This window comes from Euphorbia lathyris, chromosome 7 (assembly GCF_963576675.1).
Source record: "Euphorbia lathyris chromosome 7, ddEupLath1.1, whole genome shotgun sequence".
In the NCBI taxonomy this organism is placed as follows: domain Eukaryota; kingdom Viridiplantae; phylum Streptophyta; class Magnoliopsida; order Malpighiales; family Euphorbiaceae; genus Euphorbia; species Euphorbia lathyris.
The window spans coordinates 83793136-83937314 of NC_088916.1; the positions used below are offsets into that span (position 1 = coordinate 83793136).

General features: G+C 36.5%; 2 protein-coding genes and 3 long non-coding RNA genes across 17 annotated transcripts; 2 read left to right on the plus strand and 3 right to left on the minus strand.

The window, feature by feature from the left end:
* Window positions 1-5899: 5899 nt before the first annotated feature.
* On the minus strand, window positions 5900-9625 carry LOC136235096 (uncharacterized). 3 transcript variants are annotated; one of them, XR_010691649.1, is made up of 4 exons: window positions 9510-9625; window positions 9318-9427; window positions 8681-8995; window positions 5900-7738 (listed from the first exon to the last, which is right to left on the minus strand). It is a non-coding gene; the product is annotated as an uncharacterized lncRNA (long non-coding RNA). The 3 variants fall into 3 exon arrangements; XR_010691650.1 differs by having other exon boundaries at window positions 5900-7767; XR_010691648.1 differs by lacking the exon at window positions 5900-7738 and having other exon boundaries at window positions 7785-8995.
* Window positions 9626-24726: 15101 nt separating this feature from the next.
* Window positions 24727-25343, minus strand: LOC136235465 (lysine-rich arabinogalactan protein 19-like). Its single transcript, XM_066025156.1, has 2 exons — window positions 25219-25343; window positions 24727-25075 (listed from the first exon to the last, which is right to left on the minus strand). The coding sequence occupies exons 1-2, from the start codon at window positions 25302-25304 to the stop codon at window positions 24727-24729; spliced, it is 435 nt and encodes a 144-aa protein (XP_065881228.1). The 5' UTR covers window positions 25305-25343.
* A 6485-nt stretch (window positions 25344-31828) lies between these two features.
* On the plus strand, window positions 31829-35044 carry LOC136201234 (uncharacterized). Of its 2 annotated transcripts, none has more exons than XR_010673755.1 (4): window positions 31829-32160; window positions 33132-33221; window positions 33975-34136; window positions 34788-35044. It is a non-coding gene; the product is annotated as an uncharacterized lncRNA (long non-coding RNA). The 2 variants fall into 2 exon arrangements; XR_010673754.1 differs by having other exon boundaries at window positions 33132-33215.
* Window positions 35045-35887: 843 nt separating this feature from the next.
* On the plus strand, window positions 35888-40451 carry LOC136200769 (uncharacterized). Of its 5 annotated transcripts, none has more exons than XR_010673491.1 (9): window positions 35888-36035; window positions 36201-36261; window positions 36393-36474; window positions 36558-37116; window positions 37812-38021; window positions 38119-38166; window positions 39285-39389; window positions 39627-39675; window positions 40131-40451. It is a non-coding gene; the product is annotated as an uncharacterized lncRNA (long non-coding RNA). The 5 variants fall into 5 exon arrangements; XR_010673492.1 differs by having other exon boundaries at window positions 36587-37116; XR_010673489.1 differs by having other exon boundaries at window positions 36393-37116.
* A 3907-nt stretch (window positions 40452-44358) lies between these two features.
* LOC136201508 (uncharacterized) lies at window positions 44359-62194 on the minus strand. Of its 6 annotated transcripts, none has more exons than XM_065992189.1 (12): window positions 61863-62194; window positions 58302-60899; window positions 58127-58214; window positions 57280-58031; window positions 55908-57199; window positions 54320-54415; window positions 54133-54177; window positions 53943-54018; window positions 53537-53747; window positions 53279-53374; window positions 52740-52809; window positions 44359-44711 (listed from the first exon to the last, which is right to left on the minus strand). In XM_065992189.1, the coding sequence occupies exons 2-4, from the start codon at window positions 60749-60751 to the stop codon at window positions 57702-57704; spliced, it is 2868 nt and encodes a 955-aa protein (XP_065848261.1). In that variant the 5' UTR covers window positions 60752-60899; window positions 61863-62194; the 3' UTR covers window positions 44359-44711; window positions 52740-52809; window positions 53279-53374; window positions 53537-53747; window positions 53943-54018; window positions 54133-54177; window positions 54320-54415; window positions 55908-57199; window positions 57280-57701. The 6 variants fall into 6 exon arrangements, with proteins under 6 accessions (XP_065848261.1, XP_065848262.1, XP_065848260.1 ...); XM_065992190.1 differs by lacking the exon at window positions 44359-44711 and adding an exon at window positions 50199-50301; XM_065992188.1 differs by lacking the exon at window positions 44359-44711 and having other exon boundaries at window positions 52478-52809; window positions 58302-60869.
* Between the last annotated feature and the right edge of the window lie 81985 nt (window positions 62195-144179).

Below are 144179 nucleotides of genomic sequence, written 5' to 3' on the forward strand. Positions count from 1 at the left end.
GCTTGATTGGTTTACCTTTCTTTCAAGTTGTCTTCTTTGAAACTTCAGGTTTAGTGTCAATGAGTCTTGCTAGGCATATGCTAGGCAGTTCCTATGTCTGAAGGTTACCAACAAAAACCATATTTGGAATCAACGCATGTATTGGGAAATCATATATATACTTCAGCTAACTCATATTTAATGGATTGGGAAATGTGAACCTGAATACGGGCATCAAACCAGAAGGATACTCTAACAGAGATGCCCAGAAGGATACTCTAACAGACTACAAAACGGTTATCGTATTGATCAAAGTTAACAATTTCTACTATTAATAATAGTTTAGAACATAACAAAGATATTCTACTACATTCTATTGATTCTGTGCTACACTAAATAATAGTTCATAACCACCACAATCTGCGCTTTTATGAATGTATCTATTATTCACTATCAGATTCATTCCCTGAGACTACATTCACAGGTTGGGGGTCTTGTAGCCACTGATTGCTTCTTCATATCGCTTTTTATCTGCGCGAACCTTTGCTTTGTAGGGTTCTTTCTCCTCAAATGCACAAGATAGAGCAAAACATTAGTTTCTGGTAGCACAACTCAGTGATAAGAAAACATAACGATATTATCACCATTTTAACGGGAAATAAAAGGCCAAGGTAACGTAAACGTAAACAACCTGACAACTTTTTCCACCTTTCCCCAACAACTTTTCCAATACCGCCAAAACCAATGCCTGGATACATCAGCCATCACCACTTTACAAAATTGAAGTCTTAACTTTTATTTATTGCATCTTATATTCTCTGCAGCATGTTCAAATTAGAAATTCTGATTTTTGACGATGTGTGTATCCTTGACCTGTTAAATAATGTACATCAGTTTTGCTGCGATATGCAAAGAAATCAAATATTAATTGTTTGAAATGCATTAAGGTACAAAGCAAGAAAGTAGCTCATCCATTGCTCCCAAAAAATGATCACATTATATATAGCTATTTTCCTTGTCTATTTTGGCCTGTATTTGAGAATCATTGGGAAGCTGTCCGTTGTAGCCATCAATTACAAACCGGTATTTGACATCAGATCTGGAAAGCCTATCCATATCTCTGTTGATTTCATACATTCTTATCACTTCCATGTCTGCAGTTATGTGATACTTTGCACAAAAATCTAGCATCTCCTGAGTCTGGATTGTGTAACGTAGATGGCTTGATTGGTTTACCGTTCTTTTAGGCATATGCTAGGCAGTTCCTATGTATGAAGGTTACCAACAAAAGCCATATTTGGAATCAACGAATGTATTGTTCCCCTATAAGAATTAATTAGATTTGAAACATAAGAAATCATATATATACTTCAGCTAACTCATATTTAATGGATTGGGAAATGTGAACCTGAATACGGGCATCAAACAGGAAGGATACTCTAACAGACCACAAAACAGTTCTGGTATTGATCAAACTTAACAATTTCTACTATTAATAATAGTTTAGAACAGAACAAAGATATTCTAATATATTCTATTGATTTTGTGCTACAATAAATAATAGTTCATAACCACCATAATCTGCGCTTGTACAAATGTATCTATTATTCTCTATCAGATTCATTCCCTGAGTCTACATTCACAGGTTGGGGGTCTTGTAGCCACTGATTGCTTCTTCATATCGCTTTTTATCTGCGCGAGCCTTTGCTTCGTAGGGTTCTTTCTCCTCAGCTGCACAAGATAGACCAAAACATTAGTTTCTGGTACCACAACTCAGTGATAAGAAAACATAACCATATTATCACCATTTTAACGGGAAATAAAAGGCGAAGGTAACGTAAATGTAAACAACCTGACAACTTTTTCCACCTTTCCCCAACGACTTTTCCAATACCGCCAAAACCAATGCCTGGATGAGATTGCCTTTTTAGGAGCATTAGGATCCTTCTTCTTTTTCGGTTTTTTCTGCTTAGATGCATCCTCGTTTCCATCTTTAGGCTTCTTTTTAGCCGCTACCTAAGAAGAAGAGGGTTCCTTTGCAGCTGCCTTCTTTACGGGTTTCTGAAAATTAACCACCAAAGAGCTCAGTATCCAACAATATGTTCTTATCTTTTTCAATTCTCAAGAACAAAGGAGAGAACAGTACTAAATGACTTGCCTCTTTCTCATCTCCACTGTCACTACCATCCGAATCATCCTGTCCAGAATCATCAGTAGGAGATCCTCCATCATCCTTGTCAAGAACAAAATTCTCATCCTGCAAAGATCTCAGTTTGATTGCACGATCAATTAGATGAATTGATAATAACAGTTACAGCTCAGTGACTCTAAGCTCAATTCAAACATGGAGGAAAATTTCACCTCTTCATTACTCTCATCCGCATTAAGGCCCAATCAAGGAACCGATTGACCGTTTGATCCTAGAGGCTCTGATACCATGTCAAGGAACCGATTGAACTAAAAGCTCGAGCTTATAGTTAAGGCCCAATCATATATTATATATTTATCTCCGACAGAAACTATAGGATAGAATTTGATATATTATAACTAAATTTACACTTCACTTGAAACTATAGGATTAAATTTGATCTTATCGTTTTAATTTGGTTATAAACAAAATAAAAATATAATAAAAAAGACACCACATAAAGTTAGATTTCCCGAAGTTAGGTTTCCCCTTTTATGCCTTTTGGGAAAATTACACAGAAATTCATCTTTTAAAAATTAATTACAATTATATCAAATCATAATTTTGAATTATATTAAAATAATAAAATCATTACTTTTAATATATTTTAAAGATTATAATTTATAAATTAGAAATCTAGAATATATTTTCTATGGTTTATGATTTATGAATTGGAGTCTAGAATTTTTAAATTATGATATAAAATCATAATATATAGAGAATAATGATATATTAAGAATTCAGTTTAGTGATATGACTTAGTTGTAATTTTGTACATGAATTTGACTCATGCCTTCCATAAATCCAATGCAGAGTTCTATTAGAATCCGCGGCGGCGCTGAACTCAAGCTTTATGAAATTTTAGGTTCCAATTGAGTCTCTCGACCGTCAATTTCCGGGTAAAACTTCTTCTCTCCTTCTCTCTGCATTGTTCTTTCTTAGGTTTATACGATTTTAGGTTTCAAGTAATTTGTTGGACTTGAATCATTTATTTCCGAAACATGTATAACAATTACCGGGTGTTTGTTAGAAGGGATATAGGAGGTGGGATAGGGATAAAAAACACGAGACAGGTTATCCCGTGTTTGTTTGGGAGATAGAAGAGTGAGACGGATGAGGGATAAGCTTCTTATCACTCAAATCCTATACCCAGGAGGGGGCTGGTATAAGGAGGTAGGAGGAGGTGGGATAAACTCCTGCGATTTTAATAGGATGGAAAAGTCATCTTATCTCTCAAATTAGTGTTAAGTAGTTTAAATAAGGTTAAAATACTAAAATGTATTATTTTACCCTTATCCGTATCCCACATACCAAACATTGAATAATAATTCTCGGCTATCGTATTTTTATCCTTATCCCAACCATTTATCCTTATCTCTATCCCAACATTTATCCCTATCCCTATCCCAATAGAATACCAAACGCACCGTTAGAGTTTTAAATTCAGCATGCTGAATATTGCATTTGCTTTGTATTCAAATGCAATCATGAAAAGAGAAAGGATTTCTCGGACTACAAACTCTAATGCAAAGAGAGATAGAACAACAATAGGGGAAGTTAGCCACAAGCTAGTAACTTAGCCTTCAATTTCTGATCTTCCCAAGGATATTCTGGTAACTATCCTACTTAGATTGTCCATTAAGACGATTTTGTATTCAAATGTGTGTGCAAAACATGGTGCGATCTAGTTTTGGATCCTGAATTTGCAAAACTCCATCTTGAACAAGCCGAGGTTTATCCTCTGATTCGAACCTCATTGTGCAGCCAAGGGTAGAAAATGTTTTATCTTGTGCAGCCAGATAAGGATGATTTTGAGCTCAAGCTTGGGATGTGTGATCATTATTTTTTGAAGAAGAGTTTCGTCGAAATTGTGATTCCAGTTTTGATTCTAATCACGATTCTAATAAGTTTCATTGTGAAGGCGCATGTAACAATTGTTATCTCTTTCTAACAATTTTATTGCTCTATTGATTTGAGTTTCGCTCCTAATAAGTTTTTATTCATGGTCACAATTTTGCAAAGGGACATGTAGACACAAACTTTTTAAATAGAAATGGAGGAGACATGTAACTCTAATTCCCTTAAAAATGGTAAAATCTTTAGCTCGGGTATAACCAATTTGTTCATATATGAGAGTTAGGGAGGTGATTGATAAAAGATATTATTTAGATTATAAAATAAAAATGTTAAGATATCAATCCATCATCTTTATTTAATATTGCATTATTCCGTTATTTGTTGATTGAGGTCCATTATTGCGAAAGCATAACCATTGGGTGGAAAAGAAAAAGATTTAAATGCAAAAAAAAAAAATACCCTTAAGACATTCCAATTAATATTTTAGTTCTTAATTATCTCAGTAATAGCTTCATAACACTCATCATAGAGTAGGAAAACCTCGTCTCCTCATGAATAGCATAATTACAGATAAAAAAAATGAAGAGAAAAACCTAATTAAGAAGAAGATGAAAATTGAGAAATCAAATAATAGTCTATTGATCTGCTCCCTGACACTCATCAATCCATTCGCTATAAATGTCGATAGGTTCAGTTAAATTGGTGCAGCGAGTGGTGTAGCTTTCTTTGCAAACACAACAAAAAGCTTCTACCTTTTTCATTATCTTATTGACGACACACTGAACTGAGTTAGGATGACCGCAAACAGGACAATCGAAACTTGTTTCCAACTTTTTCATCGTCCCAACAACACGCTTTTTTCTTGTTCTTGCCATTTACTTTACTCAGTTGTCTTAGTGTTTATGTATACACTCAAATTGATACCAATCAAGTAATAGAAGAATTTGTATAGAATGTTGGTCTCCTTAGATAGAAAATTAGAATACACACAATATATATACACACAAAAAGTAGGATTAATATGGAACACTAGTCTACCTTCTCAATAAATAAAACTTCTTATATTAAATACAATTTACTACATTAAATATAGTGTTGAGCCGGTTTGGCATAAATGCTCACTCGTTTCGCAGCAAATGAAAACGATCCTTAGCCTTTGTTTGGGAAGGAGTTAATGGAGGTAAATGAGGGTAATAGAAGGTTAAATATCACATTAATCTTGTTTTATAGTTTTTTTTAGAGTAAATAAAGGTTAATGGAAGTTAAATGTTTTGAGGTAGTATACTTTTAACTTCAATTAAGCTTCATTTACTCTAAAAAAAAAATAACTTTCAAATAAGGTTAACTTCATATTTAACCTTCTTTTACTCCCATTTACTTCCATTAACTCTCTCTCAAACAAGGGTTTCCAAATTGGTGGTTAATGGAAGTAACCTAAAGATCATTAAAATTTTGTATCTTTATAGAGTAAATTAAACTTTCTTCCTCTACATATTTAAACTCTCAAACGAAGTTAAACTTTAACCAAATTTACATTCTATAAACTCTCAAACCAGGTTAATTTTTAACTTTCATTTCTATGGCGTCCCTTTCCTTTCCATAGCCTCCTTTAACTCTAAATTTACTCATATTGACTATTGACCATTTACATCTATTCACTACTAACAATTGATTATTTACATATATTCACGCTGAGGTCAATAGTCAACAGTGAATAGATGTAAAAGGTCAATAGTCAATTGTGTAAATTTATTAAATTTTATTAGCTTTTCTAGTTTAGTATTTTTACTCCTTGTATAAATACATAAAGAGAATCAGTAGATGACAAGAACATTTTCCAATCTCTAATGTTCTACACCCTCTAATATGCAACAATGGAGTATTTCAATAAACAATGTAGTTTAATGGGTACATTTTACAATTGAATCTGGAATAAATGGAAAACACTAATACGAGGAATAACCATATCTTTACTATTAGAGCAATGGATGGTCAAATAATTAACAATGACGTTAGAATTAGATCATCCATTGTTGATACATATAGAGGACACCAACAAGAGCTCTGTGGGCGTAAATGGTTAGCTTGAATGCAAAATTAGCCAACATAGGCAATGATAACATTTTTCATATGTGGGATAGATCTGTGTCATCATCTACTAAAAATGATTGCAGTCCTATGAAGGTCCCAGCTAGAGCTAAACCAATAGGGGAAGCACGTCATAGAATATCCCAGATGACAGATAAGAGCCGAAAGTCACATAGATCAATCGTGTGAGCGGTAAAAGAACTGGGTCAGCAAAAGGAATTAATTCGGAAGGATGCAGATACACTAGCAAATATTCAAAATGTTGTTGCAGACTCAATTTTTCCAAGAATCATGAATGCCACCACGGCTAAACAAGCTTGGGAAATATTGAGAGATGAATTTCAAGGGACTGCTAAAGTTCGCAACATCAAGCTCCAAACTCTTCGGAGAGATTTCGAGAACCTTAAAATGAAAGATGGCGAAGGTATCAAGATCTACTCGTCAAGAGTTAATGAAGTGGTGAACCAGCTACGAGCTTATGGAGAATATATTAGTGATCAAAGAGTTATCCAAAAACTCTTAATTACAGTGACTAAAAAATTTGATTCAGTCGTCAGCGTTATCGAATCCAATAATCTTTCCCAGACATCAGTCACCGAAGTACTAGGCACTCTACACGCTCATGAAGAAAGAATTTGCAAATGAGCAGAAATTCATTCTGAGGGAGCTTTGCAGTCCAGACACAAAAGAAAATCATCTTCTTTCAAATCAAAAAATAAATCTGAAGGAAAATGAGGCCAAAATTTGGGAAACAATTCGAGATCCAAAGAATCTCCAGTGATAATGATGATTATCCAAACAATTCAGAATCTCCAGCAAGAATGACAAGACTCTTAACGGATCTCTGCGACAAAACCGAGATTGTAGAATATTGTAATTATGTTTCACTTGAACCAAAATGTGTTGAAGAAGCAGCTCAACATGATGAATGGAGGCTGGCAATGAAGGAGGAGATCCGAATGATCGAGAAGAATATCTCTTTCTCATCTAATGGATTCGTTGATTCCCTTTCTTCACCGTCAGACTCATCAGCAGCCACCTTCAGTCCACATTCCGTCGACCACATTCATATAAAACCGACTCCAAAGATGATTAATTACAGAAGCTTTTCAATTAAGATCCATACCCTAAACCTAAGAGTTCAATTCTTCTCGGCTTCCATCCTCAACCCTTCACCTCTATGCCTGCCTAACCCAATCCCTAACATTATCTCCTCTATTCTCGATTGTCCACCTCACATGAACACGATTTGCCTCTCTTTGCGGCTCTCCACACATGACCTGAACGCCAATTGCAGCTTTCCAATAGTCTCACCTCTTGCCTCAGTTCGTGTCATCGCCATAGACATGATGTGAGCAGCAGAGGTGAAATTGTCCAGAAAGAGAGAGAGAGAGAGAGGGTTGTTTGAAGCCTGTAAGGAGTCGATCTTCTTACGAAACACAGCCTAACGCCGAACAGCTTTGACAAAGTTCTGATAACTCTACTCAAGCACGAAAATAAGTACCTCAATGAGCAATACTGACCAAAAAGCCTTAAGCACCTAATAAGCTTACGTCAGTGCAAGAGATCAATTATGGGTGTGGCCTCCCCTTTCAATTGATAGAGCAATATCAGGAACCTTGAAATCTGAGAAAATATTCTAGTGAAATATCAACCTAAAAAAAGTAATTAAACAACAACAAAGAAAATTAAAATAGATTTAATTGCAAAATAAGCTGGTCACAATCAAGCATAATAATCAATAAAACACAACCAAATATTGACCAAATTGTTCCATTATGTTAAAACAAAACAGTATTCACTGTGTCAATCTCCATTACCAAAATCAAATTCACCAACATCCCATAATAAACTTTAGAAGCATAATATGTCTAATCTATCTACTAGAGCTTTAGCATTCAAATGAAAACTAAGTAGAATCTGGAAATATGGACATAAAAACTTAAGCAGAGCAATTATATTTTCAGGAAAGAAATTAACCAAGCAACCTACCCTTTTTCCATCAGGGAAACAACACCAAAAGACCACTTATAGAGGAGATATGTGGATACCAACTTCATGGTATGCTATTTTATACATACATACATGCTCTAAAGTTCAGAAGTTTCTATTTATGTCTTCTCCAATAATTAACAACTTTAGCCTTAACATAATATCAGTATTATCATTGACAGATTCTTTTCACAAATGAACAAAATTCATCTTATCATATTGATTATTGTACTCGTGAGGTAATTTCCTCATGTGGACAGTTAGAAAATCAAGCAGACTCTTACATTATGAAAATAATAAGTTAAAAAAACACAAACCACAAAAAACAATAGAGATTAATAGGCAGGACCATAAAAAACACAAGACTATACTTGATTCTTTCATTCAACAAGCTATTCGCAACCAAAAATGTTATCAAAACTATTCAACAAGCTATTCCCATTCTCAAATCTCAACCGGTCAACCATTACATTCAAAATTGCATAGAAAATGAGTGAGCAGCCAAGAGAAAACAGAATCCTTAACACAAAATCCCTAAAATTAGAATTAAAAACACAACATTTTTTTTTAACTAACCTCAATTAGATCTATGATTTGTCAGCGCACCTACTATCAAGTTCCAATGGAGAGAGAGAGAGAGGGTGAGATCATAGAGAGATGGGTTGTTGTCTGTCTTCTTCTAGATGATGAGTTGGCCTGTGAGTGAGAGTTGAGATACTGCAAAAAAAGATGACAAGAAGAAGATGGCCAAATAGTTTGGTTCCTGAACTTTAATGGTCTGAGAGAAGGAGCCAAGGCCATCACTTATGAGGAACACCCATACCTAGGTCGAACAGTAAGATCAATGGCAGGTCGAACATGAAGTGATAAATGAGGGTGAGAAGCCCAGACCTTAAAATATAACAAAAGAAAGGAGAGAATAATGAAAAATGAAACACTAATAGCAACTAAAGAAAATGGAAGCCCTAACAAGAACCCTAATGGTCTACAAACCCCATGAGCATATCAATAATCTCAGCACAATCGATCCGATAACTATCCAGTCAGTTTACACAAAAATCGAACAAGCCCATATCATACACGAAACCATATATAACATAAACCATTGAAACCATATCATAAACCCATATGATTTGAAGACAGAACACGAATGAAACCTATATAAAAGAAGAAAGGAGATAATAATGAAAAATGAAAAACGAACGAAGCTTACCTATTTTCTGTGTAGAAACACGAGCGAAACAGCCACTCAGTAGGGACGAAACTTCAAACTCAACTCATGTAAATGTGGTTTTCACGCAAATGAGAAAGGAAAAATTTGCTCTGTAACACGAACGGAACCCATATAACAAATGAAACCCATATAACAGAAGAAAGGAGAGGATGAAAAACGAATGAAACTTACCATTTTTCTATGGTGAAACACGAACAAAACTTCATACTCAAAGCATGGAATGTGGTTTTCGCGCAAAGGAGGGAGGACAATTTTGCTCTGTGGTTCGCGAAGGAGAAGAAAAGAAAACATGCCCTCTCTAATATCTGGTAAATAACCTAAAGCATATATGGCTTCGGTTCGGAACAAAATCGACGCCAATGCCCATAATTGGAGTCGGTTACATTGTAACCGAACCTAATATTTAGGGTCATTAGCGTCAGTTCTTCCAAAACCGACCCTAATGACTCTAAAATAACGCGTGCCTTCATAATTCAGGGGTTTTAGAGTCGGTTATTTCTAATAACCGACTCTAATGCCATTTAGCTTCGGTTATTGGAACAACCGTAGCTAATGAGGCGTGGCTATAAGCCATTTCTGTACTAGTGGTATGTGGCCCGCGGAACGTGGACACATACCAGTAGCGAAACCATCATCCTCAACTACTTCATCAGTAAAAGGTATAGTGAATCTTGATCCAGTAGCGATGTTGCAAGCCCAATTTTCTGCCTTGTCGCACAAAATTGATAGGTTTATGGCACCGTGTGATCCTAATGGTCAACCAATCCAAACGGAAGTGGATTACGAAGGTATGAGTGAAATTGAACAGGTAAATTTTGTCCAAGGGCAAAACCAAAATAATAACCCTTATTCCAACACATATAATCCTGGATGGAGAAATCATCCTAACTTTAACTGGAGAGACAATAATAATGTTAATGCTAATCAAAATCGTACTACTAATTATCAAAATCAATCAAGAGATTCGATTAGCACTTTATCTTCTAAAATCGACAAATTCATTGATGCGATGAGCGGAAAAATAAGTAATCACGACGATGGTTTTAAACGGATCGAGAATAAATTCGATCAGCTTATTAAAAATCAATCATCTAGCATCCATAATCTGGAGATTCAAATTGGACAACTCGCTAAATCAATTCCATCCCGCAAAGAGGGAAGTCTTCCAAGCCATACGGATGAAAATCCGAAAGAGCATGTTAAGGCTATCACTCTTCGTTCAGGGAAAAACTACTTAGGCCCGGAAATGCCCGGAAATTCGACTTTACCTGGAACTGATTTACCGAAGCCCAAAGAAGATACATTAAAACAAAAAGATGCACCGATTGACTCTAGCACAAAAACTTTTGTACCCAAACCACCTTTTCCACACAAAGTCCGCAATAAGGACTATGACAAACAACTTTTAACATTTTTAGACAAACTTAAGAATTTGCATATTAATTTAACGTTTATGGATGCAATTACGCAAATTCCCAATTATGGAAAATTCCTCAAAGATTTAATTTCAAAGAAAATCAGTTAGAAAGGAATTTCATCCATTTCACTAACTGAAGATTGTAGTTCGATTGTGTCAAGCAATTTGCCCACGAAACTCAAAGATCCCGGATGTTTTACCATTCCATGTAAATTGGGCGATATAGAATTCCCAAGTTGTCTTTGTGATTTAGGAGCAAGTATTAACTTGATGCCATTATCTATTTTTAATAAGTTAGGCTTAGAAGAAGACATCAAACGTACCAATATGGTTTTACAATTAGCGGATCAAACCACTAAAAGACCATATGGTATAATTGAGGATGTTTTAGTTAAAGTTGACAAATTTATTTTTTCTACCGATTTCGTTATTTTAGATTTTGCTTATGACGTAAATTGTCCGCTAATCTTTGGTAGACCGTTCATGAACACGGGACGTGCTCTAGTTGATGTGTCGGAAGGGAAAGTAGTTTTAAGAATAGGTGATGATAAGATTGAGTTTGATATGAATCAAGCGATGAAATATCCTATGGAAGATTTCGCTTGTATGAAACTTGATTTAATTGAAGAATGTGTAAATGACATTGTTCAAAAAGAAGAAATAATAGAACCTATAATGAGTGAAGAACTAGAAGATAAGGACCCAGAACCTTTGATTCGAGAAGATGGACCAGTTCCGCCTTCAATTATAATTCCACCTAAATTAGAACTTAAAGAATTACCAAGTCATTTGAGGTACGCTTTCTTAGGCGAAGGCGATTCTCTACCTATTATTATCTCTAACAAATTAACACAAGTCCAAGAAGAGAAATTGAAAGAAGTTGTTAGAAATAGGATAGGAAGTATGGGTTGGCAAATTTCAGACTTAAAAGGTATTAATCCAAGTATTGTAATGCATAGAATTCACTTAGAAGAAGATAAGCCACCTAAAGCGGATAGGCAAAGACGCCTAAATCCGAACATGAAAGAAGTAGTAAAAAATGAGATTTCTAAACTTCTGGACAATGGAATTATCTACCCTATTTCGGATAGTGAATGGGTTAGTCCAATCCATTGTGTACCTAAAAAGGGAGGCATAACAGTTGTAAGGAATGAAGAAGGTGAATTAATACCTATACGAACCACCACTAGTTGGAGGGTTTGTATAGATTATAGAAATCTAAATAAAGCAACTAGGAAAGATCATTTTCCTCTTCCTTTCATTGATCAAATGATCGAAAGGATAGCTGGTCATGCTTTCTACTGTTTTCTTGATGGTTACTCCGGATTCTTTCAAATATGCATTTACCCGGATGACCAAGATAAAACAACATTCACATGTCCTTACGGAACATTTGCATATAGAAGAATGCCCTTTGGTCTATGTAACGCACCTGCAACATTTCAACGTTGTATGACTGTGATTTTTAATGATTTCATTGAAGATATCATGGAAGTTTTTATGGACGATTTTTCAGTTTATGGAGATTCTTTTGATTCGTGCCTAGAAAACTTGGATAAAGTTTTGTCTAGGTGTGAAGAAACAAATTTGGTATTAAACTGGGAAAAATGTCATTTCATGGTTGACGAAGGAATTGTTTTAGGTCACAAAATATCTGAAAAAGGATTAGAAGTAGATAGAGAAAAAACCTCTGTAATAGAGAAATTACCCCCTCCAACTACTGTTAAGGGAGTAAGATCATTCTTAGGACATGCTGGTTTTTACAGAAGATTTATTAAGAATTTTTCTGTAATTTCCAAACCACTTACTAATTTACTCATGAAAGATTCTACCTTTGATTTTAATGAAGAATGCGTTAAAGCTTTCGAAACATTGAAAACTGCTTTAGTCAGTGCACCTATTATTGCTAAACCCGATTGGGATTTACCATTTGAAATTATGTGTGATGCAAGTGATTTAGCTGTCGGATGTGTTTTAGGTCAAAGGAAGGATAAGAAACTTCATGTCATTTATTATGCAAGTCATACACTGTCTGGTGCACAATTAAACTACACCACAACAGAAAAAGAAATGTTAGCTGTAGTTTTTGCATGTGACAAGTTTATGTCATATTTATTAGGTTCAAAAGTTATTATTTATACTGATCATGCAGCATTAAGATATTTATTTGCTAAGAAGGATGCAAAACCGCGTCTAATTAGATGGGTTTTATTGTTACAAGAATTTGATATAGAAATAAAAGACAAAAAGGGAGTAGAAAACCTTGTCGCCGATCATCTATCGATAACTTGAAGATGAAAACGGTCCTATAGGTGAAACTATCGGTATACGAGATGATTTCCCTGATGAACATCTCTATCAAATAAAAAGTGCCATGTCACCTTGGTATGCAGATATTGCTAATTATCTTGCAGCCAATATTGTTCCGGAAGGATTAGATTTCCAACAAAAGAAGAAATTTTTCTTCGATATTAAACAATATTTTTGGGAGGATCCTTTTTTGTTCAAAACTTGTGGTGACGGGATAATTAGGAGATGCGTTGGTGAAAATGAATACGAATCCATAATATCGGAATGCCATTCTAGCTCTTATGGAGGACATAATGGAGTTAACAAGACATCAGCTAGAATATTTGAAAGCGGTTTCTTTTGGCCTACGATGTTTAAGGACGTCTGTTCATTTATTACTCGTTGTGATAAGTGCCAAAGAACAGGAAATCTAGGAAGGAAAGATGAGATGCCCCTCACAACCATATTAGAAGTTGAAGTCTTCGATATGTGGGGAATAGATTTCATGGGACCTTTTCCCCCTTCCAATGGTAAAACTTACATATTAGTTGCCGTTGATTATGTTTCAAAGTGGGTTGAAGCAATTGCAACCCCGACGAACGATTCTAAAGTTGTTAATTTTCTTGACGATATATTTTGTAGATTTGGTTGTCCAAGAGTTATCGTTAGTGATGGCGGTACTCATTTTATAAACAAGAGTTTTGAAACGCTTATGAAAAAGTATGGAGTACGCCACCGCGTATCAACGCCGTACCATCCTCAGTCAAATGGTCAGGCGGAGATATCAAATAGAGAACTCAAATGGATTCTCGAGAAAACAGTTTCATCTTCTAGAAAAGATTGGTCTTCTAAACTCAATAATGCGCTATGGGCATACCGTACTGCATTTAAAATACCAATAGGAATGACTCCGTACCGCTTAGTGTATGGGAAGGCATGTCATTTGCCAGTCGAATTAGAACATAAAGCCTATTGGGCTATTAAAGAACTAAACTTTGATTTACAACAAGCAGGTAAGAAACGTTTGCTCAATTTGAATGAGTTAGATGAGTTACGTCATCTATCTTACGAAAATGCAAAGATTTATAAAGAAAAAATGAAAAAATGGCACGATGCCAAAATTAAAGTCAAACACTTTAATGTTGGGGATAAAGTGTTGTTATTTAATTCACGACTTCGTTTATTTCCAGATGGTTAGGACCATATTTAGTCGTCAAAACATTCGATTATGGTTCTTTAGAACTGGAAGGTCCTACCGGAGTTCGATTCAAAGTTAATGGTAATCGATGTAAAATCTATTACGAAAATATTTCACAAATTGAAATTCCGTTCGTAACAAGATTATCTGACCAATAAATTACTCAGTTTATCTTACACAGTTTCTTTTGTTTTATTGTTTTTATAATTTTGTTCATTTATTTTATTTTAGTTTAATTTTATTTTATTTTTCCAAAATGCCATTTTTATGATTAGATGACTTTATGTTATGATTTAAATGCATAAAATATTTCTATTTTATGATTTTAGATTTAATTTTTAGGAAATTAAGATGAATTTGAAGTTTTAGGCAATTCTCTGCCGAGAATCCCCTTTTAAAGAATAGTCCAAACAGGTTCGGATTTCTCTGTTCATACCGAGAATTTTAAATTCTTTACCGTGAATAGGGAGGTAGCTTCGATGCCTGATTTCCGCAAGGAAATCGCGTGTCGCGACCGCGGCTTAGCCATTCTCGGTCGCGACACGCGTAATTTCTGCGCTATCAGGTCTGAAACATCCTAACCCTTTCAACGAACCTCTTGCCAAATGAAACATTAAGTTTCTTCATTCCCGAAAGGTGTAATTTTATACCTTTTCATACTTAAAACAACACCTCTTTTCATCTTCAACTCTTATAAATTAATCCTAGAGGATTCGAGTTCTGTTACAATTCTTTTCATCTTTGTCAGAACTCTGATTTTCTTCGCAAACACCGTTCTTTGCTAAAGTAACACAAACTTTGCACCATGCCTACCAAATACAAACCATCTAGGCACAATGCTGCCTCAATCAACAAACGCCCAGACTTATCCAAACGATATGGGGCACCTTTTCCTATCTTCAACCACGATGAAGGTAGGTGTTATTGGAATCTTCGTTACAAATTCTTCACCGGAATGTTGTATATGGATGAATTCCTTAACAACCAACTTGGAATTAGTGATGACATGAGCCGCTATATGGAGCGCTTAGGGTGGACAAAATTCGCCAAAATGCGATTTCCAATAATAGGCGACTGGATACTCGAATTCTTCTGTACCGTTCGTTTCACTAACAAACGAAGGGTACGTCTTAGTTTTCATCGAGAAGGCGAAATCTTCACTTTCGGCTATCCCGAGTTGCATGCTTGGTTTGGTTTTCCCCCAAGGGATACAATCAAACGTCATCCTGGAAGAGACATGACATCCACAGATGTTTGGAGAATGCTCACTGGATTCTGGCGATTCAATTCAAAACTCGCCTATAATCACTCTTTTCGCTCCAACTCCATGCTGTATCTACACAAATTCCTGTGTCACAGTTTATTCGGGCGCACATTCAGTAGTGTAGTCCGTGACACAGATCTTTATGTCCTTAGAGATATATTCCAGGGAAATGCAGTGGATTCTTCAAAGATTCTGATGGAGGGTCTTGTCGCCGCTTCTCGATCCAAAGATAAGAAGATTGGGTTCGGCAATATAATCTATGGAATAATTCTCGGTTCAAAGGGTACCATTGATGTTCCCTGGAGTGATGATGAATTCTTCCCGACAATTGACTATGAATTTCTCGAGCACAAAGGACTTGTGAAACGTGTCTTTCGAGCAGGGCCTCAATTTTTGTCTGCATCGGAACGTGAAACTTTCGTGCAGTTTCAAATTGATCGTATTAAGGCTAGAAATATCCCGTTAGATAGGGATGAATATGTAGAATAGTTTATGTTTTTCATTTTATTTTTGTATATATTTTGTTTTGTATTAATTATTGGTTTGTTTTCATTATTTGTACATATGTTTATATAATAAAGATCTTATTTAGTTCAATTCTTAATTTTATTAGACTTATCCATTTGATCCATTATCTATACTTAGCATATTTCATATGGGACGATTCTAATTATTCTTACTCAAAATTAAGATAAAAAGGATTCACATGAACTAATATGATTTTCTATTTTTCCACACATATATCCACATTTAATTCTATTTGTAACTCAATTTATTTTCAATGCATTAAGTTTTCATTTAATCAATTCAATTCATGTATTAAAAATGTAATAACATGCACTTATTATGCATTTAATATGGTTCTCTTAACTTATATGCATAAATGAACATTTAAGTTTCATTAATTATTCATAAACCAATTTATTACACTTTAATTCAATTTATTAAGTTTAAACCTTTGGTTTTCCTTGCAATTAATGTCATTTATTTTAGTTTTTAAGTGCAGGAACACTTAATATTAAGTTCAGGAACCATTCCATCAACAAAATTGCACAAACCAAGTCAATAGGCACCCAAATAGGCCATTTTTACCAATTCTCTACCGAGAATTAATAATTCTCGGTATGAGCAGCAAGTTTGGACCGATTTCAGGGCGAAAATTCCCTGAACATCGTGTGCCGCGGCTGCGGCTTTGCCATTCGCGGTCGCGACACGCGTATAATTTGCCCATTTTATTACGATTTTGACACTAAATTTTGCCTATTCCTATTCATATTCTACCTATTCACCTACCTATACAACCCTATATAAACCTACCTCTTACACAAACCTCACATCACCTCTATTTTTACCCAATCCCTTACTCCAAACTCTTCCCCAAAAATCTACTTTTACTCTTCCCAATTTATTCACTCCAATTTCTATCATCTTTTCTATTTTCAATCACTTCCAATTCAACACCCCCAAACTCATCTTCAAGCTTTACTTTTTCTCACAATTCCTTTTTCTTTTTCTTCTTCTTCTCAAACCCTAAAAACACTAAACACCATCACCATGGTTAGGACTAAGCGTGTTGGTAACAAGCCCGCTGTTACGGAAGCTAATCGCCTTCGGGTTCAATGCGGAGCTTATTTCGATATCTATTCAGAGGAGGAAGCCGCTCGTTTCAAACATTTTTCTCAAGACGACCGCCAATTTGTCGATATGGACTTCTTAGACTTCCATTCGGTAAGAGCATTAAATTTCTCTACTCGAATTGATGCCTTTATTGAAGCATTGGGTTGGCAAGAATTCGTTAATATGCGTTTCCCACGTATTAATGAATATGTAGTGGAATTTTTGGTCAATTTGACCATGAACAAGAAGAAAACCTCAATCTCTTTTAGGAATAATGGTATCATATACACCATTGATTATGATGCAATGGGAAATATGTTTGGTTTCCCTACTTCTAATTTTTATGATAAGCGTAAAGATTTTGATAATGATGCGGTTTGGAAACTCTTTCGGACCAAGATTATTTTAATTCGAAAAACACTTCAAGCAAGTTGATTAAGGACAATTGTGTGTTCTTCTTTCATAAGTATTTGAGTTTTTCCTTGTTTGGTCGTGTTGAGAGTTCCAAGATTCAGGTTCATGATTTGTATGTTTTGGATAGTTTGCTTAAAGGCTTGCGGATTGATAGCATTGGTATTTTGTTTGATAATTTGTTCCGTGCTTCGAGGGCTAGTACCATTCAGATCCCTCTCTGTAATTTTATCACCGCTATTGTGTTGGGAGCACGGGGTGAGTTGGCCGATTATGACATGTCCACCTACCGTGGGTATGTTTCGCTTTTGGACATCTCGGCCCTTGAGCGAGCTCATTTATTGCTTCCACAAGGACCTCCCGTCTTTATTTCCTATGCTACCCGAATTGCCCATCTTCGTGGCACCATGGGTGGTGGCACTTCAAGTTCTCAATTTGTAGGTACCGAAGGCGGCGGAGAGACGGAAGGCGAGGAGGATGAACCACCGGCTCAAGCACAACCCCAAGCACCTCAAGCAGAGGATGATCCGGTAGATTTACGGAGGATTTTGAACCAAATCAATTCCAACAATCGTCAAATGAATTTAAGAATTGATGATTTGGTTGAAAACAATATGGTGATGAATGACAACCTCAACCTTTTGAGGCGTGAACATCGATCGACTCGGCATCGGATGCTTTCCTTTTTCCGACGCCGCAATGTGGAGACGTCACCTACACCTCCCGATTCCCCACCTCAAGCTTAGGTTGTTTTCTTTAATTTTATTATCTTGTTATAACTTGGTACAATTTTCAATTTTTAAATTTATGTTGAATGTTTCATTTGCACCATTCCTATCTTTATTTCGTGTGCTTAATTTTTGTGCTTATTATTCTTGATATCTCGCTTTTGCACCAATGAGGACATGGTCCAATTTAAGTGTGGGAGGAGATGTACATCATTTTCGTTTTTCTAGCACAAATAACAAACGCAACGAATCATTTATAACAAATGCAACGTATTTTGCAACATAAACTTGTTTAAAACGCTATTTTTATTAACTTTACATCTTCATATGTTTTTTAAAATTAATCATAAGTTAATATGATTATTTTTAGGGTATCATTATCGTTAGAAATGATATTTCTATACGGGTAATATTTTTCAAATTTTTCACAAATCTCCGATACGATTTTAAGTAAAAATTGTCTCGAGTGAATATATTTTAATTAAATAAATTCTTTATTTTCAATGTTTGTTTTATATCATGAAATCATGATACAATAAATCTTATTTTAAATTTTCAATTAGGTTTATAGGCATTAAATTGAATTAACAAATTTTAGCTCAGTTTGATTTCGTCTTACATTAACACCAATTGAAGTTTTTTAAGGAAACTTTAGCCATAATACATGTTGAATTTTAAGTCAATATAGGATGAATGTGCTATTTTTTTTCCCAAATTACAATTTTATAATTCATATTAATTAATCAATTAGTTGAATTCTTAACTTTTGGCCACGATTGAGACCAACCTTATCACAATCGAGGTATGAAAGGGAAGAATAATTAAGTACCGTTTACTTTTGGCCACGGTTGCGACCACCCTTATCACAATCGAGGTATGGAAGGAACGTTTAAAGAAAAAAATAATAAATGTGTTTAAGTTTAAAGTAACGATTGCGTCCACCCATGGCATGGTCGGTACCTCTTAAGCAAACACTAAGCAAAGTAAAAATACGTATAAGGTTACGGTTGAAACCACCCTTATTTCGGGCGTAACCAAGACAAAAAAAAAATAATAAAAATTAAAATCAAGTACTTATTCATGTTAATATATCTCATATATTAGTCTAGGTTTGGGAAAGAAAATTTTAGTGCTTTGAAATGCTTTGAGATGAAAGATTCAATAACATGCGTGCTTATTTCGTCCCGAATGCTTCAATACAAAAATTTGAAATATAAGACGAATGATATATCGTATTTATACTGAGTTAGTTTGATATTTTGCGTATAAATTTGCCATGCGAAGTTAGTCTTTTCGGCTTAACTAATTTAAAAGGTAATACAGAGATATATGTTTTATTTTCATAAAGAGATTAGTTAGAGAATGAATTCAGTGAAATTTTGCTCGGGACTAGCAAAAGATTAAGTGTGGAGATTTGTTAAGCCCAAAATATACCTAAAATATCATCAATAATTACATCAATATTGTTACGAATTTATGCTATTTATACCTATTTAGAATACTTTTACTCCCGAATATGTTTCTTTCATGCAAGGTACATAAATATTTGGTAAAATCCAAAAAGGAGTAAAAAGAGCTCAAAAATAGAAGAAAAGCCCTACAAAAGGAGTCGAAGACGACGAAAATTAATAACGCCAAGTCGAGGACACGAACGAGAGCCAAAGAAGTGAAAAATGCTCCGTGCCACGACCGCGGCCCCCAATATTCACGGTCGCGACACGCGTCCCTCAGCCTCTCCTTCCCTTCGTCCGAAGTACAAATTATTGCTCCCCCATTCTCGGTAGAGAATTTAATATTCTCGGTACGAGCAGGAGATTTTAGAAGCCTAGTTACACACTTTCGTTTTTGACGAAACGCGATCGTTCGGGTGGATAAAGACGTCCTTTCGCAGCAGACACGATCCTTCACAACGGACACGACACTTCAATCAAGACTCTTCAACATCTATAAATAAAGAGTTGATGGAGAGTTGAGATATAATGATATATGTGTAGAAGAAAGAGATTAGTGTAGAATTTATGCAGAAATTCCGAATCAAGTGATTCAGAAGTTAGATTTCGATTCTGTTCAAAAGCAATATGATGTACACACATTGTTTACTAAATAATAACAAATTCAGTAACGTTTAGACATTGTTCCAGTTTAGTTTACATTTTGGTAGTAGACCGACCCAGTCTCTATTACGAAGATTCAAGGAGAAGATTGAGTAGAGGATTCGCCCCTAAGCCTGACAAACTCTAACGAAACCCAAGGAAAGGATTGACAACCCGTTCACTTGCACGCCGTCGAAGAATTCAATGCTCCATGTTCTCTGTAAACTTGTATCAATTTATATTTCATCTAATAAAGTCTGTTCTATTCGATAGATCTTTATGCAGCACTTATGGTAACCAATCCACTAAAGTGACTGCTGGTGTTTTCATTAAAACGTAGTTAATCCAAAATCTTTACAAGGAAACTTTGTTGAACACTTAGGCAAATTATTATCTCGAAAGAGTTTTAATTTGATTAAGGGCAACTATCCCGAAAGGGTTTTGTCGCCTTCAAAGCCAATTAATTAGAGGTTCCGTCATTTATTTCATCTTTATAATTCGTACAAAGTTTAAAGTTGTTTTCTTTGCTTAATGCAAACAAATATACTTGTTTACTTTTCTAAAAGTACTAAAACGTTCCTGTTTTGCAAATTCATTCTTAAATCAGATATTTTCTAACATCTTCATATTCTAATCTAATTCTTACTCTAGCAATTTCAAAACCAAAACCGATTAAACGATTTTCCATATTATAAACCTTAAAAGTAAATTTAACCGATTATAAATAAGTTTTGTTAAAAAACGTTCCCTGTGGGATCGATATCTTTTATTACTACAAGCGTATACCGTGCACTTGCGGAAATCGCTCAACACCCATCCCCGTCACCACGAGCTAACCGGGAACAAACTTATCCCTTATCCCTGTCCCCATGGAGAATGTTCCAAAAACGTTATCAACATTCCTCATTTTCAGCGGGGAATCAACGTTTATATTTAAAAAGAATCAATAAACACAAAAGCATTTAAAAAACAGTGGCTAATAATACCAAGTATTAACAATCATCCTCAAAATTTTCAAATCACAAAAAACTAACAAACAATTGAAAACAACCAATCACCTAATTAAAATATACTTAAATCATCCAAAAATCAATTATCATGGGGAATAATCGAGAATCCTTATCGGAGATTAAGGGGGTGGAGACAAGGATCCGCACGGGACGGGGATACCTATCTCCATCCCCGTCCCATCTCCTTCATGGAGAATAAAATGATCCTCATCCCCGTCCCATGGGGATCCTTATCGGATTCTCTGTCCCGTCATCCCTAAATGTACCCATGCATAACCACTCTTTTTTTTCTTTTGGGATATTAGTCTCATTGAATTAAAGTATAATAGAATGATTCAACGAATTATAATTAAGATACAACATACATCCTAAATGTTAAAGTTAGAGATAAATAAATTTGTTATTTTGGTACCATTATTAGAAGTAGGGGTGTGTATCGGTTCAAAACCGAACCAAACCAAACCAAAATTACTAAAATAATTCACACCAACACCAAATCAAATAGTATGTGAAACCAAAATACAACCGAACCAAATATTTAATTCGGTTCGGTTTTAAACCGAACGATTTTAGTCAAAAAAAAAATGAAAAAAACAAATACAACATTAAATTTACTTTCAAAAATAAAAAAATTAAAATACTTCTAAAATATATTTATATTAGCTTATTATCATAATAATTTAAAAAAAACTAAACTTATAAAATCAAATAAATATATATTTATAAAATAATGTTGAATCTATGTAATTCAGTATGGTTCAGTATCAAGTACTGAAATACACTTAAAAATAAAACCGATACCAAACCGAAATCATAAAAACCCAAATTCAATAAACCAAACCGATAAACACCCCTAATTAGAAATAAAATTATTCATGTATTATTAACTATTTTAAATGTCATAGATAAAAAATTACTCATATTAGCCAGCACCTGTGGTGAATAATACAAACGAATTGTTAAATAAATAAAAACAGAAACAATATCAGATAATAAAGACTCTATAAAACAAAAACGGTGGTGAGCACACCGATAGCTAGAGATCCAGAAATAGTAAATATATTGAATACGGCAGCGTTTTCAGCTGGAGCAGGAGAATAAGATGGAGAACCAAAGATTGTAGACAGCGGGATTACAGAAGGAAAAGGAGAACCTGCTGTAGGTGGAGGAGGAGATGGAGGAGAGTTAACAATAGCCGGAGATTGAGCATTCACCGGAGGAGGAATAGCAGTACTCGATGGAGAAGGAGAAGGACAAGAAACTAACTTTTTTAACCATTCCATCATTTTTACTTATATTACTTAGAAGAAAAATAAAATTGATTAAACTAACTTTTTTTTAGCATAAATCACCACCTCTAATTATAAATCTTCAAGTAAATTATTTTAATCTTTACCAGAGTTGTGTATTATATTAAGATTATAAAATAAAAAGTTGCTAAATTAAAATAGGAAATAATTTTACTATCTCTTCCTTTTTAATGACTTAGCCTTTGTTTGGGAGTTTGGAGGTTAACGGATGTGAGAGTTAAAGGAGGTAATGGAAAGGGAAGGGAAGTGATGGAATGGAATGTTAAAAATTAACCTTGTTTGGGAGTTTATAGGATGTAAATGAGGTTAAATGTTTAACCTTGTTTGGGAGTTTAAATTTGGAGGGGAATGAAGGTTAAATTTACTCTCCAGAGACAATAAATTTTTAAAAAGTTTACGTTACTCCCATTAACCCCAATTTTGGAGGTTAGAGTTTGGAGGTTAGAGCAAGTAAAGATTTAACCCCATTAACCTCCATTTACTCCCAAAAAATAACTCCCAAACAAGGTTAACTTAATACTTAACCTTCCATTACTCCCATTTACTCCCATTATCCTCCTCCCAAACAAGGGCTTAATGAAAATATATTTTTAAAGCTTGATATATCAATTCCTCCTAAATATATTCAAAAACCTTAATTAGTTCCACAAACTTTTTTGGTGTTCTGAATAGTCCCTTAAACTTGCTTGAACTGTATCTAATATTAAACTTGTTTAAAGTGTTATTTTCAATGTTACGAGAGATGTAAACGGGGCAGGGTGGAGAATGCATTCTCATCCCCGTTCCCGACTAGTCCGGGATTCCCCATCTCGGTCACCACGAGCTAACCGGAAACAAACTTATCCCCTATTCATGTCCCCATGGAGATCTTCATTCCTCGTTTTACAGATGTTCCAAAAACGTTATCAACATTCCTCATTTTCCGCGGGAAATCACCATTTATATTTAGAATCAATAAAGACAAAAACATTTAAAAAACAGTGGCTAATAATACCAAGTATTAACAATCATCCTCAAAAATTTCAAATCACAAAAAACTAACAAACAATTGAAAACAATCAATCACCTAATTAAAAAATCAATTATCATGGGAATAATCGAGGATCCTTATTGAAGATTAAGGGGCGGAGACAAGGATCAACATGGGACGGGGATACCTATCTCCATCCCCGTTCCATCTCCTTCATAGAGAATAAAATGATCCTCATCCCCGTCCCATGGGGATCCTTATCGGATTCTCCGTCCCGTCATCCCTAAATGTACCCATGCATAACCACTTTTTTTTTCTTTTGGGATATTATAAACATAATTTATGTCGCATTGAACTAAAGTATAATAGGATGATTCAACGAATTATAATTAAGATACAACAGAAAGCCTAAATGTTAAAGTTAGAGGTCAAATGTTAGAGACAAATAAATTTGCTATTTTGCTACCATTATTAAAAGTAGAGGTGTGTATCGGTTCAAAACCGAACCAAGCCGAACAAAAATTACTAAAATAATTCACACCAACACCAAATCAAATAATATGTGAAACCAAAATACTATCGAACCAAATATTTAATTCGGTTCGGTTTTAAACCGTACGATTTTAGTCAAATTTTTTTTGAAAATAACAAATATAAATCACTATATTTTATCATTAAATTTACTTCAAAAATAAAAAAATTAAAATACTTCTAAAATACATTTATATTAACTGATTATCATGATAATTATAAAAAAAATAAACTTATAAAATCAAATATATGTATATTTATAAAATAATGTTGAATATATGTAATTCAGTGTGGTTCAGTATTAAGTACTGAAATACACTTAAAAATAAAACCGATACAGAAGCCAAATATCAAAAACCCAAATTCAATCACTTCAGTTCAATAAACCAAACCTATGCACACCCCTAATTAGAAATAAAATACTCATGTATTATTAACTATTTTAAACGTCATATATAAAAAATTACTCATATTAGCCACCACCGTGGTGAATAATACAAAAGCATTGTTAAATAAATAAAAACAGAAACAATATCGGATAATATAGACTCTATAAAACCAAAACGGTGGTGAGCAGACAGATAGCTAAAGATACAGAAATAGTAAATCTATTGAATACGGCAGCGTTTTCAGCTGGAGCAAGAGCATTAGATGGAGAACCAAAGATTGTAGACGGCGGGAGTACAGAAGGAAAAGGAGAACCTGTTGTAGGAGGAGGAGAGTTAACAGTAGCCGGAGATTGAGCATTCACCGGAGGAGGAGTAATAGTATTCCATGGAGAAGGAGAAGGAGAAGAAACCGGTGGTTTCACAACTGGAGTTGGAGTAGGAGCAGATAGGGGTGGTGGTGGTGTAGCAAGCGGCGATCTAGTAGGTGAAGCCGAAGGAGATGGAGGAGAGTTAATAGTATAGCCGGATATTGAGCATTCACCGGAGGAGTAGCGGTACTCGATGGAGAAGGAGAAGAAACCGGTGGTTTCACAACTGGAGTTGGAGTTGGAGTAGGAGCAGATACTGGTGGTGGTTTAGCAAGCCCCGATCTAGTAGGTGATGAAGACGGCGACTGTGCGATGGAAGATCCGGCCATCAACACCATTATCAAACAAAGAGAAAAGCATGAGCTCGCCATTTTTTAATTACTTGTTTGTTGATTCTCAAATTAATCAGATCAGAGAGATAGAAATTGAGAGTAATGGAGAAGAGAGAAGGCAAGAGAGGGGTATATATAGGAGAGTTTGGTGCGAGTGAATCCAGCGTCCAGTAAATCCTGACTGTACACATGTAGTTTGAGACGAGGTGATACAGATTGAAAGCGATAAATGGAGGTTTTAATCGTAAACCAACAAAGATCTTCTTCTCTAGCTAGACTAGAAGAAGTGAATCCCGATAACAAAGGTATAAACCTTAATCTCAAAGAGAAATGATAGTTGATTGATAAAAGTTGCCCTATCCTTACAAAATGAGGGTTTAAATACAACCTCCAAAAGATAAATAGAAGGACAGGGGCTATCCCTATTAGGGTTACAATATGGTTAACAATAAAAGGGTAAAATAGGTAATGCGCCTAGACAACAGGTACAGAGGTGCAGGTACGGAGCGTCAGAGGTTGTTGGTGAATTCCTTCGGCAGGAAGTAATCTTGAGATCCGCCCAGTGTAGTTGTAGGTACGCCTCATGGCGTACGCCTAGATCCGCCCCACTCGCGTGTCCAGGGGATCCGCCCTCTTAGATACAACCTCTGTGGATACGCCGAGATGAGATCCGCCAAGGCGCGTGTTATTACTGAGCCTACTTAGGATGTCCGCATCATTCTCTCCTTCTTTAAAAGAATTCAGCACTGGCTTGTCGGTGTTGTTCTCCAAAGGGCCATCTGACTTCCATGGGCTAAGGTCACGAACATTGAACGCCGGTGAGACTTTACCAAGCCAATTTGGCAAAGCTATGTGATAGGAATTGGCATTGACCTTCTTGGTGATCTTATATGGCCCGTACTTTCTCGGTCGAAGCTTGCTGCTTGTGGCGTTAGCGAGTCTCTCTTTTCCCAAGTCTACCATAACCTCATCTCCCACTTCGAACTGTAGGTCCCTGCGGTGCTCATCCGCCTTAGCCTTTAGTTTCTGGTTTCTCTCCTCAAGAGTCTCCTTCACCTCTTGGTGCATCTAGACATAGTCTTTGGCGAACTAGTTTGCAGTCACGTTTCCTTTGGGAAAATGGGCTATATCAAGGACGTGATTCGGGGTCTTAGTGTATACCACCTCAAAGGGTGACTTCCCAGTTCCCGAGTGTACAGATCCATTGTAGGCGAACTCAGCTTGTGCTAAAACCACGTCCCACATCCTGGGCTTATCCTTACATTTGCTGCGCAGTAAGTTTCCCAGAGTCCGATTGACCACTTCTGTCTGTCCGTCTGTCTGAGGGTGGGCGGTGGTACTAAACTTCAGAGAAGTATCAAAAAGAGCCCACAAGGTCCGCCAGAAGTGACTCAGGAACTTTGTGTCACGGTCTGAGACAATGCTCTTTGGTACACCATGTAATCTGACAACCTCTTTGAAGAATAGCTTGGCAGTCGTTGAGGCGTCGTTAGTCTTACGGCATGGTATGAAGTGTGCCATTTTCGAAAACCGGTCAACAACCACAAAGATGGAATCCATGCCTCTCTGAGTTCTGGGTAACCCTAGGACAAAATCCATGGACAGATCCTCCCATATGGTTTCTGGTACAGGCAAGGGCAGCTGTAAGCCAGCATTTGTAGCGTGTCCCTTGGCGATCTGGCAGATATAGCATCATTCTACCAGGTACGCCACATCTCTTCTCATTTTGGGCCAGAAATAACGGGAACTCACTGCTGCATATGTCTTGTCTCGCCCAAAATGCCCCCCTAGGGATCCGCCATGTAGATCTCGGACCACCTTCTCGCGGATAGAAGTGCAGGGTAAACAAAGTTGGTTGCCCCTCATTAGATACTCATCCATTAAGTGATACGCCCCATCCCTAGGTTGGCGCTGGCACTTCTCCCAGATACTTCCAAAGTCAGGATCCGCCAGGTACTCTCCTCTGATGTGTTCGAAACAATCGGTTTCCAGGTTGACTGTTTTTATTAGTGCAATCCTCCGACTCAAAGCGTCCGCCACTATGTTCTGTTTTCCCGCCTTATGGATAAGCTTATAGGGGAACTTATCTATGAAGGCGGACCACCGGGCGTGCATGGCGCTTCGAAGTTGCTTCTGACTTCCCAGGTATTTGAGAGCTTGATGGTCAGTGTAGAGGATGAACTCTTTTCCCACCAAGTAATGTTCCCATACTTTCAATGCCCTCACTACAGCATAAAACTCTTGATCATACGTTGCCCACCTTTGCCGTGCCTCACAGAGCTTCTCACTGAAGTAGGCAATGGGCCTCTTTTCTTGCATCAAGACACCACCAATCCCAATTCCACTGGCATCACACTCAACTTCAAACAATTTGTCAAAATCGGGATACGCCAGCACTGGCGCTGTACTCAGCTTTTCCTTGATCAAGGCGAAGCTCTCTTCTTGGACGTCCGCCCACTCGAACCCCTTTCCTTTCTTCAAACATTCTGTCAACGGGGCCACTATGGAACTGAAGTTCTTAATGAATCGGTGATAGAATGTTGCTAGCCCATGAAAACTCCTGATATCCCCCAGGTTCCTCGGGGTAGGCCATTCTCGGATGGCTCTTACCTTCTCCCCATCAACTTGGATTCCATTCCCACTGACCACGAATCCAAGGAAAACTAAGCTCTCCATGACAAAGTCACACTTCTTGGTGTTGGCGTATAGTTGGTGTTTCCTTAACAGGTCAAACACGGTCTGCAAGTGCTCTTCATGTTCCGCCAAGGTCTGGCTGTGGATCAAAATGTCGTCGAAATACACAACTACGAACTTCCCAATTACTGGACGAAGCACCTGATTCATCAGTCTCATAAAAGTACTAGGGGCGTTGGTCATCCCAAAGGGCATAACTAACCATTCATACAATCCATCTCTTGTCTTGAAGGCAGTCTTCCACTCATCCCCAGATCGGATTCGTATCTGATGATACCCACTCCTGAGATCAATCTTGGAGAAGACTCGAGATCCGCCAAGTTGGTCCAACATGTCCTCCAACCTTGGAATCGGGAACTTATACTTGATGGTGATCTTGTTAATAGCCCTACTGTCAACACACATCCGCCAAGACCCATCCTTCTTCTGTGTAAGTAAAGCTGGAACAGCGCAAGGACTCATACTCTCCCTAACGTATCCCATCTCGATGAGTTCCTCCACTTTTTGTCTCATGGCATCATTCTCCTTTGGGCTCATTCGATAATGTGGGAGGCTTGGTAAACTAGCCCCGGGCACAAGATCGATATGATGTTGGATGTCCCTCAAAGGTGGTAACCCACTCGGCAGTTCGTCGGGGAACAGATCTTGATACTCGCCAAGTAGGCGGGTCACTTCACTCGGCATTTCCCTTTCGTCCCTTTGGGCGGATTCGTGATTCGCCTTAACCATTACCACATATACCATTTGGCTTTCTTCACATTCGCTGACAAACGATTTGTGTGTAGGACAGACTACCAAGGTAGACTTCTCGTCGGCCTTTGGCTCTCTCACCATTGGTGTAAGGACAAACTTCACCCCATTCTTCACAAATCTGTAAGTGTTCTCTCTTCCGGCGTGGGTGGCGTTGTTATCAAACTGCCAAGGTCGTCCCAACAATAGGTGGCATGCGTCCATGTCGACCACATCACAACAGACTTCATCATGATAGTTACCAATCTCAATCGGTACCTTGCATCTCTGGGTCACCCTCAACTCGCCCACGTTCTTGATCCATCCCACCCTGTAGGGATCAGGGTGCGCCTCTACCAACAACCCGAACTTCTGAACGGCGCTGCTACTCACAATGTTCTCTTGGCTCCCACTATCTATTATCACATTACATCGCCCGCCCTTCACAAGACAGCGGGTTCTGAATAGTCGGTGCCTTTGATCGCCCTCTATCCGGCTGTAGACCAACAAACGCCGTACCACATGAATGGCGTACCTCTCTTCACCCGCCACCTCATCATCTTCTCCTAAGGGTTCACAAAATACTTCATCCTCGTCGTCATAGTCATCTTCGTACCTCTCCACCATGTTGGCGCTCTTCCTTCTAGGACACTCATTGGATCTATGTCCTGGCTCATTGCACCGGAAACATTTGAAAGGTGCTGGCCTTGCATACGGATTGTTGCTCTTGGGTGGTATAGGTGCTTCTTTGTATGGTCTAGTATCTCCAACGGATCCCTTTCCCACACTGTTAACCTTGGCCCCACTGGCACTCGCCACCTGCTTGCCTTTGTCGTAAGACTTCACATTATCTCTTCCTCCAGGCATATACTCAGTAGTGGCGGATCTCTTAGATCTCCCGGTCAGTTGGGACTCAGCCTTGAGGGCTAAATTCCTAGCATCTTGTACTCTAACCACCATCTGTGTGCCAATACGATCCTGGATATTGTATCTCAACCCTTCTAAATACCTAGAGGTCTTTTGGCTTTCAGTTTCAGACAGGTTGGCTCTCGCCGAAAACCTTAAGAACTCAGAAGTATACTCATGGACACTTCGGGTCCCTTGAGAGCATCCTCTGTAGGAGCTGTAGATGTACTGTTCGTAGTCCGGTGGTAAGAACCGCTCCCTCAGCATCGACTTCATCCGTAGCCAAGATCTAATCGGATCTCTGCCCCCTCTTCTTCTTTCTTCCCTCATCTGATCCCACCAAACTGATGCGCCACCCTTCAGGCGATACGCCACCAGCCTTACTTTCCTCTCATCTGGAATCCCAGCATACTCAAAGAAACGTTCAACTTCCGATAACCAATCTAAGAATCCCTCTATATCCAGCTCGCCACCAAAAGATGGTAAATCTATTTTTAGCTTAAAGGCGTCATCTCTATCAAAGTTTCCTAGGTCTGGTTCTGCCCTAGCCATACCCACACGCCTGTTATCAATCGGACCAACATCCCTCATATTTCTAAAGGCACCATTATTCCCAAGATCCTCAAAATCATCACTATCGCTATCAGCGTTATGCACAAGGACAAAGTTGGGTCTTCTTACCTCAGGATCCCTAGGACCCATTTGTGGAAGTTGGACATTTGTCAATGGCAGTCGAGGTGGCGTGGGTTGCCTTTGGGGTCGTGGTTCAAGGACTCCTTCCCTCCTCTGGTCGGACTCCCCGGCGGCTGGTCTGACCACTGCACGGATCTCCAATCTGAGGTTTTCCAGGGAAGCGGTTAGCTCCTGGAACCGTTGGTCGTTTTGTTTCTGCCGCTCAAGGTTGGTCTGGATTTGTTCTGCGAGGTGCTCTCTCAGCTCCTCATATCTCCGGTCACTGGTTTCCATGGAATCTTACGGTTGTCGGGGTTGAACCATTGCCAAAAGAAGTTTCGGGTCAGGAAACGATTGGCTCTGATACCAACTGATACAGATTGAAAGCGATAAATGGAGGTTTTAATCGTAAACCAACAAAGATCTTCTTCTCTAGCTAGACTAGAAGGAGTGAATCCCGATAACAAAGGTATAAACCTTAATCTCAAAGAGAAATGATAGTTGATTGATAAAAGTTGCCCTATCCTTACAAAATGAGGGTTTAAATACAACCTCCAAAAGATAAATAGAAGGACAGGGGCTATCCCTATTAGGGTTACAATATGGTTAACAATAAAAGGGTAAAATAGGTAATGCGCCTAGACAACAGGTACAGAGGTGCAAGTACGGAGCGTCAGAGGTTGTTGGTGAATTCCTTCGGCAGGAAGTAATCTTGAGATCCGCCCAGTGTAGTTGTAGGTACGCCTCAAGGCGTACGCCTAGATCCGCCCCGCTCGCGTGTCCAGGGGATCCGCCCTCTTAGATACAACCTCTGTGGATACGCCGAGATAAGATCCGCCAAGGCGCGTGTTATTACTGAGCCCAGTTAGGATGTCCGCATCACGAGGACAAAAGGTGAACCGTTGAGATGTAATTTTAATATGCTTCATGCCACGGTCAAAAAAGAAAAGAAAGAGTCATCGTCTTTCGAATTGAATGATGGAATAAATTTATTATCGCGTTTCTTACATGTAAATAATTATAAGTTGTTTGTGTTTTAAAGTAATATATTATTTAGTTTTTTTATTTTTAAAAATAATTATATAGATCATGTTTGTCAATTAGATGTTAGTTGATTATATTAACAGTTAGTTGATTACTTTTTTTATCAGCTGATTTGAATAACTGATTTGAATAGCTTATTTGATTAGAGGATTGTATGAACTTGTTTAGTAAAAGTTAGCTGATTCTTAATAGTTGTTTGAGTCAAATGTTAAATAATGACATGTTAAAATATTTATTTCAGATTAAATAGTCACTACAAGAAAAATGCTACTTTGCGACCGAAATTAGCGACTACATATAATTCAGTCGCTAAATTGCGACCGCTATAGTCGCTAATGGTTTTGTATAGTCGCAGAAAGTAGCGGAACACTTTGATGCCTATGTTACCCACGTGTATTTTTATTTAGCAATGCAAAATAGAAATTAATCGGAAAAAAAACTAAAAAAGAAAAAATAAATATAAATATGACATTAAAAAAGAAAAACCCTAAAATTCTTTCTATTCTCGACCTAGCCGCTCTCCTCTCTTCTCTACGCTCTGAAACTCGACCGAAGCCCCCTCTTCCCCCTCTTCTCTCTGCTCTGCTCTCCGACTTAAGCCACTCTCCTCTCTTTTTTTCCGATCTAATCTTTCTCCTTTCAGACATCTGACCTGATCCCTCTCCCCTCTTTACGGCTTCCTTCTTCAATTAACTCTAACTGAGCATCGTGGAGCAGGCGACACTTTTTTATGTATGCTGGAGTTTGTACCTGAAATTGAAGGGCTAAAATTGGAGGAGTTTGAAAAGATAATAGAGGAAGGAAGAACGAGAAGCAGAAGGCTGTTAGCTCTAGCCTTCTTTTTATTAAGGTAGCAATCCTTTAGGCACTAGCGCCCTAGAAATTTCAGTCTTCATTTTGTATGATTGTAGATGATTGTAGATACTTATTAGGGCGTTAATCACTGTGGATTTTAATGATTTGCTAATTAATTGTATTTGTGTGTGCGTTTTGTCTCTGAAATGGTTTCCTAGTTTCAATGCAATTGTGATTTTATCTTGGGAATGTTGAACTTTTGAACTTGAAATTGTTGTTATGTTAATCCTTTCCTGTACCCATGAAATAGGTAATTAATTATATTCACTAATGCAGCTAATTTCATTGATTAAACTAATGCTGCTTATTTTATTGATAAACTGCTTCAGGTTCTAATTAGCCATTTCTAAATTCCTAAGGTTATTGTTGCCAATATGTTGTAACATAAGGCATAAGTGATATTATTTTGTTCATTTTGAATTAAAAAAATTGTATGCGGGGACTAGATACCATGGTTGGTGAACATGGAATTCAACTATCCAATGGATAGAAGCAGAGAAGAGAAAAGTATGAATGTAATTATTAGTATAGGTTTATAGAAAAATATAGCAATATTATTAAATATTCTTATATAACTGTAACTATTAGTATAGGTGTATAGTGAAATTGGAGTTACCCCGAAAATACGACACAAAGTAGTCACTAATCCAATTAGATTGACATCATTATGACAGTAATTTTTTTAAATTGAGTTAATGTTGACTCGTTTGACACAAACTCACTAATAGACACACGAACTCGATAATCGCTGCCTCTAAAGTGTAACTTTCTGTGTGTGTTACTCCGAATTCAATTTCTTTCTACTTGTCTGGTTTCTGTCCTTAAACTCTTTCTCATTGCATTTGCTTGCAAAAACCATAATCATCCTTGTTTGATTTCTTATACTTGCTTTCAATGAGACACATTAGAGGTTTCAAGAGAAGTAAAAACCAGATAAAAAGCTTGACCAGAGTGTGCTGTCTGCAGATTTGTCTTCTCTCCAGCCTCTGCCTCTGCCTCTGCCTCGCCAGCGCTTTGATCACTGGGATGAATTTTACCACAGGATCACTGGTACTGGTAACACTCCATTTCGAGTTTTACATTTTACTATCTAACTCAGATTGATTTTATGGGTAATGGATTGATATATTACATTTTATACCAATTAATAGCTTACACTTGTATCTACAATGTTAATTCTTTTGCAAATGTAATCAAACACGATAGAGATATTATGAGCTCCCAAATGTAAACATCGATATATAATCAGCTTGTACGTTCTGCATTTGTATCATAGAGTGCTTTTTTTTACTGATCCTAATGAGTATGCTGCAAATATAGGTAAAGAAAAGGAAAAACTCATATAAAAGACTGCAGAAGCTTTCTAGTTTTTTTAACTAATACAATCTGTGATATCAAAAGGATTTGTTTACCGACTTCCTTGGATGTCAATCTTCCAGTGAATTTCTTAATCTGACTTTTTTTCTTTTAAACATGTCAAGTTGTTTCAAACTTTCTGTTTTTGTGTGTCTGAAGTAGGTGTTTCAATTTGCTTCTCACGAACACTTTTACACTGTTTGCTTTAAGTTGATTTCATTTTTCTTTTTAATGTTTAAGACTTCATCAATCTTCTATTTAGTTGGTCTGGATTTTATGTTTTGAAATGTTTTGAAGTATAGTGGTCATAATGTTAGTTAGCGAAAAGCTTAGTCGCCATAGGTGTAATTTATGCCCGTTTGGTTATCATTTTTGTAGTTCCTTTTTTTTTCTTCATCACTATAGAAGAGTAGAGTATAAGCTGATTTCTTAATGTTTGTTCTGAATTTGTAGGTCGAATTTGAAACCTCCTTTGGGAAGAAGCAGAAAACGTTCTAACTCTGAAGATGGTGAGTTGGACCGCTGGATCCAAGCGCTTATTCTGGTGCTTCTCATGGTCGCCGGTATGAAATGCCTATGTGCTAGTTTGTCTTCAGATAAAATGCATATGCACTGGTAAAGTCCTAGTTTTGACTGTTATACACTTTCAACGCAGCTCTGTTGCTATGAATTTGATCCGATTTTGATTGATCTGAGTCTTGTTTTCAAATAGAAATTTGGGGTTTAGTTGTTTGTGTATGCTACTTTCATGCCCTGCTTCAGTTAGTTGGATTTTTTTAAGTTGGATTTTTGTTTAGCTTCATTGTTGTCTGAAGTTGGCGATCAGTTAGAGGAAACTCGGTTAGCAATCATCTATACATTTTTAATTATTGGTTTGATCTAGGTTTCTTTTTCATGTTGCATTATTTTTCTAATCGTGATCAATTGCTTTTGATACACTTCCTATGTCTCTTTTGTTTCATGTGATCTGTTATGCGTAATTTCAATCCGATTTTAGTTTCTGCTTAGGAATTGCAATTTGGAAGTGCAACTGGATATTCTTAATTGCTTTCTGCTGTTAATACATGAATTTCTGCTGTGTACATAAATTTCTTAATTGCTTAGTACATGAATTTCTGCTTAGGAAGTGCAATTTGGAATTGCTTAGTACAAAGTCAATATTGATTGCTAATTCAGGCTACACATGAACTCCTTAGTTTTTATTTGTTTTTCCAGCCACTTTTGTATGTTCTGTTTTGCTTGTACTTATTTTGATTGGTAATTCAGGCCAAAAAATGCCATTGAAGAACTTGAAGCATTCTATGAGGCTGCCGGAGGTGTTTAATAGGGAAGGGGGAATTTTTGAATTAGGTTTCAGCTGCACCGGTATCTTAGAAATTCAAGAGCATTCTTCAAGTTCTGATGGTCCATCTAATTTAGGTGCTACTATTGAAATTCAAGGGATAAGAAACACATGTGTGACTGTATAGGAGCGCCTTGATGGCTTCAATGTATATATATTTCTAATTTGTGGTTAATTTATTGAGTGTGTTAAAATAGGTTTATAATTGTATTTAATAATCCTAATTGTAATTACAATTATCATTATATATAAATTTTATAGTATATTACCCATGAGATTTGTCATAATTCCATTCAAATCAGTCGGCAAAAGTTCCCAGGAAATTGCACAGAATTTCCAACAATTTACCGACAGAAATGCCGTCGGAAATTGTTTATAAACCGACCAACTTGTGTCTCCATTCTAGCCATTACCGACTATTTATAGTCGCAAAATATGGTCGGTAAATTTGCGACCACTCAACGACTAAATCAATCAGTAGCTATAGTTTGCGACTATCGTTACAAATAGTCGCCGTTTGTCCAGCGACTAGTCATTTACCGACTGAACACTTTTGGTCGGTAAACCACCAAATTCGGTCGGTAAATCACTCTAGCTACTGAATTAGCTACCAAAACTGCGGTAGCTAACTAGTTATTTTCTTGTAGTGAACGGACTCCAATGATGTTATCATTAGCCACGGTTCTTCTACAACCGACTCTAACACTACAAGAAAAACAACTATTTATGAGAAAAATTTAGTGAGAATAATAAAAAATTCTCATTACAAACATACTACAATGAGAATATTAAAATATTCTCGTTGAAAATATTATTATAAATATTCAACTATTTAATTTTATAAAATTATTCTCATTAATTGGTGCCAAATGTTTTGGCTCCAAAAATTCCCCCAAAATTTAGTTAATACTAAATAAATAAATAAATAAATAAATAAAAGAAAAAGGATACTTTAGTAATTTTTCTCTCTTCCAAACTCTAAAGTCATGCTCTGACTTTCTTTCTCTCTCTCTACGATATGTTAAACCCTAGACTCAAACTTGTTCGCATCTCCTGTGGAACCGTCAACTCCGGTCGTCCTCCCGACTTGCTATCTCTTGTATTTCGGACCCCTCGTGATGGTAAGACTCTCTCTTCGCCCTCGTGATGGTAGGACTCTCTCCTAATGCAAGGTCAGTTATTTGGGGATTCCCTCTTCCTCTCCTCCCCCTCTAGCCCAGCTTAATTTCATTAAGCCTTGAATTCGAGCTATTCAGGAATGAAGTGCAAGGAAATTAAACTCCATGTGTTTATTTTCTTAGTATTTACTTGTATGAGCATGCTGTTTTCTGTTGCAGGACTCAAATGGGGTTTTCAGCTGCTATTCACTCATTGGTTCCACCCAATCACTCTCCTGAGGTTTTTCTGTTTTCTCTTTTTACTATTTCATTTCAGTTCAATTAGTTAGTAAAATTGTTGCCTCCCAGAAATTTTAGATATTTACTCAAATTGAATAAGTTCTGTTTTCTCTTTTTCCTATTTCATATCAGTTCAATGAAGCATTTAGCAGGGGACTCAGTATCTTTAGAGATTGTTACAGTAAAAAAATCATAGGTTGACTTATGATTTGAGGTAATTACCCCTGACAATATTGCTTTTTCAAGTCTTAGTTTTCTGAATCTTGTTTTGTTTCTGATGGTGTGTGTGGTCTCAAGTTCACATTGAAAAAATTGGCAACCTATAGGAGAGATAGTAGAGATGATGAGATGGATCCATTTGGAAGTGGGCATATGGAAAATGGTTTTGATGATGACAAAGATGAACAAGAAGGGGAGGCGGAGTATGATTTGAACTCGGAATCAGGTAGCGATATGGGTTCTGATTTTATTGACGAGGATGATGATGATGTTGACATTGTTGATGCAGAGGATGCTCGTATAACTAAGTAATTCAAAAGTGTTTGGAATTACATGTTCTAGTTGAATCCCAATGGTTCCTCTGAAGATCATATTCCCTTTTTGATCATCCAGTGGAGATTTTCGGGCTGTAAACAGAATCTTACTCATTGGGGGCATGAGAGAAGGATCACACATGGAATTAGGATATTAAAGAGAGAATATGAAGTTTCTCTTATCAATCTTTTGGATGTGTTACAATAGAAAAGTTACATTTGTTTTCTCCAGGCTGCCATGTATGGTTATCTGTTGAAGCCGGGGAAATTCAAACTTGATTTTGCAGGTGAGCCAGATGCTGTCAATGCAATAATGCATTCTGGTATGAAATTCTAACTAATGTTTCAGAGCCTATGTACATATTTGACAAACTTGATGAGTTGATGATGATCTGTAACAAATTCAATTCCTTTTTTATTGTAGAATGTTTTCACCCACAAAATCTAACTGGATGTGCATTTTGAATTTCTTTTTCTGCAATAGTGTCTGGTAGGAACATGAGGTGTGTGAATGGAAGTTCTTAGCTACTTCACCTGTAAATAGCTAAGAGATTTAGTCGCTTTTAGCAGGTTTACTACTACTTGATGCCGTTATTTTTTTTATCCCTAGTTGACATATTCTGTTCTGTGTAAGACTTAGAAGAATAGGCATGGAGTTTTGGGACCTATTTGCATCCAAAGGCAACAAATATTCTTAGCCTGATAGAAGAAAGCAGTAACGGTTTCTTGGATGTTTCCATCTTGTTTGCTTACCGTGTTTTTCACCTTAGGATTGGATTGATCACTCTCTTGCCTAACTAACTTTACATTAGGGAATTAAGGGTGTTAATGCACGAACACGAAACAAACTCAACACGAGACAAATGGGTTAGTGTTTTACTAAATAGATTTTAGGTTGAATTAGGATTGATTGGTCCTGTTTTTGTTCCTTATTATAATTTCATCACTTTTAATTCCTATATATATATAAACAGATATTCCATCTCTGCTGCTCTGAAGTTTCCTCTCCTTTTTTCAGGTAATCTAATCTAACCTAATTATAACTCTAACATGAAGCATTAAGCAATAGATGAAGGAATCTATTGGTAGCCGAAAGGATGTGGCTTTGGAAGAGATGAATATCCCGAGAGCAATAGAAGCCAACGAGCAGGGTAGAACAAAAACATTGGAGAAGCACGAGCGACTTTGTAAGCTCAGTCGTGCAATAGCGGTTTTAGCCTCAGCTTTTGTAAGTACCAGATACATGACTTTGTTTTATATATGTATCTATTACTGTCGTGGAATGTATTTATTACAAGTATTTGCTTTTATGCTACTTATTTCAGTCTATCCGTAGAGAGCTTGAAGAGCCCCTGAAACTTGTTAAGAAGGAGGTACGATTACTTGTTCTCTACTGGGTACACTAATTTATTACGCGCTTTAAGTACTAAACATGTTTAAAAGATTTATGATTCGCTCTCATTTGTTTCAAGAAAGAATAAGTGTAAGAGTGCCCTTAAAAATCATCTTACACTAAGGATTGATTTTATGAGAAGAACTATACCCTAGCCCAGACCTGTACTTATAGGCCTTACACTAACGTCTTACACTAGAACTATACTATTTGGCTTAGACCAAAACCATCACTAATGTAACCTCTTACACCAGAAGAAGAACCAGAGGGTGACTATAGGGCTTAGACCCTAACGTCTAGCTCTGTAACCATCACTATACCCTAGCCAGGCTTACACTAAGGTCTAGCGTAGTTACCTGTAAAACCAGAACTAATGGTAAAGTGGAAATATCACAGAGTAATAAGAGATGGGGCAATCAGGTACTCCTCTCTTGGGGTAAGTAAATCCATAATATAATATATTTCTCTCAGTTATTGTGATTGTATTGTTCTTGTATTAGTAAGTCAAACATCAGTTACATTGCCCCCTGAGTTCCTGCTTCCTTTTAACGCCATTGGAAAGGTCTTTGTAAGGCTCCAGCCTAGAGTTAGCTTTCTTCTTTTTGAAATGCCAGAGTCCTTAAGTTCAGGAGTTTGTGTAAGCCTAGCAGTTAAGAAAGAGAATGTTCCTAGTACCATATTCTCATAGGCTTCACTGCCATATTCCAGTGCAAGCCTGTGGAAGGAGTCAGGCGGCTAGCTCCTCACTCCTGTCGATCAGCTTCTTCTTCCTTCTATTGGGATTGGAATAATGAATAGTGAATACCAGTTTTCCTATAGGAAGTTCAAGTATTTTTCTTTGAATTGGTAGAGATATTTTTACTTTTGGACAAGCCATTGCACTTGGAGCTAAATCAAATTTGTATTTTATTATGCAATTATATAAGTTTCGTCTTATTGATATCAAAGAAAATATACATATTCATGGGTAAATTATTGTTGACTTTCATGGGTATTTTAGGATGTGCATGTGTGAGCTTTGGATGTACTCGTTTTATGAGATTTGAGAGTGATGGGATGATGGTTATAGTACCAACAAAGTGAAGAATTATCTTGCAGGAACTAGGGAGATGATTAAACCTGATGGCGGTCCGCCTAAGTGGTTTTGCCCTGTTGAGTGCAGGAAAACTTCATAAAACTCTCTGGTGGTTCTGCTTTTTCATGGTAAGCATTGTCTAATTGTTGGCAGGAAAACTTCATAAAAATCTCTGATGGTTCTGCTATTACATGGTAAGAATTGTCAGTGATTACGAGTTGTGATCCAGTCTATATTAAGTTCCAGAAAGGAGGACCAAAGGGAAATTTCTCTATTGGGATTTGTCTTCCTACATTTCAACTTTTAGCTTTGCATGTTTTGAGATTTTGGAAGTCTGAAAATTTTCTTTTGGGATTGATATGCAGGGCTTGATGCTGACTTGGGACTTGCGTTCCACCATAAAGCTCTTGGGAAGTAAGTGATTCTATATGTTTAGGAGTTTTTCATGATGCAAATATTTTGTTGATATAGTTCTATCAATGTTCATTTCAAAAAAGGGCAGCAGCATGTGTGCAAAGTGTTGCATTCGTTATGAGATAAATGATGCACAACTAGGTTACTCGAAAACTCTTTTTTAGTAGAGTTTCTGCATTTTACTTGTTTCTATTTCAGTTTCCTTTTGGAGGTTATGTTTCAAAGGTTATTTTAAATAACATTTCATGGTGTTGGTTTCTTTTTCCATTTCGGATTCAATTTTTTTGTGCAACATAACTGATTTGGTTGAATTTTGAGGTTTGCACAAAAGGCAAATAGTTAAGTCTAGGTTTCTAACTAATACAAGAGGGGACCATGCTGTAGTAGAATTAGTTAGGTGAGACATATAGTAGTAGTAGTATTAACCATGCATATTCTTCTGTTCTGTTTTGCAGTAAACAAGTGAAGCTTATACTTGGTAGGCTGTTGACTGCACATAATGCATTATTTGTTTTGCACTTCTTGATTGACCAACTCTCAAGAAGTCCTCAGGCAATATTAAGCGTTAATGAATACAATTTGGTTTTATTGAACATCGCTTTTATTTTTCTGTCAAGTAAGAAGGATAGATTTTCTAGCTTGAGTTGGAGCACTAAATACTATTGAATTACATTTCCAGTTGCCTTTTATACTTGTTCTTACTGTTAAACAATTTGATACTTGACAGTTACAAGACATTTATACATGAGTTATTGATTGCTTTCCATATTCCCATAAGATAATATTTCCATATCCTTCTCCCATTATAATACCAGCAGTCATTAGTTTTGAATGTTGAAATCATCATAATCATCATAAGTAATTCGGTGGCGTAATCTATTGTTGAATTGTATTCTTATAATTAATATGGAGAATTTTTTTATTTTTGGTAGAAACAGGAAAAGAAAAACAAAACAACAAACACCTAACATGGGATCAGCCTAGGAAAGCTAACCCCAATTCTATCCTCTAAAAGAAAAGAAGAAAGAAAGATAGGAGGGTCAAAAAGGTAGAAACGCCTAACATCCCCTCATGACCAGCCGCCGCCAATCGATCCGCAACCCGGTTTTGCTCTCTGAAAATGTGGCTGAACTTTAGGAACTCAAAGGAAGAGCAAAGCCTTTTAATAGCTTTGATAAGGTTGCGACTATTAAGACAAATAGCATGATCCTCATAAATCATCTTGATGGCCTCCATGTTATCAGACTCCACAGATAATCTCTTAATGCCCAAACTCTTGGCAAGCTTGATACCAGAAAGAATACCCCAAAGTTCCACAGAAAAGGAAGAGCCCACCCCCAGGTTCTAGGTGAACCCAGACAGCCATGCGCCCCCCGCATCTCTAATAACACCTCCAGCGGCAATCTTCCCATTTTTAAGGCAGGAGCCATCCGTATTCAGCTTCACCACCCCATCTCTTGGCCTACTCCATCCAACGAGGTGGACATCTCTCTTATGGGTAGAACTGGAAAGGGAATCCCCTTTGAAACTCTCAATAATAATAGAGAGTTTTTTGGAGAAGAACTCAACAAGGTTAGGAATAAAAACAGTTTTATCCCCAAAAATCTCCTCGTTCCTCCACTTCCAAATTTGGTGACAGATGATAGCAAAGAAAATATCACCATGCTCCATGTAAGCCAGTAATTTCCCACTCACACCATCACAGAACCAGTCATACTCAGAGTGGGCAAGAAAGGAAGAGAGGACATGGTAAGGGAGAATTTTTTTCCACACCTCTATACTGTTAGAGCAGTCTCTAAGAGCATGGCACAAAGTTTCGTCATGACCTATGCATCTACTGCAGGCTTTAGAGTCCACCAAATGCCGTCTGTACCTAGCCGAGTTAGTAAGCAACCTGTCCTTAACTCCCGGTCACAGGAAGCTCCTAATACGGTAAGGGATCTTAAGGGCCCAAATGGCTTTCCAGGTATTATATAATGTAAATATGTGTTTTTTTATCATGATGAAATCTTTAATGAGGGGTTCTTTAATCATTATAAATAATTTAATGAGAAGATTTTTAATTATTATAAATAATTTAATGAGAATATTTTTAATTATTATAAACAATTTAGTGAGAATATTTCTAATTATTATAAATAATTTAATGAAATGATTTTTTATCATTTTAAAAATACTAATAAGGATAACTAATCTCATTATACATGCTCATAATGAGATGGTATTTTATTCTCATAATTACTTTTAGTAACGGACTCCTATAATGAAGGGAGCCATAAGAGTAATAATTTTCATTAAAAACTCTTTCATGAGAATATCTGGTCTTTTTATGATAATTTTTCTTCTCATTAAAAGCCTCTTTTTTGTAGTGTAATGATCATAGAATTAAAGTCGATTGTTACGAAATACCATGGCTAAAGACCCCTTTTAGCCACGGTTTTTCTTAACAACCGTGGCCAAAACATAAGGTATTAGAGTCAGTTATACGTAAAAACCAACTCTAATGTCCCTTTGGCCACGGTCGATAAACCGTGGCTAAAGACGAGAAGCATTTGCCACGCCCCCCTTTGGCCACGGTCGACAAACTGTGTCTAATTAAAACTATGTTTTAGAGTCGCCACCAATCAGAATTAAGGCGTGATCGGACACCGGAAATGGTTGAATTTTTAATGGATAAGGGGGTCTGCGGAATAGAGATTTTAGATTCGTTTGTCGGCTACGTGTAGGGAAGAAAAACTTGATTAATCACCCTACCCCGCGCAAAAAACTTGATTAATCACCCTACCCCGCGCAAATGTTGGTACTAAAAGATGTGTTTTTTGTGTGAAGTTTATTTGATTCATCTCGATTCTCATCGACGCTTTTCTATGTATCTATTCTTATAATGTAAGAGTATAACTTTATTAATTTCGGTAACGTCTAACTTAGATTTTCTATAACATAGGCACGTAAATTAATTCCTTTTTTATTTGCAATATTTTTGTAACATCTAATTTATGTTTCTATGACATAGGCACATAAATTAGTCCCGTTTTAAAATTTTATTATTTTTCTTTGTAATGTCTAATTTATGTTTCTATGGCATATGCACATAAATTAGTCCCGTCTCAAAATTTTATTATTTTATCTTTGTAACGTCTAATTTATGTTTCTATGACATAGGCACATAAATTAGTCCCGTTTCAAAATTTTATTATTTTATCTTTGTAACGTCTAATTTATGTTTCTATGATATAGGCACATAAATTAGTCCCGTTTCAAAATTTTATTATTTTATTTGTAACGTCTAATTTATGTTTCTATGACGTAGTCACATAAATTAGTCCGTTTTAAAGTTTTATTAGTGGTTTTTAACCCCTTAATATAGACGTATAAATTGAACCGTTCCAACACGTCATATACGCATAAGTTTGAAAAAAAAAGAATCTTTCATTTTTTTCCATAATTTTTTCAAATAGAAATGGCGTAAATACCATTGTATTTCTTGGTGGTTTTTTTTTTTGAAATATAAGATGGGATAATTTCCATTAAATATTTCTATGGTTCCTTCCATTAATCTAAAAAAAATGTCAAAAATTTATTTACCATAGATCATTAATAAGATTAAATTCCATTCAAAGCCCATCCAATTAAATGGTCCTTACCCAACTCCCTTCTCAGGAAACTTCCAAACTTCTTTCTATATATCTTTTTCCTCAAAAACCTAAACCTTATCTTTCTACTTACCTTCATTTTATATTCCACCATCCGCCTCCCACTTCCTCTTTTCCCTATGTCTCCCTTGAACCTCTTAATAATTCTATTTTAGACCTTCAACCTTCTTTGCATCCCATCCTTCTCCTATTTATCATTTTGATTCCATTTTTTTCTTGGTAATAGTTCGTTTTATTTATGAAATCTATTCCTTCTTCACCTTATGAAATTGCTGTCAGTTTTTTTCCTAATTTTGGATGATGCTTGCTTCTCAAATTACATATCAGTTTCAGCTTTTACTTTGAGTAAATTCACATTCTATACCATTACAAGAAATAGGACAACTATTTTGCTGGCCATATTTTAAGCATCTATCTTTATTACTTTGAAGATCAGCACTCAATTAACTTGTGTATTTTATGTTGCAGGGAGCAAAGGGATGGAAGAAAACCAACAAAGAATGACAAAATTCTTATAAGAAAATGTCATCTTACTTTCTATCTAACGATAGAGAACTGAAAACAAACCGTCATACTTATTATGTTCCAACAATAGAATTTAATACAAATTATATCATGTGAACTACGTTATCATAACAGTCGAGAAAACAAAAACTGTCATAACATTAACATAACACCTCCATTTTAACTTAATATTTTGACAGATTATTTAAAAATGGTATCATGAGAACATATATTCCATGACAGTTGTTATTAGGTAGTGGTCAGATGACAGCTCGCTATTTGATCGCTGTCATGTGAGGCTATTACGGATGACAGAACGTGACCGTCATCTGAAGCATCAACTACAGCGAGCCCCATGACAGTTTTATATCTTGCAGGATGACGGTTTTTAACCATCATCTTAAGGGGTTATTGGCATAGTGCAACATGCTTCATACACATACACAATCAGTTTTAGCAGTATAACTATAGGAGTATTCCCATATCACAATAAACATTCATATTGTTAGACTATGCCTAATGAGCTACGTGCCCAATGAATATTGATACACATAATCAGTTCTTGCTTCCTAAACAGTTCTATCTAACTCAATGAGTTCATTGTAAACCTATCTAGCAGCATCACCCACAACATCATACATATACTCAATGAGTTCTAGTTTCCTAAGCAGAACATTAAACATAAACATGCTTCATACACATACTCAATCAGTTCTAGTTTCCTAAATGGAACATCAAGCATAAACAAGCGAACATGCTTCATACACATACACATACTCATTCAGATAACAAGCCAAAATCTTCCCATATGCTAAACGCAAGAGCTGATTGACAATCTCTTCGTCAGTCAGCCTTCCCCATGTAGCATTCTTACTATCCCTGCAAATATTATGTTTAAATAAAAAGGAATCAAAACACCTTCAGCATCACATGAGGAAAAGATAGAGTAAGGAACAATGAAAATCAATAGATCCTTATGTACGGTGTTTCGAATTCACTGATTGCATGTAGGAATCAACCATGGAGATAGAGAGAGATGAGAGGGATAAAGATTGCGTAACCTAAAATGGGATTTTGGATGAGAGAAAGAGTTTATATATGAGCTGAAATTTCAGTCAAACCATCGAGCGCCTAAATTTGGTATATGGCCGCGTAAGTGAAATTTCATTTGCCATTTTTTTTGTTTTTCTCATATAATGACAGTCATTTATTGCAGGTGTCATCTGATGAGCAAGTAAAATTTAACAAAAACGGGCATTTTCTTTAGATGATAGGATTCTGTCATGGGAATGCCACATGTGAATGAGCGCGTTTTTAATTACGCTTTCAGATGACGGAAATTTAAAATACTGTCACAAAACATATTCAGACAACACGAAAACAAATGTATGTAATGTGTGTCATGTGAAAGGGAAAATGGCATAGTGAATTTTACCCTTAACGTCTAAAATGATGCAATTTTACCCCTAACCTTTGGTAGCCAATAGCAAATTTACCCCAACGTTGATAATTTGGATAAATTTCAGACACTATTATAAAACATATATATTTTTGTTCCTTATTTTGCACCAATTGCATATCAATTCATTCTAAAAGATTTCATGTTTTTTATAATTTAATAATAGAATTAGAGATTAATATTTATAAATTCGGTGAATTTTTTGAATTTTTTTATCCAATTCGTACAAAAGACAATGTATTTTTTTATATATTTTTATTGTTTTTCACATCCAATCATATGTTTCTGATTTGTTACTGATAAAATGACGCACGTCTGAAGTGTAGATGACAAGATTAATGACTGAGAAGATAGTTTGAAGAACTATTTGTCAAATTGACCAATTTATCAATGTCACTGGTAGAATTGCTCTTGGCTTCCAACATTAGGATAAAATTGCACAATTTTAAACGGATTATGGGTAAAATTGCTTTTTACCCAAAACGTCAGGTGTATTTTTGCACCTTAACCCTTAGCATTTTAACATATTTTTTTGTAACTGAATTAGTAACACATTAAATATCTTAGACTTACTTGATGTTTAGAAGGTTCGACGAGACAATTAAATGGAGACATTTAAGCCATTGATCATTTATCTTTTAACACGTTAAGTGTATGCGATTCCAACTTTAATTAGCGTAATTTCTTTTTTTTTTGGTAAGAAGGGAAGAAAAAAAACAAACAAACAAAAACCTAACCCGGGATCAGTCTAGGAAGACTGACCCCAATCCTATCCTCAAGAAGAGAAGATAACAGAAAAGAAGGAGGAACGGAAATGGTAGAAACACCTAACATCCCCCCATGCCCAGCAGCTGCCAAGCGATCCGCCACGCGGTTTTGCTCCCTATAAATATGGGAGAAGGTAAGAGAATCGAAGGCAGGACGAAGCCTCAAGATGGCTTTAATGAGATTCTGACTCTTAAGACAAACAGTCTGTCTATCCGAAATCCTGTTGATATCCTCCAAATTGTCAGACTCCACCGAAAGTCTTTTAACACCTATGCAAATGGCGAGTTTAATGCCAGACAAGATCCCCCAGAGCTCTGCAGTAAAGGAGGAGCCCGTACCTAAGTTATGGGTAAACCCAGCCAGCCAGGCGCCACCAGCATCCCGAAGAACTCCACCAGCAGCAATTCTGCCATTACTGAGGCAGGAGCCATCCGTATTCAACTTGACAACCCCTTCCTTAGGCTTCCTCCAACTAACTAACTGGACCTCTTTAACGGGGGAGGGGTGAACCAGGGGCTCTCCTTCAAAACTCTTTGTAATAACAGAGAGTTTTTTCGAGAAGTAAAACCGGAGGTCAGGAATAAAGACAGTCTTCTCAGCAAATAACTCTTCATTCCTCCATTTCCATTGGTGACAAATAATAGCGAAGAGAATAGCCCCGTGCTCCATACTGGCCAATAAATTCCCATTAACGCCTTCAGAGAACCAGTCAATATCAGAGAACCCCATAAAGGAAGGAAGGATGTGGTGAGGAAGGACCCCTTCCCAAACCTTTCTACTATTCGGGCAATCCCTCAAAGCATGGCACAAGGTTTCCACATGGCAGCTGCATCTGCTACAGGCACCAGATACAGCCAAGTGCCTTCTGTGTCTATCTGCATTCGTGAGGAGCCTGTCTTTGACTCCCAGCCATAGGAAACTCCTAATGCGGTAGGGGACTTTGAGGGCCCAAATGGACTTCCAAATTTCCAAAGGAGGATCAGCCCTATTAGGGGTAAAAGCTTCATAGGCCGATTTGCAAGAATAAGAACCATTATTAGTCAAGGCCCAGCAGTGTCTGTCCTTATCCTCCTCCTGATTACTAATCTTCACACCTCTAATATTAAGGAGGGTCTCCAGGCTAAGAAAGGAGTCGAACTTAGACCAGATCCAGTCTCCCTCCGAGTACACCACATCAGCAATTCTCCAGGAGAGGAAATCATTCGGCGGAGGGGCGATGCACACCTCAATCAACGGTTTGTCACCAATCCAGGTGTCATACCAGAAACTAATGGATCTCCCATTACCCATCTCCCATTAGCGTAATTTCAATTACAAAAAATTTACGTTTTAAATTACAATCAATTAAAAAAAAATTAAGTTTTCAATTTCAATTAATTTCTTTCAATTGAGGCTTTGTTTATATTTAATTAAGAGATTTTATCAATGGAAATTTTTTACCTTATTGCTAAACCATATCACATATTTTCAAACCAATAAATAAATTAAAAACTAAGTTATATATATATATATATATATTATGTAAAAGGTACATTTGATTTACAGCCATGTAAAAAAAACTGAAAGATATAAAATTTTAAAAAATCATGCATAATCTGAAATTCATGTTTGCTCAATGGTTTATATGAGATAGTTAAGGGATCCAAAATCCTAGCTCTCCTCTCATTCCTAGATAAATCAATTGTTTAAAGATTTTTGCATTTTTATTATTAAAGTTATTTATTTTAATTAGTTTAAAAACCAATTTCATTTAATTAATTCGTTAGATAATATAGAATTTAAGTAAGAATAACTTATCAAATACTAGTCCATGTGGGATCGATCTCGTTCATAAAAACTATATACTTGATGCGGTAGAGTTGAGTTACTTTAAGTGTTATTATACGCTTTTCGCAGATCAGTGGTTGTATGAAAATTGTAAAGTCCTTATTTCAAAAATATAAAAGTATAATTCCAAAAAAAAAATGAGTAACATATTTTTAATGGAATTAGATATTTAAAAGAAACTAATTTAGTAAGTAATAACTTATTACAACAAAAACATAAAAAATAAGATTAGTAATAACTTATTTTCTTTCTAATTTTATATACATTAGTAATAACTTATTTTCTTTCTAATTTTCTATCCAATCTCTTGAATGAAATTAATTATTTCCGAATTAAAACATTATTTAGAAAAATCCTATTTCCTTTGAAATATTCTCTCCTCTCTCTTTAATTAAATTAATTACTTTAAAAAAATTCCTATTTCCTTTCTAATGTTCTCTATCTGAAATTAAATTAATTATTTCCTAATTAATAAATTTGATACTTATTTTGAAATTCTTTCATTTAATAGAAATATTGAGCCTTCAATTCTATGTAATTGAATTAAAATTAACTTATTTTTTTTTCAGAATAGTGAAGCCATCTTGTTTGTGTGGCTATATAAACACATTTAGGACTCCTGTCCTGATATGCTTTCTTTTTCTTCAGCTGCCTTCGCAACTTATATGGTTGAGCCTATAAAAAACATGGTTAAGCCAATATCACCTGCATGGTTTTTGATGGCCGAATGTGTTTTGGTAAGAGTTTTGGTTTATCATTTTTTATATAGGCCAAAATTGTTTCATCTATTATTATTATTATTATATGATCCAAAACTATTTCAAATTTATTGAATTAAAGACATAATTTTATCCATTTTCTTACATTAAAAGAGATTATATGCAGATCTTATGACAACTTATTTAGTTTTATGAAGTGTTTGAAAATGGAGTGGTGAACCAGAGCACTGAGGGGCCTTGGTACAGGTAACCATTCGAAGTCACTGTTTAGTGAACTATGTTTGGTTTCGTATACTCTTATTCTTTTCATCATGAATTTCTTTTTTCTTAATATTGACTGGCATTTATTTGAAATAAACAAAAAAGAGGAAATAAAATGAAAGTAAGGATGACTTAAATCTCTCATTGAATGACACATTAATGGATTTTCCTATATGTAAAACTTTGTCTCTAAGCAACATCATCACACAATGACACGTGAAAAGATGAGAATGTTGTTACTTTACATGTAGTAGACCTAGTTGGTGTATATATACTCTCTTTTATAGCTTCATTGCATTAACTGAGCTTAATTGACATCAATCCTCCATTAATTGTCATTAATTATTATTAATCCTGTATTAATTGTCATTAGTCTAGAAGGAAAACGATTTTAGAATTCAACCATTGACTTTTTGCTTAGAACAGAACATATTGTACCAAATCTTAACTTACAAGTCTTTTAACTTTTTTCTATTTTAAATCATGTTTTACTTATTTGTTTCATATTTAAGTAGTAAACTTATTTAATTTATTATTTTTTATTACTGATTAACTATATGTATTTATATATATAAGATGTAAAAAGCTAAATAAGGAAATCTAATAAATTTACTATTGACTATTGACCGTGACTTGATTATTACTATTGATTTTTAAAATCTATTCACACTGGAAGAAATAGTAATCAAGGTTCACCAATATTCTGTTGTTAATTAATTGCTAATTTTACAAGTATAAATAGTAGTGTTATTTCTCTAATTGTTTGCATAATTCCCTTGCTTCCTCTTCTTAAGTATTGGGTTCAAGAGAGTAATAACTGTAAATATCATATTCAACATTCTCCCTATGAAGATGATATTGAAGAAGTGAAATTCAGCTTCTCTTCTCTATATCATAAAATTAGACTGAGCTTGAATTTGAAGAGAAGCTGAATTTCACTTCTTCAATATCATCTTTATAGGGAGAATGTTGAATATGATATTTAGGGTTATTACTCTCTTGAACCAAGCAATTAAATGATATAGAGCGATCAAAGAGATTGGAGTTGTTTTCCATGGTGTTTTGCAACCCAAAATAGCACTACTGATTTACTAGTATATGTAGAAGAAGAAAATTAATCAAAGGAATTGTGCAAAGAATATCACTACTATTTTACCTGTAAAATTAGTAATTAATTAATTAAGGAAAAATTAATAGAAATAATGGCAAACCATTATTCCTTCTAAAAGAGATATTTATGCATGATTAATGTGGAATTAATGATGATTAATGCAGGGTGAATATGCAAATAATGAGGAAAATGAAGGAGTCTCTAGCATTATACCACGCCACGTGGACCATGAGAAGGCACGCCATAACAAGATACGCCCGATGAGAGCGAGTAGTGGAGGCCCGCCATTATTCTCAAAGAGAGCGTATATACGCCTTGACGGATCTAAGAATACCAAAAGGCGCCTTTATTACCATCCATGAATGGGAATAAATACAATTAAATGACAATTAATAGCCATTAAAGGGGAATAAAGACTTGACTGTTCGAATACTCCAACTTTGAAGGTTTCAAGGATAAATGCTGGGATTAATGGAGAATTGATAGCAATTAAAGATGAGTAATGACATGACTGTTCATCTATGTCTCCATAACATCCAAATATCATACATGGGGAAAAAGGATAATTAGACAAAGAATGAAGAATCCGCCATCAATACTCTTATGGATAAGGATCCACCGACGGATCTATGGATTCCTCAACACGCCTCAAAGGGTCAAACGCCTTGGAAGATCCCCCGTCAAACCTCGATACGCCTAAGGAACGGCAAAGCCGATTCCCAATAAAGGCAGCTAATAACCCATTAATGAGCTAACGGTCATACTTGAATAAGATCAGTAACCGCCATTAATGAGGCATTAATGAAGACTTTCTAGTTACCAAGAGTTACATCTACATGAGTATAAATAGCTTGCATCCCAAGCTATTGAGGTACACTTACTGATCCTCTACTTTTGTGCTTACAGTTTATTCTCAGAAATATAACTGACTTTGGCATCGGAGTGTCCCCGGCCGATCCCAACGGCGCCTCACAGGGAAGTGCTCCGATCAAGGATTTTTTCCCAAGTTATCAATTGGTGCGGTGAACGTGGATCTCTAGCAAACAGAAGATCACAAAATCTTGATTGTATAGAGTTTCACAAAGAACAAAACAACGGAGTCAACGGAACAAAAATCTCAATCTCAAACCTTGGCTCAATTAGTACAAACAAATCTATCCAAAGATAGGCTTCTCTATAGATTGGTGGGAAAGAGTTTTCTACATTAAATCTGGAATTTTATGATAAACAAGATAAGTTTCTTCTCCTTTCTTCTTCCATTTTTAATTAAAGAAATTTGAGATTCTCCACCCTTATAAAGTGCTATGAATATCATATATGTTATTATGATAAATCTAATAAATTGTGAAAGATAAAATCATAGACACAAATCTTGCATTAAATCTTGCATGCTTACTATGCCCTCATATTTTTATGCATGACAAGTGTAATATGCCATTACACTACAAAAAAAATGACTTTTGAGGACGGTTAAATTTGTCCCCAAAAATAAGAAAAATTGTCCCTTATACTTTTGGGGACAATTTTTTTTGTCCCTATGTTCTGTCCCCTATGCGAGCGTACCCGATTCTATAGGGGACGAAAAGGATGATGTCGTCCCTATTTTGTGAGACGATTGTCGTCCCAAACAAGGGAGGCAAATATCGTCCCTATTTCGAAGGACAATTGTCGTCCCTGTTTTGAATGACGATTGTCGTCCCTGTTTTGAAGGACGATTGTCGTCCCTATGTAAAGGAGATGATTTTTGTACTTATTCTTAAAAGACGATTTTTTTGTCTCCGAAAAAAGGACATCTGTCGTCCTTATGCATAAGAGACAACTTTTGTCTCTATTCTTAAGAGACCATTTTTTGTCTCCAAAAAGAAGGACATTTGTCGTCCCTATGCAAAAGAGATGACTTCTGTCCCTATTCTTAAGGGACATTTTTTGTCTCCTAACAAAGGGACAGTTGTCGTCCCTATACAAATGAGACGACTTTTGTCCCTATTCTTAAAGGACGTTATTCTGTCTCGAATTAAAGGGACGATTGTCGTCCCCATGAATAGGAGACGACTTATGTCCTTATTCTTAAGGGACATTTTTTAGTCTCCAATTAAAAGGACAATTGTCATCCCCATGAATAGGAGATGACATTTGTCCCTATTCGTATGGCCTAAACTGTATATAATTAATAAAAAAAATTTCTTCCTGGACATAAAATTTCTTTCTATAAGTTCACATAAAATTGATCATAAAACAGACACGGACTCTAAGATTTTGTAACTAAGAACAATTCATAATGCTTATAGATAAAACCGCAAAAGAATTGTTTAACCTACAACTCCTATCCGAATCATAATAGCCGGTTCGCATGCCAATCTAGACAAACTAGATTAAGTTAAGAACTGAGCCTTGAAATTAGACATGATAGAAATACAGGCTATTGCACAAGAGTATGTTCATAAAGAAATACCGAGGAGACCAGAAGAAGCACTGAAACTGTGTGTTCATAAAGAAAACTAGAGTATGTTTAGAAATAATGCTTATAGATAAAACCACAAAAGAATTGTTTAACCTACAACTCATATTCAAATCATAATAGCCAATTCGCTTTCCAATCTAGACAAACTAGATTAAGTTAATAATTCAACCTTGAAATTAGACAGAGAAATACAGGCTATTGCACAGAATCTCTTTCCCAGAAGAATTGAAGCAAAATATGATCAAATGGTCAAAACATAAAACCCATAAGCTAAGGAAGTAGCAAGCTATATTGTACTTACCAGTTGTTGTCTTGTTCATAGTAGCATATACAAGCAGTTTTAGCCCCACTTCCAACAGCAAATTTATTCTCTGGGAATATTTTGAAAAAATAAATAAGTATTATGCTTGTAAGTAGATTACTTTGTTAAGATGTCAAGAAGAAATCCATAAATTCCAATAAAATTATACTTTAAGCAATAATGCATAAGCTAGTATTAACATTTATAATGAACACAAAATATCACCATGGCGTTCTTAAAGAAAACAATTAAAAAGAGAATCAACAATATCAGTCACTTAATTAATTGAACATACTCAACGAAAATATAGATGACATATCAATATTATCTCCTAATAAATACGCAATTACACAACTAGATCTTAAAAACAAAAAAAAAAAGAGCTTTGTGCCCAACTGAGCGACATCAAATATTGATGTGATTAGATCACTATGATTTAAGAGACATTGTTGACTAGTTACAGATGGAAATATTAGTTTATAATATAATGTTGTGCAGTTTGAGAAGGCAAAAGAAAAATCTTAATTACATAACAGTACCTTTTTGGACTCCATTGCACACAAAGTGCAGTACGGTTTAGCCTGAGGATAACAAGTGTTGGTACCCATTCTGTGCCTTCATGGTTCCAAACATATCTTGAAAGGAAACAACCAATTTTCAATTAACAAGATGACAATTAAGTAGAACAAACAATGCATGCTTGGAAATGAACGCAATGTGCATGTACACTTCTCGTGAGAAATAGTTCAGTATGATTCATCTTGCAGAAATAAATAACAGCACAAGTATTAAATTACCTGTTCCTTAGCAACATCAGAAAGAGTCCAATGGTGTTCCCCATCTATAGTAACTTGTAGCCTTGGAACTTTCGGGGTTTAGTGGAAGCATGTAAATCATATTTCCAGATTCACTTCCTCTTTGAATGCCTAATACACCATTTGTGAGGGCTCGCTCGTAATAGTATACACATGTCGTTTCTTTAGTCCATGGAAATAGGTGATGAGAGACCTGCATATTCAAAATTGTTTCAAGCTTTATGCTATCAAAATTGTAATGTGAATACAGAGAGATCAATATTCATATCAGTATTCAATGATAAACCACTGTCTAGGTTAAGTCTTTCTGAAAATCCGAACAAAACACAATCTAAGTAACCTTAATTTATTTGGCACCATTCATGAACAGAAAGTAGAGGGATCATACCTTGAGCATATTATAAGTTATGCATGATTCTTCATTCTCTGTTGATAATGTGTCAGCTCAATGTTTCGTGTCTGACCTATTCACACGTCAAAGCAAATAAGTCAAAACAACATAGAAAAGGCACAAACAGAATTTTGTAAAATAATAATTAAAACCATATAAATGTTCTAATGAGATTATTGAAAAATACCAGAACTTGTGCGCTGACATCCCTCCAGTATCATAGCTGTGAGAACTGTTAACAATGTTAAAAAAAATGTCCCTATTTCTTGGCATATGATATTTCGATTGAAAAAAAAAACACATTAATTATCATAAAAATACAAGAAATTACACAGTTCCTGCTAGATGATCCATAATTGACATAAACTATATACCTTATAAAGTGAATCACCAGTGATTTCATATAGCATCCGTGACCCCATCATAACTAGAATATGTGTATTGGCATGGAAACCCGATATGTCATCAGCCTGAGCAAATATCAAGCACAAATTAGAAATATTACTTTAATTTCTGATAGAATAACATGATTTATAGAGACAACCCAATTGACATGACACTATTATTATTTTCGTTGCATTTATATAATACATAATGACATGGATCATATAGACAACATAACACAATTTTACGACTGCAAGCAAACCAAATTAATTACCTGAACTGCAAGCAAACCAAGGAAGCATGGCTTGTCAAAAAGGTAAGGCAATATCAAATGATTTGGATCTCCGTGCATAGAGTGGCTCTTATCAGACGATGAAGATCATGAAACAAGATAGTTTTACATGTAAGATTATCACATGACTCAATCTTGCCAATGGGAAAATGCAAACTCAATGAAACTTGTAAAAATTATACTCGGATGAGGTAGTCAAATTACATGTGATTCACGATCATGAAACTGACTGAAACCCGATTGTGTTGACAAGAAATTTTCTGGGTTGGATTGTGGTTCGACTCATTAGACATTAACCCAATAATTGATTCGATATGAAGACCAACCACTCACACGAGCTGCTATAAAAAGGTATAAAACAAGAGCTAGGGGAACTATGTTGATTAGATCACTTATTGTTATGTTGAATAACTTACAAATAACACCATTCATCCCGCCAATTTATTAACTAAGTGAAAGAAAATGTCTTTCTATAGTGTGCTTGGTTACAACATTCTGAACACGGTTGTAAAAGTAATCAACCATCAATTTCATCATTTTTAAAGCTTGAACATTATCAACAAACATATATTGATCCAATCTGCCAAATTAAGAAATGAGAAAGGTTAAAACTTTAAACACAACAGAAACAAATTTTCTCTTTTGAAGCTTTTGAAACCAGAATTTAACCTTATGGAAAGTGTAATACGGAGCCCAAACATGTTTTACAGCTTCAAATCGATCAAATAGATCCTATGGAAAAGCAAAAAGGTAACATGTTCAGAGTTTCTCTTGACATTCAGATAGAACAGAACTAAGATAGTCATTTTGTGTTTGAGGGCATCATGATGCGTACTAGCCCACATTTGAGCTGATGCACTCAAGTAGTGTCGCTCAAAACGATGAAAAAAGATAAATTTTACTACTTTTGTTATATGGAAATAGAAACATATAGAAACATGTCAGTAACAAAAAAAATATAAGGATATAATGTTATAAATTTATGAGAATGTATGAATATTATATGCAAGTCAAGAATATGCGGGAAAAAATAGATCTTTAATTCGAAAAGCTTGTAATAGATGATCAAGAAAGTATTATGGATTTACTAAACATGTGATTAGCATTGATCCAATTCTGAAAACACATTACTTCTTTGGGAAGTACTTTTCTACAAGTTTCTGAGAAATTTGGCTTCTTAAGTGTTTCAAAAACTTCAAATGCTTTAAAACGAAAGTTACCTTTCATAGTGCAAGCCCCAATTTTTTTTATTTAAAACAACTGTATAAGAAAAAGGTTGATCCTACCTTTAACTGATCCAAGGAAACAGACATAAGAACTGAGCCATCACGGTGCAGGACGCCTCTAAAATCCACCTCTCCACCCCAGAAATTAAATGAGAATCAACCGTCTATAAGGAGAGCCTGATAGGAGATAAGACAACTATGGCTACATCCATTAAGAATTTAAGCCTAACATCCTTTTGAGCTAGCAATTGACCACTTATGCAGAACACTTATGCAAAAAAAAAAAAATGAATCAATTGAAAAATTGCAAGCAGAAAACTAATAGTCCTTAACCGCTAGTTACACACAATCCTATAGAGGCATCAACTAAGATATTTACATGGTGATTCAGAAGTACATGGATCAAAATATGCTAGACTAACTTGATGTGTTCTTTTGTCTATGGTTATTAATTTCATGCAAATATTCAATTTTCTAGGGTAAAAGACCATGCTGATATACCTTAAAGAGCAAAGAACGATAGACAAATCGTAAGGGGAAGAATAAGATATACATATAATATCTCATAAACATTAACCAATTACCAGAGAGAAATAACAGTTGGTTCTATAATCAAATTCCGATCACACAAATGATAGAAGAACCACACAACAGTCAAGAAGAAAAATAGTTCCAAGTAAAACATATATATAAAGCAATCATATATTTCATTCTAAATCAATCAAATTCCTCCAGAGAAATTTTAAGAACCACATGATAATAAAGATACAACATATTTATCATTCTTAATCAAATAAATGCATTGAAAGAAATTGTAAGAAGCACAAGTCAAACAAATAGAAAAATAACACAAAGCAATCAATCAATACATGTGGAGTACACTTCTTATCTCCATTTACAAGATTCTATATCTTACCGATAAAAACTTTACTAATCCAATAAAAAACTGAGATTCCAACAAGTTTTTTAACAATTCCCACTTCTAATGGTTTAGAGTTGAAGTAACCTTCCATATTTGTTAAGTTTGCACACCCCCTCGACATTGAATTCCCGGTGCATTATCTGAGATCAATGCTTTCCAATGATAAACAACTTTTAGCATTTAAGTTACAAATACATGCATAATATAATGTCAACAAGTAATGAAATTTGATTAATAATCTAGAAATGAAGTTCAATTCTTTGTTTTTTAAAACATATTGCATTAAATATAAAAATACTTTGTTAAGTTGTATAATATCCTAAAATGAACAAACTGAATTTAAAAATGAAAAACAGCACATTGGTCTTGCACATTGTAGAAAGTCTTGTAATCATTTACAAGTACAACTAGATTCATCTTCATATATGACCTACAAAATAAACAATATTACATTAATATAGTTGATCAATCTATTTTCCTTAACTTCAAATAGTACCAAATTTATATTACCTTTAGTTGTCGGAATCATCTTCGTACTCATTTGTTTCGTTAATATCGCCATCATCACTTAGGTTGTGTACATCATTATCAACATCATCGTCCTCAATATCAGGTACACTCGTCTCTTCTAATCCATTAGCCATTTCTATAATCACTTCTGCAAATCCAAGAACATTCACATCCGTCATGGCATCATCATCATCTAATGGTCTTGTTGCATGACCATCAACAACTATCTCATCATCTTGGAAAACCTCATCATCCCCATCAATTTCAAGAATATCCTCTTGTATAGGCAATTTATAAATATCACGTGGATGATACCTCATCACCAGTGTGGTTTTTTTGGATCACGAACATAAAAGACTTGTTGGGCTTGACTGGCTAAAATAAATGGTTCATCTGTCTTTAATCGACCATTGGCTTTGACACTAGTAATCAAGTATGTCAACTGTATATCCATTCCCTTTATTGCGCACATCAAACCATTCACATTTAAATAAATATATACAGTTACTCCCTGAGTACTGGATCTCCCAAACATCACTTAGAAGCCCATAATATTCTTTATCAGTAGAATTATCGTCACCCTTCGATAAGATACCAGAATTTTGACTCTTCCGATTCATTTGACGATTTAGAGTATGAAAGCGAAAGCCATTCACAATGTGACCACTGTAATGCTTGTAACGTGTGTATGGACCACAAGCTAAGTGAAATAGATCCTTAGAAACAACACCAATTTCATTTAATTCAGACACCTACATATTAGTAATGTATATGTCATTTAGTAATAATCAGATTAATTTAAACTTGTATTATACAGCGAAATGTAATTATGTTTATACTCACATACATGTTCATAGAACCAATTTGGAAATTCTGAATTATAACGATTCCTTAGCTCTCTGAGATTTGTATATGACAATGAACTCTTATATTTCCTAATAAAATAGTAGTTGTAAATAAATATATTGAGAATAAAACCTATTATAATAGTCATGTACTCAAAGAACAAATAGTTGACTTACTCGGCATACGGCCAAACTTCTTCACAGTTGTTTAGGATATAAAGGTGCACCTTATACCAAAGATCATCAGTAAGCAAGTGTACATCACCTTTACCCAATGGTCGTCCAGCTTTCCTAAATATTGCCAATGTTGCATCCGAATTATTTTCATGCATCTTATCGTCATTTCTAGGACGCTGACTGAATATTGTTTCAATTCCTACCAAATATCTTGAGCAAAAAGTCAAACACTCATAGGCAATATATGCTTCAGCAATTGATCCCTCCGGTTTTGCCTTATTCCGAACATTCAGTTTCTTTGTATGCAAATCTCTCTCAACAAAATACATCCACCTATACTGCACAGGTCCCGCTATCTTTGCCTCATATGCTAAGTGAACAACTAAATGCACCATCACATCAAAAAAAGCAGGTGGAAATATTGTCTCCAACTTACATAAAATCAAAGGGATTTGTTTCTCAAGGCGATCTAATTCGGGAATATCCAAACACTTATTGCATATATCACGAAATAATGCACTTAGTTCAATAAGGGGCTCAACAACATCTTTGGGTAGGAACCCTCGAATGGCAATAGGTAGGAGTTGCTGCAGGAAAACATGACAGTCATGCCTTTTCATTCCAGATATCTTACGATCCTTCACATTAACACACCTAGATATCTTCGACAAATAACCATCCGGTGTCTTTAAATCAACCAACATTTTACATAGAGCTTCCTTATCCTTGTCAGAAAGAACATATCGGGCCATCGGAACACGTACTTTATTTCCCATCAAAACCGGGTGAAGCTCATGTCTTATACCCATATTAACCAAATCATATCGGCTCTTTAGAGTATCTTTGGTTTTCCCTTCAATGTTCATCAAAGTTCCCAACACATTATCACACACATTCTTCTCGATATGCATCACATCCAAATTATGGCGAATAAGTAAAGTCTTCCAGTAAGGCAACTCAAAAAATATACTATTCTTTCTCCAATTTTGGAAACTATTTGAAGCATCATATTTCTTTTTAATGCTTCTATTAAAAGGTAACTGAGTAAAAGTTTCAAGTTCCATCAACACATTGTCGCCTGATAAAGGTGTTGGCCTTGGTCTGGTCTCTCTTAAACCATTAAAAGACCTAATGTCCTTACGCCATTTATGATTAGGAGGCAAAAATCGCCTGTGATCCATGTAACATATTTTCTTTGAACTAGCAAGGTATTGAGAACTAGTGTGCTTATGGAAAACAGGGCAAGCCTTATAACCTTTCGTAGACCAACCTGATAAGTCTGCATATGCAGGGAAATCATTGATAGTCAAAATGATAGATGCACGCAATACAAAATTTTGTTTACTGTGTGCATCATATGTCTCCACGCCAACATCCAATAACTCTTTTAGTTCTGCTATTAGTGGTTGCAAAAAAACATCTATACCCATTCCTGGACTATGCTCACCAGGAATAATCATCGACATTTTCAAGTTGGATTGTTTCATGCACAACCAAGGAGGAAAATTATAAGGTATAAGAATTACCGGCCAAATGCTGTGTTGAGAGCTCATGTTTCCAAATGGTTGAAATCCGTCAGTTGCCAAACCCATTCTAACATTACGAGCATCAGTTGCAAACAATTCATGTTGTTGATCGAATGACTTCCATGCAATACTATCAGCAGGGTGTCTCAAAATACCATCATCAACCCTCTTCTCCTTATGCCACCGCATGTTTAATGCCATCTCGCTGGACATGAACAACCTTTGTAACCTTGGTTTTAAAGGAAAATACCGCAACACTTTGTGTGGAATCTTTTTTTTATTGTGTGGTCTATCAACAAACTTCCATCTAGATGTTCCGCAAACTGGAGATGATGTTGCATCTGAAAATGGCCCCCAATATAGTGTGCAAAGATTCTCACAAACATCATATTTTTCATAATGAAGGCCCAAAGCACCAATATATTTCTTTGCACCGCTATATGTCTCTGGCAAATTCTGCTTTCCATTTGGGATAACATCTCGTAATAAACTTAACAAATCATCAAATGATCTATTAGTCCATCTATTAAAACTCTTCATGTGAAGTAATTTCACAATAGTAGCCAGTATTGATAGGTCACAGTTGGCATGTAACTTTTCATTGGCTTCTTTTAATAAGCGGTAAAACATAGCAGCCTCCCCTTTAGGTTCCTCAGGTGTCGCATCATTTTCAAACTGATCATTACCAGTGGACTCAGTATCACCACCATAGATGTCATTGACAAGTCTGGCCATATCATCATCTAAGAGATCATCACTGTCTGATAGATCATCATTGATGCTAATTTCTTCATCTGAAGACTCTCCGTGAAAATACCAAATAGTATAAGATTTCATAATACCATGTCTTAACAAGTGATATTTAACATTTGATTCGTTTTGGTTATCAACATTTCTACACTTCATGCAAGGACAACGAATCATGTCTTGTACTGAGTCATTCTTAAAGGCATAGTTCAAGAATTTTCAACCCCTTTAATGTACTTTGGATCTCTTCTATTATCAATTCTCATCCAATCCTTTTCAATAGCCATAACTTGGTCTGTTCACTAACAAACCATATCAGTGAAAACTACGAAAAGTAAAAATAATTAAAACAGATATATAATTGAAAAGCATCCCAACTAATGTTGTGAAATTATGACCAAAAATTGAACATCAAAAAAACATTTATCATTTATAACAATTGCATGTATATATTATAAGATGGTAGTATATTGGTAGAATAACAATTACACTCCATGATTATACAAAAACATATTACAGTACATAACACATTTTGAAAACTAATAACCAAATTGAAATTTGTAGCAATTTATACACTGCGGAATCTGAAAACATGAATTGAAAACATATGCAGATAACACAAATCCACAGCAGACATAACTACAACTACTATCTTAGCTTATTTTAAGGTTGCAGGTCAATTCTCTTATTATTTTTTAGTCAAGTCTCCATGAGAAGAACTATGTAATGGAAGTTCATAAATTTCACTTGCCATTTCCTATATGTCGTTTTATTGCTTTCCTGTTACCAAAAGACTCTGTTTAATTATCAGATATATGTTTCATATTCTGTCACGTTCTAATTTTAGTGTTTTAATTATGGTTGAGTCCTATATCTAATGAATTACATTTCGTATACAGGTGGATAACCCCATACCAATATCAATTTTTGGCCAAATTTTTTCTAACTAGCTTAGACATGAGAAGTTTTGGTATATCAAAAAATTGAAAAACTAAAAAATATAGATTAACACTTTCAGCTACATAATGCATACATGCTAAAAATATATATTTGATTTAATTTGGGCACTGGGGTTATATTTGAAATTAACCCAATTAATTATTGTAACCCACAGATAAAGTATTGGGCAGTTGGAATTGAATTTCCCCTTGTTGAAATCGTTTCACGCAGTAATGAATTTCCGATTATGTTGAAATGGTTTCACACAATGTTGAAATCGTTTCCCACAGTCCTGAATTGATAATCCCCAAATTTAAAGTTCAATTTATTGAAAAGAAAATTAACTAACCTGAATTTACACAAGAGTTGGAAGATTGTCAAATACCGCTGGAATATCCTCTTCACAGATTGTGGATCCACCGAGCAATTAAATTGAAGTTTTTCTGGTGTTGGTATAGTTTCACAATATTGAAGGGAGAACAGAGTTTTGGGATGGAAAATTAAGCCTAAATAGCTCGAGTATGAGATGTGGCGGCACCACAGAAATGGAAAACAAAGGTGTTATTCTGTTTTTCTGGCGTTGCTATAGTTTCACAGTATTAATTGAAGGGAGAACGAGTTTTGGAATGGAAAGTTAGGTCTAATTAGCTTGAGTATGAGATGTGTGGCGGCACCACAGAAAAGGAAAACAAAGGTGCTCCTGCAAATATCAAATAGGTTAAAATTGAAACAAATTTAACAATTAATTAATACATATTAAACAAATGAAATAATATTATTGTACCAATATATTTCTTAAATATTAGTCGGTTCGTAATTTATAGACAAAATCTCGTTAAGTTGTTTAAGTCGGTGAAGTAATTAAATTTAATTAAACTCATGATTTATAGACGGGTTGACCTGGTTAAGTTGTTTAAGTAATGAACTTGACTTAATTTCTTACGGTTTAGACGAGTTGACCTGGTTAAGTCGTTTAATAATGAAATTCAATTAAATTCATACAGTTTAGACGAGTTGACCCGATTAAGTCGTTGAAGTAATGAAATTCAATTAATTTCGTACTGTTTAGACGAGTTGACCTGGTTAAGTCCTTTAAGTAATAAAATTCAATTAAATTCGTACAGTTTAGACGAGTTGACCTGGTTAAGTCGGTGAAGTAATTAAACTTAATTACACTTGTGATTTATAGACGAGTTGGGTTGACCTGGCTAAGTTGCTTAAGTAATGAAATTGACTTAATTTCTTACTCAACTAAATTCATACAGTTTAGATGAGTTGACCTGATTAAATCTTTGAAGTAATTGAACTTAATTAAACTCGTGATTTATAGACGAGTTGGCCTGGTTAAGTTGCTTAAGTAATGAAATTGACTTAATTTCTTATGGTTTAGACGAGTTGACCTGGTTAAGTTGCTTAAGTAATGAAATTGACTTAATTCTTACGGTTTAGATGAGTTGACCTGGTTAAATCGTTTAATAATGAAATTCAATTAAATTGGAACAGTTTAGACGAGTTGATCCGATTAAGTCGTTGAAGTAATGAAATTCAATTGATTTCGTACTGTTTAGACGAGTTGACTCTGGTTAAGTCGTTTAAGTAATAAAATTCAATTAAATTCGTACAGTTTAGATGAGTTGACCTGGTTAAGTCGGTGAAGTAATTAAACTTAATTACACTTGTGATTTATAGACGAGTCGGGTTGACCTGGCTAAGTTGCTTAAGTAATGAAATTGACTTAATTTCTTACGGTTTAGACAAGTAGACCTGGTTAAGTCATTTAATAATGAAATTCAACTAAATTCATACAGTTTAGATGAGTTGACCTGATTAAATCTTTGAAGTAATTAAACTTAATTCAACTCGTGATTTATAGACTAGTTGGCCTGGTTAAGTTGCTTAAGTAATGAAATTGACTTAATTTCTTATGGTTTAGACGAGTTGACCTGGTTAAGTTGCTTAAGTAATGAAATTGACTTAATTTCTTACGGTTTAGATGAGTTGACCTGGTTAAGTCGTTTAATAATGAAATTCAATTAAATTCATACAGTTTAGACGAGTTGACCCGATTAAGTCGTTGAAGTAATGAAATTCAATTGATTTCATACTGTTTAGACGAGTTGACCTGGTTAAGTCATTTAAGTACTAAAATTCAATTAAATTCGTACACTTTAGACGAGTTGACCTGGTTAAGTCGGTGAAGTAATTAAACTTAATTACACTCGTGATTTATAGACGGGTCGGGTTGACCTGGCTAAGTTGCTTAAGTAATGAAATTGACTTAATTTCTTACGGTTTAGACAAGTAGACCTGGTTAAGTCGTTTAATAATGAAATTCAACTAAATTCTTACACTTTAGATGAGTTGACCTGATTAAATCTTTGAAGTAATTAAACTTAATTAAACTAGTGATTTATAGACGAGTTGGCCTGGTTAAGTTGCTTAAGTAATGAAATTAACTTAATTTCTTACGGTTTAGACGAGTTGACCTGGTTAAGTTGCTTAAGTAATGAAATTGGCTTAATTTCTTACGATTTAGACGAGTTGACCTGGTTAAGTCGTTTAATAATGAAATTCAATTAAATTCATAGAGTTTAGACAAGTTGACGCGATTAAGTCGTTGAAGTAATGAAATTCAATTAATTTCGTACTGTTTAGACGAGTTGACCTTGTTAAGTCGTTTAAGTAATAAAATTCAATTAAATTCGTACACTTTAGACGAGTTGACCTGGTTAAGTCGGTGAAGTAATTAAACTTAATTACACTCGTGATTTATAGACGGGTCGGGTTGACCTGGCTAAGTTGCTTAAGTAATGAAATTGACTTAATTTCTTACGGTTTAGACGAGTTGACCTGGTTATGTCGTTTAATAATGAAATTCAATTAAATTGGAACAGTTTAGACGAGTTGACCCGATTAAGTCATTGAAGTAATGAAATTCAATTAATTTCGTACTGTTTAGACGAGTTGACCTGGTTAAGTCGTTTAAGTAATAAAATTCAATTAAATTCGTACAGTTTAGACGAGATGACCTGGTTAAGTCAGTGAAGTAATTAAACTTAACTACACTCGTGATTTATAGACGGGTTGACTTGGTTAAGTTGCTTAAGTAATGAAATTCAACTAATTTTGTAGAGTTTAGCCGAGTTGACCTGGTTAAGTCGTTTAAGTAATGAAATTCAATTAAATTCATACAGTTTAGATGAGTTGACCTAGTTAAGTCGTTGAAGTAATTAAACTTTATTAAACTCGTTGAAGGAAATTCAATTAATTTTATATGGTTTAGACGAGTTGACTTTGTTAAATCGTTGAAGTAATCAAACTTAATTAAATTCGTATGGTTAAAAGGAGTTAACTTTCTGAAATAATGTAAGTAATTAATATTTTTTCTAACGGATTGACTTGGTTAAGTTGTTTAATTCATAAATCACTTACCATAATTATTAACATATTTTTTCGGTTAATAAAGTAACTGATTATCACAATATACAACTAAAAGGAAAGTGTAGTAAAAACGCGGATAAAAGAAGTGAACATTTACCATCTCTTGGCTTAGGATGAATAACAACATAAGATGAAATAGGGAAGGAGCAGAGTATGATCCTAAAAAAACAGGGATAAACAAAATCATTGAATAAGCAATTAGAAAGAAGTTAATAGAGAAAGGGAATCCAATGGGTAGTAAAAAGAGGTGGTGGTGGTCATTATAAAAGAAAATTGAGATTACATGCCTTGCCTTGTGATCCATATATGTGTCATGTCTAAGATACAATGTTAGACAATGAACAATATTCTACAACTTGAAACAGAATATCGGAAATTAAGAGGCTGCATAGAAACTCTAGCAAGAGCAACATTAAATAAGGATAATTTAGAATGTTAGGTGTTTATAAATATCACAAAAATTTCCATTAAACTCTTAACAGCTTTCAAGACAATGATTGGTTTATGTTTCTCAGAAAAAACTAGGAACTGTCATGCCCTTTAGCTTGAGCCATCACGAGCTTATTCTGTCATGATCATATAGCCTGTACTAGCTTGAATATTTGGAGACCAATAGGCCACTTTAAACTAGTTCAAGAGGCTTATTATTGATCAAAAAAATGTCATTAGAATATGAGAAGCATCAGATTTAATGAACAACATATGTTGCCATTATTTAACTTAGGAGTTCCATAAGGACAATGCCCATGCTATAATCATCAGATGTGAATTCAATGATGCTCCCTCCACCTTTTCTGGTCTAGATGTTTCTTTAGCTGCCCTCTTTGCAGCAGCTTATTGTCTTGCTCTCTCCTCTTCCATAGAAATGCTAAGATCAAGATACAGCTTGGGATCTAAGTTAGGAACTACACCAAACTAGTAGTCACCCCCACTCCGATCTGCTGCAGCAGCTGCTACTGATGCAGCAAAACCACTTCTCCTGCTTCATGATTGAATATCAGTGTGCTGCAAAGAATTAAAACTTGATAAAAATTATTATTTGGCTTCAAAAATAGTATTCAACTATTCGTATTACACAAAGTGAACAAAAAAAGTAAAACCATCAAATCTTTCCGTACCATGCACCTGGGTTGTAAGGCACTCATGCGTCGCCTCGCCTCGCCTGAGCAAGCTTCTCAATGACTATTAATACATGAGATGAATCTTGAAATAAGATGCAACCAGTGCAAGCTGGTTATCATCCTCGGTTGAACATATAAAGGCTAACACATGCCAAGGCAGAGCATCTGTACTACTAAGTGGGAGAAAAATTTAACCACATTTTGCAAACTTTTGAACTAAAATAACGCCTTTGCAAATATATAAATCAATATGTAACATCTTCCAAAACTATTGCACTAACATTATGAGCTGCTAATTAATTTATTAGTATTTGTTGTATACTATTTACAACATCCTCAATATTGCTATACTTTCAACACAATCACAGTAACAGAAATAGTGTTCCATATCATTTAATTTCACAGATAACAATAGAGAAATAAAATTATTGCACTCCTATAGGAAAGGACTAATACATGAGTTTTTTTATGAAATAACAAGAAATTAATTCCTTTATAGCTGAGCTCATAAGAGTTATAATAGTACAGCTGACATCACAACTGTTATTCTCACTATAGCCCAAAATAACCAAACATGACTATACACTACACCAGATGAAAAACCATCAAACACATTATCAAACAGAACTCAATCAACATAAAATCACTTTCTATTCACAGCTTAGCTTAACTGCTTGTAATGGAAATCTAAACAAAAGGACATAAGAAAGCTAGTGTTTTGAGAGAGAAATATAGGCATCTAGCTTTGCAACAACCAATTTCATCACAAACTCAATGCATTTTGTCAATCAGAGAAATTCAAACGTTATTAGAAAAAATCATACCTCTGTATAAGGCCACCTGGCATTGAATAATTGGGAAAAATATAGTGGTCGTCAAACTGCAGAAATGAAACAACAAATAGACCCACAACACAATAGACCCAACACCTAATATAATCATGATCATGTGCATTGTTCACAACAAATACACAAAACGAATGTTCCTTGAGCAAAATAAACAATATATGATCCTATTTAAGAAGCAAATATCATTCCATATCCTAAAAAAGTCTTGAAGTATAAAAAGAACATAATGCAACCATTCAATATCCTAAACACATGCGAATAATAATAAAATGATACTTGGAACATAGCAAATCTCTCCTTCATCGGTTTTAGTTTTATAAAGCTTAAATTATCCTTCTTCATCATCCACTCCAATCGGCAATCTTTACGGTTCCATAATTTATACCATTCGTCACCAAGCTCGAGAGTTCCACCTCCACGACCTAGGAGACGGCTTTGAGTCCGGTTAGCTAGTTTCAAGGGCGGATTCTCCCCTTTTACGTGCTAATTAGGTTGTACTCTTCCTATGTACTAGGCTTGGTTGTATTCCATTTATATACATTTCATATTTATAATTTCATGATTTATAATCTCTATTTCCCTTTACGTGTTAGTGTTTGCTGCTTGTTTTGATATTAATAATTGATTATTGTGTAGGAGAACGCGTTTTCCAACGCCATTCGGGCTATCTTTAGGGAGTTATATAGGTGTTGCCCAACCGGAAGTGACAAACCGGAAACAGTAGGAATTGACAAACCATGGAACTTACGGGCCCTAGTTTCTGATTCCCCCGCATTAGACACGCCTTGACTAGGAATCACGTAGTCTAAGTGCTTCACGGGTCGGTCCTACTACACTTAGTCATCTTTGCAAGAGTAAATTATTATCTGTATACATTTAGAGTCGTTATTTATCGTGGTTATAACTTATCACAATTCATCCCACTTCATAGGGTTTTAGCTACATAAATCTGTGTCGCCAATAGTTAGGAATAGTGTGTAGTTGTGTCTTACTTTACCGCAAAGTAATCGTCGCTTAAATAACATACGAAACCGAGTCGTCTAATACTTGTAATTATAAATCCCATGGATTCGATACCCGGTCTTAACCGGATTATTACTTGATACGACGGGATACACTTGCCCCTAAGTAGTCGTACCGTCTAGTAGAGTTAAGAGTAATTTATAAAGATCACATCCATAGATTTAGAATCCGCACTCACAATATATACATTTCGTCGTGAAAACCCTACCACTAGGCGCCACACGCATCAATAAGCTTTCATTTTTTCCTTTCTGAATTAACTTTGGAAATTTCTGAGAAAGATACTTATTGCTATTGTCTTGCCTTTATTAAATTTCTACATGCTTGAAAATTGAGAAAAATATAAATTAATTAGTAAAAGATCGGAAAAACCAAAGTCAATTTATTATTAAAGTTTACATTCTCAAAAGAGAGATGCACTTACACTTTGATCTTAAAAAAAACAAAAAGCAATAACAGATTAGAGACAAATTTGCATCCCCTATATTGTCTTGTTTCAATCTTTAACTCTTAGTCCACAAAAAATTAGAAAAACTCAACTTCCCAAAATAGAAAAAATAGAAAGAAAATTAATATTACAAATATAACTAACAAAGCTTTTTTTTAAAAAAATAAAATAATACATCAAGCCTCCCAATATTGTCTTCTTTCAATATTTATTAGTTTATTGATACACATTTTGCTTCAAGTGATCTACTGATTCTCTAAATTAGCTTAAAATAACTTATTGGTTCTCCAATTTACTTCAAGTGATACACATTTTGAGAGGGACAGATCTAGGGAAGTAACGGTAAAACGTTGTTGTCGTGTGACCAGAGGTCACGGGTTCGAGTCTTAGGGGCAGCCTCTTGTCAATTAAATTGGCAAGGGAAGGCTTGCCCCCAATACACCCTTGTGGTGGGACCCCTCCCCGCACCCTCCTATCAGTGTCACTGGTTTCAACCTATGTTCCACGGAAACGGAAATAGAAACTCACACAAATGGAAATGGATAAGGGAAAGGTTATTTCTATAACAATATAGCTAGGAAACCGAAAAGGGAAACATAAATAGGAACTGATATTGCAACCGAAACAAATATCCAAAAACATTATTTTTATTAAAATATATCTAGGAAATGGCAATTGAGACCCATAGGAAAAGCGGAAACACTAGTAAGGGAAAGTTTCATGCAACAACTTACTTACCCAAATAGGAGATTAATCATTTCACTTTACACAAAGTTCAAAAAAACTAATGAAATATCTTTAAAGTTCATGAGCAATGTTTTTCTGACAAAATTCAGGATGCTATTCATCAGAGATAGTATCAGAAAAACTATCAGAAAGAGATGAAATCCTATTCATTTTCTGCCCAAATTGATTCCCTAAAAACTCAGTCTCATTCCAAAACCAATTATTATCGGAATAACAATTTGAAGTAGTGATATCAGGAGGCAAAGGAGGAAGCTCAACATCATCACAAGGCATCATCATCTGAACATTTTGATTCGATTCTTCTCCACCAAAATTAGAGAAATTAGATGAATCAAAATTAGAGTTCTGATAATTAGTGAAGATCAGATCAGAAGGAGGAGCTGATAAGAGATTATTGATTTGTTGAGTTTCATCATCATCAGGTGAAATAATGGAGGTAAGGAGGCATATGTGAGTAAATAAAATTAGTATCATCATGGCAGAGACCTGCTGCAGAGTTAGATTATTCCAGCCTGGAGAATCCACTGGGACCATATGCGAAAATCCCCAATGGGGGGTGGGGATGGAGTTGTGAAGATCATGCATATAAGCAGAAACGGGAGATTCCTCAGCCGCATGGACTGGTGGAAAGGGCGGTAAGGGTGATAGAGGAGGCGGTAGTGGGTGTAGGGAAGTGTTGGATGAAGGAAGGGGGATGTTGGTAATGTCCCCCAAAGGAGGAGGTCGGATATGTTCGAGGCCAGAGCGGGGAGGCTTAGGCGGGTGAATAAGTGGAGGAGTAGAGAAGCTTTGATGCGCAGGAGAGCTGGTGAGCTTCTGGATAACATCCCTAAAATCATTCTTGTTAATATGATAGACCAGTGGTTGTGATTGATGAAAATTATTATTCAAAATATAAGAATTGTTGGAGGTTGGGATGATTGGTTTTGAGATATTGTGGGATAATTTATTGAGGTTTTTAAGGTAATTTATTGAGGTTTTTAAGGTAATGGTTTTCCACCTCTCCCACTCTTTTCTCTCAAACGGCAGATCTAACTATCCCACTCTTTTCTCTCAAACCGCAGATCTAATTATTATTGAGGTTTTTAAGGTAATGGTTTTCAGTTGTTGGTTGATTGCTAGGAATCTGGGGTGCTGGGTAAGGATTAAAATACATTGGTTTTCCTTAAACTTTTCATTAACTTTTAAAGGCACCACAAAAGTTTCAGTGCCCTTGAACTCCCTAAGCTTCAACAGTCTATGAAAATTATATATTTGTTTTTTTTTTTCACAAGGTAGGAAGTGTGTTATATTTGAAAATATGTAATAAGCTGACTTTACATAACTTGCAGACGCTTGTATTAGGTCGCCTCTAAATCAGAAACTTCATCATATTGAACTTGCAAGCTAATTCATTTGGTGTTCTCTTGACTATCATTTAATCATCTCAAGAAGAACCTGAAACGGTCATCTTTTCTATCTAGATTATATGGTCATCTTTTCCATCATTTGTGAGATTTGTGAGAAGTGGGAGGATGCTATTTATTTGTTACAGGTAGGTAGAGTTAGGAACATAGACAACACATCTATTTTTTTTGTTAGGATGCAATTGAACTATGATGGGAATTTTTCTGCAGATGTAGCAATTACAGACAGGCTAAATACCAACTACAAAATAATTACTAAATACAGTGTAGCCCTTTAATTGATTTTTATTTTCATTTTAATTTTTCCATTCCTGAAATGTGTATTGATTAGAATTGTTATGCCGCTTTTATTAGTTTACTTGTTCTACTTGATGTTTTCTAATTTTAATTAAAAATCAGATTTGGATGCAGTTGGAGGTTCAGATCATGTTCTGACAGACGGGTGCATAACAGAGATGGATGTAGAGGATAAGGAAGATACACTTGTAGCTGAAGATGTCTCTGGTGGAAAAATCAGGAAATCTGTAGCAGATGAGATAACTCTTATGGATCTTTTTCCATTTTCATTGGCTTCTGATGAATTGAAAATTATGGATGTATATAAATCAAGAGTCTCCAAAGGAGGCTGCAATGGAAAAGAAAGAACCTGGTTAATCAGTAATTTAACCAGCAGAGTAAAAGGTGGCTTGCATGTCACTGATGTCTCTAATGCATCTGGAACTATGCTAATGAATATAAAAACTCTTGAATGGAATTAAGGAACGTTGAATTGAGCAATATTGGTTTTGGTAATCTATACAAAGAATTCAACTTCTTGTTTCTCTTCTAAATCTAATTGCTATTGTCACTTTTATCGAAATCTGAATGAATATGTAAATTCAATCTATCATAGATAATGAGTTAGCGATATGCGTTGCAACCCATGTGGAGATACATGGCCTACAATGAGTTAGCTAATATCCTTATCAACGCCACCTGGAAAAAAATACATGCTCAATGGAATGGCAATATCTAAACGGCCTCATTGACAGGTGCAAAAACAAGAAAGATTCATATGACAGATGCATAGGTACAAATTTCATAAGTTTTTCCTTATCCTTTAACAACCATCACCTAAATGGAATTGTTCTCGCTGGCACGTTCTACAATCTGTGCAATAACTTCTGATTTGGTACAAATGATAGAAGATCTGCTGAAGAACTCAGATCGTGATCTTGACATGGATTTATTTTAGTCTCAGTACTATTAAAAAATCTAGTTGAAATGTACAACTTTTTTAGCAAAGCTACATGAATATTTATATTTTCCACACACCTTTTCACTCCACTAACCATGAACTCTTCGAGGACTGAGCAACTAGAGAAAAATGTTTATGTGGAAGCATCATCCACAAATACAGAAAATTCAATGTGAAAGACTTTAAGTGGTGGAAAATATACATACCTAGACAAGTCAATGACAAATGTTACATAAATTCTCAAAACCACTAAAGTTTTGATGTAATAAAGCATCCAAAGCAGTTGATAATATGTGGGCTCATCTAATATAGACAGTTAAAGGATAATTCATGGACTTTGCATGTTATCACATAAAAAATCCAGGAATACACAATGCTGGAAACGTATTTCTGTAACTTTCTTATGTTCAATATGCCATGGAAAAAAATAACACTATCTACATATTTTTTGAATGTTATATCATCTTAATCATGCGTTTACTTTCACCTTTAATAATCTCAACCCAATAGTCACAAAAATCGAGTTTGATGTTAGTGTCCAAAAATTTGTTCATTTTTTGGACAAAATTGATGTGGTGATCCTTGTTTGGTATAGTATCTTTCCAATAAAATAGTCTGGCAACATGCTTATCCTATCAACTTTGTTATCTTTATGATTCATGTTAATAATTTATTCAAAGTACAGAGCAAACACCAATGTTAGCACGAAGACTAAAAAAAGACTAAAACAGACTTCAATGCCATTAGTATTATGAGAACAAATGATAAGGATTCAATGTAGATGATTATTCCATTGAATTGAAGTTGAAGGCTAAAAGTCACACTAAAAAAGTAGGTTTGTTTCCTTATTTTCCTATTGCTCTTTCAATTTTAATAATCAGTTTTAATTTTTCTGTTTTAAATCTAAACATTGTTTTTTTTTTAATTCATTAGACGTAGAGAGTTCATCTTTAGTGAACAAAAAAATATTTAAACATAATTGAAAAAATGGAACATTTAAAAAAAGAAATGGTCGGCTTAGATATGGACGATATCACGAAAGATGAACTCCATACGTCTACAGAATTAAAAAAAAAAATATTTAGATCTAAAACATAAAAAATTTAAAACTCATTACTAAAATAGAAAGAACAAGAAGGAAAATAAGATAACAAACATTTTATCTTTACTCCTACTTTTGGCCTTCACTTCAGCTTTAATTATATAGAATAATTTTCTACATTTATTGCTTACAATGTGTTTTCATAATACTAATGGCATTGAAGTCGGTTTTATCCTCAATTTTAGTTTTCATACTAACATTGCTGCTTGTTCTGTCCATTTGCAAAAATAATGGATATGATTTCTAAAGATGACCAAGTTGATTGGATGAGCATGTTGCCAGATGATGTTATTGGAAATATACAGTTATCTCCTGATATAACAAGTAGTTGCCATATCTATTTTGTCCAAAAGATGGACAAATCTTTGGCCATTAACATCAAAAATTGATTTTTGTGACTATTGGGTTGAGGATATTAAAGATGAAAGTGAACGTATGACTAAGATGATAGCCTTGAAAAATATATAGATGGAGTTATTTTTTGTCATTTAAGATTCAACATAAGAAAGTGTCATATGTTATTTTTTACTAAATAAGTTTCATCTAATGTGTATTCGTGGATTTTTGATGTGATGACATGCAAACGCCATGAATTATCCCTTAATTGTCTAGAATTATATGGCCCCATATATTATCATATTTGTGGTGCTTTATTCCATTAAAACTTTAGTGATGTTGGGAATTTCAGAACCTTTGTCATTGACTTGCTTAAGTATATATATTTTCCACGGCTTAATAACCTTCAGATTGAATTTTTTGTATTTGTGCATGATCCTTTCACAAAAATAATCTTAACTAGTTGCACATATATCATGATCATAAAAAGAATCCACCAAATAGATATTCTCTCAAATCGAGAAATAAGTGATGCAAAGACATTCCTTTAAAACTTGCAATTCCACTGATTTCACTAAGGAAATAGATTGAGGCACTAACTAGAAACTCTCTTTTCTAGCATCAAATGCCAAAATCTCCAACTCCCATTTGTTGTTGCTGAAAAGTGTGAATAACCAATGCAGACTACCAGGTGTGCTAAAGTAACCAATTTTAGGAAAATTAAGATATTGGCTGGTTGATGGATTCAATAGAGCAATTCCAAATTTAGATCCATTCAAGAGAAGCAAACCCTTACCATTGAGCCAAAATTGTTTGTAATGAAAATTAACATAAGGTGATGATTTTCCTCAACAAAGTAGTAACTTTGGCTGAAAAGCACTAAATCTACTTTAACTATTAGGTCTATGCTTGGTTTGAAAAAATCCTTAATTATAATTAAAGGCTTTAAGCATTATGAAAACAAAGGTCAAGCCCTAGCCTAAACCACAAAGCTACACTATCCGGTTAGGGAATATGATTAACTAAATTGCTTTGTTGAATTGTTTACTTGGTTATGTTTCACAATTCAACTTCTCTATGTGATTACTTGATTAGCTTTCTTAAATAGAGATAAAGCAATAGTTTTTAGTTAATTTTTTTCCTAACTTCTTACAACATAATATTAAAACTCATTAGTTTACCTCCATCCTATCCCATGTGGATTTAGTTCATGAATGACCTAAAACATATAAATATCATAGGAATGGAATTAGGGGAACTCATGCTCAAATATATTAAAATTGAAATCATAGAAATTTAAGAAGATGGAGATGAAAGAAAATAAGAAGGTTAATATAATAGTATTTCAGAATACAAGGTGAATACAAACTCAAGTCCAGTTTTGCAAGGTCTAAACTATGGATTAGTTTAACCTTTGCTACACTAAAAAAAGAACTAGAACTAAGATAAATAAAAGAATTTCTAAGCACCAATGAAACTGAAACGTATAATGGAAATGAGATGTAAACAATGTAAACACGGTGTTTGGAGCTACTAGCAAAGGTCCCTATTTATAGGAGTTTTGGGACTCATATTTCTATAAAAACCACCTACGATGTCTCCAGTCTTTAATACTGATGTCGTATCTTGCCATAATTGATTTGGAATTGAGTAAGGAAGGTTTTAGAGTATTTTTAGGCAGATTTGAATCTCTTTAACCTTCAAGGAGACTTCTTTTTCTTGCCATAATTAATTTAGAATTTGCTAAGGAAGGTTTTGGAGTTTTTAGGCAGGTTTTAGTTTTTCTTCTAATTTTGGAATCTCTTTGGATAGATTTCTCAGATTACTTTGTTTTAAGTCCCAAAACACCTAAAATTACTCAAAACTATAATCAATATAAGAATAAGGTAAAACACAATAAAAATAATGGACAAACCAGTCACAAAACACACAAAAAAAATTACATAAAAAACGAAGTAATTATATAAAATGGTGGTAACAACTTCCTCACACACCCTGTTTGTCCTCTAGCAAGGCTCAAAGTCGAAACAAAATCAAAAATCAAACAACACAAGTAGCTAAAATGGATTACATGACTTATTTGATTTGACATTCAACAATTCCAAGTTATGCAAATCAAACTAAAGATTAAAACATACGGCATAGATGAACTTGAACAAATTGCTAAGATTTTATCAAAAGTATTAGATTATTCAGTACATCCCATAGTAACTATAAAGATAAGTACGGTCACTACGCGGTGGAATGTTGGAGTCCGCCTTAGGAGGTAGAGGAGACTGCCAATAATATTCAAGATGAGGAAATAACTGGCAAGTAACCATATGTGTGGTGACCAGAAAATGTTCGTGGAGCTCTATGAATCCGTTCCCTGTAATGTTATATTTAGAGATTCCTCTGAGGTTCCTATTACAGGCAAAGGAACCATTCTTATTCAGCTCAAAAATGGCGCTCACGAGTTTATTGATAATTTTTATTATGTTCCCAACATGAAAAGCAATATTTTGAGTTTGGGACAATTACTGGAGAAAAATTATGAAGTTCACATGGTGGACCTGAAACTACTCCTATTGAATGAGAAAAAGGAGTTGATTGCACGAGTACCCATTGCGAGAAACAGAATGTTCACAATTAACATTCAGACGGACGTGGCCAAATGTTTGAAAGCTTGTGTGCAAAGTCCCCCCTGGCTTTGGCATCTACGGTACGGACATCTCAATTTTGGAGGACTGAAGTTGTTGGGATAGAAGCAGATGGTAAACGAATTGCCTCACATTGACCAGCCTCATCAACTATGTGAAGGATGTCTTGTTAGAAAACAATTCAGAACCAGTTTTCCAAAGGAGTCCATATCGATAGCAAAGGCGCCGCTTGAGCTAGTTCACACAGATGTGTGTGGACCGATCACTCCACAGTCCCTGGGTAAAAATAAATATTTTCTACTTTTTATTGATGATTATAGTAGAAAAACTTGGCTGTATTTTTTTAAGGAAAAAATAGAAGTTTTTGAGACATTTAAAAAATTCAAAGTCCAAGTGGAGAAAGAAAGTGGCCATTTTATTAAGGCACTCAGATCAGATAGAGGCGGTGAATACATGTCCATCTCTTTCTAGCAATTTTGTGAATAGCATGGAATCCATCATTTCCTTTCGGTCCCCAGATCACCTCAGCAAAATGGCGTAGTCGAAAGAAAGAATAGAACGGTGCTCAACATGGTGAGGAGCATGTTAAAAAGCAAAAATTTGCGGAAGGAGTTATGGGTCAAAGCAGTAGATTGTGATGTCTACCTATTGAACAGATCGCCAACTGTCAGTGTTTGGGATCAAACTCCACAAGAAGCATGGAGCGGAATAAAGCCCAATATTTCTCATTTGCGTGTTTTTGGCAGTGTTGCTCATGTCCATGTACCAAATGAAGAACACAAGAAGCTAGATGACAAAAGCAATAAATACTTATTTGTGGGCTATTCAGAATATTCCAAAGGATACAAAATATTCGATCCTTAGATTCAGAAAATTGTCATTAGTAGAGATGTCACCATTAATGAAGAAGCAGTTTGGGACTAGACCGGTGAAAAATAAAACAGCTATAGTTTTTATCCTCTCATGGATGAAGATAATGATCAGGAAGAACCAGCCACAGTCGCAACCACAACACCAGCAACCAGTTCAACATCAGCAAGCTCATCCAGTTCGAGTTCGTCCTCGAGTAATGAAGACAGTTCATATGAACATCCGCCCAGAAAGCCTTAAAAATTCATACCTATCAAAGATCTCTATGATGTAACAAGAAATCTCAATGATGAATTAACTCTTTATTGTCATTTTGTTAATGATGAACCAACAGATCCAGAAGAAGCTGTTGGGCTTTTGGAGACTAATATATATAGGCCCAACTGAAGCGATGGGCCCAACTGCAGCGATCCAACTGGGTAAACAATTCTTGTGTGATTGCTTTTTTTGGGCGATTAGGGTTTCTTGAGCAGTATAAATGTAACCTCTTTCTCTGTAATTCGAATCTCTTTCATTATAGTGAAATATCCTGGCTTGGTAGTGCCCCCAGACGTAGTCATTCATATTGAGTGGCGAACTGGGTAAACAATTCTTGTGTGATTGCTTTTGTTTTTCGTTTATCGTAATAGTATTTTATTCCTAACAGAAGCAATGAAAGATGAAAAATGGAGAAAAGCCATGGAAGAGGAGATTCATTCGATTGAGAAAAATAAAACATAGAAGCTGATAGGGACGTTTCGTTCCTATCTTTTAGCGTGATTTACGGTTTAATTTGGGACTAAATAAATAAGTTTAATTACAAAAATAAGTAGATTTTAATAAAATAATGAAATAAAACTAAATTCCGTACTTTTGGTAAATTTTCCTTATTTTTGATTAATTTAGAAAATAAAACGTCAAGCTAACTCGGCTCTCGAGAATTGTATTTCAGGTACGAGCAAGGAGCAAAAATCCACCGACATACGCGGGGCGTATCACCCTCTACGCGGGGCGTGGAACACATTGTCAGAAATAATTGCTCAATCTGCAGGCACCACGTGGAACTTACCCACTGCCACGCGGGGCGTCCTACCTTCCACGCGTGGCGTATGAGCAATGATAAGCAATAATGTCTCAATCATGAATGTCAGACTGCAAGATCTTCTAAGTCAACTGACAATACGCGGGGCGTACAACCATATACGCGGGGCGTGCATGGGAAGTTCTTCAGTCCCAAAAACCAGAGACTTACTTACGCGAGGCGTGCTTCAGCTACGCGTGGCGTAAAAGACCCAATTCAAGCAATAAAATCTCAGAAACTCAACCACGCGAGGCGCACCCCAGTCTACGCGGGGCGTGGTTGAGACAACAAGATCTGGATTTGGTCCACATGCAGGAGGTTTTTGACAGAATGGGCAAATACGCGAGGCATACTCCACCATACGCGAGGCGTGTCATGGGAAATCTGCAGAAAATCATGTTCCTCCATGCTTGTATCTTGTGAAATTATAATTCTACCCCTAGCTTGATGTGTATAAATAGGAGTGACTAGCACTCATTTAGTAAGCTTTGGAGAGATAAAAACTCTTGATATAGATTAAGCTCTTGTTATATAGTTTTAGATTTTATTTTTATAGCAAATCTCTATCACCTTGAGAGCTTGTTCGTTGATTCCGGCATTCCGTCAAAGTTCTGTTCCATCTCCGTTCACCAAGCTCGAAAGCTCCACCTCCAAGTCCTAAGAGACGACCTTGAGTCCGGTTAGCTAGTTCCGAGGGTGGATTCTTCCCTTTTCACTTGCTAATTAGCTTGTACTCTTCCTATGTACTAGGCTTGGTTGTATTCCATATTTACATTCTCCATATTTATAATTTATGATTCATAATCTCTTTTTCTATATATGTGTTGATGTTTGTTACTTGTTTTGATACTCGTAATTGATTATTGTGTAGGAGAACGCGATTTCCGACGCCATTCGGGCTATCTTTAGGGATTCATATAGGTGTTGCCTTACCGGAAGTGACGCTCCGGAAACCGTAGGAATTGACAAACCACGGAATTTACGGGCCCTAATTTCTGATCCCGAGCATTAGACATGCCTTGACTAGGAACCACGTAGTCTAAGTACTTCACGGGTCGGTCACACTTCACGTAATCGTCATTGCAAGAGTAAATCATTAACCGTATATATATTGGGAGTCTTTGTTTGTCATATTTATAACTTATCGCCATCCGTATCATTTCGTAGAGTTTTTGTTATATAAATTCGTCTCACCCGTAGTTAGGAGTAGTTTGTTGTTGTTCCCCGAATCAGCTCAAAGTATTCACCACTTAGATAACGTATAAAACCGAGTCGTTTAATACTTGTAGTTATAAATCCCGTGGATTCGATACCCGGTCTTAACCGGATTATTACTTGATACGACTGGGTACACTTGCCCCTAAGTAGTAGCGTCTAGTAGAGATAGAGCATTTAGGAAGATCACATCCATAGTCGTAACGCACTTATCATAATATATATTTCGTAAGCTCTACCTAGCCGTTTACGCATCAAGTTTTTGGCGCCGTTGCCGGGGATTTATAATTTCTTGCAATATTAGACAAAAACGTTTTATTGTTAGTCTAAGCATTATTTTTGTATAAATTGTTTATATATACTTTTTACTAACAACATTCTTTCTTGTTTATAATTTGTTTCATTTATTTATTTTATGCACACCCGATCTCGGAGTGATACTCTCGTTCCTATTGATCTTGAAATTAAATGTACTCTTTGTAGGATTCGGAGAGAGAAAATGGCAAACCTCAACAATGAAGCTAACCAGCCCGAGGTCAACCAAAGGCCGCCGGTGCAACCCGTGAATAACAACCGCAATGGTGGAGGCAATGACATGCGCTCGATGATGGAGATTCTTGCTCCGCATCGCCCTCAAAACCGCAACGGAATCTTTGCCCCCACCTCTCGGCCAACACATATGAAATCAAGACTAGCATGATCCAACTCATCCAACAACTTGGCCAGTTCGGAGGAGAACCCCATGAAAACCCTAACGAACATCTCGATAAATTTCTTATGTGTGTCGAAACTTCTCGGCAAAACGGTGATCCGGTTGAGACCGTCCGACTAAAGTTGTTTCCTTTCTCTTTGACAGGACAAGCGTTGGAGTGGTTGCACTCGTTGGAGGCGGGTTCGATTACATCATGGGTGGAACTTGAGAAGGAGTTCCTTTCTTACTACTTCCCGCCCTCCAAAACAGTTAAGTTGAGAAACGACATCACCACCTTTCGGCAGCTCCAACACGAAGCCCTTCATGCGGCTTGGGCAAGATTCCGAAAGTTTCTTCGAAGCTGCCCGCACCACGATATCCCCAAGCACGATTTGGTAAGCACTTTTTATCACAGATTAACACCTACTAATCGTGCCACCGTGGATTCCGCAGCAGGTGGGGACCTGTTTAGGAAGTCGGCCAGTGAAGCATATGAGCTCATTCACGAGCTCGCAAGAAAAAGCGTACAGTGGCAAGAAGATCGGCTTGCCGGACCTTCGCGACATCAAACATTCGCCATGGAGAAAGAGGCTCCGAAAAGTTCCATGGCGGAAATGAATAAAAAACTTGAATGATCTTTTTTGACCTTATCTCCGGAAATTTATTCTGGTTTTCTTTGATGATATTTTAATATACTCAAAATCTTAGGATGAGCACTTGAAACATTTGCAGGTTGTTTTAAATATACTGTCAACAAACAGCTTATATGTCAAGGAGTCAAAATGCCAATTTGGGGTCTCAGAAGTTGACTATTTGGGGCATATAATTTTAGAGCAGGGAGTAGCAGTTGACCCAACTAAAATCAAGTCAGTTCTTGAATGGCCAACACCAACGACAATAAAGGGAGTCCGTGGGTTCCTTGGCTTGGCCAGCTATTATCGAAAGTTCATACGCAACTTTGGAAGCATAGCTGTCCCTTTCAACCAGCTCCTATTTAAAGATGGATTCCAATGGAATGCAAAAGCTGAAACTGCCTTCAAACAACTCAAAAAAGCCCTCACTTCAGCTCCAATCCTTTGCCTCCCTGATTTTACACAACGGTTTGTGGTGGAATGTGATGCGTGCGAAATTGGAATTAGAGAAATTTTGATGCAAAATGGTAGGCCAATAGCATATTTCAGCGAAGCGTTAAAAGGGTCAGCTTTTAACTTGTCCACATATGAGAAAGAGATGATAGCAATGGTTTAAGCGATAAAAAAATGGCGCCCCTATCTACTGGGTAAGCCATTTACTGTTCGTACAGACCAAAAAAGCTTGAAGTTTTTATTGGAGCAACGCATCACTACTCCAGCTCAAACTAGGTGGCTTCCAAAAATTCTCGGATATGACTATGAGATTGAATACAAAAAAGGATCTGAAAATTAATGTGCAGACTCTCTATCCCGTGTTGTTGAATTCCAATTTCTGTCTATCTTGATGCCAAATGCAGATTGGTGGTCTGAATTACAAAAGGAAGTCAACAAAGATCCTTTCTATAGAAAATTGATGGGAGAGAGTACAACTCAATTGGGTTCCAAGCTGCGTCAAAGGGACCGGGTATGGTTCAAGGATGGCAAGGTTTACCTCAGCCCTTCATCAACTTTAATTCTAAAAATACTTGCTGATTGTCACTCATCACCGACAGGTGGCTGATAGGGGCGTTTCGTCCCTATCTTTTAGCGTGATTTACGGTTTAATTTTAGAAGAAATAAATAAGTTTAATTATAAAAATAAAGCGTTTTGATAAAATAAAGAAATAAGAATAAATTTCGTACTTTCAGTTAAATTTCCGTTTTTTTGATTAGTTTAGGAAATAAAAACGTCAAGCTAACTCGGCTCTTAAGATTTGTATTTCAGGTACGAGCAAGGAGCAAAAATCTACTCAAATACGCGGGGCGTATCATCCTTTACGCGGGACGTATCATCCCTTACGTGGGGCGTAAAACATGGTGTCAGCAATAATTGCCTTATCCGCAGACGCCATGTGGAATTGACTCAGCATACGCGGGGCGTATGCCACCCTACGCGGGGCGTATGACACATGTCGAAAATAATTGGCCTAATCCTGAAAGTCAGACTGCATTGTCTCCCGGAGTCAACTCTCCATACGCGGGGCATATCATCTTTTACGCGGGGCGTATCATCCTTTACGCGGGGCGTACTTCAGCTACGCACGGCGTAAAAGCTCCAATTCAAGCTATAAAATCTCAGAAACTCATTTACGCATGACGTACTTCAGCTACGCAGGGCGTGTTTGAGACAACAAGACATAGAATTGGTCCACATGCAGGAGATTTCTGACGGAATGGGCACTTACGCGGGGCGTAGACCACCTTACGCGGGGCGTATCATGGGATTTCTGCACCAAATAATGTTGCTCCATACTTGTACTTTGTGAAGTTACAAACTTGCCCTTTACTTGATGTCTATAAATAGGAAGCTCTTGAACTTCATTTAAAACAAACCAAGAAATAATTACACACTAGAGAGCAAACTATACTTGTTTTGATTATTGTTGTAGTATAGATTCAGTTTTTATAGCTAAACTCTCCACCTCGAGAGCTTGTTCGGTTGTTTCGGCATTCCATCGAAGTTCCGCTCCACCATTCATCACCAAGCTCGAGAGCTCCACCTCCACGACCTAGGAGACGGCTTTGAGTCCGGTTAGCTAGTTTCAAGGGCGGATTCTCCCCTTTTACGTGCTAATTAGCTTGTACTCTTCCTATGTACTAGGCTTGGTTGTATTCCATTTATATACATTTCACATTTATAATTTCATGATTTATAATCTCTATTTCTCTTTACGTGTTAGTGTTTGCTACTTGTTTTGATATTGATAATTGATTATTGTGTAGGAGAACGCGATTTCCGACGCCATTCGGGCTATCCTTAGGGAGTTATATAGGTGTTGCCCTACCGGAAGTGACAAACCGGAAACCGTAGGAATTGACAAGCCATGGAACTTACGAGCCCTAGTTTCTAATTCCCCCGCATTAGACACGCCTTGACTAGGAATCACGTAGTCTAAGTGCTTCACAGGTCGGCTCTACTACACTTAGTCATCTTTGCAAGAGTAAATTATTATTCGTATACATTTAGAGTCGTTATTTATCGTGGTTATAACTTATCATAATTTATCCCACTTCATAGGGTTTTAGCTACATAAATCTGTGTCGCCAATAGTTAGGAATAGTGTGTAGTTGTGTCTTACTTTACCCCAAAGTAATCGTCGCTTAAATAACATACGAAACCGAGTCGTCTAATACTTATAATTATAAATCCCGTGGATTCGATACCCGGTCTTAACCGGATTATTACTTGATACGACGGGGTACACTTGCCCCTAAGTAGTCGTAGCGTCTAGTAGAGTTGAGAGTAATTTATAAAGATCACATCCATAGATTTAGAATCCGCACTCACAATATATACATTTCGTCGTAGAAACTCTACCACTAGGCGATACGCGCTATCAGTGGCCATTTTGGCTTCCATAAGACTCTTGCCCGTATCAAGCGAAGTTTCCTTTGGATAAATATGAGGGACACTGTGAAGGAATTTCTGAAACAATGCGACACATGCCAACGGTATAAGTCAGATTTTATGAAGCCAGCGTGATTACTTCAACCCTTGCCAATTCCTAAACAAGTTTGGACCGATGTTTTAATGGATTTATTAAGAAGGGAACATACCGGCCCAAAAGGGAAATCTTAGTGAAATGGAAACGAGCCCCAATAGAGGATGCAACTTGGGAAAATGAATAGCGATTCTCCAGGTCTTATCCCAATTTCATCCTTGAGGACAAGGATCAATAAAAAAGGGGAAGGTATGCTACGTGCTAATGTAGAATGGTGCTAATATTGAGTAGTGGAGTCAACTGACAGATATGTGTGGAGATTGAGTGGGATCTTTAGTGGTTAAGTTCAAATAAGTTGTTTTGATTTTCTAGATAAGCTGTTCCTATTTTTGTGGTTAGATTTTTATTTAATAACTGTTGTCATGGCTGCTATATAAAGCCTATTGTTTTCTTAGAAAAGCATGAATAATATAAAGCACAACTTTGCCTCTCCTTGTGCATCTTTCCTTCCTCACTTACCCTATTTCTTTTGTTCTTTATTTCTGCTGCATAATTCAGCTTTATCACATAGCCATTAAACTTTAACTAAGGCTTTAAAATAAGTGTTATGGATCTTAAAAAAAATATTAAGAATTAAAGTTGTTTAGAACAACGTTTTTCATGAAATCTTATTTTTTATTTTCCAAAATCAACATTTTTGGAACTTTCTCTCTAAAAATATCTATTGTCTCTCTTTAAAATTCACTTCCTCCCAATCAACATATAAATTACCACAAAACGAAAATTTTCAAAAATTAAAATTGTTTAGAATATTATCCATTTTTAGAATGTTTGATTTTGAGGACGTCAACGGTTATTTCAAGGGTTGATTAATGTTTAATCACCATAATATTAAAAAATGTATTATGGTCGGAAAGTGTAAAGAGTAACTTTTACATTTTGAAGTTCAATCTCGGTGCCATCGAAATAACTAAGAGTTTAGTGGTCATGAGTATAATTTGATGTAATAGTGTAAAACTTTAATGGACAACATGTTTTTTTTTTAAATTATGTTATTTTTTAACACAAGGATAAATTGTAGATATCACAACAACTAAATAGGCCTTCAATATTAAAAACTTCATATGTAACTTGATAAGGTACTCCAACATGGTTTTAATTCTAAAAACCTTAATGAATACCAAGGCGATTGGCAGACGTGCCCAATACCAAATCTCATTAATTCATTTAACAACTCTTTTTCCAAGCCCATTGGTATTTCTTAAAAAATTACATTTTTCGATAAAAGTCATTAATGATAATACTTTTTTCATTTTCTTATATAAGTCATTTTACGATATTTGGCACAAATTAAAAAATATTACAATTAATATATAATCAAATTAATAAATTTATATTGATTAACTGCAAAAAAAAAAAATTTATCTCACTTATTGGTAACTAGTGACGAACTTTCGACCGGATTTCTTCCCTGTGGGGGGCGTCGTTGGGTTCGACGGGGCGAAGTTCCGATGCCAAAGGCAGTATTGGAATAGTGAATAAACTGTATTAACAAAAGAAGGGTTTAGAGCGAGAATGTGAGTGTGTACCTCGATAGCTTGTGATGCAAGCTATTTATAGTCATGTAGTTGTAACTCCCAGTAACCAGAAAATCTCCATTAATGCCTCATTAATGGCGGTTACAGATCTCCTTTAAGTGTGACTGTTAGCTCATTAACGGACCATTAATTGCCTTTATTGGGAATCAGCTCAACCATTCGACGGGCGGATCGAGGCATGATGGTGGGTCTCCCGTAGGTTTGACTACGGATGACGTATGGTGGAATCTAGGTGATTCACCATAAGGATGGCTTGCTTGATATGCCATCGCTCTCCGGATCGCCTGAATACGCGGCCATTTGGTCAATTACCCTTTTAGTCCCGTAAGTTATATCTGGTTGTTATCAGAAGCCCTCCCTAAGTTCCATTAAAGTCCTTTAGGGCTTTTGCACTTCCTGGCACGCCGTCATGATGAGTCGCATTAATTGCTGCTCTGTTCCAGGCCATTCACTGCGTGACAGGTGTCCTGGACGCACTGCTCGAGGTGAGTAGCGATACGTTCTTCACCTTCTCCTTTTCTCTTTTCTGCCTTATTTGCTAATTTCCTTCCGATTTGGCTTGCGTTTTTCAGAGCTTTTCCGGCGTCAAGAAGCTTCAAAAACTTCTGATTTTCCATGTAAGTGAACCTTCTCGTCCTATTTCTAGGTTTTATGAGTTCTTCTTCTGGGTCTACCATTGAACTCTTTAATTTGACCACTTCCTCCGAACCTTAATTTAGTTGGACCACCTCTTCTGAGAGTTCCAATTCTTCCGAAAGTACGCCTAGTTGCGATTTAACCGAGTTGTGTAACACGGTGAGGGAGAGTAGGAATCATCGTACTCGTTTAGTTAGAACCCAGAATCTTTCCGCCGCTATGACTCATATTGCTCCGGCGATAGATCCTAGGAGCCTTTCTGGAATGGAGGCTTCCCCTTCAACTCCAATTAGGAAAAATAAGCCGCGTGTAGAGACTACTCCATCTCGTATGAGCGTCGTGGATCTGGCTGACTTGGCGAATCGCTATCCGTGGATCAGAGATTATGAGACCGAGTTGGCGGTTGATCATCAGAGACCCGCCTGTCCCCCTGTAGGATATCTGTTCGTGTACAGTAGTCACGTGGAGAGAGGATTCTGTCTTCCGCCAGCTACATCCAAATGGCTGGTTGGACATGGATCTAGATTGTTACTTAGCTTCGAACCTGGGGGTAGTCTGTAATCCTCGTGTCTTCCGTTCTCTTCACAAACCCTCGAATCGTAAAACCGAATCCTTCTACACCTTTGCCAAATTCAAAATTTATTCGCCTTTTTGAGATAAGATGTCAAACATCCACCTCTGGGACGAGAAGTTTTTCTTTGTTAAGGTGAAAAAAGACGAGCCCCACGGATTCCCATTAAATTGGAACGCTAAGCCTTAACACATGGCTGGGGATTTGCGTATACTGACTGATAGTGATGAGAAGGTGGCGGATCTCATGAAGAGCATTAAGATGGATGCTTGGACGTATGCCAATGCTCTGGAATTCATGATGAATGACATTCCTCTGGTCCGCCGTGTGGGGGATGTGATTACTTACACAAAGTTTACTCAGCTTGATGAAGGTAACTTCATTTCTTCCTTGAACCTTGATTATTTCGTTGTTCCCTTATCAGGGGTTTGTTTGAGGCCAGTCGCGCCCTTGTAGAGAAGCGCAAGAAACAAAAGGAGTTGGAGGCCCAAAAAGATGTGTAGGTGGCGGATCCCGGTAAGAGCTCTGGAAAACGTCCTTTTGTAGGCGTCGCAGATCCCTCTCTTAAGAAGAAGAAATCGGCCGCTGCTAGTGGAGAAAAATTAATGGCGGATGCCATGAGAGTTGAGAAGCCTAGGGCGGAGCAAGAGCAGGTATGTTTACTTTGCCATTTTTCTCTCTTCTTCCATGGATCCTAATTTTAGCCTTCTAATTTCCGCATAGGTGCTTAAGCCTGACTTAGGAGGATATTAGCTCGCTAAGTACGGTGATAAAGGGTCCCTGAGGAATGAGTCGGTCATCAATGATCTTGATGAGGCCCTCGGTCAACATGGTGAAGTGCATGAGAGCCAAAACAAGTTCTCCGGATCAGCCCATGCCAAGATGGGGAAGATGGATCTCCTTCTGGTGAGCTTTATTTTCTTTATTTCATATTTTTGGATGAAAGAGTGATTTCCTTCGGGAAAATGTTGTTTTTACATTATCCTTTGCTTTGCTAGGCGTATACGCACATGCGTGCTATGGAGGCGGATCTACTCCAAGGGGTGGCGGATAAGGCCACCATAAAAAGGCTGGAGAAAGAGGTTGCCGTCGCTAATGCAAATGCTGCTTCCGCCATTTCCCTTAATGAAAGTAAGGACGCCGAGATCCGTAGCCTGAAGGAGAAATGGGGGAGATGGAAGAGGATGTTAAGAATCATAAAGATGCCTTGTCAAACATGGAGATCATGGCGGGCGAACGTGATTATTATTATGGTGAACGGATCATGGCATACGTTAAGGTTTCCTATCGAGAGATGGATTTTGTGGACCCGGAGTATGTGGTCCCTGAGGTTGAGGATTGCATTAAGTATGACAAGATACCGAACGTTAAGGATTTCATCTGTGATCAAGTTCGGAAGGAGCTGAGTGGGTCAGTCGAGGAGACCAAGCCTTTTGTTGATCTTGAATCAGATGATTTTGGCGAAGCATCTCAGGAGGCGGGTGACAAGGCCGATGATTCGGTGATTGATTGTACGACTCCCCAGGCGGGAACTGTTGTTCTGGAGAGCGGGGTTCCTCCAGAGGGCACATCTTTAGAGAAAGACGCTAAGGAGGATACTCCTATAAATGTTTAGTCTTTTCATGAATGTAACTAAGTACAATTTACAATTTGCTTTAATCCTTTTTTCAACCATTTATCTTTACTTCATGCTTTATATCTTTCAGCGAGTAAATTTCTAGGTTTTAGGACTTATCTTGTTGGTATTTTTGAAGGCTTTGAAGATTTTATTCCTTTTGAGGACGTTAAGCTGCCTTAGGCGATCGATTTGCTTCCTGTCTTTGAGGTGAATCGATCCACCACTAGGACTTGAAACTCTTTTTTGGCAAGAGTATTTGAGAGTGTAAAAATCTCACGTCTAAGAAATGTTTTAACTCTGTCTCTGATGAAGATCAATTATTTCCTATCTTTGAGGTGAATTGATCCGCCGCTGAGATTATTCTCCTATCTTTCAGGAGAAGGTAGTTATGCCATGATGGCATTGTTCTACCGTGGGAATGCGTTTGTTGCCTCCCCCTTTTTTGAATCTGAAATATTTATATTGCTGCAAGAAAGATACTTAAGATAGAATTTGCAAAATGAAAAAGTCTCTTTATTAAATGGCGATTCGCCTTATTACAGCAAATTGGTCTTATGTGTGAGCCTCGTTAAAACCTTTAATAAGAAAAACCACATGGGGTAAATCCTTACTAAAGAAAAAAGAGTACTCAAGACCTTGGTTACATTTTACTCTTTGGCGAAATACTTGCGGAGGTTCTGAATATTCCACGTCCGTGGCAGCGTGTTCCCTTACATATCTTGGATCTTGAAAGTGGCGGGTCCAATTTTGGTGATTATTTTGTATGGTCCCGTCCAGGTGATCCCCAACTTTCCTTTGGCCTTCGTGGATTGAATCTTGTCTGCTTTCCGGAGCACTAGATCTCCTGGGTTCAGATCCACGAGTTTGGCGTGTCTGTCATGATAGGCTGCGATCCTCTGTTTGTAGGCGGCCATTCGTACATACGCTTTCTCCCTTTTTACTTCCAGTTGGTCAAGACTTTCCCTCAACCTTTGATCTTTCTTATCTTCGCAATAAAATAAGACTCTGTCGCTAGGGACCTGAATCTCAATGGGGATCACAGCTTCTACGCCATAGGAAAGGGCGAATGGTGATTCGGCCGTTGTTGTCCGAGGAGTGGTTCTGTATGCCCATAGGACATTCATTAGCTGATCCGCCCACTTTTTGTTATGCTCCCCAAGTCTCTTTTTTATGCCTTTAACGATCGTTCAATTTGTGACTTCAGTCATCCTGTTGGATTGGGGGTAGTAAACAGAGGCGAACCTGTTCTGAATGCCTTGACTTTCGCAGAATGTTCTGAAGTCTCCACAATTGAACTGCGTCCCATTATCAGTGATAATCGTGTGGGGCACTCCGAATCTTCCAACGATATTGTCCCTGACAAACTCGACCATCTGTTCTGCATTTATAAAGGAGACAGCTTCGGCCTCTACCCACTTCGTAAAGTGGTGCACAACTACTACCACATATTTCCTTTGCCTCTTGGTAGGAGGAAAAGGACCGACAATGTCGATTCCCCAGATGGAAAAAGGTCATCCTTCGATAATGGGCCTTTGCATGTGCTTAGCCGTGTGGGACTCGTTTGCATGGACTTGGCAATTATGACACGTCTCTACCAGCTTCTGTGCATCGAGTTCCGCCGTAGGCTAATAAAATTCGGATAGCCTGGACTTTTTCAGGATGGAGGCGGATGCTTTATGAGCTGCGCAAGCACCTTCATGTAATTCTTTAAGGATCTGTTGTCCTTTTTATGTCGTAACGCACTTCAACCAAGGCTGTCCAAAGGATTTTCTGTATAGGCAACCATTTATTATGGAGAAGTATGCCGCCTTTCTTCGCGTCCGCCGAGCTTCTTCTTTGTCTTGAGGCAAAGTCCCATTTGTGAGATACTGCTGGATCGGCGATCTCCAATCTCCCTCGGCGGGCGTAAGAAGAGCTATGGTCTCGGGGGCGAATGCCGGTCTGGCTTTTACCTCGAATGGGCACTGCAGGTCCGCCCACTGATCTTTGCTTGAAGCCATCTTAGCCAGGTGATCCGCCTCTGTGTTTGATCCTCGTAAGACGTGAACTAGTTCCCATTTGGTTTCTTTGATCTCCAGATGGTTTAATAGCTTTTTGACCTCGTCTACATACTTGACCAAAGTTTCATCTTTTACATCAAAGTTTTTAATCACCTGATTGACCATTAGATTAGAGTCGCTGTAGATCACAACTCGCTCTGGCGTGATCTCCTTCAGCAGGCGCAGCCCCAATATCAAGGCTTCATATTCTGCGGCATTATTCGTTGCAGGGAACTCTAACTTCGCAGCGTAATGCAACTTGATGTAGTGAGGTCCCTTGATTACTACGCCTATTCCTGCACCTTCTGCCGAAGAGGCACCATCTGTATACATTGTCCATTCCTCCACTTTTTTCTTGGGAAGGTTTATGCCCTCTTCGGTGAATTCATTCACAAAGTTTGCCAAGACTTGGCTTTTCAAGGGGGATCTGCCTTCATAACGAACATCAAACTCGCCCAGGAGGATCGCCCACTCCATCAACCTCCCTGAGGTTTCCGGCTTTTGTAATACCTTCCCCATAGGTATGTTGGTACGAACGATGACCGTGTGTGCCTGAAAATAAGGTCTCAGGCGAATTGAAGTGGTGACCACTGCCAAGGCCATCTTGTCCAATCTTGAATATCGGGTTTCAACATCTTTTAATACTTTGCTTACGTAGTAGATCAGATATTGTTGGCCATCTTCTTCCCTTATCATGACTGTGCAAACCGCTTTATCAGTAATAGAAATATACATGTACAGAGTCTCACCTTCCAATAATAGGTGAAATTGCCACCCAATTAAGAAATCAGTATCAAGCAACGAGCCTTTTGAAACGGCAGTTAAAGCTTAGCTTTAATTGCGGTTTTAAAAGGCCTGTTGCTTGATGCTGATTTTTTAATTGGGTGGCAATTTCATCTATCAATCCAAATCGTCAGGATCCATTATATGGGCATTCAGTACCCGATTCCACAGATGGAATGAGAAGATGCACGACCGCCAGACCACACTCTAATCTTTAAACAGTCTGGGAAATAAATCATCACACAATTCATAAAGATCATGGTATGAAGAACAAATAATTGATTCATGTGGAAGACATTATATGAAAATGAAAGTGAAAAATAATAATAATAATAATAATAATAGGAAAGTGGTAGAGATGTTCTTACTTCTTCTAATTCTTCCATTAAAATTGTTGTCAAGCGATCCTTAGTAATTAAGCGGTGTGCATTTCGGCTTGTTAAGTATCAGTACATATAAAGAGAAATAAAGAAAGAAATAAAATGGTCAAATCACTTATAGTTAGAACGAAACTGCAGCAGGTGAGATTAGCTTTATCATCACTCAATGAAGCATGTAAGTGTGCATTGACAACTGCACCCCATGCATAATCCTTAATTCTATGGATATTCTCTACGAAGGAGCAGTAGATAGCCTTTACAGATGCTCGCCAAGTGTCCGGGAGTAGTAATATTCCCACTAGACATAACACAATTGCCTTGACTCTCCTTTCAAGGCTCTGATCTGACATTGCTATTGTTTTCAAAACTGATAGATGAAGCCCCTTATCAATTAACAAACCATCATGGTAACCAAAATGTTCTAAGCAACATTCTTTTGGTTTCACTTTGTTTCTAGTGACAAGTTTTCCAACAATTGGAAAACCTGTGATGTTTAAAAAATCAAGCAAACTAAGATATAATTTTAGTTTTTGAGCAAAAACAAAACAACCGGAAACTTTATCATATCTATTGTTTAAAACCTCAAGCAAAATTCAATTTTGACTAACTAAATTAGAAGTGTTAATAAGGTGCTCAAACCCGATATCCTTTAACACTTCTATTACTTCTTATTTAATCATAATAGATCAAAAATAGTAAAATATATAATTATTACCACATCAATCTACTAAAAAAACTCCAAATTTTATCCAAAAGAAAAAGACAGACCTCATACAAATCTATTAGATCAGCAAATCAGGAAAACATGAACCAGAAACTTGAAATTTAACATTTTCACAAAGTTGTAAGAATTTGCAGAATCCAGATCTGATACCATAAAACATGAAAACATGGAACTTCAAATATAGTTACCAAATCTGAGTTCAAACATAAAAGAAATGTAAAACTAGCATAATCACTGATATTTGTTATTTATAATTATATATGAGAATCTCATATTTGGCAGGACTGATGTTGAAATAGGAACCCAAGGATATAATGTTAAAATACTGTCATGTACATTGAAAATGGAAAGCGTTTTTTATTATGCATTCAGATTGCATGTTAAAATACTGTCACCAAAAATATTCAGACGACACGAAAACAAAGTTCTGTCATGTACATTGTGTCATGTGAAAGGGAAAATGGCATAGTGATAGTTAATAGTACATCAGTTGGGCCAGCTAGCTACATTGGTTTGAAAATCTTTTCATTTTGTGAATTGATTTAATTAGCTGAAAATGGTAATCAAAGTTTTCATTAAATTCATATTCGATGTCTTCAAACTCCAACACAAGCTTGATATGCTGTTTCTAGAATACCTGAGATGATATAAGCAAACTCTCAAAAGAATAATGTGGCCATCATACTCTGATAAGTTACCTGTGAATTAAGTAATAGAACAATCAATGAACGAGCATGTAAAGAAATTATATGAACATTAGCTGCATTTATGCCAATTTTGTCTTCTTGAACATGAAATTATAAGTTGAGATAAGGTTTTTCTATTCTAATATTGTGTTGCTATATTCAGGATGAATGTCGAGTGCTGCAATTCTAGTATTGCTATGCTACACCAAAAATCAAATTTGTTTTATAAAAATTGCTGCAATTTGTAGTTTGTTTGTATCTTACAACTCTGTATAAGTTCTAATTTAATTCATTAGCAAATCAAACCGCTTTTCATGATGCTTTTTGTGGATATGAATTGTTGCTGCAAATGAACTTTTTCACATGTTAACTTAATGGATTGTTGCTCTAAACTGTATATGATATAAAATTTATAGATATGTATTTCCAGACCTCTGATTTTAACATGTTTTTGTTATTGAACCCTAAAAAATGCTTAAGTTTGATACAATTACAGAAGTAAGAAACCATAAGGCCATATTTAATTTATATGATGGTAAAATGGAAGTTAACCTTGAGAAGTGTCAGAAATTCGGATAGCTTCAACGATAAGAACATGTGCTTCATATAAGAGTAAAACATTGATGTTGCTGTAAAAAGTGTGTTGTGCGGAATTACTGAAAGATAAATAACCAAGCAATCGAAAAACACAGATTTACGTGGTTCACCAACGTTGTGTTGGCTAGTCCACGGGGAGAATAGTATTATTAGGAGGCGAAAATCAGATTACATAATGGGGTATTTATAATACCCAATCTAATCTAATCCCACTAGGAACACATGATCCTAATCCCACTAGGAACCCATGATCCCAATCCCAATCCAACTAGGAACCCATGATCCACATCCAACTAGGAACCCATGATCCTAATCCAACTAGGAATCCGAAACCCAATACTACTCCGAATAGGAAACACTGATTCAAGGCATTACGACAAATCTCCACCTTGACTTGAATCCTCCTGAAAACATAACAGATGCACCCATGACAGTGCCAGATGAACAGACTTCTCCCTCTGCCTCAGAGTCGCCCCCACAGGGCAACTAATAATCTCTGACGTTTAGCAAGTCCAAACAGTGTTGAAACTTGCTCTGTGGAACAGGCTTGGTAAACATGTCAATCGGATTGTCAGCAATGCCTACCTTCTTCACCTTGACCCTCTTCTCACTTCTCAAAAAATGATACCTCACATCTATATGCTTGGTCCTCTCATGATGAACCTAATCCTTGGCTAAACAGATTGCACTCAAGCTGTCACAATACACTGTAGCCTGATCATGATGTAGACCAAGATCACTAACTAGTCCTTTAAGCCAAATCCCCTATTTAGCAGCTTCAGTCAGTGCCATATACTCTGCTTCTGTAGTAGACAAAGTTACTGTAGGCTGCAAAGTAGCTTTCCAACTGATAACTGAACCGCCAAGAGTGTAAACATAACCAGTCATAGATCTTCTACTGTCAACATCTCCAGCATAATTAGAGTCTGAAAAACCTGTCACCAAACACTCTGTATCACCTCCATAAATGAGACCAACGTCAGATGTACCTTTTAGGTACCGAAAGATCCTCTTCACAGCTTGCCAATGCTCCTTGCCAGGTTCACCCATAAACCTGCTAACAACACTAACAGACTGTGCAAGATCAGGTCTAGTGCAGACCATTGCATACATCAAGCTTCCTACTGCACTAGCACAGGGAACTCGAGACATGTACTCTTTCTCTTCAGCAGACTTAGGTGCAAAAGCAATAGACAGATGTGCACTTGCAGCACTAGGAGTATCTATGGGCTTTGCGGTAGACATGCCAAATCTTGACAAGATCTTCTGAATATAGCCCTTCTGTGATAGAAAAAGTTTCCTTTTGCTTCTGTCCCTGTAAATCTCTATTCCCAGAATTTTTCGAGCTGCACCCAAATCCTTCATCTCGAACTCTGCGCTGAGAAGACCCTTCAACTCCTGAATGTCGTGCTTCTTCCATGCAGCTATCAACATGTCATCTACATATAACACCAAATAGATAAATGACTCATCTTCTAGTTTATTGTAATAGACACAACAATCATATGGGCTCCTGGTGTAGCCCAGCTGCATCATGTAGCTGTCAAACCTCTTATACCACTGCCTGGGAGACTGCTTAAGTCCATACAAGGACTTCTTCAACTTGCAAACATAATTCTCCTTTCCAGGAATCTGGAAACCATCTGGTTGGGTCATGTAGATCTCTTCCTCCAAATCTCCATGCAGAAAGGCTGTCTTTACATCAAGTTGCTCAAGCTCCAAATCCTGATGTGTAACTATAGCTAGCAACACTCTAATAGAGGTGTGTCTGACTACTGGTGAGAATATCTCATTATAATCCACTCCCTCTCTTTGATTGAAACCTCTAGCAACAACTCTAGCCTTATACTTGACTCCCTCTGCAGGTGATATCCCTTCCTTTATCTTGAGAACCCACTTGCAAGTAATAATCTTTCTCCCTGGGGTGGTATGACTAAATCCCATGTTTGATTCTTATGAAGGGATTCCATCTAATCTGCCATAGCAGCAAGCCATTTATCAGAATCGGTGCCTGAAATAGCTTCTTGGTAAGTTGATGGTTCACGGGTGTCCACCTCTTCAGCAACCTGTAGTGAATAGCCCACCATGTCCTCATACCTCTTAGGTGGCCTAACTCCAACCCTCCTTGGTCGATTTTGAGCTAAGCTACGATGTGTAGCTTCAGATGGTTGAGAAACTGATGGTGTAGACTCTGGTAGCTCTATTTCTGCTTCTAACTCTTGTTCCTTCAAGTCACTCTCACTCTGTATGACCTGAAACTCCACCTGTTTATCAATGCTATCAGTTTCTGTTGCAGTTGTAGGCTTCATAATGGGTCTAAGCATAGATTTTTCGTCAAAGACTACATTTCTGCTCAAAATGACCCTTTTCTCTGATGGAGACCAGATCCTGAAGCCTCTAACTCCATCTCCATAGCCTACGAACACTCCCTTCTTAGCTCTTGGCTCTAGCTTACCCTCATTAACATGATAGTAACCTGTGTACCCAAAAGCTTTCAAATTTGAGTAATCAGCAACCTTTCCTGACCACATTTCTATAGGCGTCTTGAGTTGTATGCCGGTGTGTGGTCCGCGGTTAATCAGATAACATGTTGTGTTCACCGCTTCAGCCCAAAATCTTCTTTCTAACCCAGCGTTAGAGAGCATGCACCTCACCCTCTCCAGTAATGTCTGGTTCATTCATTCAGCTACACCATTCTGTTGCGGCGTATTCCTGACCGTGTGATGCCGAGCAATCCCTTCATCCTTACAAAACTGATCAAACTCAGACGAACAGAATTCCAGACCATTATCAGTTCGCAACCTCTTTATTTTCTTTCCTGTTTAGTTTTCCACCAATGCTTTCCACTGCTTGAAATTCTTGAAAGCTTCACTTTTATGCTTCATCATGATGACCCAAGTCATCCTTGAATAATCATCAATCAGAGACATAAAATATCTATGACCTCCCAAAGACTCAACTCGAGATGGACCCCAACAATCAGAGTGGCTGTAATCAAGTGTGTCTTTTGTTATGTGAATAGCTTTGGGAAAGCTGATGCGATGTAGTTTCCCAAAGACACAGTGTTCACAAAGCTCCAGACTTTTGACCTTATGACCATCAAGAAGATCATCCTTTGATAGAATCTGCATCCCTCTTTCGCCCATATGACCAAGTCTCATATGCCATATCTTTGTCATATCCTCCTGGTCAATCTCTGACGATGCAACATTAGATGAACCTGTAACAGTGGAACCTTGCAGGAAATACAAAGTACCATGCTTCACACCTTTCAGAATCACATCAGAACCTTTATAGACATGTAGAACTCCATCTTTTCCTGACCAGTTGAGACCCCTGCTGTCTAACAGACTTAGAGATATCAGATTCTTCGTCATCAACGGAACATGCCTGACTTCATTCAACGTGCAGAACTTACCATCATGTGTCCTCAACTTGATCGAGCCTATTCCAACTGCTTTGCAGACATGACTATTAGCCATTGAAATGCTACCTCCATCTACCTGCTTATAATTTGAAAACCACTCTCTCCTTGGACAAATATGATAAGATGCTCCTGAATCAAGAACCCACACATCAGAGTGATGAGTGTGTCCATCAGCAACTAGAGCAATATCGTTTTCAGAGCTGCTGTCGCCATCTGCTACAGCAGCAGAACCTGGTTGATTTTCTGATTTCATCTTCTTCTTTGGACAATCAGTTTTCCAATGTCCTTTCTCCTTACAGTAATTACAGGTGTTGTCTGGCTTGGGACCCTTCGAGAACGGCTTCTTAGACTTCTTTTTTCCACCGTTTCCCTTTCCCTTACTGCCGCTGGCAAACAGTCCAGAGGCCTGATTATCTACACCTGTATTGCTCGCCTTATGGTGCAACTCTCTGCTATGAAGAGATGACCTAACTTCTTCCAGAGTCACAGAATCTTTACCAACAATAAATGATTGAACAAAATTCTCATATCAAAGCGGTAAAGACACCAACAGAATCAAAGTAGCATCTTCATCTTCAATTTTCACATCAATATTACGTAATTCTAGTAATAATGTGTTCAATTGATCTAAATGATCCCTGAGTTGCGTACCTTCATGCATTCGCAGGCCAAACAGACGTTGTTTCAGAAGAAGTTTGTTCGTTAGAGATTTCGTCATGTATAAACTCTCTAACTTCATCCACAGACCGGCAGCAGTCTCTTCGTCTGAGACCTTAGTGATGACGTCATCTGCGAGGCACAACATAAATTATTGAATGTGCCTTTTCTTCCAGAATCGTCATCTCAGCAGTGACTTCTCCCGTTGCCTTCTTCAACGGCGTCCACAGACCTTGTTGTTTTAACAAAGCCCGCATCTTGATCTTCCATAGACTGAAACTATTTCTCCCAGTAAACTTTTCGATTTTCACATTCATCGCAGACATCTTTCTCTCTAGAAAACAAAACCCCGATCGGAAACCGAAAGCTCTGATACCAGTTTTTTGTGCGGAATTACTGAAAGATAAATAACCAAGCAATCGAAAAACACAGATTTACGTGGTTCACCAACATTGTGTTGGCTAGTCCACGGGCAGAAGGAGAATAGTATTATTAGGAGGCGAAAATAAGATTACAATGATTAGGTTACATAATGGGGTATTTATAATACCCAATCTAACCTAATCCCACTAGGAACCCATGATCCTAATCCCACTAGGAACCCATGATCCCAATCCTAATCCAACTAGGAACCCATGATCCCAATCCAACTAGGAACCCATTATCCTAATCCAACTAGGAATCCGAAACCCAATACTACTCCGAATAGGAAACTCTGATTCAAGGCATCACGACAAAGTGTCTATCTAAATTCATCTAAAATCATCTTAATGCATCTGACCACCTAGTTTAGGAATATTAAGAATGCATAAAAACTGATTGTTATATGGAATATTAAGAATATTCTATTAGTCTCATAAACTTGCCACTACAAAAAAGATGGGCTTTAGCAGCCTTTTTATTGTGGCTCTAACTAAAACCGTTGGATGGGCTCAACCTAAAAAAGCCCATTTGTAAAATCTAACCTACCCTTCAAACAAAAATAGAGTCAGTAATTGGTCATCTCCTGCTTAACTATTCTCTAACAGCGATTGAATCCCCCTCTCCTCTCAGTCGCCTCAGTTCATCAAGCTGGCAGCCGCCAACACAACATCGCACCTCCACCTCTACCTCCCCCTTATCTATCCTTATCATCTCGAACCCTATTGAAATCTTCTCTCTACTCTTGATTGTCTCTTCTAAGGATTCACGCGCCGACAGCGACCAACACATGCGTTGCGCCTCCATCTTTGCCTTCCCCTCCCCCAAGACATTTTTCTGTCTCCTATTCTCTCCAACTCTCTAATATTGGGCGATTCAGAGGAATCCTAATTTTCGTACCGAATAGAGCTAGTTTCATTATGCATGAATACGACATCGTTGCCAAGTCCAAGGTACAAAAAACTTGCATTTCGTGAGCTTAATTTGAATATTGTGCTTGTTTTATGCTAATTTGATTATGGCGGATATGAAATTAGGGGAAGTCAAAGTTCTGTCTGTATAAAACTGAGAGTGAAGTCGGAAGACAATATTGAATCATCTGCCGAATTGAAAGTGAAGTCGGAAGACAATATTGAGTCATCTGCCGAATTAGTTAGTATGGAAACTCATGATTTTGAGTATCACAATGAAATGTTACTCTTGAAAGGGAATCCAGCTGCAGCAACACCTTATTCCAGATTAGGAATTAACGAGTCTGAACCTACATTATTGGAGGTAATTAAGCAGCATTCTCACAGGAATTTTGTAATTTTGTCCTAATTTCATTCTTTGATCTGAAATTTGATGTTGGAGGAGCAGACAGCTTTAACACTGGAATTTTGTCTCCTGACCCTGCGAGCATTGAGGATTGCCTTGCTTATGACTATAACTGGTACCTCCATGAATTCTGTTTTCCTTAGCTGTACGTATTGTGTGTGTACTATACTCCATGAATTCTACTGGCTTGTCCTTATCAGTTTGTGTAATGATAATTCATGGAATGAAACCAAAAGGAATAACAGTTTCAGTTCCTATAGTCCTCAAACTAATTCCAGAAATTAAACAAAATATTTAGCTTCTAAGCTCAGAAATTGAAACATTATACAAAATGAGCTTGCTTTTGATAACTTTCCAACCTTCTTTTTCTTCAACCATGTTTTATAATACACACAACTTATATTCTTTTTTTCCTCCAAATTTCTTAGCTTATCTGATTTTGATCTTTTTGTATAATGGAATAGGCTTTATTTACTGTTTCAAGTGCATCAAGCATCATGATTTGATCCTTAGCATTGTTATATACTTCATTTAAGCCCCTTAATAATTGTATTTACTGATTATGTATGTATCTCATTCGCTGTTACTCATTGATTCTCCACAACCACTAACCAAATTTGGTTTAAGATCACCCAAATCTAAATACTCAAATTCCCCTAACCTACAGTAATCATTCCATATTGTTTGAGATCAAATCTGATATTTTAGAGGTAGAAAGTAATCATTCCATATTATTAGAGATAAAATTTCCAGTTTGATAAAATTTCCAGTTTGAATATGATTTTTTATGCTGTTGTTACTGTTAGTTTGAATTCCCCAATTAAATGAGGGATCATTTATGTAATTTGTATTAATTAGAGAGTCTTTTATGTAATTTGTAAAAAAAAAAAAAAAAAAATGAAAAGTCAAAATTATTAATTAGGGTGGCACCGAATTCGGCGCCACCCTCATCATTGGCAGGATAAGATGCCAAGGGTCAGCATTATATATATTTGGATTGTGAGGGATGGCATTAAGTGAGTTTTCAGAAATTGAGGGAGAGTTGAGAGGTGAGCAAATTTTTGAGAGTTCTCAATTTAAGTAAGATACTAGTCTTTAATTTGAGTGTTTTAATTGTTGAGAGGGTAGTTTAATCATTTCGGGGGAGAGACAAAATAGTAAGATAATTATTTTGGGGTTTTTCGGGAAACACCTGAGTGCTACTATTTTGATTTTATCTCATTGTAACTCTAGAAAGTTTCTAGAGAACACCCTCTTTGTACGCCTACTATTTTATAGTGGAAGAATTTACTCTCAAGCTTGTTCGTGGACGCAGTCTGTTAAATTATCGATGTCATTTTTATTGATTATTTTGCTCGTCAATATTTTTACGGAATAAATTTTCCGCGTTTATTCCCAACAACTGGTATCAGAGCCTAGTTAACATGGAGGCGAAATTGACAAGCAAAATGGTCAGTCTAAATGGTTCGAACTACCACATATGGAGAAGCAAAATGAAGGATCTCCTATATGTGACGAAGATGCATATTCCGGTGTTCGGGACAGACAAGCCCGACGGCAAGTCGGATGGAGACTGGGGTTTCGAGCATGAGCAAGTCTGCGGATTTATCCGACAGTTTGTTGACGATAATGTGTATAATCACATTGTTGGCGAAACTCACGCACGAACGTTGTGGAATAAGCTCGAAGATTTGTACGCCTCAAAGACCGGCAACAACAAATTATTTTATTTGACCAAGTTGATTCAACTGAAATATCGAGACGGTACTTCTCTCGCAGACCACTTGAACGAGTTCCAAGGGATCGTGGATCAACTTTCCAGTATGGGGCTTAAAATTAAAAATGAGCTCACTGCTTTACTTACGCTGGCTTCCTTACCGGAGTCATGGGAGACTCTAAGAATTTCACTTTCAAACTCAGCACCAGATGGCAAAATTTCCATGGAGTTTGTCAAAAGTGGAATTTTAAATGAAGAGATGCGGCGCAGGATGCAAGGAGCCTCTACACCACAATCAGATGTTCTGGTTGTAAATTCCAGAGGAAGGAGCGAAGCTAGAGGATCCAAAGACAGAGGCAAGAGCAGGGGAAAATCCAACAAGTATGCCAATGTTGAGTGCCATCACTGCAAGAAAAAAGGCCACATCAGAAGATTCTGCAGGAAGCTCAAGCAAGAGAAAAGCAAAGGAAAGGAAGAGAAGAGAGATGACAGTACCGACGACGAACGAGCAAACGTTGCTGCCGAGTTCAATATTGTCTACGATGCTGATATTATCAATCTTGTAACCCAGTAGACTAGTTGGGTGATTGATAGTGGTGCTACGATTCATGCCACGCCTCGAAGGGAATTTTTCTCATCTTACACACCAGGAGATTTCGGTGTTGTAAGGATGGGAAATGACAATTTCTCTAAAGTTGTGGGAAAAGGTGACGTTCACCTAGAAGTTGAGAATGGCATGAAGTTAGTATTGAAAGATGTCAGGCATGTTCCAGATATGCGCCTGAATTTGATCTCCGTAGACAAGCTTGATGAAGAAGGCTTTTGTAATACCTTCCGCAATGGCCAATGGAAGCTCACCAAAGGTTCGATGGTGGTTGCAAGAGGCAGAAAATATTCAAGGCTGTATCTTATACAGACAAAGCTCTCCCAAGAAGCGATCAACGCCGTGGAGAATGAAAACGCAATTGAATTGTGGCATAGACGCCTCGCACACATGCCCGAGAAAGGCATGACAAAATTGGCCAAGAAAAATATTTTGACTGGATTGGATCATGTTAATTTAAATAAATGTGCTAACTGTCTAGCCGGAAAACAAAACAGAGTTGCTTTCAAGAGTTCCTCTCCTTCTAGAGTGGAAAATATATTAGATCTGGTACACTCAGATCTATACGGGCCATTTCCAAAGTCACTTGGCGGTGCTCATTATTTTGTGACTTTCATATATGACCACTCTAGAAAAATATGGGTATACACTCTAAAATGAAAAGATCAAGTCTTACAGGTTTTCAAGCACTTTGTAGCCCAGGTTGAGAGACAAACTGGCAAGAAGCTGAAGCGCATTCGGACAGACAATGGTGGAGAGTACACTGGTCCATTTAATGTGTACTGCAAGGAGCATGGTATTCTACATCAACAAACTCCTCCAAAAACACCGCAGTTGAACGGGTTGGCTGAAAGAATGAACAGAACTTTAATGGAAAGAGTCAGATGCTTGCTTTCACATTCAAAGTTGCCAAATGAGTTCTGGGGTGAAGCTCTAGTCACAGCAGCTTATATTCTGAATCTTTCACCATGTGTCCCGCTGGATTACGATGTTCCAGAAAAGGTGTGGTCTGGAAAAGACTGTTCCTACAAACATCTGCGAGTGTTCGGTTGTAAAGCGTTTGTCCACATTCCTAGGGATGAAAGATCCAAGCTTGATGTCAAAACCAAAGAGTGCATATTTATTGGTTATGGCCAAGATGAATTTGTCTATAAGTTCTTTGATCCAGTCCACAAGAAGTTAATCAGAAGCCGTGATGCGGTCTTTATGGAAGACCAGACAATTGAAGACATTGAGAAGTCTGGAAAAGATGCTTCTGGACCTGAAACTAGCTCACCAAGCCTTCAGTTAGTGCCTCCAACAACGGTGCCAAGACAAGTTGGAGAAGAAATTCAAATTGATCAACCAGAGATAGTTGCTCAAGACGCTCCTATTCAGAATGAACCAGTTAATGCTGATGAAGAAGTTCACCATCAACCACCAGTTGCAGAACGTTCTCCAGTTCGAACAAGATCTGGTAGAGCTATTCAACGTTCTACCAGATATTCTCTGAATGACTATGTCCTAGTGACTGACGGGGGAGAACCAGAAAGCTTTGAAGAAGCCATGGATGATGAACACAAGCAAAAAGGGTTCGAGGCCATGCAAGATGAGATGAAATCCTTGCATGAGAATAAAACTTTTGAGCTGGTGAAGTTGCCTGAAGGCAAGAAGGCTTTGAAGAACAGATGGGTGTTCAGAATCAAGAATGAAGAAGCTAGCTCACAACCAAGATTCAAAGCCAGATTGGTTGTGAAGGGATACAGTCAAAGAAAAGGCATCGACTTTGACGAGATTTTCTCACCGGTGGTGAAGATGACATCCATTCGTACTGTGCTGGGGTTAGCAGCAAGTCAGAACCTGGAGGTTGAGCAAATGGATGTGAAGACTGCCTTCCTACATGGCGATTTGGAAGAAGAAATATACATGGAGCAGCCAGACGGTTTTAAGAAGAAAGGTAAAAAGGATTATGTTTGCAAGCTAAAGAAGAGTCTCTACATCTTAAAGCAGGCACCAAGGCAGTGGTACAAGAAGTTCGAGTCAGTTATGGGGGAGCAAGGCTACAAGAAGACTACTTCAGATCACTGCGTCTTCGTTCAAAAATTCTCTGATGATGATTTCATTATTTTATTGCTCTATGTGGATGATATGTTGATTGTTGGCAGGAACATCTCTAGAATTAACAATCTGAAGAAACAGTTGAGCAAGTCTTTTGCTATGAAAGACTTGGGGCCAGCAAAACAAATTCTTGGCATGAGAATTATTCGAGACAGAAGTGCCAAGAAGATATGGTTGTCGCAGGAGAAGTACATTGAGAAAGTACTTCAAAGGTTTAATATGGATAAATCTAAAATGGTTAGTTGTCCTCTTGCTAATCATTTTAAACTCAGTTCCAAACAGAGCCCTTCTACTGAGAAAGAGAAGGAAGAAATGAGCAGAGTTCCATATGCTTCAGCAGTCGGAAGTCTAATGTACGCCATGGTATGCACACGACCGGATATTGCACATGTAGTTGGTGTCGTGAGTAGATTCCTTTCAAATCCAGGAAAGGAACATTGGGAAGCTGTTAAATGGATATTCAGGTATCTTCGCGGTACTTCAAAAATGTGTTTATGTTTTGGAGATACTGAACCAGTGCTAGTTGGCTACACAGATGCAGATATGGCTGGTGATACTGACACAAGGAAGTCTACATCAGGGTACCCTGATTACATTTGCAGGGGGAGCTGTGTCATGGCAGTCAAGATTACAAAAGTGTGTCGCACTTTCCACGACTGAAGCAGAATTCATTGCAGCAACGGAAGCGTGTAAAGAGCTATTATGGATGAAGAAGTTCTTTAACGAACTTGGCTTCCGTCAAGAAAAATATCAGTTATTTTATAACAGTCAGAGTGCTATTCACCTTGGAAAGAATTCCTCTTTCCATTCCAGATCAAAGCATATTGATGTGAGATATTATTGGATCAGGGATGTGCTAGAGATGAAATTATTACCGCTTGAGAAGATCCATACAGATGAAAATGGATCAGATATGTTAACGAAGATCTTACCAAGGGAGAAGTTCGAATATTGTCGAATGGCTGCAGGAATTACGATACCCTCATGTAATCGGGAGGGAGAGAATTGTTAGTTTGAAGTCCCAATTAAATGAGGGATCATTTATGTAATTTGTATTAATTAGAGAGTCTTTTATGTAATTTGTAAAAAATAAAAAAATGAAAAGTCAAAATTATTAATTAGGGTGGCACCGAATTCGGCGCCACCCTCATCATTCAAACAACAGCATTCAATAATTGAATTCTGATGCCAAGGGTCAGCATTATATATATTTGGATTGTGAGGGATGGCATTAAGTGAGTTTTCAGAAATTGAGGGAGAGTTGAGAGGTGAGCAAATTTTTGAGAGTTCTCGATTTAAGTAAGATACTAGTCTTTAATTTGAGTGTTTTAATTGTTGAGAGGGTAGTTTAATCATTTCGGGGGAGAGACAAAATAGTAAGATAATTATTTTGGGGTTTTTCGGGAAACACCTGAGTGCTACTATTTTGGTTTTATCTCATTGTAACTCTAGAAAGTTTCTAGAGAACACCCTCTTTGTACGCCTACTATTTTATAGTGGAAGAATTTACTCTCAAGCTTGTTCGTGGACGCAGTCTGTTAAATTATCGGTGTCATTTTTATTGATTATTTTGCTCGTCAATATTTTTACGGAATAAATTTTCCGCGTTTATTCCCAACAACTGGTATCAGAGCCTAGTTAACATGGAGGCGAAATTGACAAGCAAAATGGTCAGTCTAAATGGTTCGAACTACCACATATGGAGAAGCAAAATGAAGGATCTCCTATATGTGACGAAGATGCATATTCCGGTGTTCGGGACAGACAAGCCCGACGGCAAGTCGGATGGAGACTGGGGTTTCGAGCATGAGCAAGTCTGCGGATTTATCCGACAGTTTGTTGACGATAATGTGTATAATCACATTGTTGGCGAAACTCACGCACGAACGTTGTGGAATAAGCTCGAAGATTTGTACGCCTCAAAGACCGGCAACAACAAATTATTTTATTTGACCAAGTTGATTCAACTGAAATATCGAGACGGTACTTCTCTCGCAGACCACTTGAACGAGTTCCAAGGGATCGTGGATCAACTTTCCAGTATGGGGCTTAAAATTAAAAATGAGCTCACTGCTTTACTTACGCTGGCTTCCTTACCGGAGTCATGGGAGACTCTAAGAATTTCACTTTCAAACTCAGCACCAGATGGCAAAATTTCCATGGAGTTTGTCAAAAGTGGAATTTTAAATGAAGAGATGCGGCGCAGGATGCAAGGAGCCTCTACACCACAATCAGATGTTCTGGTTGTAAATTCCAGAGGAAGGAGCGAAGCTAGAGGATCCAAAGACAGAGGCAAGAGCAGGGGAAAATCCAACAAGTATGCCAATGTTGAGTGCCATCACTGCAAGAAAAAAGGCCACATCAGAAGATTCTGCAGGAAGCTCAAGCAAGAGAAAAGCAAAGGAAAGGAAGAGAAGAGAGATGACAGTACCGACGACGAACGAGCAAACGTTGCTGCCGAGTTCAATATTGTCTACGATGCTGATATTATCAATCTTGTAACCCAGTAGACTAGTTGGGTGATTGATAGTGGTGCTACGATTCATGCCACGCCTCGAAGGGAATTTTTCTCATCTTACACACCAGGAGATTTCGGTGTTGTAAGGATGGGAAATGACAATTTCTCTAAAGTTGTGGGAAAAGGTGACGTTCACCTAGAAGTTGAGAATGGCATGAAGTTAGTATTGAAAGATGTCAGGCATGTTCCAGATATGCGCCTGAATTTGATCTCCGTAGACAAGCTTGATGAAGAAGGCTTTTGTAATACCTTCCGCAATGGCCAATGGAAGCTCACCAAAGGTTCGATGGTGGTTGCAAGAGGCAGAAAATATTCAAGGCTGTATCTTATACAGACAAAGCTCTCCCAAGAAGCGATCAACGCCGTGGAGAATGAAAACGCAATTGAATTGTGGCATAGACGCCTCGCACACATGCCCGAGAAAGGCATGACAAAATTGGCCAAGAAAAATATTTTGACTGGATTGGATCATGTTAATTTAAATAAATGTGCTAACTGTCTAGCCGGAAAACAAAACAGAGTTGCTTTCAAGAGTTCCTCTCCTTCTAGAGTGGAAAATATATTAGATCTGGTACACTCAGATCTATACGGGCCATTTCCAAAGTCACTTGGCGGTGCTCATTATTTTGTGACTTTCATATATGACCACTCTAGAAAAATATGGGTATACACTCTAAAATGAAAAGATCAAGTCTTACAGGTTTTCAAGCACTTTGTAGCCCAGGTTGAGAGACAAACTGGCAAGAAGCTGAAGCGCATTCGGACAGACAATGGTGGAGAGTACACTGGTCCATTTAATGTGTACTGCAAGGAGCATGGTATTCTACATCAACAAACTCCTCCAAAAACACCGCAGTTGAACGGGTTGGCTGAAAGAATGAACATAACTTTAATGGAAAGAGTCAGATGCTTGCTTTCACATTCAAAGTTGCCAAATGAGTTCTGGGGTGAAGCTCTAGTCACAGCAGCTTATATTCTGAATCTTTCACCATGTGTCCCGCTGGATTACGATGTTCCAGAAAAGGTGTGGTCTGGAAAAGACTGTTCCTACAAACATCTGCGAGTGTTCGGTTGTAAAGCGTTTGTCCACATTCCTAGGGATGAAAGATCCAAGCTTGATGTCAAAACCAAAGAGTGCATATTTATTGGTTATGGCCAAGATGAATTTGTCTATAAGTTCTTTGATCCAGTCCACAAGAAGTTAATCAGAAGCCGTGATGCGGTCTTTATGGAAGACCAGACAATTGAAGACATTGAGAAGTCTGGAAAAGATGCTTCTGGACCTGAAACTAGCTCACCAAGCCTTCAGTTAGTGCCTCCAACAACGGTGCCAAGACAAGTTGGAGAAGAAATTCAAATTGATCAACCAGAGATAGTTGCTCAAGACGCTCCTATTCAGAATGAACCAGTTAATGCTGATGAAGAAGTTCACCATCAACCACCAGTTGCAGAACGTTCTCCAGTTCGAACAAGATCTGGTAGAGCTATTCAACGTTCTACCAGATATTCTCTGAATGACTATGTCCTAGTGACTGACGGGGGAGAACCAGAAAGCTTTGAAGAAGCCATGGATGATGAACACAAGCAAAAAGGGTTCGAGGCCATGCAAGATGAGATGAAATCCTTGCATGAGAATAAAACTTTTGAGCTGGTGAAGTTGCCTGAAGGCAAGAAGGCTTTGAAGAACAGATGGGTGTTCAGAATCAAGAATGAAGAAGCTAGCTCACAACCAAGATTCAAAGCCAGATTGGTTGTGAAGGGATACAGTCAAAGAAAAGGCATCGACTTTGACGAGATTTTCTCACCGGTGGTGAAGATGACATCCATTCGTACTGTGCTGGGGTTAGCAGCAAGTCAGAACCTGGAGGTTGAGCAAATGGATGTGAAGACTGCCTTCCTACATGGCGATTTGGAAGAAGAAATATACATGGAGCAGCCAGACGGTTTTAAGAAGAAAGGTAAAAAGGATTATGTTTGCAAGCTAAAGAAGAGTCTCTACATCTTAAAGCAGGCACCAAGGCAGTGGTACAAGAAGTTCGAGTCAGTTATGGGGGAGCAAGGCTACAAGAAGACTACTTCAGATCACTGCGTCTTCGTTCAAAAATTCTCTGATGATGATTTCATTATTTTATTGCTCTATGTGGATGATATGTTGATTGTTGGCAGGAACATCTCTAGAATTAACAATCTGAAGAAACAGTTGAGCAAGTCTTTTGCTATGAAAGACTTGGGGCCAGCAAAACAAATTCTTGGCATGAGAATTATTCGAGACAGAAGTGCCAAGAAGATATGGTTGTCGCAGGAGAAGTACATTGAGAAAGTACTTCAAAGGTTTAATATGGATAAATCTAAAATGGCTAGTTGTCCTCTTGCTAATCATTTTAAACTCAGTTCCAAACAGAGCCCTTCTACTGAGAAAGAGAAGGAAGAAATGAGCAGAGTTCCATATGCTTCAGCAGTCGGAAGTCTAATGTACGCCATGGTATGCACACGACCGGATATTGCACATGTAGTTGGTGTCGTGAGTAGATTCCTTTCAAATCCAGGAAAGGAACATTGGGAAGCTGTTAAATGGATATTCAGGTATCTTCGCGGTACTTCAAAAATGTGTTTATGTTTTGGAGATACTGAACCAGTGCTAGTTGGCTACACAGATGCAGATATGGCTGGTGATACTGACACAAGGAAGTCTACATCAGGGTACCCTGATTACATTTGCAGGGGGAGCTGTGTCATGGCAGTCAAGATTACAAAAGTGTGTCGCACTTTCCACGACTGAAGCAGAATTCATTGCAGCAACGGAAGCGTGTAAAGAGCTATTATGGATGAAGAAGTTCTTTAACGAACTTGGCTTCCGTCAAGAAAAATATCAGTTATTTTATAACAGTCAGAGTGCTATTCACCTTGGAAAGAATTCCTCTTTCCATTCCAGATCAAAGCATATTGATGTGAGATATTATTGGATCAGGGATGTGCTAGAGATGAAATTATTACCGCTTGAGAAGATCCATACAGATGAAAATGGATCAGATATGTTAACGAAGATCTTACCAAGGGAGAAGTTCGAATATTGTCAAATGGCTGCAGGAATTACGATACCCTCATGTAATCGGGAGGGAGAGAATTGTTAGTTTGAAGTCCCAATTAAATGAGGGATCATTTATGTAATTTGTATTAATTAGAGAGTCTTTTATGTAATTTGTAAAAAATAAAAAAATGAAAAGTCAAAATTATTAATTAGGGTGGCACCGAATTCGGCGCCACCCTCATCATTCAAACAACAGCATTCAATAATTGAATTCTGATGCCAAGGGTCAGCATTATATATATTTGGATTGTGAGGGATGGCATTAAGTGAGTTTTCAGAAATTGAGGGAGAGTTGAGAGGTGAGCAAATTTTTGAGAGTTCTCGATTTAAGTAAGATACTAGTCTTTAATTTGAGTGTTTTAATTGTTGAGAGGGTAGTTTAATCATTTCGGGGGAGAGACAAAATAGTAAGATAATTATTTTGGGGTTTTTCGGGAAACACCTGAGTGCTACTATTTTGGTTTTATCTCATTGTAACTCTAGAAAGTTTCTAGAGAACACCCTCTTTGTACGCCTACTATTTTATAGTGGAAGAATTTACTCTCAAGCTTGTTCGTGGACGCAGTCTGTTAAATTATCGGTGTCATTTTTATTGATTATTTTGCTCGTCAATATTTTTACGGAATAAAATTTCCGCGTTTATTCCCAACACTTACTACTTGAACGTTTCTTTTATTATGTTGTTAGAGGTTTAAGCAATGGAGTGAGATCAAATGACACTTAAATTATTCATTTAAGTAGTGTTTCCGATGTACTTAGATGCTATCCCATTGCGAATTGTTTAATAGATAGATGCCTAGCTAGGACAATATATCCTTAAATTGTACCCGATATATTTAGCTTCATAATAGATAATAATTATTTTTCTAAGTAGGAATTCATTTCACTAACTATTTCCCCCTAGGGTATGTTTTAAAACATATGTTGTTTAAGTGGCTTTGCACAATTTAGTTAAGAAACTCCATGACAAGTTTAAGTGGAGTTTGAGTTGCTAAAAGGACCAATTGATGAACTTTTGAAGAATTTTTATGTTATGTTGTTATCATTTTGTATTGTTGTATTTCGGATAAAAATTCTGTTTGGACACCCTTTTGTATTTTGGAGTTCATCATCTAAATTATACATTGAACGCATCAATGCTCCCTGAATTTGATTAGTCATTCATGGTTTTGAGATCAACTATGTTGCATTTTTTTTTACTGCCTAACTATATGTTTCCCGACTCATTAGCTCACTAAATCTTTGTATTGCTTTTCAACTTTCTTTGTATTTTTTTTACTAATAATATTTGAACAGGGTTAGAGAGGTCATTTGTCAACTTAGCTAGGATGTCAAGATCCGTATCCACAATTTTGCCAATTCGAATAACTTGTCCATCTGATCAAGTAAAGCTCTTGGTTCTAAACTGTAATCAATTGTGGTATGTTGGGCTTAATTCTTGTGATAAAAATGGTGCAAAATTACCACTTGGACATATGGACTTTCCATATTAAGGAGAGTTGCTTTCCTTTCTTCTCTACTTTAATCTTGTTCGTCGTCCTGATGATTTCATCAACTAACGAATAAATTTTTCATAACTTATCAATGAATTGGTTACAGTTTAGAACCAAGAGCTTTACTTGATCAGATAGACAAGTTATTCGAATTGGCAAAATTGTGGATACTGATCTTGACATCATGTGCTCAGGGATCTTGATCAGTTTAGAACATGAAGCTTATTCTATTTCAGCTCACTTTGTCTTCAAATTCTTCTAAATTAGCAACATTCAAATTTGATATCATGGTTCCAAACATGCAAAAGAAAGAAAAAAAAGGAGGGTAAAAAATTTACAACCTAGATAAGTGATGCAAAGTTTAGATAAACTACTTGGTGCTGTAAATTTTGGATTTGGCATGGTTATGACATGTTTGATTTGTTAAATCAAAATTGAAAAGTGAAACTAATTATTAAGTTCATTATTACAGAATACGCGTTATATCTATTCAGAGGGTATTAAATGGAATTTTGTTTATATATTCTCATGGAGCATGACAAGAAGGTTTGTTGCTTGGGGTTGACATCACCTTGGGCTTCCTGCAAATCAATTACCGGGAGAGGCTTTGGGTCGTGTTGAATTTAGGATAATGTGTTGAATTTGTAATACATTTGGAAGATGGTGTTAATTTACTTCCTAATACAAAAATAACATTGAAATTTTAAAATTGTCGTTATATATTTTTAAATTTCTATCACTAAAAGAGTTTATACATGAAAGAAAACAAGATGCTAAATATAATTTCTATCACTAAAAGATTTTGAATTGGGTTAATTGAATTTAATTTTTTCCAACCAAAATGAAGCTACCCACTCAAGCTTATCTATGGGTATGATTGTTAGAAAACATGGAAGACAAATCCAGTCCAAGTGAAAATATTGGTTATCTATGGGTCTGATTGTTAGAAAACATGGAAGCCAATTCTAGTCCAAGTGAAAATTTTGGTTTGGGTTCAAGGGACCAAATCTCCTCCGACCCAAGTTGCTAAATATAAAACTCAAATTCTGTATACCTGCAATTCATGGTTTTATATCAGATCCTCTGAGATTTTCAGTGTTTGTATATATATCCCTCTAATTGGATATCTTAATGCAATACACTTATCCATTATGATTTTATCAACAATAGGAGCTATGATGCTCATTCTCCTTCATGCTCTAACTGTGCAAGTGTCTAATGCAAATCCTTCTCTTCAATTGCCTCAAGTTTACCGTCATTCTTTCAATGAAGTTCCTGGCGGACCAGATCCAATTCATAACCCACCCAAACTCATTACAACTCAACATCAACCGTCAACCCGAGTTTATGGTCATTCTTTTAGACAAGTTCCTCGGGGACCAGACCCAATTCATCACCGACCCCAACTCATTACAGCTGATCATCAACAGTCAACCCGAGTTTATGGTCATTCTTTTAGAGAAGTTCCTGGCGGACCAGACCTAATTCATCACCCAACCCAACTCATTACCGCTGATCATCAACAGTCATCCCGAGTTTATGGTCATTCTTTTAGACTATCTCCTGGTGGACCAGACCCAATTCATCACCCATCCCAACTCATTACTGCTGATCATGAACAGTCAAGCCGAATTTATGGTCATTCTTTTAGACTATCTCCTGGTGGACCTGACCCAATTCATCACAGCCATCATTCTTTCAGAAGAACTCCTGGCGGACCAAACCGAATTCATAACCCCGGACCTGGAGAACCACCCCAGCTCCCGACATACAGTCATTCTTTGAGAGAAACTCCTGGGGGACCAAACCCAATTCATAACCCTGAACCTGGATCACTACCTGAACATATTGGGACTGAACATCAATATTAATAAGACGTTATCTTGTTTAATTATGGGAAGTTCTATCATGAAAATTATCAATATAGATCCAATAATAGTTTTAGTAAAATATATATGACTCTTCACGTTATGATCCATTTGCTTTATTATGATTAATATTATGTGTCACCGTTAGTACAATGTTTCAGCCTTCATCCCTATGACATAGACAAAGAAAAAAGTGTGTTAATTCAGATGAATATATATGCCATAATGAAAAATTCCATGAGCTTAGTGTGAACCTGTCCTTTTATAAAATCCTTACAAAGTTACAATTATTTAATTGTCTAATGAAGAATATGTACTAGCTCTAGAACAGGTTTCATAAATGTTTTTTTTTTACAACTTTTTCTTATATTAAAATGGATTTATAGTGAAAATAAAAATGAAGTCAAAATTGTCCAAAACCTTTCATTTCAGTTTTTTTGTTTACAATAGGTTTGGCTTAAGAATGGCAATTCACAAGATGTGGTGAGACAATCTATGCTAATTAGTAATTTGCTAAGATGAAACACCTTCTTATATGGAACTTAAACTTTACTTTTAAATTGAACATTCCATAGGTGATGATGCTACCCTACACCGGGTTGTTTCTGAGTTTATACAAAATAATAGTAGAGCAAGTGGAAGCAGAGATTTCATTTGCTGCTGCAAGAATTCTCTACCGAATGCATTTCCCATCCCCTGATCTCCATCCCCGTCCCCACAGGGACCCCATATCCCGTTTAGAGATGTTCCAAAAAAGTTATTCACATTTCCCATTCCCTATTCACCGTGGGGAATCACCGTTTTAAAAAAATCAGTAAAGGCAAAACTTTTAAGAAACAGTAGCTAATAATACCAAATATTAACAACTATTCTCAAAATTTTCAAATAAAAATAAAACTAAAAATTGAAAACAATCAATCACCTAATTAAAATGTACTTAAAATCATCCAAAAAAATCAATTATCACGTGGAATAATGGGGATCCCCATTGGGGATTAACCGGACGGGAACGGAGATACCTTTCTTTCATTTTGTAATTCTTTCATTTATGAAGATTATAGTTCGGTTGAGCAATTTAGAATTTAGTTTTGCTCTGTTCTCCTTTTTTTGTTTCTCTATTCCTTTGTATACTCTTTCATTGGGGTAGGTGAAGATTACTAGATCCGAGCTTCTTTGAACAAGCGTCTCTTGGAATTACTCCCCGCTGACAAAGACGAAGATGACAAATTTGAACGGTTAGAAAACACAGATGGACAACAAATGAAATCCAAATTCGAGAAGAAGTAAGACAGAAAATGAAGAAAACAAAGTGCAAATGAAGAGGAAGAAAAGTAGTTACCAATAAAACGTGTATTCTGAATAGATAAAGAATGGGTAGATTGAGAACATGGGTAATTATTTGGGAATGGTTTATCACCTATTAGATATGGATATTTCTGCTGTAATTTAGGAATATAATTGATTTGTAATTATCATGTTCACACATATATCTTGTGTATATATATCACATTATCAATGAATGGAAAGGCAAGGATTCTACATTATTATGGTATCATGAGCCTAATTTCTTTCCTAAAAACTCTCTCCTAAAATTTCTCTCCCTAATCCCACCCAAATCTCTTCTTTCTCTCTTCCTCATTCTGCCGTTCTTCATCCCTAAAAACTCTACTGCCACCATGCCAAACAATGAACAAAACAATGGTGCCGCCGCCGCACCAACTCATCCGGCCCTCTCCATTATCAACATTACCTCCTTTATTCGTGATCCTCTCGAATCCGGCAAAGGCCTCTATACCACTTGGGCTGAACTTTTTAAAACACATGCCCGTGCTTTTCAAGTTCTTGATCATATCCTTCCTGAAACCGACGATAAATCGGAAACCTCTTCTTCGGTTATGAAAGCAAAGAATCCAGGTTTATGGTCTCGTGTTGATGCCATCGTGTTGCAATGGATTTATGGAACCATATCTTCAGACCTTCTCAACAGTATCATCGGACCAAATTTAACAGCCGCCGACGCTTGGAAACTCCTAGAACAACAATTCTCCGATAATAAAAATTCAAGAGCCCTTTATTTACAACAAGAACTGTCCAATGCTAGACTTGAAAATTTTGATGATATCTCTGCCTACTGCCAACATTTGAAGTACAATAAGAAAATGATAAGGTCATAGATATCTTCAAGAGATGATACATCAGTACTATTAACTACAAATTTAGTATATAGTATAGATTCCTGTTATATTTAAGCAAATGATATGTGGTAAGTCTGACTAGTCTTTTTGCTTTTTTTTTTTTTTTTAGCTTATATTGTGAATTGGTTACTAAGCTTTGAAATAGGTCAATAAAATTAGGTCTAATACATCACCAGCTCCCTGAACTTGTCCATAATAGTAGATTGGCTCTCTGAACTTATAAGTGTCTCACTAGTTCCCTAAACTTGCTTATTTCGTATCACCAGCTCCTTAAACTTGTCCATAAAAATTTATTAGCTCCCTGAACTTGATTTGTTACCGATAAAATGATGCACGGATGAAGTGTAGATGACAAGATTCATGACAAAGAAGACAATTTGATGAATTATTTCTCAAATTAACCCAATTTATCAATGTTAAAGGTAAAATTGCTCTTGGTTTCCAACGTTAGGGGTAAAATTACTCATGTTCCAAAACATTACGGGTATTTTTGCACTTTAACACGAGTTAGTATTATGGTTTTTGATTCTAAATCTATTTAATAAATTTCAACCCATTAATAATATTATATTGGATTTTTAATGTTTTCGTAAATCACGTGTAATTTTACTATCTCTATAAAAATGACATGTCAAAATATGAGATTTTCAATTTGTGTTTGCGAGTGAATCCTATTAATAGTTAATCATATTTTATTTTTCTGGATCCATTTAGGATAATGTGTTGAATTTAACAATGTATGAAAATTCAAAATTTTTGATGTTACATGTTCTATTTGAAAGTTTTAATGGATATAAATTTGAATAATTGGTTCATAATTAGTATTAGGTACCCAATTGGAATATAAAAAATTAAAAAGCAAAAATCACTAATAGAGGCGGTTAAAACCGCCCCTTCAGCTGAGAAGGGAGTATTCCAGCACGAATAGGGGCGGTTTAAACCGCCCCTACCTATCCGTCGCTAAATTTTATCTACACCGTCGGTGATAATTTTCGTCGCTATTCTGTAGCTCCGGTCCCCTTTGGCGACAGATTTGAGGCGGTCGGTAAAACCGCCCCTAGACCTTGTAGGGGCGGTTAAAACCGCCCCTACACGTAAAAAAACTGCCTCCGTAGGCAATTTTTGTTGTAGTGAGTGGCTATACAATTTTCAGAATCCTCCACTTATTTGATTAGTTGCTCTTGTCTCATCAGTTTTCTGTATCCAATATGCTCAAAACAACCCAAATCGAATTTTTAGCTTTTAAGAAGCTCATGGCATGAATACAAAAAAGAGAGAAACCTGATAGAAGAAGTCACCAAAATGTCAGCACAAACATCCAAATATTCCAAATGTACCTACAAAATCAAAGTTCAGCCATTAATAGAAAATATTAAACCAAAGTGCAAGAAGAGAGAGATAGAGACCCTTTTGATAAGGTCAGGTTGTTTTATCAAACAAAGGGCAGTCCCGATAGTGTCATTAGTGGCTGCACCCTGTGTCTTTAGCTTGAAATTTGTTCCTACATCGAGTTGTGTGGAACTCTCCATTTTGTTCTTAGTTAGAAGACGTTTCTTAAAATAACCTATGTTTGCGTCCATATGCCTCTACTGAAATTAATAGAGTCAACCATCCTATAAAATCTTTGAATTTGACTCTTACTTATGTTACACTCTCATCATCTAGAACATCCTTTTATTCATATGTAATTTTACAGTGTGATGATGTAAGGTGCAATGGTGGGTTAATGACCTTTTGACTACATATTCAAGAGTGGTGGACTCAAACACCTGATTATCTTTAACGCCTCTGAAATGTTCATACTTATTCCCAAAATATACAAAATGGCTCTTAGAATAAGCTATGTCCAGGTCAACTCTACACAAATTCAAATGCAGAAACTTATGCATAAAGTTGCTCCCTTTAGTTGTGAGCCTCACTTTCAACTCTAGTTCTATACACAAAAACATAAGGTCTTCCTTCTTTCTATTCTTTTAATGTTACACTTCTCTTGGTTGCTCTATTTAGGATCAAGCCTCTCCTTTTTTTATTGTTTTCAAGTTTCACAATATTATACAACACTAAAGATTATGGATTCAATTTCCTTTGCAGGTTTCATGTCCCAATCTTTAGCTTGGGAGAAGAGGTCTACTTTCTCATGCAATCCATATTTGGAGGAAGTTGAGCAGCTCTTTACTCTTGGTATGATCACACTTGAATTGCCTCTTTCTTTGAAGCGCTCTACAAGGAGAGAGCTGGCAAGCAACCAAATGCTAGTATTCGTGAAGAAGGAATGACAGATAATAATGTTCCAGAAGATGAAACCACAGTTTATACCATTCCTCAAGAAGAAATGGGAATAGAAACTGAAATCACACTAAATAGCATTCCTGAAGAACAAGAAAAAAAGGAAGATGTGGCTCTACAAAAGAACACCATGTCCTTAAAAATTAATAAAAGGCGGATGAGTTCATCACAGAATACCCCTTTGAAATTTTACTCTTTGGCTTCAAATTTCATATTGGCAGTAGGCTTTTGGAATCTTAGAAACTCTACTTTAACTGGATGATTTCGATAATGAACTCATCGACCTTATTAATTGGCAATGACACGGTGTTCTTTTGTAGAGCCACCTCTTCCTTTTTTTCTTGTTCTTCAGGAATGCTATTAACTGTTGTTTCAGTTTCTACTTCCTTTTCTTTTTGAAGATTGATATAAACTATGGTTTCAGCTTCTCCAACATTATTATACAGTCATTTCTTCAGGAATATTAGCATTTGGTTGCTTGGCATCTCTCTCTTTGTAGAGCGCTTCAAAGAAAGTCGTAGTTCAAGCCACAATACCAGGAGTAAAGAGTTGCTCAACTTCCTCCAAATAAGAATTGCATGAGAAAGTATACCTCCTCTCCCAAGCTAAAGATTGGGACATGAATCCTCCAACGAAAATTGAATCAATAATCTCCAGTGTTGTATAATGTTGTGAAACTTGAACACAATCCAAGAAAGGAGAGGCTTGTTCCTAAATAGAGTAACAAAGAGAAATGCAACCTTAAAAAAATAGAAAAAGGAAGAGCTCATGTTTTTGTCGAGTTGAAAGTGAGGCTCACAACTAAAGGTAGCAGCTTTATATATAGGTTTCTGCATTTGACTTAGTTGACGTGGACACAACTTATTCTAAGAGCCCTTTTCTATATTTTGGGAATAAGTCTGGACACTTCCAAAACATCAATGATATGAAGGCGTTAGGGTCCACCACTCTTGAATATGTAGTCAAAGGGTCATTAACCCACCATTACACCTGCATCATCACACTGTAAAATTACATATCAATAAAAGAATGTTCTACAAGTTAGGAGTGTAACATAATTAGTGTCGAATTTAAAGACCGATGTGTCATTTTGTTAATTTTTTAAAATTAATTTTTTGTTTCATTTCTTCATGGCATTTTTAATGTTGTTTATTTTTTTTGGCCTAGGAATTTTTGTTGTTGATAATAACGTTGAGGTGAGTTTATAATTACTATCAAATTCAAACCATAATACTTCATGTTTAATGTGTAACATTATGACTTCTTCATCTTAATTCGATCTTCTACAATACTAGCTAAGAGATGTATCATCGAAGAAAGGAGCAATCATTTTTTATGTCATGTTCCACCTGCATATAAATATTGCTCATGCACTAAAATAAACAAGATATATATATAACATGAAAGAACATTATGAGAGATTTTACTGTATGTGGGGTGTGGGGGCAATAATTTGTTGTAACCTAACATCTTGACCAATATTTTGGTATATGTTAATTACATATTTTTTACTCAATTATTTATGTAATATTCTTGGCCTAAAATATAAATCCTAGATCCTAGATTATAAACTCTAAACCTGGAAAATATGACATGATATGAGGTTATTGATTTATTGCATAGAGTAAATTTTCTCAAAGAGTAAGTACATGCTTTCAATTGCAAAGGAGAATAGAATTGACAAAATCTTCAAAGATAAAAGGTGGTCTAAAAATGCTATCAAATCCTTTGTCTTTTTCTTTTTTATGTTTACTCTGAAATTCTCTTACATCTTTCTCCTCTTTCTCGGACAACGTTAGAATTTGTCTAACTTGATGATACCATTGCCAACCGAAATATAATCCAACAATTTGGGAGGATCATAATCCAACTTTAAGATTTCTCTTATATCTTTCTTCGCCACGTACCTCTACATGGATGTATAAATAGTTTAAATATATGCAATGACCCATTATTTATGGTAATTTAGTATTGCCATATAAAAACATATACATATGGTAATAAAAATTAAGGCTATTTTATTTGATTTGATTTGAAAGCATATATGAAAAGATTGAGAAAAATTTCAACATTTCCTATTTTGTTCAACTCTATTATAATATCACTCTTCTCCAATTATATATATATATGTAATTACTTACCAATTATTTATGGTAATTTAGTATTTAAGACGATTAATTTGATTTGAGAGCATATATGGAAGGATTAAACTCTTATTTGACCTTTTTAGTATCAAGAAATTTGTCATGGTATTATTTAACAACATCCTACCTTAGAATATTTCTATAAGTGATATAGAATTACTACTTAGATAAAGAAAAAAAAAATGTAATCCCTTGTTTATCTAAATATTAAATTTATGTGGTAAAAAATTGAAATCAATTGCCATGTGTATATATCATGTGTAAAAAATTATGTTATGTGGTAAAAAATTCAACAAAATCCGTTAATTTTTCATCTAAAATAAGTTAAATGTCATATATGGAAATACTGCTATAAACAAATATTATCAAATGATATCAGATGGATAAATGATAACATTTCGAATACCACGTGAGCAAATATGGGTTTAATCCTGTCGACTGATTCCATATTTTGTTCAGTTGTTCTTTTTCTGATATGCGTTTCTATTTTGTTTTTATAGAGTGATTTTTTGAAGCATAAAAATTGTAAACACAACTTCAACTGAAAAAAAATTGTCAACATTTAAGGTAAAAAATTGTCAAAATATGGGTTTCTATTTTGTTTGTACACATAATTCATATATTCCATGTTTAAGCATGAACATGGTTTCTGCATCTATAGTAACAAAAAGCATCTATAGTAACAAAAATTCAGCAACAGTAAAATAAAACCAAATTCTTTTACTTGTTTAAAAAATGCCAAACTTAGTTCATATATTCTTTTATTCTTAGGTAATAGAGAATTTAGCAAAGATTATTTGGCACCTTACAATATCCATCTCATTTTCCTCGTACATAACAATCAGAACGGTGACTAGAATCAGAACTGGAATCACAATTTGGACGAAACTCTTCTTCAACCATTTGTTGGAGAAAAAATGGACTAAAATTAAAATATTTTAGGCATCATATATGTAATATTCAAATGCTATAAAAAATAAAAATAGACAACTAGTTATGAACTCTTTTATTGTGACATTGCTTATAATTCATACACTAAAAGTAGCAGCTCTTTATAGTCTTACACTACGTATACACACAAATACATTATTATTAAATTCTACCCCACAATTCAACATTATCACCATATACCTCATATTTTCTAGATTTCTTAGTCATTATTAAAACTATGACTATGTGGCTCATTGTCTTCCACTCTTTATTATTATTATTATTATTATTATTATTATTATTATTATTATTATTATTATATATAAAATTAAGTTTATTTTATTTCAACATCCTTCCTTAAACTTAATTTTTCGTGATTCCCAGTTGAGCTCTCAAATGAATGAACACATCGTACTTAAGCGGCTTCGTGAAAATATCTGCAATCTGATCTTACGTCTTCACGTACTTCAGTGTCACCTCCTTTTGCTCAATGCACTCCCGAATAAAATCATATCTCGTGTCAATGTGTTTGCTCCAATCATGAAATACTGGATTTTTTGCTAGTGCCAATGAGGATTTATTATCGATAAAAATTTCTGTAGGTTTACATTCTTCCATCTGAAATTCCTTTAACAATCTTCGGAGCCATATTGCATGACAGACACATGATGTTGCAACGACATATTCAGCTTTACAGGTAGTTAATGTCACAATCGCCTGCTTATTCAAACTCCACGTAAATGCAGTATCACCAAGAAAAAATACAAAACAGTTGTACTTTTTCGGTCATCCTTGTCACCGGCCCAATCACTATCACAGAATCCAACTAATTTGAAATCATCAGTTTTTGAATAAAGTAATCCCAAATTAGTTGTACCTTTCACGTAACGGAGAATTCTTTTTGCTGCGTTCCAATGTGACATCGTTGGAGCTTCCATGTATCGACTTACTAAGCCGACTGCATAAAGAATATCCGGTCTCGTACATGTCAAATATCTGAGACTTCCGACCAAGCTTCGGAATAATGTCGGGTTGACTCTGTCTCCATCTTCATCTTTTGTCAACTTAATTCCAAATTCGACTGGCGTGCTGACAGAATTACAGTTTTCCATCTTGAACTTCTTTAAGATCTCCTTTGCAAAACCACTTTGAGAAATAAAAATTTCATCGTCATTCTGCTTCACTTCAATGCCAAGATAATATGACATTAGACCAATTCCAGTCATCTCGAACTCATGGGCCATTGTCCTCTTGAACTCCTCAAACATCTTAGGATTGTTCCTGTAAAAATGAGATCATCCACATACAAACAAACAAGTAACATATCTCCATTTTTCACTTTTGTATACAGGGCATATTCATGTGGGCATTTGACAAAACTATTTTCTTGAAAATATTTGTCAATGCCACTATTCCAGGCTCGTGGTGGTTGCTTGAGACCATAAAGTGCCTTTTTCAATTTTAGCACTTTATTTTCTTGACCTTTCACAACATACCCAGGTGGTTGCTGGATATAAATTTCCTCTTCCAGATATCCGTTGAGAAATGAGGATTTCACGTCCATTTGATGGATTCTCCACCCGTGTTGAGCAGCTACAGAAATTACTAGTCTGATACTCTCCATTCTGGCAATAGGAGCAAAAACTTCATTATAGTCAATTTCGGATCGTTGACTGAACCCTTTTGCCACCAATCTTGCTTTATGTCGGACAATTTCACCGTTTGCATCTTTCTTTGCTTTGAACACCCATTTAACTCCAATGGGCTTTTGACCAGCCGGAATTGATGTCAGCTCCCATGTTTTATTTTTTTTCAATCGAATGAATCTCCTCTTCCATAGCTTTTCTCCATTTTTCATCTTTCATTGCTTCTTCTGGATCTGTTGGTTCATCATTAACAAAATGACAGTAAAGAGTTAATTCATCATTGAGATTTCTTGTTACATCATAGAGATCTTTAATAGGTATGAATTTTTTAGGCTTTCCGGATGGATTTTCATCTGAACTGTCTTCATTACTCGAGGACGAACTCGAACTGGATGAGCTTGCTGATATCGAACTGGTTGCTGGTGTTGTGGCTGCGACCGTGGCTACTTTTTCCTGACCATTGTCTTCATCCATGAAAGGATAAAAACTGTAGTTGTTTTCTTTTTCACCGGTCCAGTCCCAAACTGCTTCTTCATCAATGGTGACATCTCTACTGATGATGAATTTCTGAGTCTGTGGATCGAACATTTTGTAGCCTTTGGAATGTTTTGAATATCCCACAAACAAATATTTCTTGCTTTTATCATCTAGCTTCTTGCGTTCTTCATCCGGTACATGGACATGAGCAACACTTCCAAAAACACGCAAATGAGAAATACTGGGTTTTATTCCGCTCCATGCTTCTTGTGGAGTTTGATCCCAAACACTAGCAGTTGGCAATCTATTCAACAGGTAGACAGAACAGTCTACTGCTTCGGCCCATAACTCCTTCGGCAAATTTTTGCTTTTTAACATGCTCCTCACCATGTTGAGCGTTGTTCTGTTCTTTCTTTCGACTATGCTATTTGTAAGAAAATAGACAAGCATAGGCGCAACAGAATAATAAAATTTTATCTATTTTATCTATTTCCCTTTTCCAATATCTGTTAATTGTTATTTCATATAAAGAGGGATAGAAAGTAATACCTTTGGTGAAGTACGGTTGCAAACGAAGTGCCCACAACTCTTAATCTGTGTATCACGAACAACAAAATAAACAATACAGAAAAGACTAACTAATCAGTAATCAACCTTAATAATAGCAATCGCAATGATTTCCTCTAACAGAAATCGATGCGAGATCAAAGAGAGAGTAAGAAATAATGTAGATTAGCCGAGATGAAGACGGAATGGTTCCTCCTCCTTTCTTATTGTGTTGGGCGAAATATGGGATTAGGGAGTCTATTTATAGACTTCTCAGAACCCTAATCCCAGTTGTGTTAGGTAATTAATTAATTAGAATCTTATTCGGAATAAGATTACTAATTAGATAATTAAATAAACACTTTATTATTATCTAAATAATAACTAATTATATCTAGATAATATTATTAATCAAATTAATAATTTAATTATTGTTAGGGATAATTAATTAGAGTTTCAATCACATTAAAATCTCTTATTAATATTATCAGATAATCAACTAATTTAATTCACAATTATAATCTAATTTATAATTATTAATCAAATTAATTTATCCCTAATTTAACTACAAATTTCGGCCAATATATAGTGTCTCACTAATTACATTTTCGTCATCTGTTTCCAAGTCCCATATGCGACCCATTAGGTCCTTTATTGCCACTAGCCGTATATATCCTTTGAAATTAATTCATCATGATTAATTCCAACATATATATAACGGAATACCGTCGCGAGCTGTTACTAGCAGAACCTATGATATTCCCCAGGGCAATTAAGAAGTCAGGTTGATAACTGACGTTAACCTTTCTGCATTAGGTACAGGATAATACGATCCTTCATCAACTATATCTTGTTGGTCAATTCCTTATAACCATGGAACGTGTCAAGGTTACATATAATGAAGAGTCTGTTTTACTTGTACAGGTTTAATTCACTCTGAAAGATAAGTTAAGTGAAATATCTATTTCTACTCTTAACTCTATCACCTTGCAAGGATTTCAGTTAATTCACCCCAAGCGGCCATTTGGATTTATCTCCCACTTATCGGGAGTGACGAATGCTCAATCTGATATTGACTATTCTGCAATTACTTTGTGTGACACCCATCCCTGCTCTCACACACCCCAGGCTCTCACCTGTTGGATCGTGCTCGCACAGAATCAAAGTACCAGACTCCATAATCCAGAATCACTAATTAACGAATGTTTGAGTGTGAGGATTAGTTATACCTACTAATACCAATGAGATGAACAGTTGACACATTAGATAAATCAATCCATACTGTTATCTCAAGTCGGGTCCCAATCCTAATGAACTCCTTCACCGGATCCATGTAACTGTCTAGATATCTAAATATCTAAAGCTTGTGACATCAGCTTTCTGTCTCGATAGAAAACACTGTTACATGCAAGTATCAAGAGTAATATGTCAACCCCTATAACATATTACTTGACTTGGGTTGATTTTAAGTCTATTGGTCTATTATAAAATATAGTCTCACTTCATGCTTGTATGAACACTTTATAACTACTTAAATAAACTTAGGATTACTTTCTTTATGAAAGATTTGTGCCTTTATATATAGTTACATTTTAATGCTATATATCTGATTAAAAAAATGACTAAATAAACAATTTATTCATTAATATTTATATCCTAAAGCAATTGTCTTTAGGACACTAAACTCCAACATTCTCCCACTTAGACTAAAGCCAATTGTTTCTGAAAACATTCCCATAAGCGTTTGCATGAAGATCATGAACCTTTTGGGGTAAGGCATTCTTTTAAATGGATCTATAAGATTGTGCCTTGGTGGGCACTCTTTTAATTCTCACATCTACTCTTATTGTTATCTCTCGGAAGAGATGGTAAAGACTTAGGTAGTGTTTGGACGTATTATGTGACTGCGGGCCCTTAGCAAGAGCAACATCCCTATTATTAATCTCATTAACAATGTTAGGTACCACGCCTAGTTCATTGATGAACTTCCATTCCAAACTTCCTTTTAGCTGCTTCTGAAGCTGCTACATATATATATACTCTGATTTAATTTATTGGCTCGGTCACGATTTCCTGCTCGGAACTATTCCAGCTAACCGTACCTCTTTTAGAATAAACTTGTATTCTGTAAGATCATCTTTATCTGTTTGATGACTTGTATCTGAAAGTCTCCAACTTTCAAATTTCATCTCCATATACCCGGAACATATCTTCAGTCATTTTAAGTACTTAAGAATGTTCTTGACAACAATCCAGTGATCATCACTTGGATTGACCTATAATCGACTTTGTCATGCTTAAAGCAAAAGTGATGGTAGGTCTAGTGCAAAAAACGCTTTGAGCACTTTGTCAACGTATTTAGACTGGGAACGGTCAAGTAGTCTTCTCAATCTATCTCCATAGATCTTAATCCTTAAGATGTAAGCTGCTTCTCCTAAGTCTATTATGGAGAATTTTATCCGATAACCAAAATTTTCACCGATTGCAGTATAGCTACGTCGTTCCCATTAGTAGAATATCGTCGATGTATAATACTAAGTAAACGACCAAGCTCCCACTAGTTTACATGTAAGGCTCATATGAGCTCCCACTAGCTTACATGTATAGGTTTACAAGAGCATTCTCATAAGTTGTAGGTTTATCGTCTAACACGTAAAACTCTTCGTCGTGTCCCACTAGAAATCCAAATCTCTTTGGGATTTCATCGGCTCCCACTAGAAATCCAAATCTCTTTGGGATTTGATGAACTCGACCAGACCTATGAGTTAGCAGTGTCACTAGTGTCTCATCCTGTGAGACATATTCGGGTTCCACCATCGCTTCCGCTATTTCAGCCAATCCTTCTTCTTGAACTTCTTCAAGTTCAATCACGCTTTCTACTTGTGTTTTTAGAAGAAACTCTTTCTCTAGAAATACAGCGTGTTTGGATACTATTACTTTCGATCATCCGAATGATAGAAGTAATATCCTACTGTTTCTTTCGAAATTCCAATGAAGAAATATTTATCAGATTTAGGGTCTAAGTTAATCTGATGTTATGCATTTAACATATGTTGATCACCCTTAAATTCTCATGAAAGAGAAACTAGGTTTCTTTTCAATGAACAATTCAAATGGAATAGAACTTGGCGGTTTTGTGGATACTCGGTTCAAGGTAAATAAGGCGGTTTCTAGGGCGTATCCTTAGAACATCTTTGGAAGAGAGGTTGTGCTCATCATGGATCGTACTATATCTAATAGAGTACAATTTCTCCTTTCAGATACATCGTGCTGTATACGGAGGAGTCCATTATGAGCGAATCCTATATTTCAATTTAGATAATTCAGAAAATCATTAGAAAGATATTCTCCACGATGATCTAATCGAAACACTATAATATTCTTTCTTGCTTGTTTTCTTACTTCATTCTTGAAGAATTTGAACTTTCTCAAAAGATTCTAACTTATGCTTCATCAAGCAGATGAATCAATATCTGGTATGATCATCTTATGAAGCTGATGAAGTGACTGAACCTTTCTCTTGCTTGTGTTGACGTATGACTAGATACATCTGAATGTACTAGTCCTAGAGTGTCTGATACACATTCTCCTTTATTGCTAAAGGGTGTCTTTGTCATCTTTCTTTAAATAAGACTTACATGTGCTCATTGATTCAAAATCAACCGAGTCTATAAGCCCATCTTAATATAGCTTAGACATGAGTCTCTTTCTTATATGCCCTAGGTGGCATTACCACAAGTAAGTTGAATTATCTATCTTTTAATTCCAAATGTAAAAGCACCATCCCGACTCTTCTTCTGGAGAGAGTCTAAGTACTTCTTAGAGTTCCTCTTTCAATTCCCTTCTTTACCATATTGGTGGCATTCCCATCTTGCTTTTATTGACTTGGGTTTAATGCATTTGTTCTTCTTGGAATCTTTAGAATTAGGAAACTTCATTTTCCTCTCGTGAGATCCCTCAATAACAAGTGCTGACATCACTTTCTTAAGATTTAGGCTCAACTGACTTGAGCATATTCAAGAGCTCTTCTAGAGAGGTCTCTGAGTTTATTCATCTGACAGTTCGGGATGAACTTATGAATAAATCTTTGGGAGGGATTGTAGAACTAAGTCGACACTTAATTCATTATCCATCACAAATTCAATACTAGAAAGCTTTGGTGATATAGTCAATCATTTTGACACAAAGTGCCACAACAGAAGAACCTTCTTATATCTTGGGGCGAAACAATCATCGCTATCTCATAGCTTTCGCATTTGAGTCTGTTTCTCAAAACACCTCCTCCAAGTGCATAACCATGGACTACGAATCCATATTCTCATGTTGTTTTTGTGGCTCTGGTGCCATAGCTGCAAGTATGATACATCCTGTACGTTCGTCATCTGATTGGTGCTTCCGGTAAACATCAATCTTCTTGACAGGAGCATCATCAACAAGGACATTGGGTATCGACGTATCTTAATACATACCCAATCATTTCGAATCTTCAAAACAATTTTGAGTTTGCCAAAATAGTCGGTGAATTTTGAACTATTCAATTTGTTATCGGTTAAAATATTATGTAGATCCATTTTAGATATGATGATTCAGAGTATTTACTTTAACTTGAGAATGAGATAGAGTGACGTATGTTATTCATTTGCTTAATTCATTTACAATTTAAATACGTTGGACTTTTATGTTTTTAAATTGCTCCCACTATTTTACCAAATTAATAACCCTCCATATTAATTCGAAGGATATTCAAAACCCTTTAGTGAGCTAGAATCCTAACTCCTAAAATTTCACCTTGAGTTTACTCAACAAGCTAAGTTTTATTCATTAGGTAGATTCATGCAATCAATCACATCAACAATGCGACTTCTAGGTTATTGGGTTACTAACCACACTAGTAACTGATATGTGTCATTTATCAATCCCAACCATATTGCCCATTAGGTTAGAACAACATGAGTTTACTCATCCAATTATTCTAACCTAATCCAAGTCGTTACCCTGTATTCGTGAAAACGATTTTCGATAATTCAGGTGTTACCATAAGACCCCGAGCTTGAGTTTACTCAACAACCCTAAGGCCCCAGTACTGCCGGCTGAATTATAATATTAGGGAGGGGCAACCGATTTTTACAATAACTCGTTTATTGACTTGACTTTTGATTAATGAGCGGTTTTATTTAAAGTCTCATAATCTAACCTAGTCTTAATTTGCTTTAGCATACATCAGACACATACAATTTACATTGGTAGTTATGGACATATTATCTAAATTATTCTGTTGAGCCAGAAACGGAATAAAAGGTCAAACTTAGGGTAAATACTAACTATTACATATTTATCCTTCAGGTCCTCCGTCTTTTTATTGGCGCCTTGATTTACAACAATATTTAATTTCTATACTACTTTAGAATATTTCAACTAATTTGAAGGGATTTAGGTGAGAAGATAAATACAATGGAGAGTAGATAAGGCAGGACACGTATGCCCTATTTTCCAAAATATCAAAAGACTAAATAACTATTATAGAGGGTCCAAATATGTCCATAACTCCAAACATGCAAAGACTCAATTAAATAAATTTAATTGGTTGATTACATAAACTGTTTATGTAATATTTTAGTTAATCAAATTAACCCTTAAATTAATTTTATATCATTTATATTTTATTCTAATTAAAATATATCAAATATAAAGTTAATTAGACACTCAAAATATAACTATACAAAGTATTAATTATTTGTGTTCAATTATTTTACCAAAATTATTCAACATGTTTAATTCAACCGTATCAAATACAAATAATTAAACATCAAATAACTTTGCAAAATCAATTCCAAAACATAAAACTTTTAAGACGAGAGATTATCGTGTTTAATTATTTTACCAAAACTATTTAACGTGTTTAACCAATACATCGAATGTAATTATTAAGCACAAAACGGTTTGTAAAATCGAATTAAAACACATACAATTACCATATCCTTTTATTAATTATAACGATTATATATTAATAAACTTATATGGGCTGATTCATTGTTCCTAAACTTTAATTTTGTATCAATGAAATAGTTCGCCTAATTAACCGTATCAAATAACTTTAATTTTTTTTTTTGGTAGATATCAAATAACTTTAATTAGACAACTCAATGGCTAGAAGAGACAAAAATAGGCAATATTCACACCTAATTCTTCATTATCATAATCAAAATTACCTTGACCTCATGTTAAGCACCTTCACATCATGTCATGATAAAGCATGTTTGAGTGATACAAAGCTTGGAATATAAACAATTGTTTCGACTTTAAATTGGCAGAACTTCAAAGATCTCAATGGATTTTTTTTGGTTCAATGTAAACTAAAGTATCTTCACGAGAGTTAAACATTAGCAATGCCCATCATTTAAATACTTAATGGGTTGTAATGAGCCATAATGTTGTATTTGGTCACAATATATGTGATTAAGGGAAAAAACTTTAGATCAGGCCTTTTTGTACCATTTTCTTTCATTGTCCAAACATGAATAGCACCAGAGTCAAGAATTTCACATATACATAGTTCTCCTCCTAATACTCCCACATTGTCATATTGATATGGTTGAATCAGTGTGGGTAATGAAACTGACCCAAAATGTTCCTTCTCAACATCAAAAGTAAATAAAGATAATGGCCCCAAATAAGAACGTCAATAAAAAAACCATTCAAATAAACAGGAGATGACATTGGCATTGACTGGTGAAAAAGCTAATGTTTTTCCATGTATTTGTACCCAGATATGTACTTCAACCATGTTGCCACGAGGAGTGCCTCTCTTGGACATTCTTATAATCTTATATTGGGTAGTGCTAGGACTAAAACCAAAACCATAACATAAAACATCCGAGCTACAGTCAATCTTCTTATCGTCTCGAAGGTTAATAAACTCAACCCTAACAGGATTGCAAACAATAGGAAGTTCTTTATACGATACACCAGACAAGCAAAGCAAGCCGTTGCATGTAACTATATCAAATAAGTCCAGGACTTCAAATCTGGCTTCAATTCTAACCTCAACATTATTTGGCCCCATAACATGAACCATTTTCGACCCGTATATTCGAATCAGAGGATAAATCTCACCTTGATTAAAATGGAGCTTTGCAAATTCAGGGTCAGAAACTATACCATTCCAAGTTTTGCAAACAGATTTTAATACAAAAATTCTCATAATAGACAGCTGAAGTAGGATATTTACCAGAATATCCATTGTGAGATCACAAAATCAAGAACTTGAATATGGAGTCTCTTCCTTCCTTATTTTTCTATCTCTATTTACATTAGAGTCAGTAGCCAAAGAAATTGTTCCTCTTTTCATGACTATTTGTGAAGCTATGATACTGAGACAAAGCAAATCTCATAAGCACTAATCAGTACACTGAATTTGAAATGTTAATGAAAACCCCAACTCTTGTGCATATTTTGGAAATGAACCCTCACAAAGAAAAGACTTAATTATATCAAGCATTAAATCAAAATTGTGGGAAATAACAGTGCAAAAAGAAGAAATTTTACTAGAAAATGGATGGACCGGAAGATGCGAGTATCTCCCAACTTTGCACTCAATGGTAGAGTGAACGATTTTTTTTAAATAAGGAAGGAGATTGGATATTCATTTGCATTTAAGTCTTTTCTATTTTTAAAATTACATTTTTCTCCTCCTAATTTTTTATTATTTTATTTTATCCATTTTAACTAAATATACATATAATATTTTCTAAAATTAAGTAAATATTGTGAATCTCATATGGGTTTGAGATAATCTTGATTACAATATGGTTGGGTTTAGGATAGATTCTTAATGGTATGCGATATTTTTGTAAGAATTATAAACAAATTTTATTTTTAATTAAATATATGATAACCGAAAATAAAATTATCTAAGTGTTGATAACAAAATTATAAGCAAAAAAAGTGATGGTTCAGTTAGTTTGGCTCATTAGAGCATGTGAGCTCGAGCAGCACCAGTCGGTATTCCTTCCACTGTTGGGAGCGGGAGGTTATCACTGCTCTGTGAAGCCAGCCTAACGCGGTGCCCTCCACTTTAGGAACCAAGCTATCTCAACCTTCGTCGAAACAACATAGTTGAACTCTCAGCTTGGAACGGGCCAGCCAGATGTTAGCTGCAACGAGCTCGGACTTCTGAGCCAAAGCAATGTTCCATCACATTGTTGCCCCCACTTGGGTCACAAGCTTTGTTGGTCCCTTATAACGTAACAAGTTAGTTCCAAGGGGGGGGGGGGGATAGGAACTATTTAAAATTTTAATACGTTAAGGCTGACTTCTTTTTCTTTGAAAGAAGATTACACAGCGCTCAGTAAATTAAGGTGCAATGTGTGTCGACTATAGAGATCTCAACAAGGCTTGAAGATGAATTCGCATTGCCTCACATCGATGTATTGATCGACAGTGCAGCATCAAGCGTCTTGCACACGAATGTGGATGGCTTCATGGGCTACATGCAGGTTCAGATGGCCGAGAAGCACAAAGCAAAGACCTTGTTCACAACTGAGTGGGGAACGTACTGCTATAGGGTAATGCTGTTTGGTTTGAAAAATGCCGGGGCAACTTATCAAGGGATGGCTACGACACTGTTCCATGATATGATACACAAAGAGGTGGAAGTTTATGTGGACGACATGATGGTCAAGTCGGAGACAAGAGAGGGGCATTTCGCGGCACTTGAAAAGTTTTTGGCCCGAATTGCAGAGTTCAAGCTAAGGTTGAACCCGAAGAAGTGCTTCTTTGGCGTTTCATCGGGGAAGATCTTAGGCTATATGATCATTAACAAGGGGATTGAGGTGGATCCCGACAAGGTAAAGGCCATACAGGAAATGCCAGCACCCAAGAATGAAAAAGAAGTGAGAGGATTTCTGGGGCAGGTTCAGTATATCAGTCAGGTCATAGCACGACTCACTGCGATCTGCGAGCCGATCTTTAAGCTGCTACGGAAAGATCAACCCACGGTTTGGAACGATAAGTGCCAGCAAGCATTGGAAAGTGTCCGGACCTATTTGACTAATCCACCGGTTTTGAGGCTGCCTAAACTCAGAAAACCACTTCTCCTCTTCGTAGCGATCGAGGAGCGATCCATTGGAGCAATGTTGGCCCAGGAAGGGGACACCGGTGTGGAGCATGCGGTGTATTATCTGAGTAAGAAGTTCCTGGAATACGAGCTTAAGTATAATATGATCGAAAAGACATGCGTGGCAGTAGTATGCCTAACGAAGAAGTTGTGGCACTATTTTCAGTCTTACAAAGTGATCATTATTTCCCGGATGGATCTCGTGAAGTATGTGTACCGAACTTTGTCTCTAACAGGGAAGCTAGCCTGATGGTTGTTGCTCTTGTCCGAATTTGACATCGAATATGTAACGAAAAAGGTTATTAAGGGGAGAGCCGTAGCAGAATTTCTGGCCAATCAGCCTCTAAATGCGGAAGAGGAAGAGATAAACTATGATTTCCCCGATGAGCACTTGAACGCAATCGAAGTGATACCGTGGAAAATTTTCTTCGATGGAGCGGTTAACTCAAATGGAGCCGGGGTAGGAGTGCTACTTATCTCACCAGAAGGAGAAAGGGTCCCAATGGCAAAGAAGTTATCCTTCCCTCTCACCAATAATATGGCCGAGTATGAAGCGTGCATCTACGGGTTAGAGTCGTTAGCAGCACTGGGAGCATCATATGTTGAAATCTGGGGCGACTCAAAACTGATTATCAAACAAGCACAGGGAAACTGGGAAGTAAGGGAAGAAAGGTTGCGTCCATACCTAGACCAATTGGAGGGACTGGCGCAGAGATTCAGCGAGTGTCCTTTTTATCACATTCATCGAGCACAGAATCAGGCAGTGGATGCTTTGGTCACTTTGGTGTCGGTATGGGATAATCCCCGGAACCTTCCCTTAAAGCCTTTGGTATTGAGGAGGTCTCACAAACCATGCTACGAAGATGTAATGCTGTTAGGGGCAGATGAAAGGCCTTGGTATTTCGATATCGTAAACTTCATGAAAAGTGGAACATACCCGACAGAATCAGAACTTAGGGATCCGGCTGTGATCAGAAGGTTAGCTCAGCAATTTGTCATCCACAATGACTTGCTTTACAAAAGACACGCCGATGGTTTACAATTGAGGTGCTTGGACGAGGGAGAAGCCCGTGAAGCGATGGAGTCAGTGCACTCAAGAATTTATGGAGCCCACATGGGAGGAGCAGTGCTAGCAAAGAAAATCGTAAGGCAAGGTTTCTATTGGCTCACCATGGAAAGAGATTGCAATGAATGTGTGAAGAAATGCCACGATTGTCAAATCCACGGCGATTATAATCACCTGCCAGCTATGGAACTGCACATGTTGGCACCCATTTGGCCATTTGCAGCTTGGGGCATTGATATCATCGGTGAGGTGAGGCCTAATGCATCAAATGGACACAAGTTCATCGCAGTTGCCATTGATTACTTCACCAAGTGGGTAGAGGCACAATTGTTTAGTAAGCTGGGATCGAAGCAGATGAGGAAGTTTATTGAAAAGCATCTAATCACCAGGTTTGGGGTGCCTCACCACATGATCACGGATAATGGGATCCAGTTTCAAGGGGAAGTGAAAAGTCTCTTCCAAGAGTACGGTATTGAGCATCATAGATCGTCTCCATATCGCCCACAAGCTAACGGGGCAGTAGAAGCGGCCAATAAGAACCTTAAGAGGATTCTCGTAAAGACAGTAGCATCGCATCGGAATTGGCACGAGCAGCTTCCGCTCGCTTTATGGGCTTATCGCACGATGGTTAGAATGTCAACTGGGGCACCGCCGTTCTCCTTAATGTATGGGGCAGAAGCAGTTCTGCCCGTTGAGATTGAGAAGCGATCGCTGAGAATCGCGGTAGAAGCAGAGATTCCCGAGACAGAATGGGTGACGAACCGATATGAACAGTTGGCGTTGGTGGACGAGAAAAGGATGGAGGCTCTTTACCATGTGCAGTTATACCAAAGAAGGATGGCCCGGGCCTTTAACAAAAAGGTCAAGGCCAGCCCTATCAAAGAAGGGGATATGGTGCTGAAACAGATCCGAATGACGCACACTAACCCTAGGGGCAAGTTTAGGCCAAACTGGGAAGGATCGTTCTTCGTGAAGAAGATCCTGAGCAAGGGGGCGGTGAAGCTTGCTACTATGGACGGCATGGAGTTCTCCGAACCTACCAATATGGATAGGCTTAAGAAATACTTTTCGTAAAAAAAAAAAAAAAAAAAAAAAAGAAATAAAAATTCCCGATAGGTTGAAAACCCGCAAAGGGCGACCTATGCAACAATAAGGGACATCCCAATGAGTGAAAACCCAAGAGGGCGCTCATTTGAAAATTCCGGGATAATAAAAGGAGAGTTGAAAAATCGTTGGGACCTGAAAATCAAAAAAAGGCGGGTCCTGGTAACAGTAGTTATATCTTGAGCAATTATGGAAATAATGTGTAAGTGGCTAAGTATTTCTGTTGCTTGTAAATAAATAAAGGTATGAATATATTCGAAGAGAATGTTTGAAATGATTATGATCGACTGAATGCATGGTATTACAAGTCATGAGTTATACATTTCTTTTCCCCACCACCAAATAAAAAGCCTACACAAACATCTTTTTCACATATACCCACTATACATCACGGTAGTACTAATAAAGTCGTAAACCAAAACAACGACGGGACTATCAAGGAGAAGGAACCCCAAAGTCCCAAAAGCCCTCAAGCGAATCAAAGCCTCTGAAGTAAGGTGCCCACTCCTCGGCTAAGGCCTCCTCGGCAACCCGATGACCCTTTACCGCAATCCGCAAACACTCCTCAGTAGCTCGTTGGACCTCTATATCCACACGGCTCCTCTCCTCGGTTGCCCGGCCTCGCTCCTCCCAGCTGGAGCACTCATCCTCCATCTCTCGATAACGATGTATGATCTGAGCGTCATCATTCCGTAGTGACTCTCCTCGCCCGGCCGCCACGCCCTCCTTTACTCTTCGGCCCATAAAATGGAGGCCTCCCTGTAAAGAAAAATAGGAGGGAAGCAATGTAAAAAAGGAGAAAGAAAAAAAAGAGAAAATATATATACATTCATTCATAATCATGTGCATACATATCACTACACTAGGTTATACAATACTCACCAGATGATGGGCGTGACTTAAGTCAAGCCGCACGCAGAAATACTTGGATAGCTCCACGAAATTTGTGCAAGTCTAGGCAGGCTTCGATAGGCAAATTAAGATTCGATCTATGGGCACAGGCCCCGCTACGGACTGCGGTCTACGACATTATCAATGGGCACAGGCCCCGCTACGGACTGCAGTCTACGGCATTATCAATGGGCACAGGCACCGCTACGGACTCCAGTCTACGGCATGAAGCGACTGCAGTCACAAACTCTCGGACGAGTGATAAAGCCTAAATATCAAAGCGACTGCGGTCAAAACCTCTTGGACGAGGTCTTAATTCCAACTCTCGGACGAGTGATAAAGCCCAGCTATCATCAACGAAGAGCACCTGCGATCGATGTAGAGATTAAGGTCGAACGGTTAATTTGGAGATATGCAAAACAAGCAAACGCCTGCGATCGATGTATAGATTAGGGTCAGATGTTCGATTTGGAGATCTGCAATATAAGGAAACGCCTGCGATCGATGTAGAGATTAGGGTCGAACGATGGATTTGGAGATATGCAAACGAAAGGACGCCTGCGATCGATGTATAGATTAGGGTCGGATGTTTGATTTGGAGGTCTCCAATACATGAAAACGCCTGCGATCGATGTAGAGATTAGGGTCGAACGATGGATGTGGAGATACACAAATGAAAGGACGCCTACGATCGATGTGGAGATTAGGGTTGAATGATTAATTTCAAAACGAAAGAGTAACTGCGGTCGAGATAAAGACTAGGGTCGATAGAAAAAGCAACTTTACCTGCGGTCGAGATAAAGACTAGGGTCGCTAGAAAAAGCAACTTTACCTGCGGTCGAGATAAAGACTAGGGTCGCTAGAAAAAAGCAACTTTACCTGCGGTCGATGTGAAGACTAGGGTCGCTAGAAAAAGCCATTTACCTGCGGTCGATTTAGACTAGGGTCGCTAGAAAAAGCTATTTACCTGCGGTCGATTTAGACTAAGGTCGCTAGAAAAAGCCATTTACCTGCGGTCGATTTAGACTAGGGTTGCTAGAAAGAGCCATTTTACCTGCGGTCGATTTAGAGACTAGGGGCCCCAGAAGGAGCGTTCGCCGGCAGCCGATTCAGAGGCAAGGACAGGACAGCCAAAGTGAAGATTGAAGACAAGATAGGAACTTGCGACATGGAGATCATGTATTTCTCCTCCCACTCTATAGGTGTCTTTTACTTTAATATATTTCGCATTGCATGTGTTGCATTCATGAAAAAGTTTTTTTCAAAAAGCACACACGTCACTGTCAAAAATAGAAAGTAGGGGCAACTGTAGACACCGAGGTCGGAGGACCAATGAAGAAAAATTATAAAAAGGGATCCAAATCAGTCGATTGAAATAAATGATGAGTCAATAAAAATAATAATAAAAAAAACGTTGTTCGAAGGAAGCATGGAGACCAGTTTGATCGAATTCGGAAATCGAATCAAGATGACGGGCGAATCGGTTCCGCGAGTGAAATCTTAAATCATCTCACCGAGTTCGGGGTATTTCACACCCTTTTCTTACTAATTTTATTATTAATAAAATCTCGGGATGATAGAGGGTTTTATTTTGGTATTCGAGCAATCCAAAGAATATAAATATATATATATATATATATATATATATATATGGTTTTGTAAAAGGATCAATTTTATAAAAGCTAATAAAATCGGTTTTGACGAAAATCAATCGTTATTGATTTTGGTTGTTTTTAGATGTATTTTATTTAGTTAAACTTATTTATTTATTTTAGTATATATAAACGCGGCCCCGTCGGGGTCGGTATTTACGTCACGGGCCATTGGACGGCCCGTGACGAGGGCTGGGCCGCCCAGGCCCAGCCCTCCCTGCACTTGGCATTCGGCCAAGTGCAGCAAATGCACTTGGCCGAATGCCAAGTGCATTTGTTAGCTTTTATTTAAAAATAAAAATTAAAAAAATAAAAAAATAAAAAAATGAAATAACAAATAATAATGATAATGATAATAATAATAATCATAACAATAAAGCCATCTAGCTTACCTTTGTCTCCAAGTTGGCTTGGAGCCAAAAATAAATTATGTTTGGGGCTCCATATGCCTATAAATAGGATGGAGTCCCAAGGCATTAGAGAGGAGGAAAAAACCCGAACCCCTGGAGAAATTCGACGAGATCCGAATTCGCCCAAAAACCCAAAAAACCGACTCAAAACACTATCAATCGACTTGATTTGGCATCTCCATTACCGATTGAGAGGTAATAATCCGAGAAACTAGACCCGTTTACTCTTTCATTTCATTCTTTATTACGTTTTTATTGTTTAGATCTACTCATTTACTCTTTTATTTGCACTTTTATTGCTTAAACTTGTCAAATTAATTTTCTTCTTTCATTCTACAAACACTTGAGTTTGGATCTAAAATAAAAATCTCGTTTTTTGTCCCAATACGAACCGTGACCCCATTTAGGGGTAGTTCGGGACTAAAACGTTGTAGATCTAGATTTAGAAAATGTTTTAATTAACGTTTTAAAATAAAACATCGTTTTGGGAGTTTCCGTTATAGACTATGACCCGATTCGGGTAGTTCGGAGGCCAAAAATGATAGAATAGATTAGATATAAAGCTTTTGAATAAATCTGGAAACTGTTAAGAGCTGTTTCTGTAATTTCACTTTTTCTGTCGGTAAAGGCAGTTTACCGACGGATTTTCCGTCGGTAAAGCTGCTGGAATTCGGAAAAAATGCCTTTTTAACCCTTTTTTCTTAACTTTTTGATATTTGGTCCCTAATATATGTATATATAATTATGTAATTATTTTATTAAAATCATTTTGGGATATATAACTAATAATTATCTATTATATATTTACTCATTTTGTGTTTGGGTATTATTTATATTAATCTAACTTTGTAAAAATATATATATGTATATATAGGTTTTCTTTAAGTCCATTTAAGCTATATCTAATTATTATTTTTGTGGATCATTTGCTTGGCCCATTTGGGATGATTCATAAATGCTTTTGGGTTATTAGATATTATTTTGGGTATTGATATTGCGATGTACTTTTAGGTGGGTTAATTTCCATATAGCTATTGTGTAAAAACTAATTTGGGGTTAGATGTTATTTTCTCATTCATGAACTTTATTCATTATTTTTACATGTTTTGAATTAGGATAAAAAGTATACTATACTTAGTGTTATTTTTCTTTTTATTAGCATATATCAATAACTATAGTACATATTATGTTTTAACTGATAAAAAGTATACTATACTCAGTTATTACTCAGTTGTAACTGATGTCTGTTTCCTAAAGTTCTATAGAAGTTTGTGTTGGTTCCAAACTATTAAAAGTTAATTACTACAAATTGGTATCAGAGCAAATTATCTCGATGGATCTGTGAGAATGGAAGTAGATGCAGTATCTTTTAATCAGGTTGCTGCACCAGTTTTTGATGGCCAAAATTAGCAAGCTTGGGATACTTTGAAGGGTCTCTATCATGGAAATGATAGAACAAGAAGAATGAATTGTTAAATCTCAAAAGAATTTCGAGATTTTAAGAATGGAAGAAAAGGAGACTCTACAAGAGTTTTCTAATAAACTAATGATGGTGATAAATAAAATCCGATTGATGGGAGAAGATCTACTCGATAGCCGGATCGTAGAGAATGTGCTTGTAAGTTTGCCCGAAAGATTTGAGGCAAAAATTTCATCTCTGGAAGATTCCAGAGATATTAGTCAAATTTTCTTGTCTGAATTAATGAATGCCCTACATGCACAAGAGCAAATAAGAAGTTTAAGAAAAGAAGGAACCCAACAAGTAGTTGAAGGTGGTTATATGGGTTCATCTTCAAAAGGAAAAGCTCAGTCCAAATGTGCTATCTGTAGCAAGCTCTGTCACCATGAAGACGATTGTTGGCACAAAGGGAAGCCTCAGTGTCACAAGTGTAAAAGGTTTGGGCATGTTCAAAAGAATTGTAGAACCAAGTCTGAAGAAAGTGTCAAGTTGACACATGTTGCCGAAGAAGAAGAAGAAACATTGTTTTGAAATTGGTGAGATGTGCACCAATATGAAGCATTTGGAGAGAAGTGCTCCAATTCTAGAATGGTGATGGGAAGTACATCATCAAAACAAACTTTGAATCAAGAGGGAGCGTTGAGATTTGATTAAAATGGGCTTAGCAGATTGTAGATGTGCTGACCAAAGCTCTTCCAAAAGGAAGATTCGAATATTTGAGAAACAAGTTGAGTGTTTGTAATTACTAAGGCAATGAGGAGTTTGTTGGAAACGTGCCTTAGTTAATTTATTAGCAGATAATGTTTTATTTAATTATTTGAATTCAGGAGAAGTTATTCAGTTATTGCTTATGTTTAGGAAAAGTTATGGAAGTCAGTTGTATATTGCTGTATAAATTTCCTGAAGTTCAATAGAAGTTTGTGTTGGTTCCAAACTATTAATAGTTAATTACTACAAAAATCTTACTGTAAGTATCATTTTTCATTCTGTTTGTACAAGGATTAATTGCTCACCTGTTGGAAAGAGTTTTGATGGGTAAAAGAGTGTTTTGGATGGTGTAAAGCTTCAGGAGCTCACACCCTCTAATCTTTTAAAGGGTCACAACAATTCACTTTTTTGTATGAGTTATATATAATAACTCCAAATATGATCTCATATGAATTTTGTACATTGATGAACAACAATTCATGCATAAGATGAATTGAGTCTAATAATTTGGACTTTGCTGGAAAATTATGTTTGGACCATGTGACCAAAATTTTGAACAGGATCAGGTACTTCTAGTTATCACTTTGGCAAATATATACCTATATATATATGTTATACTCCCTCCGTTCTCAAATAAGTGTCGTTTTAGATAATTGTTTTTGTTCTTTTTTAAGTGTCGTTTTCGTTTTTCAATAAAATTTAGTATAGTTTTTTTGGTCTAAGGATTTAAATTTTGTCTTGATTTATGTGTTTTTTAAGCTTTCAATGTTTTTTCTCCAATCATTATAGGAGAGAGAATTTTTATTTAGTTAATCCATGTAAATTTATTAATTTAAGTGCATACTAATTGTGTTTCTTAATTTGTGTGAAAAACTCTAAAACGACACTTATTTAAGAATGGAGGGAGTATATGTTAAGGTTCATGTCTAATTGATTGCTTTTTGTTTTATGAGTGATTGTTAGTTAAGATTCATATATGTTCAGTTTGTTTTTATTTCATACATGGGATATTGAGGGCTTCTCCATTTTCTAAAGTTGCTTGCTTCATTATGTGTCTAATGAATATTGATGTAGGTAAAGTTAGGATGTATAGAAGATGGGCATGTATTAGATTAACAACTTGAAAAAAGTTCAACATGTATTAGTCATGAATTTGTCTTGTATGACTTGACTCCAAAGAATGAAGTTCAATTTGAGGTCAAGTATTCATATAATTGGTCGTTTGTAACTTTCAATCTTTTCTTTTCCAACATTATTTTTATGATGCAATGTGACTAAATAATAATCTAGATAATTATTCTATATTGGAGAGATGTTAGCACAGTGGGCTAACCGAGAAAGAGCAAAAAATAATCAAACCAGATCCATATCTTGTTGTTTTCATTAAGGTAACAGGCAAAATGCAAGGGGATAACTCTAAACATTAGTAATTAAAGTTTAGTTCTTGGTTAACTGTTTACATGTTTCCATTATAGCAGCCTAATTTACTCATTGAATTTCACTAGAAAATAGAGTAGACGTGTTGGAGACACCGGGTCGGAGGACCAATGAAGAAAAATTATAAAAAGGGATCCAAATCAGTCGATTAAAATAAATGATGAGTCAATAAAAATAATAATGAAAAAAACGTTGTTCGAAGGAACCGTGGAGACCAGTTTGATCGAATTCGGAAATCGAATCAAGATGACGGGCGAATCGGTTCCGCGAGTGAAATCTTAAATCATCTCGCCGAGTTCGGGGTATTTCACACCCTTTTCTTACTAATTTTATTATTAATAAAATCTCAGGATGATAGAGGGTTTTATTTTGGTATTCGAGCAATCCAAAGAATATATATATATATGGTTTTGTAAAAGGATCAATTTTATAAAAGCTAATAAAATCGGTTTTGACGAAAATCAATCGTTATTGATTTTGGTTGTTTTTAGATGTATTTTATTTAGTTAAACTTATTTATTTTTTTTAGTATATATAAACGCGGCCCCGTCGGGGCCGGTATTTACGTCACGGGCCATTGGACGGCCCGTGACAAGGGCTGGGCCGCCCAGGCCCAGCCCTCCCTGCACTTGGCATTCGGCCAAGTGCAGCAAATGCACTTGGCCGAATGCCAAGTGCATTTGTTAGCTTTTATTTTAAAAAATAAAAAAATAAAAAAATAAAAATAAAAAAATGAAATAACAAATAATAATGATAATGATAATAATAATAATCATAACAATAAAGCCATCTAGCTTATCTTTGGCTCCAAGTTGGCTTGGAGCCAAAAATAAATTATGTTTGGGGCTCCATATGCCTATAAATAGGATGGAGTCCCAAGGCATTAGAGAGGAGGAAAAAAACCCGAACCCCTGGAGAAATTCGACGAGATCCGAATTCGCCCAAAAACCCAAAAAACCGACTCAAAACACTATCAATCGACTTGATTTGGTATCTCCATTACCGATTGAGAGGTAATAATCCGAGAAACTAGACCCGTTTACTCTTTCATTTCATTCTTTATTACGTTTTTATTGTTTAGATCTACTCATTTACTCTTTTATTTGCACTTTTATTGCTTAAACTTGTCAAATTAATTTTCTTCTTTCATTCTACAAACACTTGAGTTTGGATCTAAAATAAAAATCTCGTTTTATGTCCCAATACGAACCGTGACCCCATTTAGGGGTAGTTCGGGACTAAAACGTTGTAGATCTAGATTTAGAAAATGTTTTAATTAACGTTTTAAAATAAAACATCGTTTTGGGAGTTTCCGTTATAGACTATGACCCGATTCGGGTAGTTCGTAGGCCAAAAATGATAGAATAGATTAGATCTAAAGCTTTTGAATAAATCTGGAAACTGTTAAGAGTTGTTTCTGTAATTTCATTTTTTCTGTCGGTAAAGGCGGTTTACCGACGGATTTTTCGTCGGTAAAGCTGCTGGAATTCGGAAAAACTGTCTTTTTAACCCTTTTTTCTTAACTTTTTGATATTTGGTCCCTAATATATGTATATATAATTATGTAATTATTTTATTAAAATCATTTTGGGGTATATAACTAATAATTATCTATTATATATTTACTCATTTTGTGTTTGGGTATTATTTATATTAATCTAACTTTGTAAAAATATATATATGTATATATAGGTTTTCTTTAAGTCCATTTAAGCTATATCTAATTATTATTTTTGTGGATCATTTGCTTGGCCCATTTGGGATGATTCATAAATGCTTTTGGGTTATTAGATATTATTTTGGGTATTGATATTGTGATGTACTTTTAGGTGGGTTAATTTCCATATAGCTATTGTGTAAAAACTAATTTGGGGTTAGATGTTATTTTCTCATTCATGAACTTTATTCATTATTTTTACATGTTTTGAATTAGGATAAAAAGTATACTATACTTAGTGTTATTTTCCTTTTTATTAGCATATATTAATAACTACAGTACATATTATGTTTTTACCTTATTTTTAATCTATAGGTGTAATCACCATCTTTTTACTAAAAAGATATATATATGTATATATTCCTTTTTTATTCTTTAGACATTTATATGTATATTTTAAATGGGTTTTGTTTGGTAATTGTGATTTAATTTGTTGTGATTATGATAAGTAAAGGTTCAATTGAGTGAAAAAAAAGGGAAATAAACCACAAAAAAGAGACTTCAATTTGATTATTTAAACTAAAGAGTTTTTTAGAGATTCTTAATGTAAATAAAAAGGTTTTTCGTCGTTTTAAATCGCTTTCTAAAAATATCACGTTTTAAAACCTTAATTCGTTCCAATGACGGATTAAGCGAACCTTGTAATTGAAATCGTTTTCCTTATAAATAATGAAGTTTTGAATCGTTTTCCTAACTAAACAGTTTTATACAAAATGAATGAACTTGTATGCTTAATCACGTTTTTGGTTAAAACTTCTCGTTCAAACGTTTTCAAACGCTCGAGTCATTCCAACGGCGATTCGAGTCGATGTCATGTAAATTAACGGGGTTTTGAAACGTACCTAAATCTTTCCAACGGCGATTAAGGTACGAACCATGTAAATAAACTCGTTTTTCGGGGAGTGAGATTAGCTTAGAGTTAGTGTATAGTCTAAAGCATAAAATCACACTGTGAATAAATCAATTCTCTCTTCTCCCCCTCTCTCCTGTATACTTTAAATTTATGCAAAATGGGTGATTCTTTACTAAAATGGCTTTCAATGACATGCTCAAAACGGTTTTCAAAGCGAGAAAGAAAAGGTTTCAAATGAATTTTAAACTTAAAGAAATATGCGATTAGTCCGTTATCGCCTAACACGCTGAGTAGGAGGCTCGTGGTTCATAACCGGGCGATGTCGGGGTGCCTAGTAGCCTTTTTCAGGAAAGGAGCTAGCCTTCTCGGCTTGTACCTAAGTTTCCCGAACCCTCACCGGTCTCCCGCAAGGGATCGGTGTTCATTTTCCCATTCGTGGGTGGCGACTCTTCCATACTCCGAGCTCCGGTCCTGCCGAGCAGCTTGATTCCACGATTGGTTGCTTTCGGCACCAATCACCGCTTACGTCGCCATGAGGTGTCCACCCCCCGGTCCGCCCGGGCGAGGCCGTTCGGCACCTTATCTAACAAGTGGCGACTCAGCTGGGGAAGCGAGAAATTTGATTCCGGAAGGCGTGTATTAAGCCCTTAACGGGGACGGATCGTATTATTTCTTTTCGTATGCATTCATAAGCATTATTGCAAACCTTTTGGGTAATTTCAGCGAAACCTCTAGCGAGAGTCCATTCGTCGCTCGAAAGAGGCTAGTGTAAGTTCCCCCTTACAGTAAGGCGCCAAAGGGTCCCCATCCATTCGTTAGGGGCGAATTTGTGCGGTCCTGTGAGGTCCCGCGATCAGCCGTGTCAGCATATATTAGCCTTAGAAGTTGCCATAAGATTACCCGTTACCATTTTTGATGTGATAAATGAATCAGTTCGTGTTTTCAAATTGCCATGATACGTGTCTAATCCTAAAATATGTAAAGAAAATGAAACGATACGTTAATATATACTCTTAAACCGATATACAAACTACCCCAAAACATCGAAACGATTCGAACTAAAGACGACTTAGTCATCTCGTATGAATGAACTTGTGCGACCCGCCTGGTCCCTTTCCATGTCCCGAAGAAGGCACATGTTCAGGAAATGCGTTATGACGTAAGCACGCATTAGTATGAATCGGTTTGGTATTGAGGATAGTTATATCTCGATTCAAAAGACTATATTAACGGTAGTCGTTATTCACATTCTTTAAATAGGTTGGGATAAAACGAGATTATGACAAAACGAAAACAAAGAACATTTCTGTTTCGAATAACCCCGTTGTAACGTAAAGAGTTTCGCAAACGTGGCCCGTCCCTTCCGAATAAAAGACAAGCTCTTACGTTATGCCT

Bases quoted from the DNA above. Each gene is read 5' to 3' on its own strand.
- LOC136235465 (XM_066025156.1), bottom strand. From the start codon at position 25,304: ATGGCGAGCTCATGCTTTTCTCTTTGTTTGATAATGGTGTTGATGGCC. The intron at 25,076-25,218 runs TAGATCGGGGCT...CTATACTATTAA, and splicing joins TCGCCGTCTTCATCACCTAC to CTCTCCTCCATCTCCTTCGG.
- LOC136201508 (XM_065992189.1), bottom strand. From the start codon at position 60,751: ATGATTCGTTGTCCTTGCATGAAGTGTAGAAATGTTGATAACCAAAAC. The intron at 58,215-58,301 runs GTAAGTCAACTA...CTATTTTATTAG, and splicing joins GAAGTTTGGCCGTATGCCGA to GAAATATAAGAGTTCATTGT. The intron at 58,032-58,126 runs GTATGTGAGTAT...ACTAATATGTAG, and splicing joins CAAATTGGTTCTATGAACAT to GTGTCTGAATTAAATGAAAT.